This window comes from Eutrigla gurnardus (assembly GCF_963514095.1).
Source record: "Eutrigla gurnardus genome assembly, chromosome: 15".
NCBI classification, from domain to species: Eukaryota; Metazoa; Chordata; class Actinopteri; order Perciformes; family Triglidae; genus Eutrigla; species Eutrigla gurnardus.
Genome location: NC_139938.1, coordinates 7,711,387 through 7,816,963, shown reverse-complemented (window position 1 = coordinate 7,816,963; position 105,577 = coordinate 7,711,387). Strand labels below are relative to the sequence as shown.

General features: G+C 41.6%; 3 protein-coding genes across 9 annotated transcripts; 1 reads left to right on the top strand and 2 right to left on the bottom strand.

Moving 5' to 3' along the window:
• The first annotated feature begins 25,497 nt into the window (after positions 1-25,497).
• Positions 25,498-29,261, top strand: rnft1 (ring finger protein, transmembrane 1). 2 transcript variants are annotated; one of them, XM_084029081.1, is made up of 9 exons: positions 25,498-25,660; positions 26,183-26,637; positions 26,716-26,792; positions 26,883-26,983; positions 27,293-27,446; positions 27,534-27,692; positions 27,791-27,856; positions 27,946-28,047; positions 28,473-29,261. In XM_084029081.1, the coding sequence occupies exons 1-9, from the start codon at positions 25,635-25,637 to the stop codon at positions 28,605-28,607; spliced, it is 1,275 nt and encodes a 424-aa protein (XP_083885207.1). In that variant the 5' UTR covers positions 25,498-25,634; the 3' UTR covers positions 28,608-29,261. The 2 variants fall into 2 exon arrangements, with proteins under 2 accessions (XP_083885207.1, XP_083885206.1); XM_084029080.1 differs by having other exon boundaries at positions 26,180-26,637.
• Positions 29,262-29,549: 288 nt separating this feature from the next.
• Positions 29,550-39,820, bottom strand: rps6kb1a (ribosomal protein S6 kinase b, polypeptide 1a). Of its 2 annotated transcripts, none has more exons than XM_084029079.1 (15): positions 39,587-39,742; positions 38,691-38,734; positions 37,960-38,045; positions 36,118-36,186; positions 35,340-35,487; positions 35,165-35,222; positions 34,353-34,453; positions 34,178-34,268; positions 33,951-34,041; positions 33,725-33,832; positions 33,543-33,605; positions 33,367-33,444; positions 33,181-33,288; positions 32,565-32,677; positions 29,550-32,154 (listed from the first exon to the last, which is right to left on the bottom strand). In XM_084029079.1, the coding sequence occupies exons 4-15, from the start codon at positions 36,133-36,135 to the stop codon at positions 31,914-31,916; spliced, it is 1,218 nt and encodes a 405-aa protein (XP_083885205.1). In that variant the 5' UTR covers positions 36,136-36,186; positions 37,960-38,045; positions 38,691-38,734; positions 39,587-39,742; the 3' UTR covers positions 29,550-31,913. The 2 variants fall into 2 exon arrangements, with proteins under 2 accessions (XP_083885205.1, XP_083885204.1); XM_084029078.1 differs by having other exon boundaries at positions 29,551-32,154; positions 37,960-38,080; positions 39,587-39,820.
• A 7,516-nt stretch (positions 39,821-47,336) lies between these two features.
• On the bottom strand, positions 47,337-104,382 carry LOC311025925 (vacuole membrane protein 1-like). Of its 5 annotated transcripts, none has more exons than XM_084029108.1 (12): positions 104,251-104,382; positions 102,295-102,397; positions 102,010-102,148; positions 99,232-99,322; positions 97,719-97,829; positions 83,545-83,787; positions 79,716-79,862; positions 70,580-70,660; positions 70,190-70,306; positions 66,678-66,739; positions 51,407-51,509; positions 47,337-50,209 (listed from the first exon to the last, which is right to left on the bottom strand). In XM_084029108.1, exons 1-12 carry the CDS (start codon positions 104,251-104,253, stop codon positions 50,066-50,068), a joined length of 1,344 nt encoding a protein of 447 aa, XP_083885234.1. In that variant the 5' UTR covers positions 104,254-104,382; the 3' UTR covers positions 47,337-50,065. The 5 variants fall into 5 exon arrangements, with proteins under 5 accessions (XP_083885234.1, XP_083885235.1, XP_083885232.1 ...); XM_084029109.1 differs by having other exon boundaries at positions 102,295-102,394; positions 104,251-104,370; XM_084029106.1 differs by lacking the exon at positions 104,251-104,382 and adding an exon at positions 102,836-102,877 and having other exon boundaries at positions 102,295-102,394.
• Between the last annotated feature and the right edge of the window lie 1,195 nt (positions 104,383-105,577).

Genomic DNA, 105,577 nt, shown 5'->3' with positions numbered 1-105,577 from the left:
ACACATAATATCCTGCTTTTCTGTATGAGCTACAGCAAGGTTCCTCTCTACGGTTCTTCTCCCTCCACTGCTCTCCACAACACAGCCCGGGAAGCAGCAGCAGCACAACTACTGAGGGGAGGGGGGGGGCTATTTGTAACAGGAAAACACCTTACCAGTACATCTTAATGACAGGTGACAAATGAGCTTCAAGTTCGGCTGGGTTATTCCCTGTTCATAAATCAAGGCAAACTGCAGACAGGGGTGTATGTAAGAAGATTGGTTTACTCACTGCTCCAGAACAAACCTAAATGACACCAATGAAGCAAGCAATCTAGATCACAGATGTATGCAGGGGGAGCTAAAATTCTGTCTGTAAGCACTTTGTCACACCGACAGTAGCTCACCTTTTACAACCCAGAGAGTGCAGGCCCGAGTAAAACACACTGCATGACCACTAAAATGTTCTAATCACTGGACTGCTGCCGTCACGATTTCAGGCTTCTGTTAAAACATCTAGAGGCATGGTTGCCCAAACTATACTGCAGCCCGCTGCCTGTTTTTAAATGGCCCGCGGTGAATAAAAAAAAAACAACGGCACTAAAGGGGCACTTTAATAAACTACTGGAATGCCAAATGTTAACCTGTTTACTGTACTTATTTGAATTGAAAATTAGTTTGCTATGGCACATGGGGTTTGCTGGTCTAGAAACACAGATTTTGTTGCCTTGTAACTGGTTTAAATCTACACATTCATTATTGTGTGGCCTATTTTTCCGTAAACGTCCCACCATCAAAAGCTTGGCCACCCCTGATCTAAATGAGGACCACGGGAATTGAAATGTAATTTCAAGTTACAGGAATCCCCCCCTTCAATCTGTGCATCAAGAGGTTGTGGTTAAGAACATCTGGAACAGACACCTCTCTAATACTTCTGATCTAAGGCCTCTTTATTTGGCCATGTATGTATTGGCACCCTCAGCCCCAGTTCTACTCTTTCACTTGTCCTCTTCCTCCAGGCTGTGTTGGATGAGACAGATGCTTTTTGCTGGACTTTTCATTTGCCAGTGAGCTTGGCACAGGAATAATTACCTGTCTCTATGATCAATTACCTGATTACTCACCAGAGACGCACAAGATGTCTGAGGAGCAGAGCCTGGGCCTGTGCTGTGGTGGAGGACGGGCTTGCTGCACTGCCTGGACACACAGGACAGACACACAAACACACAGGCATGGACGCATAAAGACACAAACACATAGAGAAAGCATTAATCCACACTCCATATAGATAGCTCACTCTCTCTTGCAAACATATATCACACACACACACACACACACACACACACACACTCACACTCACACACACACACACACACACACACACACACACACACACACACACACACACACACACACACACACACACACAGAGCGGATCATATTCTTCTCATGTTCTCCAGGCAGCTAAGCAGCTGACAGAGTCAAGGACACACTGACTGGTGGGCCATTGAGAACACCAGGAAATCATTAAGAATGATACATCCCTGTGTGGGGCAAAATAATTGCCCTAAACTGCCTTGTTACGATGAGAAATGTTTACCGGAGGGCGATACATGAGGAGAGAATAAGCTGTAAGAAGTAAGAAATGGGCGTTGTTATGTGATATTCAGATATTATTCCCACAGTATGAATAAACACTTGAGTCAGATTATCATCATGTTGTGCGAGGCCCCTGCAGTAGCCCTCATGATATACAGCTTGACCTCTACAGAACACTTATATATCAGCAGCCTCACATCCTACACAATGATCATCCATACACAAACAATGCAGGAGGGATCACCGTGCCATCCCCTCCCTCCGCCGCCATGTCACATCTAATCCCACACATGGCACACAGACGCAGCTCGCCTAATGCTTGGCTGTGAAGCAACGCGTAAAGAGGCTTCCCCTGAAAGTACACAGGGAGAATATATGAACATGCACTGTACATATATTTGTGTTCTGCACAGCATGTGACACGCAATCTGTTTCTCTTAATTGCACAATAAGTCATTAAACCCCAGTCTGCCCTTGTATGCTGAGTAGACCAGATCTCACCTAGTCCTCAGAGGAAATGTAGATTACATTCCTGTGTATTAAGGCACTGTCAGGTGAAGAGTTACCTTAAAAAATGCCAACTTAATTCCACTTTTGTTGTAAGTTGAAGGCTAAGTTTTAAGGTTCAACATTTGGAGTTCCACGTTTTTTAAATAACAGTTTAATGAGGGGGTCGCCAAAAAAAAGAGTCTTCTTGTTAGATTTTGTTCACCTCCTCTGCACTTTGTGTGGAAAAGTAACCGGATGGAATCTAACCTAAATTAAATGGATCGACTGCAAACCTAAAAAGACAGGTGCTCTAGGAAACTAAAATGACCACATTGAGGTTGTGTGCCGAGGCCAACCAGTCAAATTGCAGTTTACATCCATGTACGTCCAAAATATCATCACTTCATCATTGGATCCTATTAATCGTACCTGTGAAATTGACATAATTAGCATATGAATTATTGAAGCCAGGTGGACATTGGCGCCCAATTTAAAATAAATTCCCTCAAGGTGTTCCTAAGATATTGTGTTCACGAGAACAGACTGAACAACCCAAAAACATAACGCCTCTAGCCACGGCTGTCACAGAGACATAGGAAGGGTAAATATCTCAAAATCAGGAGACAATACCGGCCCCATTAGACAGTATAGGTCTCACACAAACATATACCGTAGGAACAGACATTGTCTGTAAACTCCGAGGCCAGTTCCAGGGGAGTCAGCTCTTTCCCTCAGAGAAAATAACAAAATCTTTCCAATCAATTCACTCCATTTCAGCGAGTAATGAGGATTGTCAGGCTTGAAGACAGCAGCTGCCTTCCAGTCATTGCTAAAAGGAACAAAAAAAATAAAATCCCAAGGTCTGCTTGGGAATGGTAGAGTAGCACTCTCAGGTCAGAGTCTGTCTGCTCTAGCAGGGCCCTGCTTTGTACAGATTCACTCCACTAGGTAGGAAACAAACTGTCTCTCTTGCAGAGTTGAATTAATATCACTCCTGATTCCTAAAAAGAAATGAATGAATTATTGAAAATTCTCTCACACACACAAAGGAAGAACATCACACAAACAAAGCAATTCCCTCAGACATATTGCATTGTGGAGAGTTTGGTAAGTCACTCACACAGACAAAGCTCTGCTCAGGGGCAATCAAGCTATGAATAGCTCTGGTTAGTACACACAGCGAGTGAAAACCTTGAAGCTGACTGCTTTCATGAGATGCAGACTCTGAGTGGCAGGGAAAAACACAAATACTACTCCACAGTCCTTTCTTTTCTTCAAGCAAGACGCCACATTAGCATAATGTAGCGTGCTTGGATTCCTTCGTCGCCGCACAATTATGACTCCCAATTTAGAATAGGATGCTAGTCAATAAATCCACAGAAGCGAGTCACAGCCACTCTCTCCGGCCCATAGATATGCAGATGTTATGATCCAGAGGTTCTCTTAATCCCCTCTATGGGAGAAGCCATTGACCTTTTCCTGTCTCTGCATGTGTCACTGCAAATAACTACAAAGCTTGAGAGGAACTGTGGCCCAGACATCATCATTCAGGTTACATACAAGAGCAGATCATAGAGAAATGAATTGCACAGGAACAGAAAGAAGAATACGACACTGGTAGTAATGTTCAGTATATATTAAAGTTATTAAAGTTGTTCCTTACTGCAGACAGGTGACAGAGAAGCAGGTTCGGATAGCCGGCAGGTTGCTGGTTTGATTCCGAAGCACAGCTGGAAAAAGTGGCTTGGTGGATAATTATGTTCTCTTAATGAATACAGGTGCATTTAACTTCTAACTCTTAACATGCTGACTTCAGTTGTACTGGGACTACTGTACTACCAGGTGAGTTTGTACCGTTAAAGGATAAAGTAATACCACACTGTAATGCAGTCCAATGCAATGGCAATGCTGCTGATAAATACTAATAAGCCTTGCCCGTGTTTTCTCATACAAGTACTGAAGAAACGAACAACATTTCCCTTAAAGTTTAAACTAAGAGTGTCGACTTCCTTCATGTAGAAAATAAAATACCACTTTTTAATAAGGCATAACTTCAAGGTGTTTTTAATTAACTGTTTTCTGTGACTGTATTACTGTTTAATTAATACTGTATTCATGTTTAATGAAATGAATAGAAATAATGTTATATGATAATATTAACTGCAGACTGGTTATCAAAGGAGAGTTTGCTCACTCTTCGTGTGGTAAACACCTTCTTGATTTATAAAGTAAATACTTTATTTACTAGGTGTCTTATAAATAAAGTGAAGCTTAAGTACTATATTTCCATCTGAAATGTAGTATAGTGGGATTATAAATATAACTCAAATGTGTACTTAAGTAATACACTTAGTCACATGACCCCACCGTAACCACCTAACAAGTGTATTTTATTAAAGTCGAGCTGAAATGGCATTTCAAGTGTATCTGGCTTCAGTACCACGCCATACTACCACCAAAATAATGTTTGCAGTTAGTTTACAATATTAATAATTTCTTGAAATTAATAAATCACCTTCTTTTTACCTTACCTTGAGGCTTCTTCCTGTGTGATGTATTCAGCCTATGTAAAATGACAAAGAGTTGTGTTAGAGGAGGACACGGAAAAGGGTATTTTTCACAGCCGTGGTTTTCTTTTTAGTAATTATTCTCTGACATATCAAGAAAATAATGTATTAACTATTAATGAAACCAGCATTTAGGTAAGCAGTTATAAACTCTATAAAAAGAAAACCTTTTTAGAAAGTAGTTCCAAGGCATCTCATCTTTCCCATCTCTCCCTTATTGTTTGTCAGCTGTTACAGGAGTTATGCCAAGTATGGTGGATGCCGGGCAAGTCCAATGTCCTCCCCAGTTAGAGAGATAGTAGAGTTTAGCTCCTATAGGACTTGGATTAAGGAGCCATGTTATATAAATAAAACCCATGCTCCCTGGAGAGAGCTGTCAAATGCCTGTAGAGTGGGAGGTTACCATTACTGCTCACAACACAGTAATTACAGATCTTTCATGACTAAGCCTCACTATACGCTACATTTCCAGACAGCTCTTATGATCACACAGCGCACACTGTATCATTCAATTCCTACCACTTATTTTCTAAATGTAAGCTGTGCTCTGTGCTTTTGAAGCGGCTGAATGTTTGCTTTCATGTCGAGCCACGCGGCGCTGCTTCTCAACCAGCTTTTTTTTCCAACCTGTCTTCAGACGCACTCCAATAAGAGGCCGCGCCGCGAGAGTGAAGTGTGTGTCTAACAATCATCAGGGTGGGTAGGGTTATTCTAATGGATGCTGGATCTGTGAAGAGTGTGAGTCACTGCGGTTCTACGGTGAAGGTGGTGATGCTTAATTATACAGAGACCCAACAAGGGAGGGGGGTTTACGCAGCACGCCATATGCCTTCCTGGGAGTTTTTCTGCCTGCTTTGATTCCTGACACGGCGAGATGCCAGCGAGAACCTGCCATCAAGAGAGGGAAAGTGGAGAGAGGCGGGGGTGAAGGAAATAGGAACAAAGAGAGCATACCTTGTGGCTCAGCAATCAGAGGGCTAATAGTGATCTAATTATCACAGACTTCATTTGACAAAATGACAAACGCCTCTGTAGAGTAGGGGAGTATCTTCCTTTGGTCTGCGACGGTGAATACATTTGCAGTTAACGACACTTATATTCAGCCATGTTAGGTTCAAGTTTGGTCTGTCAGTCTGTTTGGGCCAGACTGGATAAGGAGATGGATTTATTCTGTACAGATACTCAGGGTCACCAAAGGATGAAGACTTCTGTCTTTGGAAATCCCCTGACTTTTCCTCTAGCGCCACCATGTGGATCTAGGCCGCCCATCAATGGTTCAGAGTGAAATATCTTGATGGCTAGATAAGATTGCAATGAAATTTGCCACATATATTCAAGGTCCTGAGAGGATAAACTCAAATAAATTTGCTAATTCTCTGACTTTTCCATTGGAGCCACCAGCAGGTCACAGTATTCTCTTATTCAGACATTCATGGTTTCAAGACAAGCAGTGTACAACTATGGATTGCCATTTAAGTTTTTACAGACATTCATGTTCTCCAGTGGATGAATCCTAATGACGTTTCTTCACTCTAGTGACACCATGAGGTTGGCATTTTTGTTTTTCATAGAAATATATTGACAACTATTGAATCAAATGCTGTGAAATGTGGACATTTCGCAGAGGTTGATTTGTAAAATCTCATTTAGCATCATCAAAAGTTCAAATTATCTGTTTATCCAATATCTTTCACCAAATATCTGCAAAAATAATGACATTCCAGTCAGCATAGCTGCACTTTGTGTTTAGTGGTATTAGGAAATGTTACTAAACTAAGACTCCAGACTCAACCTGTACTCTCCTTGGCCACTTCTGTTCCCACTGTTACCTGACAACCACACAAAGCTGCTGTTCAGCTCCATCGTGACTCTGTGAACCAACTTTGACTGGATAACTCCAGCAACTGGGCCAGCAGAGTGTTTCTGTGGTGCGTGTCTGGGTAGGTGGGTGAGTGCAGGGTGTAGTCGGGTGGAGAAGATAGAAGAGGGGGAAGTTGGGGACTGATTGCACAAGCCAGTGATACAGGCAGCTGCACAGGCAGATTCCCCCCTGGCACTGTTGGTTCTGCCTGATTATTTAACAGGAGCAACTGGAAGTGGTTGACATGGTTTCATGGGCTTTGTGCAGTGCGCACTCCTCAATTATGGATGGGAAAAGTGACACTGTGACAGCTGTAGCTCTCAGGGGGTCGGAGAGAGGGAGGCAAAGTGAGAGACGGAGAGAGAGTATGCAAGGAATAATTCTTTCTTCCTCGAGCGGGAAGATAGGAGGCGGTCTTACATACGTGACATACACACACAAAGAAACACGCACACACACACACACACACATACACACGAGTCCTCTTCGTGTTAAATTAAATATGCCCTGAAAATGACGGGAGGGGTGGGGGTAATGAGGAAATTATTCACAATCCTTGACATGCTTTAAATCAGATTACACTCTCCGCCTGCCTCACCGGGACCAGTCTAAAGACACAGACCAATCCATTTCTTGCTTGAAGCACACTGCCTCCTACACACACACACACACACACACACACACACTCACTCATGCACATACACACGCACGCAGGCACACTCTGAGAGGAAAGGAAAAGCTCATCTGCATCCATCTCTGTTCTAGACAGGGGAGTGAGGAGAGGTGAATTATCCACAGCTTTCTCTATGGCTGGATTAAAAGTGGAAGGTGGGCTTGGACCTGCCGCCATCTCGGAGCAGCACTATGTCCAACTCTGGATGGAGTCACGCTGTGAGTAGAGGAGACGAGCCAAAAGTGCATCGCTCCCCAACAGCAGGCGGCCTAATGAAATGTATATTAACCAGCTGGGAGGGAGGGAGGCAGGGAAAGGAAAAGGGGAATGAAGGAGACATCACTGCCTCCAGCCCACTCCCCCTTTTTCGCCAACTCAGATGCCATTACATACCTCCACAGATGAAACACAGGGCCCATTGTTTAGCATTAAGAGCTCTTATGCTAAGAGAGACATCATCGCTGATGCACCCTGCAATTACGAGGTAATGAGGTCTATGCATTTCACATCTACTTGAGCGTTTAGAGCAGGCATGTGAAGGGATGGCAGCATATAGCGCTATGGAGTGTCAGAGATCTCCGGCACTAGCTCCTGAAATAAATCAAGGCTATACTGTTGCAGCCGTCATATATGCTATCCTCCCATTAAAACAGGATGGGACGGTAAAGCAGTGACCTTGCAGGCAGCCTCAACATGTATGATCTATGGTAATGTATGTAAATTGAGACCAGTGATGGCATAAATTACAGCTTAAGATGTGTGTTTGAAGATGCATGTGTGCATGTGTGTGTGTGTGTGTGTGTGTGTGTGTGTGTGTGTGTGTGTGTGTGTGTTTGATGTGGTGGGTCAACCAGCCCACAGCAACTTGGGTTAAAGCCCACAGCTGGAGGCGCTGGAAGGGCCAGGCCTCAGAGGCAACAACATTCAGGTTATACAAACACAGCCGGGCGAGAGAAGTCAATCACACACACACACACACACACACACACACAAACACAGGTGCAAAGACAAACGCATGAGCACAAGTGCAAGTTCACAGTAGCACACATCTAATTTGCTCATTTTTTGCTGTGTGGGCTCATTTGCAAACACACACAGCCGCTGACTATTTATACAGCAGTGCAGCGCTGCTAGTAGCTGTATTTCTTCGCACAACCACCTGCATGGAAGCATAATCCTCGTGCCTTAGATACTGGGATGCATTCCAAATTCATTCTCGTTCATGTGATTCATCTTACAATATAAATACACTAAGTAGTCCTTATCGGTTACAAAGGTAAGCCACACTAACGGGAATGTTTACCATTCTGCTAGCCAGTGTTTTCCAGGGCCAGGAGCATCAGTCTGTGTTTGTCCCTGAGGACGAAGGAGGAGAGATAGAGTAAGCTGTTATCTCGGAGATATCTGCCACCACAGCTGGGGCCAAGGGCAATAACAGCAATTATGATGGTATAGACATAGATGGATTGAAGCATGGGGGATACACGGATGACATACACATAGAGAATGTAAAAGAGAGGGGCACGGATAAGTTGGAAATGCATGTCTTGGTCACGTGGTCACGGTAAGAAGAATTACCCTGAGGTGAATGGCTGCCAGTGGATGTCCTGAAATAACCGCAGACACTCAAAGACATCCGCAGGAAACAGATGCTGACAGCAGTGTTTTTACACTGTAAAGAGAAGGGATTCAAACATTTTCATCATCATATAGTTAAAGTCATTTCTTAATCGGTGACAGAAGAAGAAGACGATAACGGAGCACATTTTAATGGGCTTAAGATAATTTCACCCAGGGAAACCATGAAAACATTTATTAAAAACACTTAAAACCAGGATCACATGACAAAGATTCTGGTCTTCTATCACTGACTTTACAACTTGACTGAGTTGAATGCACAAGGGGGGGTATGCATCCTGCATCCTCTCCCTGCTTTTATTCTGTCCCTGCTCCGTCTCATTTGCAGCGACGATGTTTCTCGGGGAGCAGCTGTGGGTTTGGCTGGAGGTCACTGCTAATACCGTCATTTTGCCAGCCTGTGAGAACGGTGAGGGGGAACATACTCTGTACAAGGACAGGATCATATTTTAGAGCTGACTCAACTTCTTGTGAAACATAATGGATGTTTTTCCTCAAATTCAGAGCTCAAATCACAAGGTTTCCTGCATTAAAAGGCAAAAAAGACTTTTAGGGCGCTCCTAGACAGTCTTTTGTTTTTATTCTGAATTATCTGTTTAACTTCAGTGTAACACACTGAAATATAACAGTGTCAAGACTTCTTGATGCATATAATGTATGGGTTCAATAACCAGCAGCTGGGGGGAAAGTAGGTTTTTCATCTGCAATATGCTTTTCCTTGTCATTTTGTATCATCCGAAATTCACAGGCCATAAATAATTGACAATACTGTATGATTCTTATTTTAGTCTCCCTGGGCATAAAGGCCCTGTAGGATCAGCTTATAAAAAAACATAAGGATGCAAGGTCAATCAAGTCTGCATTGCTGACACGCAGCAGTGAATAAAAAGAAGTGATGGTATCCTTCTCTACTGAAACAATAAGTCATATTTATGAGGATCATAAAGAGAATGTGGATGGTCGAACAGCAGGGCCGCTCCTCTAAAAGCTCTTCAGCTCTACCTGTACGCCTGTTTTATTCCATACTGCGCAGAAAACGCCAGCAGTGGCTACTGTAATTAGCTTTTGGCAATCAACATAAGATTATCTGCTTAATGACTGAGGAAAAATAAATGGCATCCATCCTACTGGTGGAGGAGCTTCAGAGCGATCAAACATGCAACATCATTAAAAAAAAAAGCCTGCTTTACACTTCAAATTAGCATGAAACAGCTCAAAGATAATTAAGTTGAGGTGGAGGTTAGGCCTATAGGAGATTTGTGAACAAATAATCACAGTCGCTTATTAAAGAGGCATAAACAACCATCCAGGGTTGAATATATTTTCCACATACTAAGAAGGGCTATTCATGCTTGAAAGGTCTACTTTACTCGAGCATTCAGATCCAATCAAGGACTCAGTCCAGGTAATAGTCTCATTTTCACTATCTTAAGTGGACGTTTCAGTCCTTAAACCTGATGAACTCGAACCTGGAAACAAGTGTCCTGCTGTCTGGGATTCAATAAGGACAACAAGGTGTCATGCATTAGAAGTATATTCTACAGTCTACTACTATGCTGTAACCTTGTCTTGCATTGTATCACAAAACCATTCATGACCTACATGATCATAATCTGGTATCTCTCACAGGTAATCTGCATGCCTATAGTGTAATAAAGCCACCATGTTGGCTGTGTGTGTGTGACAGCTGAGTGCTAAGTGCACCTTGTTATCATGATTTAAACAAAGGTGGAGGAGGGTGTTTGTACCCTCAGGACCTTGAGATAGATGGGAGAAGAGACAGTGAGGGAGAGAGTGTGATAGTAAGAGATGGAGTTAGTGCTTGGGCATATACGCCGAGTATATCAAGGAGAGCACAGTCTCATTTGCATTCACTACAGACCGACAGCGGCGGCACACGCCGAACCAAGCCCACCACCACCACCACGCCCCAAGGGAGCTACTGCTGCCCAGCAAGAGGAGACGCCCGGCCTCCTCTGCTGATGAGCAAGCATGATTTTATTAAACAAAAACAGAGCGATACAGAGACAAATGAGAGACAGAGGGAGGGTGTCTGGGGATGAGTTTTGTTTTCATTATATTGAGGACACGAGCTCCTTTGGTAGCCCACCATCTGGATGTCTGGATGCAGGTTTCACTATTGTGTTATTTTTGGTCTCTATAAGTTTCCACCTGTTTTATCACATGCAGTCAAAATTGAGCACACGATTACAACAGATACAGTATTTTTATATCAACTTAAATTTGATATACCTCTGTATGCAATAATGGTATTTAATGTGTGCTTACAGCCTTAAATATATTTGTACATATGTATTTCTACTTTCTTTTGGCCAAAATACTCCCCCCCCCCTTTTCAGCATAGGACCTATAGAACAATTTGTTTCTGACATATTCACATATATTTTGAAGATTGTGACCAATTTTTAACTTGTTTTGTCAGAGGGTTAGAGGAAGAGACAAGGTAAGAGGAAATATGGAGGTGGAAGGGAGATGAAAAAGGGAGATGAAGTTGTGGAAAAAGTTGGAAAATTGTAGTAGTAGAAAATTTGCCCCTGTGACTTATATATTACATTTGATGCATCAATGTGTATTCAGCATTTAATAGGGGTGGCTCCCTCTAAAGGATAAAGAGATAAAGCCGAGAGGATAAATGAGGTAGATTTGAAAACATTTTTGGACTAATTACAAAGCAGCTTTTTTTGTTAAGTATTTGGTAACTGCTACCACACATAGACATGAGACAATGTGCACAGATTTAATGCTTCTTTACATGGAGTCACAGGCAAAAAAGGTTGCAAACGACTGGTCTAATCCTAAACAGTCTTTTTTCAGTATTTTATGTGTTTATGAGTAATGGAAACATCTTTATTTTTTTATTTTTTTTTTATAAGTATGTACATGCCTAATATTTCCCTCCGATATGTTGTGGAGTAGATATAGTAGCATAAAATGGAAACGCTCAAGTGTATAAAGTGCATAACTCAAAACTCTACTAAAGTGTAGCACTTAAAATGTACTTTAACCTGCGGTGGATTTGAATCCACGATGCTGAGAGTATGGTTTGTGGCTTAGCCAACCAAATTCCTCCTTACCATGTTAATAAACATGATTCACATCTTTGGCTGCTGTGGTCAAAATGTTTGATAAAAGGTAGGTAAAGTTATATCAAAGTTTCTACTACAGTTTCTAAAGTTTGTCCCAATTTACTCCCACAAACTTCAGACCCCGGCTCATAAGGTTAAACACTGGGATTCATGGCATTACAGTTAAAAAAATCTGGCAACGTCTCTTAGACAGGAAGGTATTAAGTTAAGTCCTGGCCTTGACACACTTTGGGTAGAGGTGTCGGTGGATGCCAAGCGCAGTCATGGATCCTCCCATTCCTGCAGGCTCCTGCTGGTCCACACAGCGTCCATCCACTGCAGTAATTAAACACAGCCCACAAGTATACACACTCGCACACGTACACTAATTGCAGGCAGGAGGCATCCTACTCATTATCAGCCAAATGAAAGCAATCACTTGAAACTAGAGACCAGCAGAGAGCAATTCATTCACGGGGGCCTGATCTCCTCTATAAAGACTGCACGGGCTCCGTCAGCTATATAACCGTACAAAACCACGTCTGTCAAAGTCAGTCTGTGTTAATCACCTTCACACTCAGCTAATGGGATGCACGTGACACATTTCAGCTATTCCATGTTGTATATGAATCCCCTCAACACGTTTACGACAGAATTATGGTCTTCGCGCCAACAAAAATCTCTTGGCCAATGCAAGTGGCAACAGTGCTGCACACATCTGCAAGGCATTTCCCAGTCCAGTGCCTCCGAGTCTCTCCCTCTCTTTTCTTGCTTTTGCTTTCTCCAACACAAGCACGCCAGAGGGGATCAAAGTGCCCAACATCACGGAAAAAAAACAAGTGTGGCAGGTAAGGTAATGCTTTCTGTCTGTCTCTGCGTTAACCACGGGGCCCGTTGGATTAAATGAACATAACCTGCCAAAATCAGCCTTTGCATCTCTACGCGAGCCTGCTTAAGGGAGGGCGAGAGTGAGCGTATCCAATTGCAACATTCCCAATGTTTTTACAAACACATCATGCTCCTGTCACCAGGGAGCCCCCCCTCCTCTCTTCTCCTCTCCCTTCACCACCAGCCAGGCCAACTGTTGCTCCATCTCCGGGGCAGATTAGGGGAAGTGCTGGCTCCTGAAGAATGTAGTCCTGCTGCTGCTGCTGCCGCCGCCACTCTCAGCTGAGGATTCATAAGGACTGGCATGGCGGCCCAGGCTTTTGGTCTCCAGCTAGCAGGGGAGAGAGGAGGTGGAAGAGGAGGTCCTCTGCAACATGCAATCAATACAAAACATCATGGTGCCTCTTCAAGAGCCGCAACAGCTTTTTAACCTTTGTTTGAGGTCATTTCGTCACACAGCTTTCTTAACTCTGACAGTCATAGGTGGTTAATCGTTTAGACTTATGGAAGCGGGTTTTATGGAACCCAATGCCACATCGAGATAATGTAAACTATCAGTCATCAACACGGAAGAAAAATCTATTTTAGCTACTCAATATCATGTATACTAAAGTTAATGAACTCCATTTCACAAAGTGACAGTAGATTGTTTGTAGGCGTCTCTGGTCACGATTGACATTAAACAAACATCACGAACATTAAGCCCACCGGCGCTGTGTGAACATTTAAATGGACGCCGTGTAATACGCAGTCTGACCTGCAATAACAAAACAATAACACTCCAACAGCAACAAGATGTGAGCAGCGATGTGTATCCATGGTGAGCGGCGAGGAGCCTCCACAACTAATGCAGTGGCCTAGATCCAGGCTGCACACATCGATCAGATTGACAATTGAGAGGCCGTGTCGTGGCCGATAAGGCAATTTTTTTTCTATGGCGGCTGTGGAGAAGCCCATCTATTAAGATGGAAAGGAAAAAGACGATGGTTGTGCGGTCGTGCCGGTGGCATTGAAACATACCGGTGTGAGTGGCTCCCGGGCCTGAAGAGGAGAACAGGGGAGGTAGGCCACGCTCGGAATAAGCAGAGGCACGCAGAGGTCACCGCGGAACGATTGTTTTCACCTTGGTGGCCACCGGCGTGCCGCGACGATGAGCAGAGAGCACAACACTACATCAATCTGCTCTTCACATCTTTCCAGAGCTAATATGGAGTTATGGTATGTGCTTCATTTGTTAAGTAAAGCAGTATATTCTGATGATATCTGATGGCTGATTAAGAACAGCCAATTATAAGAAGAAACACCTGTGTTAATATCCCACATGTACAATACATCCCAGTATGGAGCTAAATCAATCTGGCTATTGAGTATCAATTAGCACCCTAAAAATATATGAACCATTTATACTTATCATTTAGTAGCAAGTTAAGTGGTAGCTGTAAAGTATTACTGTATACTGAAACAATAATGGTGTGTTCAGTTTAAGCTTCCTTTAATCACTTATCATATAGCACCACCTGCTGGATATGAAGGAAAATAGTGATCAATTTGTGTAGCAGACAAAAATCTGATGACACTGGCTTTTATGTTTGTATTGAATGATGCTATTACATTTTTTGATGCAAGTAATACTGCAGGCCTTGGAGATAGTGCTGAATATGTACAAATGTTATTCTGGGGTCATGTTGACAGAACGGATTCTGATGTACAATCAGAATAAAATCCTGCTCAGCCCACTTTTATTACTTATAGTTTCTACTGTAAGGCAACATGTTACCACACAAATAGGTTGAGGAGAGTATAAAGTTCTTTAAAGGATAGTTGTGCATTTTTTCAGTCAGTCTTCAAAAACTATTCATACGTCAACATAGATATGAATCAAAGAGCTTTTGTCTGCTGATATTGGTTCTTCTGTTCACACTGGTCAAAAAGAGCTCAAGTAATAGGGGACAAATCCCAAGTCAGAGCGGTATGTTGGGTAAGGGTGTTTCATAAGTAATACTGCAACTAACGATCCATGTAATGTATATGGGCATGCCAGTTTTGTCTTGGGATAGACTTGAGAAAATGAGACTTAAAGGAAAATGGGACTCCAGTCATCAACTAGCTTCTCCCACCTTATTTTCAGCCGTTACTAAGCAGTTTAGCGCGGCCGCAAAACAAGTTGGTGTGAAACTGTTGGCCACTGAAAACAAAGGCAGGATATTAGTAGAGAATAAAATAATGAAATGAAATAATTCCATGTGTTTACAGTTCAGCTCCTGTCGTTTCTGAAATCTTCTATGAATGTCAAGACAGAAAAAGAAGACAGAAGAAAGATTGTTGCACTCGATGAAAAATTATGAAACAAGTTAATTTGCATAGATTAGTGAACAATAATAAATCAAATAATCTCACTCCACTAGATGCTTTACTGTAGTACACCCTTTTCATTTTAGATGTGAAAAGAAGCATTATGAAAACACAAGTTTGTATGCTAATTTGAAGTCAATGTTTTTGTTGTGCTCCTTCATGATGATCATCTCATCACAGAGAAATCCCGTCTGAAACCATGCAGAGTCTGAATCTGTAGATAAGTTCACTGCAGTCCTACTGGCTTTGATGCTGCCTACAACACTTTTTTGCATAATGCAGCAGTACCTCTAAAACTGCTCATCTAGAGTTTATCGGACTTTAAATTAACTTGATTTTTTAAAGTTCTATTTCAGTTCATAAATATTTTAAAATAAATGTCTATTTGACGTTTATGAAGCAAATCAAAACACATCCAAAGTATGTTCCCAGACTTATTTTGTATTCAATGGTTTTGAGAGAGGAGGGCACAAACCATGAATGCCATACGATAACAAACTCTTTCCAGTTTACAATATACAACTTATATAGTTTCTGAGTGAACTATTGCTTACACAGTAGTACTCCTATTCAGGCATTTTGACAAGTGTTCTCCAGACATTTTTTTAGGTTTTAAATGAGCAGCAATCTTGATCATTTCCAAACTTGTAATCCAGAGGTCTTCAATATTTTTCAGGCCAAGGACCCCTTGGCTGATAGTGACACTGGAGGGACCCCCTATAACATATTGTATAAAATGATGTTGCTCCCTGCCGGGAGGTTTTCTATGCCGGCACCAGAAGCGCTCTTGAGGCCGTACATACCCCTTTAAGTCCTATAATTGTAACAGTTACAAAGTAACTGAAGTAACCCAAGGGACCCTCAAACAGGCACATACCAGTGGCAGCGCTGGACAGGGAGCTGTGTCTGTATTCAGTCCGTGGCAGGCGGAGGCTTCAGGAAGAGGGATTCCAGGCGCTGCCTAAGGTCCTTATTAGCCTGCACCATCTGCCCGTTGGCCTGAGGATGGTAGCCGGAGGTCAGACTCACGAGGCTCCGAGGGTCTAACAGAAAGACATCAGCTTTGTGAGATGCAACAGACGACTCTGTCCTAAACAATGTTCAAAGTTGTGCCATAAACACTAATCACATGGTTTACATCGAGTAGAGGTGGGAGAAATAATCGATTGCATCGCGATGCTTTGTTGAACGATTAGTCTATAATTGATTATTAATTTTTTTGGCAATCTTTCCACAGTTTATATATAAGTAAGTATAAGTAATCCAGCTGATCAACTGTATCATACCAATAGGAATTGGTTTGAAAGATTTGAAGGAAAAATTCTCATGTATAAATCCAAAATAGAGATGCATCGTGATGCATCATGAGAAACACTTGCACGAGCTGCATTGCATGTATGAATGGTGCTAAAAAAGTTTATTCTTAATATATTATGTCATTCAAAGAAATTGGTCATAGTGTAATAGAAAGGCCGGCAGTAAAAAATACCATGAACTTGCTTTTGAATGGCCAACACAGCACCAAGTCATCCTTTGCTGTGCCAACAGGCTCAATGAAACCTATCCTGCTGTTTTTTCACACTCTCACAGTAACGTTACCAGTATTTGTCTGTAACAGTCTGAATAGCAGGGCAAACTGTGACCTTGAGCTGTTAAAAACCATAACTCAAGCCCATTTACTGATCATCTACTGCCCTCTTGTGGCCAAACTGCGGTAATCACTGCTCACGACAGTTAACATGTACACAACAATAACGTGCTCCCCCTGTACTGTATTGAAGTGTACTGAATTAGCACAATACCGTATAAAGACACGGACTACATGGTATTCTTCCTCAGATACGGGCTTGTGTATTTGATTAACGTTAGCCGTTACCTGTTATCTCCAAAGATATCAACCTGCTTGTTTTGCACAAAACAAAAATATGAACACGTTACTATAGAAATAATAGATAACGGAGCATAAATATACCTTGTATGTTCTGTAAAGGCAAGAGCTAACGTTAGGTGGGCTAACAGGACTAGCAAAGTTAGCTAACTGGACTCGGCAGTTCGTCGACAGTGCAAGACTAGTTTTAGCTAATTTAAAGTTTAACTGGACAAGCAGGTTAATTCAACACACTCGGGCCTGTCTTTACTTATGTTGTGTCCATGTCCATGGTGGTAGTTACCCAACATGTCATTCTGTTTCTTACCTTTGTGAACCAACAAGTGTGGATTGATTGACAGACACCTGACAACAGCAGCGGCAGCAGCTACGGGTTCGACCGAACCAACTCTAAGGGCGGTCCGAAAATGTGGTGTTGTTTTTTATTATGAGCCTAATAGTTTTTGTATGCGTGCAGGTTTTTTTTTTTTTTTTTTTTTGTAGTTTACAAATACTGTCTATAAATGTAGAAGAGCCCCGTCAGAGAAAGAAGACAATAATTCTTAGTTTAAATCAGTTTTCTTTTTCCTCTTTTTTTATAGAGATATTGAGTGGCTGCTTTTCAGCTGTTGTCCATGTTTGAGAATATTCTGTCATTATTGTACAGTCTGAAGGCTACCTTTTCAAAATGAATAGTTTCTATTGCTACAGTGAGTCCATTCTCTGTGAGTAGGTGTATTTAAAGCAATCCAGTGGTTCATGATTACTGTCTTTTTTATGCCTAAAAAAGTATTTTATCAAATAAAGCCGTTTAAACCTATTAAATCTAACTCCTAAGTAATAGCCCAAATAAAGGCTCTGAGAAAAACAGACAAGCTAAATATTAAGAGCTCATTTGCGCCATTCATTAATGCTTGAGGGTCACTGACACTTCCCACAGTATTCTCTTATCATTCATTCATCTGATTCTTCCTCTTTTGGGGCCAAAACAAAACAAATGTCATCTCTGTTATAATAGCCATTACTGAAGGAAAAATGTAAAACATCAATACAGCAGGCGATTCCACATTTTTGCCATGCAAGATTTGTCTTTTGGATAAACTTGAACAAGTGTGAACTTACCCTAACCATTTAAAGGAAACCTTAAGCTGATATCATCTTATTTATTAAACTGCTTAGTGCGGCAGCAAAACAAGTTGGTGGCAAACAGAACAACAGAAAGACAAGAGAATAACATGATGAAATTAAATAATTCCATCTGTTTACAGTTCAGCTTCTCTTGTTTTTGAAATCTTGAGAAATTAATGTCAAGAGAGAAGAAATAAGAAAGAATAAAGATTGCTGCACTGGATGAAAAGTATGAAACAAGTTAATTTGCATCAAATGATCTAATCCCGATACTCGGATAGGCAATAACATCATTATGGAATAGAAGTGAAAGGAAATATTGTCTATAAAGACTGTTGCATGACTGAAACGTGGGTGAACTCTATTATGAATATTACATATAAAATTGGCATTATGGCAGAGCGGAGATTTCTTTTCCGCATCCAACACATAATAGCATTACTTCCAAATGTAATTGTATCAGAGACAAAGAACATGTCACCAGCTATGCACATTTTTATTACTTTGGATATCTACTGAACCCCAGCATAACATATTTGGTTTCTAAACCAGGACACACAGAGAGAGAGAGAGAGAGAGAGAGAGAGAGACTGCAGACTCCTCTGGGGTTATTTATGATCATAAATCAAGGCTGTAGAGAAGAAAATTGTGCCCAGCACATTCAGTGTCGGTACAGACATTCTCCCCCGTTGACATACTGTGGACAATCCTGTGGAGGGGCGATGTGTGTCTCTTTACAAGACAAATGTTTATGGACACAGCGTGCCACGGCATGTGCTATTCTTGTCAAATGTGTCATATCAAATCAATACAGTTGCAGACAGGTTATAGCCTTGCCCGCATTTATTATGTCATCGTTAATGTTTTCCTGTCAAGTTACTCTATAATAACCAACCATGTATGGATTCTGACTCAAAAACTGGAAGGCCTTAATTCCCATGAATTTGATCAAACCAAATCCAATCCTCTTCTTCCTGTCCTCTAAACTACAATCATCGGTGCATAAAAGCAGCTGGCATTGAACAAGCTTTACGGCCATAAAACGAGCTGGTGCAGTAACTAAACGTGCTTGTTGTATTAGAAAACTTATAACATCAACGGGTTCACAGTAATATCTGGAGAAAACTAAAGGTTATTTTTACTATTGTGGAAATTGCTCTGGAGAACAATTCAATATGCACTCATGAAATTCTTATTTCATAGTTTAAATAAATAAATAAATAATAAGCCAAATGAACAGGCAGCTGAAAACTGTATATTATTCGCATGTGTCTGCACACACACCCACACCCACACTAACACACGTATAGATGACAGGACAGCGCTGCCATTGAGTTTTTGGCAGCTCCAGTAAGACATCAGAGGAAGCAGCAGCTGGCACCGTGTACAGAGAAAGGATGGGGGGACGATGACGGGAGATATACGGAGTCTGTCAGAAGCAATGTCAGGTCACTGCTCTCCTCATCTGCTCTCCGGCGAGCTCCATTCATCTTGGCAGATAGCAATTTATATGTCAAGTTAACCTCCCTCCGCAGACTTGGCTCCGATGCCTTGACTCGGGCAGAACAACTCCGCTGACAATTCTATAGAGCAATAACACTCTTACATGGCAGGAAGGAGCTCTCCCAGCCAGAGTACATTAACCTCCTTTCACCACTGTGGCTGACTTCGTACTAAGACAGTGTCTGGGCAATGAAAAGGCAGACTTCAGAGGGAAGAACACCTCTTTAATAATCAGGTTAAAAGATTAAAAAGATCCTTGTCATTGCAAAACAATTTAAATTAAAATATCTTGTGCCTTGGAAGCATAAACATTGCATTGATTTAAATTCCAAAACCTAATTTGTCAGACAAATTGGCTGAATTCCCAAGTGTTATTTATTAGTCATAAGTTCAATTGTAAGGAAATAACACTAATATTACAAAGGTGTGGAATTTAATTACCACTGAGGAAACCCATGCAAAAAGAAAGAGATCTGTGGGATTTTACTCTTTTGGGGTAGAAAGGAAAACACACAGGGCATCAACACTTTACATTGGCTTCTCTCCACATTCAGCTGAGAGTCCAGCAAGTTTGGCCCAGCAGGACAACATCAAATTACATCTCCAGGGAAACAGAAAATATAGAAAATCAATATAAATCTATTTAATGGTGGGAACAGATTTGGGGAAAGTTCACTGCAATAAAAAATATAAAGATTTCAGAGAGGAAATTACAAAAGGAAATTAAAATAAATGAAACTATCTTGACTACTGTCCCAATCTTAGTGATGAAGGAGCATAAGTATAGTTCATTTACACATTATCATGCTGCTTTATACTTGTATTTCACAACACGTCATAGGGAAATACTCTATAGCTATAATTCCAAAGTATTTTGAGATTAAGATTGTACATTAAAAAAAAAAAAAAAAAAAAAAAACCATGAAAAGCTTAAAATGCATTATTAAAGATTAAAACAGTGGTTCCCAACTTTGTTAAGCCTGTTGGTTTGAATCCCAAGACTGGGAACCACTGGACTAACACCTGACTATATCTCAAATAAATAAACTATCTACATCACGACCAACTACAATAGGAAATATGATAATGTAGCAACGCAACGTGTAATATCGGTCATAACTGCCATTTTTTTTATACTTCATTACTGCATTTTGCTGATAATACCATTTCTATTTCTTCACATTTACTCAAGTAACTAACTTGTAATGGAGTATTTTTACATTGTGGTATTGATTCTTTACTGAATCAATTTACTTTGTAACTTTTACGGACTTTGCGATCACACGTGCACTGCAGACTATTTATGCTCCACACAGTAACAGTGAGAATCACTAAATGTAACCGTTTCAGCTGGATGATATAATGAAGACTTGCTTGAACAGCGCCCAGGTTTAAATGTACTTTAAGTTGAGCCCCCCTCGATGAACCGGAGGGGCTGGAACTGCAGAGGATAAGTCACTGAACCCGGTCTGTCACAGAAGAGATTGAGGGAAGTTCAATAGCCATTTCCCCCTCCTCTGCTTTGATTCCCCTGATTTATTAAACTGTGGGACATCATATCAGCTGCAGGGGAGCACGAGCAGGCAGGCAGCCATGGCTGTTGAATGAAAAAACAGATGGCTGGCCAGGGCCTGGAGACAGCCGGGGGTAGAGGAAGAACAACAACATGTTCATACTGTTCATGCGCTACCTGACTGCAGCAAGAGAATCAAAACGCCTCATCAGTTCACGTTGCCCCAACTCCAGGTCATCTCACAAAAGGTCAATACAAAATGACATTAAATACAAAAAATTCTTAAATTTTAATTGAGCAATTCAGGGACATTTCAATGGAAACGTGGCTCATACATTTAAGTCTTCATTTACTGTATGCATAATTAATAATGAGGCTTATTATCACTGTAAAAGCAGTTGGAATGTTTCCAATGTTCAGAGTTATCACATACACCAAGCTTACAAGTGTACGCCTGGATATCACACCCATGTGTGTCTCCTCCCAAAACCATAGTGAAAGCAGTTGAATACCAAGTAACTGTACAGTTGCTTCAATAAAGAGGCTGCAACAGTCAATGTGGGTCATGCCATTAATACGATTTATAAAAACTATGCACAGGAATGAAGACAGACAATCATACCACGACCTGCTGATGGAACGCTTGGAGCAGTCTATGAAAAATATAACACTTAAAATGAAAACCACACTTATAAATACAACAATGTCACCCTCTTAGTGAGTACTCCCAGCATCCCGACCCACCGGTGACCAGAGGACAGAGGAAAATAGGAACTATACACATTAACTAATATAATCAATAAACGGCAGTCAGTTCTTTGCCTGAAACCAAACAACGCACTGTTAAATAAATACCCATTATGGCAGACCCAATATTTGAACAACAACTACAAACAAATATACCATAAAACACCATTAAAATGAATATAAAACAATGGTAAATAAAAGGTTTCCCCTACCACAGTCCAAACATTTCAGCCACATGGAGGGCTGGAGTGAAACCTGATGGCTCACCTGCTGCCAATCAGCCTATTGGAGAGTTCCTTTGCTGATTGACCAGGAACATTTGCATGGTCCTAGTGCCCCCCTTCTACATATAGATAGAAGATGAATAAACCCCCATTCTTTGGATGTTAGCCGTCCTCTTGACTGTACGTTTTTGGGGTGTCTTCCCACCATTTTCTCATCTGCTAAAGAAACGTTTTAAACGTCCTCCTCCCTACTCCTACCAGGCTTTCACCTTGGAGCTCTCTGAAGTGCTAAGATGCTGTGTGATGAACTTTTATCTTTACCAGGGTCTGAGATAAAGCACACGATTTACATTTATGAACTTTATTTATTATATTATTATATTATATTATGTTGGCCAGGGTTCCTTCTGTGTGGAGTTTGCATGTTCTCCCCGTGTAAGCGTGGGTTCTCTCCGGGTTCTCCGGCTTCCTCCCACAGTCAAAAGACATGCAGGATGGGGATAGGTTAATTGGTGACTCTAAATTGCCTGTAGGTGTGAATATGATTGTGAATGGTTGTTTGTCTCTACATGTCATCCCTGTGATAGACTGGCGTCCTGTCCAGGGTGTATCCTGCCTTCACCCAATGACAGCTAGGATTGGCTCCAGCCCCCCCGTGACCCTGAATACAGGATAAGCGGTAGACAATGGATGGATGGATGGATGGATGGATGGATATTTTATTATTATATTTTATTTGGCCCTGCGATGGACTGGCGTCCTGTCCAGGGTGAACCCCGCCTTCGCCCAATAACAGCTGGGATCGGCTCCAGCCCCCCCCCCCCGTGACCCTGAATACAGGATAAGCGGTAGACGATGGATGGATGGATATTTTATTTGAAAAATGATATCTGAACTATCTAAAATATGCTAACTCAGCACAGAAAAGGAATTCATGCTGCAAGGTTACTGTGTGCAAAGTCAAGTTGAGATGTAAGTGGTACATACCTTGATGGTGTTGATATACTCCATTATCTCGTTATTTTTCTGAATCAAGGCCATGGAGACACAAAGACACTCATATTAAGTAACATTTTCATTAACTCACCAAAATATCTGAGGTTGAAAATGGACCTAAGAGACACTTCATAGATTTCTTTAAGTTCATACCTGTTCCTCATATTTTCGATGTAGGTCTTCCTGAGCCAGCTCCAATTTGTTCTACAAAACACATAAATCAATAACCAAATACAATGAATAAACTGAATAAATGTGCTATTTGGACAGACAAGTGTCTTACTTCCAATTCCTGGCCAGCTGTCCTCAGCTTTTCTAATTGTTCCTTATCTGGACCAGAGAGTGTTGTTCCAGGTCAACCTCAGCAGTCAAATCTTCCACTGTCTCTATCAGGTTCTCATTCTCCTTTTCCTGCACAACAAACAAAAGATAAGCAAAGAATTCAGGGCCAGAAATGAACACCAGTTTAGGTGGCAGCTACTGACATGCTGTCATTTTAACGTCATGTTTGCTACTAAACTCTAATGTGTGTAAAATAAATAGGATATCAAACTTTAATTTCTTATTTGATCAATCGGATTTAATCTCTGCATTAATGAGGCTGACATGAAGTCAATCATACCAATTGATCAGGAGAACCAATGTGAATTTATATACTCACCATCTTCCTCATGACAATCAATTGACTCGTCAGTGTCCTGCTTTGCTCCTCAAACAGACCCTCCTGGCACTGGGCTTCTTCCTCTTCTTCCTCCTCCTCAATCCTATGTTTTCTCATCTTGTGGACTTACTGTTGTGACCTGAATACAGAATCAACCAAATTAGCCTGTTGGCATGAGATTCACTAAAAACATGACACAACTGGCACGTTTTGGGGGTTCGTGTGTGCACACTCTCTTGACACGATGCCTGTGATAGGCAAAAAAAAAGTCTTATTATTAGGTGTCATACTCATTCATCCCATATCCACACATCCAGACATGGTCTGCTGTGAGGATCGTCCTGGGTGTGTTTTTAATATCCATGGCATCCAACATAAAAGTCACACATCCGTATCTTCATCCTCTTCTTTTCAACATGTCCAACATGTCATGTTGAGGCCAGGCTTGGCATCTGTTGGAAAATGAAAATGTTGTTATTTCATGTATATTAAACTTTACAAATGTATTACATCCAACTTGTTTCCTATTTAGTTGCTTTACAACCTGAAATTACAAATCGGGTCTTCGCTGGCCCGTTGTTGTCGGTGCTCAGGCCCTAATTAAATATTGGATTTTATGTGGACCTTCACAAAGTAACAAAATTGGTGAATTGAAATGATAAATAGACGACAAGAACTGAAGAGTGCTGTGTGCATATGAATCCACTTCCCTGAGTTATGGAGGGGTTACATTATTACAAAATGGAAAGAGTATGAAGGACGTTAATCAAAGAGGCAACAAAGAGAAATCTGAAGGAGCTGGAAAGCTCCACGGCAGAGTTTACGTTCTTCAGAGCTGGACTTTATGGAAGAGCGGTGAGAAAAAAAAGCCATAGCTTCAAGAAAAAAAACACATATCGTTGTAGCTTCACTACATAAAATCGCAATATATTTACCTTACATGCAATTGCAATATATAATCATAACTCCTGTATCATGATACCTACCGTACCGCCAGATTCTTGCCAATACCCACTCTAGTTCTTGGTTGTAGTAGTCCATTCTGAACGATATTCCCTGCCTGTCAGAATGACCTACTAAGTGCTCAATCAGGATAAAGATCCACCAACTCGTAATACATAATAGTAGCAAAAAGAAACATGCATGAATTCACATCCTTCCTACTTCCTTTTGCCTATTTTCTTAACACTGTGTGTTACATTTGGATGAAAAAACCCTGTCTATGATGCACATAATAACACACACACACAGGTAAAATACATAATCTCCTGGCAAGGAGATAATGGTCCCACATGGTAACTCAGTTTATTGCACAAGTAAAAAAATAAAGGAAAAGAATAAAAACGGTGATGCAAGTTGAGAGGGGAATATTTCAATATCATTAAAAAAGACAGGGGAAGAAAATATGAGAATAAATCAAATGGGGAATTGATTGAAAATTATGATTAAGAGAGTATTAGTGGTGGATCTGCCTAGGAGTTAATCAATTTAAAGGAATGATGATATAATAATATAGACAGTTAAAAGTAGCAGTACTATTATCATGATTTATAATTATAATAATTATATGATTTTGAGAGTGTGTAGCCCTTTAACAATAACTCTCCACAATTATTTTAATTTGTCGAGTGTAATTAGACAACACTCCAGTAGATGGAGGCATTGCAGCATTTTAAATCCGATATGCCGTAAAACGCCAAAGAAGTCTGCGACGTCTGCTGTCGTAAACAACGTCAAGATGTCTGAACGACCAGTTGGCTTATAGCTTGAAAGATAACAGCCTAGTTTTGTTTTCGGTTTACTTTGGCTTATGTTTCGTTTGGCGACTCGGACCTTGTATTAGATGGCGACCAACAGCTTACAATGAAACTCCGGGTGCAGAATGACAGGTGAGCTGTTTACCGCCGCCAGCCTGATGGGAAACATCTGTTAGCGGCTAATGCTAATGCTAACGCCAGCCAGGTTCGCTGTGGAGGAAACGGCCATTCGTCCTGTTATCTTGTTGGCCGTCGCTACTGTTTATTACACGGCAATTACCGGTGATACCGACATGTATTAGCGTTGAGACGCGTCGGAGGAATAATACGCTGGCTGCTCTTCAATCTTAGATAGTAAACACAACTTAAGTTAACCTCATATGATCTCTATTACGAAATACTGTCTTCGGTTTCAACGTGGCAGATGAAAACATCCTACAAGTTAATACTTCTCCAAAATAATATCCGTATCCCTATGATGTATAATAAGTATTGTCACCTATTTAAGACACTCGAAAGTGCTGTGAGCCCTCTATTCAAAGATACACCCTCCAATCAAACATACAGATATAAGACTAAGAATAACAGATAACTGACAACTGTGTGGCTTAATACAGTGATCACACCAACGTTTGTGTTTTTGTGTCAAAGGAGTGATTCCAGAAGAGCACTGAAACTGAGGGAGTCTCCTGCTGTGATGCAGCCTAATGCAAGTGAACGGGGCGCTCATGCAGGAAATGGTTTATCCCTTACTCTGCAACCAGAACTCACCAGGACACCGGGCCCTGGTGCTGCTGCTGCTGCCAGCCCCGAGAGCGATGAGGTGCAGGTGAACATGACCAGCAAGCCAGGGGAGTTCAGTGGAGGCGCGTCAGCCAGGAGGTCCAGGATCAATTCCCACAGCCACTCCCATTCTCAGTCACACGCACACAGTCGGGTGCTGCACCAGTCGAATTCGGAGGCTGAGCCCGACCCGCCTGACTCCGATGTGGACTCTGGTGAACCCAGCACCTCCTTGTCTGAGCTCCGCTGTCTCTTCCGCTGGCTTCAAAAGAGTCTTCCTTTCCTGGTGATACTGTGCGCTAAACTAGTCATCCAACACGCACTTGGTGAGTATGCGTCAAGCAAACATTATTATTGCAACTGTGAACGCAGGACAACACATTCATCGATTTCTTTCTTGCCAGGTCTAGCGGTTGGGATTGGCCTCTTCACAACTTTTCTATATGTGAATAAAAACATTCAAACTCAAGTCTTTCTTCAGGTAAGTTTGAGAACATACTTTATGATTCCTGATGCATTTTGATTGCGATGAGATTCCCAAACCATGTTTTTTGCATGTGTGCTTCCTCAGGATCGTCACTCCAAGCTGCAGTGTGTGTGGCTGTTACTGTTCCTGACTTCTTCCACCCTCCTGCTTTACTACACATTTTTCTCTGAGACACTTCACCATTGGTAAGAGTGAATACATCATCTCACATTAGTTACCCAGAACAAGACCGTGTGGCCGTTTCCTGTAATCCTGTTCTTTGTGAGTAAGCAGTCAGAAGACACTGTGGTCATTTCGTTATACTCTGGGTGACTTGATTACAACTTAAAAGCATTATTTAATGCTACAAACAGAAGAGTAAAATCTAGATTGTAAATATTGGCCAGTGCATGTTAATGTTGCACACCTTCCCTGCAGTTAAGCTAACAGCTAAACCTGGAATGAAAATGTTAAAATAAACATGCTATTTAACCTGAACGTTATGCTCCTTCTAGCCTCATCTTCCTCAGCCCCACTATTGAGCCGCTGGGTTTCTGGGAGGTACTATGGGCTGTCGGCATCACCAACTTCATAATAAAGTTCATTTTTATGGGGATAAAGTGCCTTATTCTGCTGCTGCCATCCTCTCTGGTGACCTACAGAACCCAGGTGAGAGCGGTGGATTTCTCTTCTTTAAATTGAATGTCTTGGCAGTGCTGGTCCAGCAGTTTTTACTTGGTGTGTTTATGTGTCCAGGGGCGATGGGTGATGCTGACTGAGGAGCTGGGTCAGCTCCACCAGGCCACGGCTCCTTTCCCGCTGTGGTTTCGCTACCTGGTTACGTACCAGGAGGTTGAAGGCACCCCTGGACTCACATTTGGGGTTCTGTTGGCTTTACTCTACCTCATACTGAAGGTGTGCTTAGTCTTTCTAAGTAGTAATAAATAGCAATTATATTATAAATGTTTTTATTTACAAAGAACAATTTTAATTTATTTGTCTCTCCCTTTCAGCTTTTAGGATTGTACGGACAGTCGACGTCTTTACTGAAAACCATGAGGATGTGCGTTAAGGGCGAGGTCAGTGGTAAACAACTTTGTTAGATTGTAAATGGTCACGTTCAGCAACTAGCTGTTCTGAGGTGTTTTGTTGTTGTTTTGCTACTCAGCATACAGGCACCACAGCCACGAGGAATCAGTGCAGCGAGGCCGGAGACGTCTGTCCCATCTGTCAGGGAGAGTACAGGGAGCCCCGGGTGCTACTCTGTCAGGTAAAACCACAGAAGCGTGCGCTGCAGGGCCTGTCATAGCATTGTAGTTGGGAGGATTATTAATGGAAGTCGTTGATTAGCTTTCAATAGGCAGATATAATCCTTCAGATCCTCTTTAATTATGTTGTCAAACTCACAGCAGTTGCTGTGTGACATAATGGGCTTTTTGATCACAAAAAAATACTTAGAACATTTGTAATATTCCAAAACATATTTTTGTAAAAATCTATTTCACATCTGCAATTATTTTTAAATTCAAAAATCCTGCTGACTGTAATAATAATCAGTTTTTCTTTGTATACAATTACATCTTTTCTGACCCCTTGTTTTAATGAATAAGCTCAACTGAAGTGCAGCACTTTTGTAGATCTAGGCATGTATGGTAAGTGCAGGACATGCTGACATGTTGTTTTTGTACGTTGCAGCACATATTCTGTGACGAATGCATCGCCCTGTGGTTTAACCGGGAGAAGAGCTGCCCTCTCTGCCGCACCGTGATCACAGAGAAGGTTTACAAATGGAGGGATGGGGCCACATCTCCACACCTGCAGATTTATTGACTGATGAGGTATAGGTGTGGGGCATTGGTATTTAAGATGTGATTTTCTGCAGCTGTCAAACCCCACTGACAAGTATTGTTGTACACTGTTTCATTAATCATTTAAAGGGCTGTGCCCCCTGAGGGCAGAGGTCAGTAAGGGCACACGACTTGCACCTACAGTAGGCATATTTCTAGCTTATTTACCAGGCCATCCCCTCCTTGTCACACTCGGACAACACAAAGTTTATTATTTTCATGACCCCAAGTGATTTTTCTATTTTAAGTTGTTTCCTTTTGTGTTGTGTTGTTTTTATTTACCTTTAATCTTGATATAAACTTTCCTTATGGGGCAACAAATTGTTCTACTTCCAAAGTTTCTTCTACTTGTAAATATGGGATCAGATTTATATATAAAAAAATATTTTAAACATTTTTTTCTTTATCACGTTTTGAAAAAACATGCAACACACGAACCCTTACTTATCCACTGTTCTAAATGTGTGGAAGTGATTTGTAACAGACATGTTGAGGTAAGCAACTGCATACCTCAGCTGAATTCTGCTTTAGCTGTATCTTTGAGCCAGAATTGGACTGCAAAGGCTTTTAAGAAGCCCAGTTCACAGTAACATCACTGGTCCAGTAGTGACGAGACCTTTGCCAGCCAGGCACTGAATATGTACCTGGCAAGCGAAAAAATACGTTTATGTGATGGATAAACAGCTTAAAATGATGCAACTGAACTTGTGAGACTGATTTACACAAATTATTTTTCTATATGAGGTGACATAACCTCGTTTTTGTAAAAACCAAAGACTGGGAGAAACATCTATTTTATTATGTACAAAAATCATTTCACTGTTATTTTTACCCATTTAAAATATCTGAATAAAGATCTACCATTTGAATGAGGTTTGTGACTTGCTTTATGGAGCAAACTGGGAATCGCATATTTTCTGTGTAGCTAAGCCTTAAAGTAACTGTTGGGGGATTAATATGGAGGTTGAGGAGAGTTAGTTTCAGAGGTGAAATTAATCTCTAGAATGTCATAAGATAACCCGACTAAAAAGGTAAAATGAATAGATTGTCTTTGTGCTCTCCATTCTGTTACATTGTCACTGCTCAGACAATATTTTTATTTTGACTTCATTATGTACATAATGCATATCAACATTCCCCATGAGGACAGATGAAAGGGTGACAACGCTACAGAAACCATGTTATTCAGTGCCCACCAGTGATTAAACAGCCACTCTGGTCAAAGATGGTGTTTCTCACCTGAAGTTAGCTTGATAAGATGATTCTCAAACAGTGTCGAGGATACTCAAGTGTGCCTGAACAGAAGCAAAGTATCGTTTTTAGTTTCCCAACTTCTCTTCGACTCTACAAACACATGCAGAAATTATCCCACTCAGATCATATGTGAAGCAAAGAAATGAACATCCTTGGTTTTTGCATCAGTTCTCGTCTCCACAATGACTGCCTTTGCTTTAAGCACTGCAAAAAGGTTGAAGTTCAAGTTTTCAGCAAGAAAAGTCTAAGATATTAAAATGTTTTCTGAAAGTCCCCCTTCGTAAGATGCCACACAATAAATACTAAGACGTTTAGGTAACGGTCCTCATTTTTGGAATTAAAAAAAGCTGCATCTGAGAATGCTCTAAGACATGTTCTGTGGAATAAAATCATACTGTACATGCTTATTATGACAATAAGTCTGTGACAAGAATGCCTAATCAAACGAGAACACATTCTGCTGCCTTTTCTAAATAATACTACATAATAAATACATAGTTTGCATAGTGTGAACAATACAGTGGAAACACAATGGCACTTCAAATAAATATTGTAACAACTTAAGTGAAGTAAAAAGTGGAGTGACTGGTCTTAAACTAAATATTTGTACCGGAATGGTAGGAGAAGGAAATCAGCCGGCTCGGACCGACACTGATCTATATTAGAACCTCCATCTATGCTAGCTCATCTCGATTACAAAGGAATTAACAGGAACATATTAAACTACACGCGTTTGACCTTTGAACCTTCTTAAACTTCAAACCAGTGACACACTTCAGCAGCTGTTGTCCAGGCTTTGTCTGTTTGTTTACCAGCAAATAAATCATTTGGTTCATTGAAACAGTGCTTTTGGTCAATTCATTGAATACGCAAGTGTTTGGATAACAAGAAACACCGGGGAGCCATTCAAACGCAAGCTAATTATCAGCGAGCATCATGGGAATCTGCATCCGATGGCGTGGTCGGTTTTAGGGTGAGGAGTTTTGAATGGCTTGCAAACCAGAAGCTCATATAGCAGCTTCACGTCACGCACACAGGGTCACCATCATCACCACTGAGCCCCGTTACTGTAAATGCACCCAAGAACACAAGACATGAACACTGCCGGAATCAATAACATGCAGCGATGTCAAGTTGGGTGTGTGTCTTTTGGGTCGACCCGTTATCTGGTCTCCAACCACGACAGCGGCGACGGGCCTGCATGAATAGATGAGGTAAAAATAATGCTGCGGGGGTCATTAGAGCTAAGAGATCTACACAGAAAGGCATTTGGAGTCTGTTTACATTCCACACAAAGAGACTGAGCAGTGCTTCTGGATAGGCCTCAACAGAAAGCACTCCAGTCAGACGAGTAAAGCAGTGCCAGTTATTGGTATTGATTGTGGTGGAAGTGATGCGTTTCACTTCTGTCTTTTTATAGCTGCGTTTCCGTAAACGTGCTCCGCCTACTCCCCCACTCTCCAGTGACAAAGGCAATGTGATTGTTGTTCCTCAAACAAAAGGAATACTGTGTTCATTGTGGAACCGTTATATAAGCAATAATTCTATCTACTGACAGTGCAACCCGCAAGATCTTATCACAAGATGACCATTAAACATACCGAGGGTGAAATAAACAACCCATGTAACCAAATTCTCCCACTGTGACGGAGGTGATGAGTCGTTGACACTAAAAGCCACGCTGTCCAGGCTTGAGGATAAAAGAGCACCAGTACATTATATCATAATGCCAGTTTAGCACAGCGAGCAGGCATTACCCAGCCAAACGAGAAAGTCAAGTTTTATTGAGGTGCGCCTCTTTCACACAACTCCCTCGACTGACCGCATGTCCACCGTACTTCAGCTGCTGATGATCTGCGCCAGGCTGAGGCGGCCATGCTGAGTCAGGAGGAGTGGGAAGGCGCTGCTGGAAGAGCTGGTGATCAGACAGTGTCAGTCAATTCAAGAAAAACAAACTACAAGTCTCTTTGAAAGGAAATAACAAAAAGGGAAGAGGAATTGGAAGAGTTCCTAATGTCCGTAGGCGAGCCGAGCGTCATAGGTTCATTCGTAGATGTTCGGGCCGCTTGGAGTTCATGGGGTAGGCCTGCTTTTTGTAGGGTCCCGCGTTGATGCCCGAAGGGTGCCTGATGGGAAGCGGCGCCGAAGCCTCAGAGGCGCCACCGCTGCTCGTGTCCATTTGCTCCACTGCTGACACCTCCATGGGTTGCTCCACAGGGCGGCCAGTCAGCGCGGGTCCCCGGGGCCAGCAGTCCCCTCCTACAAACTTTACCGGACTGTGGAAGACGGATGTGTGAGACACTATCGTCTGTGATGCACCAGCCCATATTTGTAAGATCACAGATCAAGTCATGTGTGTCGCCAAGCTATAACTGGACGTGAGAAGAGATACCTAGATAGAATATGGAGTTAACTCTCTAACCTCCAGAGGAATGATTTTAATACACTGTTGTTCAAATATTTAACAGATATTCAGGCATCAGTGTATCAATTAGCAATTCTTTGTGAGGCCTTAGAAGATTTCTGTTGTGGAACTTTTATTTATTCTTCCAATGGTGACTTTTTTTTAGGTCAAGCAGTTTACATTTAAAAGGTCAGCAAATAAAAAATAAGTAATATATGTGGGAGAGACTTTAAATAACAGATGGAATGAAATGGAGCGCGAGAAAAAACAACAACTTGTTACCTCACAGGTGTTCTTGGGCTTCCTGGGAATTTCCGCGGTGAGCGCACCTTTGGCTCGAAAGAGAACTTCTCTTTGACGTTTTCGAGCACAGATGGGGCTACATATGTGAAACCCTGGGGAGGGAGTGGGTGGGGCAAAAACAGAGAGAGAAGTCTGAGTCCACCTCTACAAAGACCATTTTTCCAAAAACAACCCACAGCTGATGATGAGCAATGAAACGCTGAGTAAACCATATCATGCAATGTGGTGGAACAGTGAGTGAAGCTTCCAGGAAAGCCAACAGGACTTCACCAGATGGGATGCATTAACCAATTCTCGTAAGACCTACCAAGGAAATAAAAAACATTATGTCCAGAGCTGGCCTCTGTTTGTTTGCAGACAGAGAAACAGTAAAGGGCAAGAGTAAATGCCACAGTGCTCTTTTAAAAACCCTCAGTATTTGCTTTAAATGCCCAATCCAAAATTCGCTTTGAGTCATGCGTTATTTTTATACGTTTTATCATGGATTATTCCTTAAATAAACTGTGATCTAGTTATGAACATTTCTGGAAACTCCAGAAACTGAGACAGAAGGGCAGACGGGTGTTTGCTGGGAGGTACGGCTCTCGTTACCCACCAGGAAGACTTGATTGGCACTCTCGCTGAGCGTGGAGTCGTCAGGGCTGTCCACTGGAGTCTGGCTGGTGAACTTGGAGTCAAACTGGCTGACGTCATCAGCCGATTGCTGCCAAAAGAAGGTTCATCATGAGTTCATCATCTTGCAGGAATATCAGATGGGTTGCTTTGTAAAAAAATAACTCACCAGGTATGGTTTAAATGGTGGCTCTACTTTGCGAGCGAGGAGGTCGTCCCAATTTATGTGACGGAAGAACGCGTGGGCCTTGGAAATACAATGACAGCAGCAGAGTATTTATAATTTCATGACTACTAAGGTTTTACAAGAAGAATCGTGATTCTACTTTCTACAGACATATTAACCTGGACATCAGCAGCATCTCCTGGTCCAGCCCCAAGTCTCAGTGAGGCATTTCGTTTCAGCAGCTGAAAGACAAAGTTCGGATGCTCATTTTTCTGTCGCTCCTTCAACGTTTCAGCTGAGACAACCCATCCAGGGAGGGTTAGGGGTTCGCCTGAGGCAGAAGGAAGGATTTCAAGCTCACCTTTTTCAGGAGGTCCCTGGCTTCTTGTGTGAGGTAAGGTGGAAGGCTGAGTTTGCATTTCAAGATTTTGTCAATCGTCTTCTTTCGGTTTTCACCGGTGAATGGAGGCTATGAAGAAGGAGTAGAACAGAAACATCAGGTAGAAATCGCAGCAGATGCTTCCTACATGACTTGCCGTTAACCTTCTTAAGCAATACGACTATGGGAGTGATTAGCGTGTACTCACTGCTCCTGTCAACATGTCATACATTAGAGCTCCCAAACTCCACCAGTCCACTGCTCGGTTATGTCCACTCCTCATTAGGATCTCTGGAGCCCTGAGGAAGGAGAAGGGAGTGACCAAGATGACACAGCAGATACACAACACTGTGTTACAGGTAGGAAATGTGACTGAATGTGCACGTCTACAAAAATGCATCTACTAAATCTGCCTGCCGATTGCGTGTGACATACATGTATTCGATAGTGCCACAGAAGGTGTGGGTGACCGTTCCGTCATGGATGGACTCTTTGCATAGACCAAAGTCTGTCAACTTCACATGTCCTGGAAGGATCAAACAACACAATAGATAAGCATCAATTGTCCTAATCTGCCCTTTGTTGTCAGGAAGACTAGAGGTTTGTGTACCGTTGTTGTTGAGCATGATGTTCTCAGGCTTCAGGTCTCTGTAGATGATGCCTTTCTGGTGCAGGTGACCCAGCGCCATCGAGATCTCAGCCAGGTAGAAACTGTCGACGGGGAAAAAGAAGCAAGAGTTGGGGCTACTTTTAGTGACATTAAGTGACTTTCTTTTCCTCCACTACCTGTCACGGATGATGTATATTTATAAATGCACAACATGATCCTCAGTGATCTGCAGCCAAGCTGTTATTCTCAATGTCATTTAGGTTATTCTAGGAATATTACACACCCTACTGGTTTGGCAGCGTGGTTCACGTAATCACCGTGTTCATCTAAAGGCTGTTTATTTATAAAACAAACAGCAGATACTGCACATGTTTTGTCCCCGTTCCAAGTGACCATCACGCTGCTGTTTTTACAAAACTAAACGCTTCCCACTTCAAATCCCATAAAAGAGGTTAATTGCGGGCATTAACCTGCCAGAGACAACAGATCACAATGAAACTCAGACAGTCATCTGGTAACCTGAACCCCGCCGTTCATCATGACTCAGCGAAACAAGATGTCCACACCGCTGCCATGTGGAACGGCTTTCATATTGTAAATAATGTGGGTGGCCCTTAAAAAATATGTGTCCAAACACAGTGTGTGAGTGGAAAAGGGAATGAAGAATGAAAAGATTCCAAGAAATACAGATTTGACATGTTTAAGGAGAGCATCCCGAAATGTATTATTTATTTATTTTAATTTCTCACGAGAAAATCCCTTTGATCACCACAAATGTTGCAAGTTAGTCAGAAGAAAGGATACTAACGTACCATGCCGTGTCTTCCATGAAGATGCCCTCTCGTTCCAGTTGCATAAACAGCTCCCCTCCTGCAGTCGCCACAAACAAAGTCAGTATTCACAGGCACCGAAAATGATCAAGAATATTTGCATTTATAATACAGTTTGTATGGTAATGTATGTTCGATTGGGGATCACTATGCTCACCGCTCAGATACTCCAGGATAAGGTACAACTTCCCCCCTGTCTGGAAGGCATAGATGAGGTCCACAATGAAAGGATGCTTCACCTCCTCCAGAATGTTCCTCTCAGCTTTGGTGTGCGCCGTGTCCTTTGCATTACGCACAATCATGGCCTGGGAGGGGACAGAAAAACACAGTCAGGGTGTGAATCTATTAATAATAACAACTTGAACCCAATTAACGAGTGTCAACGCTTCAACGTCAGCAGCGGAGGCAGAGCAGGAATCAGGACACCAGTTTGGTAGCTACACTCAAGTCTCATTAAGCCAATAAACAGAGCCATTAACCAAAACCTCAAGCTTCGGGGAATATGAGCTGGCTCTTCAAGCGAAGTCTGGCACCGGTTCGGTGTCAGCTACAGAGAGGCGGCAGAGCTGAACACAAGCAGCAGATCTGAGGTTTCACGGGAAAGAGCCTTCACCAGCAGCAGAAAAAGCACGGGGACATTACAGTATATGTCAAACACCGTGAAGCTGTACTGGACCCGGGAATCAACGTTTAACCTGCTAATTCCCCACAGATGTAGACCACTTGTGCTTGTGCTGCTTACATATGGATTAGACAGTGCAGACTCCATTCCTCTCACACTACACGACACTATTCAGTTTGTACACTAGGGGGAGTTAGGCCAGCCTTTAATAGGTGGACAACAAACATGACTGAGTCACTTGATGAAGTCAATGAGATTATTCTCACTGAATAATATGAAAACCTTCAGGCAAACCTGAGACAGATTCACTCACCTTCTTCAAAACCTTCATAGCGAATATCTTCCCGGAGGTGGAACCTGCGACCTTCCGAACTTGAAACACCTGTAAAAAATGTACGTCAAATCCATATGTATTTACACAGGTTTCTGCAGGGTTCACAGCGTGTAGAAATAGCACATCTAATACAACCTAATACCTGTTTTACAGTCATACCAGCCAGAATTCATTTAAGATAAGATGATGTTTTATTAGTCCCATGGCAGGGAAATGTACAGGACTACAGCAGCAAAGAGGATAGCCCAACACCAAGAGGCAAAACAGAACAATTACAATAAATAAGTAACAGGAATGATATTAAAAGTAAAGAAGGGGGGGGGGGGGGCGGGGGGGCGGATATAATTGTAGAAAGACTGAGTGGTTGAGTTCATTGCACATATGAAATAGAATATATGAAATGTTATTGCATAGAATATTGATATTGCACATTAAAATAGAAGTGACCAAATTGCCGAGAATCATTGAATATTATATCACATTTTTTTAGTGTTCCACATCGTCATCAATTAATAATTACGGATGATATAGTTATTCAACCAATGTGACCAGGACCTGATACGGCAGAAAACGGATGGATTAACTCGGGCCGTCCTCGAGTAAAGACATTTTTAGTCGACGAACACTCAGACTAGTTTGTCTACTAATCAATCATTTGATTTAATAGACAGATCTATAAAACTGAGTTTCAGTTCCTTTAAATAAATTATTCAGCATTAAAACACATAAAAATGACTACTCGATTAAAGAAATCTTAGTCTGCTGAGACCAAAACAGCAGATTAGTCGACTAACAAAAGAAGGGGCAGGCCGAGGATTAACATTATTGAAAGTGATGTTCATTTAAGTTGCTGCTAATATTATCATTTAAGAGACAATATAATTCATACTGAATAAGTTACCACAGAAAAAATATTAAAGTGAGATACAATTGAAGAATTTTCCATGAAACCTTTTTTTCAGTTTTCACGACAACAGATACCCGAGCGATACGCTTTGCTGTGTAGACCAGATGTTTTCTTCTATGTGTCATCTATGGCTTAAAGGGACATTCGGAGGTATGATTTGGGACAAACAATAAAGTGCTGACATGAAGTTCAGAAGCCGCTATTGTGCGTAATGTGTATTCATTCAACTATGCAATGATTTAATAAAGGCCGCTGCCTTTGTGTTTAAAAAAGGCTGTTATTCTTCTCCTATTCTGACAAACCTGTGACCAGGGAACGCTCTGGTTTTGTTGCATCTGTTTACCCGCATCATTCTGGTAAATGCTTTTTGCTGAGAGCAAAATAAGGAGATGTTTTAGGGTCAAGGAATTTCCAAACTGTGTCATAATAAATGCTAAAACTACACAATAACATCAAAACAAATGACAGTGTGTTTCAAAAGTGGTAACTTCTTTGAAATGCTGAGAAATTCTCAGTCTGCAGAAAATGACTTCTTAGTCATCACATACAAAACCACTTCAAGAAAGAATAAGTCATGTTTCTGCTTGCCAAGAGAAAAGTGTTTCCAAAATAACTGTCTGTTTTCATTGTCAGGCTTAGGAGTGGGAACATTAGAACATTTCCAGAGCTCTACAGGTTGGGAATACCGAAATACAACCACAACAACAGGACTGAATTCTACATTTCAAATGTTTTACGACTGGATACAGGGGGGTGCAGTGCTGTTTTATGTTGATGTGAGTAAAGGAGGACGTGGTTCTGGGATGCCAGATCTTACATTTAAAGAGCCAGAAGACACTGTAATGCACCGCTAGGGAATTTCATGGGTGTTGAGACAGCAGTGACGATGATCAAAAACAGTGGAAAATACTCACCTTCCCATAACCACCTTTGCCCAAAACTTTCAGCAGCTCAAAGCATTCAGGCCTGATCGGCTCTGTTCCTTTGTTTACGATGTTCTCTGAAATTTCAAACTTCTCACAGTCATCCATGTTACTGGCAAAACAAAAAAAAAATAAAGAAAATAAATCACATTTGAAACATTCACTTGACATCATGTTTACAATTTTAAAGACACAGCAGTACAATAAATGTAAATTACAAACATTTGGGCCCCCAATTTGATTTTTTCTGCCTTAATGGGCCCTATCAAACGTTATGACAACTGGGTCTATATGGATGGGTGACAATTTAAAGGCATCTCTTAAGAAATTAGTGGAGAAAACTGCTGATGCTTCAGGCATGAAGGATTTACTGAAGGGTTTTAAAATGTATGTAAATCTTGTGTTATGACTTTCAGAGCCAACAGATCCCAGCTGAACACCTACGGCTGAGTGTTACACAGAATTATCCATCATCAAAACACCAAATTATAGAATATGTTTCGGTAGAGGTATTCCAGTGGATCACACAACTTCTCTCGGTGTAAGTTATCAGCTGGTAGACGTTGGTTTGGTACTTAAACTGTAACAATCATGACCTGGGAAGCAATCAAAGCACTAAAAGTTGTGTACAACTCCTTGGGGATGACTTCCAGTCATTTGAATATGAACCTTTGTTGCCGCTCTAGCCGGTGAATTAACAGTGAATAGTTGCTTTTACTCACAATTCAAAGCCAGTGCACTGGTCCATGTATTCACTGAGCTGGCCCTGAAAAGAAGAGGCACAACATCTCAGCATGCAGGAATGTGAGGGCTGCCCGATATGAACCCGCCAACCTCCGCTCATGGACGTTACGTTATTATTCACTATACGTGTTAATTCGCTCATTTCCGACACAAACGTTTCAGCCCGGCGGTAATTAAACAAGTATGGCTGATTAAGAAGTTAGTGACCAGACACACAGCTCCTGAACGTTAACGAGCAACATCATTCAAACAAGCTCACATGTGTTGTAACCAACAGCTCATAAACCGCCGAGCAGCGTAGCAGCTGATCCGCGGAGCTAACGACTAACTTCACGTTAGGTGTGGGTGAAGCTAGCGAACAGTGCGCGCTTGTTAGCTAGCGGCGCTGGGATTTCAGCCTGGTGTTGACGTGACTTCGCGTATTTACGTTGTTGAAGTAGCCGGTATAACTACCGTAGGATACCTAATGTTACGGTACACCCTAAAACCGGGGATGGGGACAGTTAGAGCGCCAACTCCATCGGCGGACGTAGTTAGCTAACGTACAGCCGGTGAGACGTTAACGTATCCGCTAACACCAGCCGGGAAACACCAACTTGTCCGCGGTCAACTCTTCTAATGATGCGTGTGCTTGACCTGAACTGTGCTCGGACATCATTGTAATTTCAGAAAACGCAACGGGAGTTTTTTTTTTTAACTTCATACAGTTTAATGGAGCGCTGCCAGATTCCGCGGGAAAGGGGTGAATGTGGACATGTCCGATAACGGACACCTAGCTACTGCTGCTAGCAACGCAGGCCGCGGAGATGCTAAGGGATAGCTAGCTAGCTAAGCTAACGGAGGCGCGTCAGCCTCAACGTTAACGTAAACTCACCCCGTCCTCGAGTTCGTCGTCAGAGACATTCTCATCCGGTTGATCCAAATCGATGTCGAAAACCCCGGCCATGACCACGGCACTTCACTCGGCGTTTAGTCAGAAAAACACAGTCCCGCTCCCCCGCCTCATGGGAGAGCCATCACCGTTACAACCGGCTACAGCAGAAAGCATGGGCTAACATCCTGCTAACCAAAACAAGACCAGGACTGGACCTGGCGGCGGGGAGGGAAAGCCTCTAGTGTCGGCCACCGGCACTACTCGGCTCAGGCCGGCTGGCCGCACCAACATGTTAGCACGGAGGCGACAACGTGCAGGAATAACAGAGGGGACATCTCATATTAAAGTTATTCACATGCAGTCTGCTGCCTTTCAATGAAACAAAATATCTTACTCAGAAAATTAACGGGTCAAACGTTCACTGTCGACATTCATAGCAACAATTCATCCAGTGGCGGAATATAACTGTAAAAATAAAAGTAAAGTGAGAGGATCATCTTGAGTCTTTTCTTTTAATAACACTTTCTACATTTCAGAGGGAAATATTGATAATTTTACTTCAATAAACTGATTTGACGGCTTTAGATATTTGCATTCAAATCATTACATTTGACTATATCTTTTGTAAATTAAACTCCCAAGTACAGTACAAGGACAACTGAAACGAGTATTTGTTTAGATATAATTTCTTTCTAGTTTCTGATTTTTTTTTTAACAATCAATCAAGGAAATAATCAGCAGGTTAATCTATGATTTAAAAAAATCATGCTTTAACATTCATGCAGTGAATATCAAATAATATAACAGTTACAGGAGAAATGTTTCCGCATTGCATACTTTTAATACTTAAAATATATAATAATTGATAATATTGACATACTTTTAGTTACATTTCCAATGTAGGACTTTTAGAATTGTGCATTGGTACATTTACTTTAGTAAATGATCTGAATGGCATTACCATGGGTTTGTGATTAATTCTCCACCCAAACAGGTGAAAACATTACACTGTGACATCAGAAAGTAATCTTATAGGACAGCTGTTATGTTTTTGCACACCTCCAGATGAGTCTTCTAACATTTATATAGGTTATTTGGTTTAAACCTCACTAACGTGAAGCTTTTGCAGTTTGTTTTTAATCAGGAGTAAGATGTTTAGTGTCAACAACTAATATTGTCCAGTTTAGTGTTGGTATGAGGAATTTTAAAGCTACAGTCACAGTTACCAGAAGTGGATAACAAGGCCTTAGTCATGATACGCAGCTGGTTATTACATGTTTTACACAGAACATGCCAAAACTAAATACGCTGGAAAGATTGTGCCACACTGAATCTGGAACAAAACTTATTAAATATATTCCTGACACAGACTCCTGAGGGCAGATAGACACAGCAAGAACAGCAGTAGCAGCAAAATAGCCTACTGCCATTATGGTATTTATCTCTCTGAATCAAATAATGTGGATTTAGCAAGATTCTTCATATTGGCTAGATGTTTTGAATGACTAGGAGGATACACATCAGCCCTTTTCCACAGAGGACATGTTGACTCGTTACATTAGGAAAAGCAGGTATTATTAAGAAATGAATAATGGTTATCAGTAACATCTGACAAGTCAAAAATGTCTAGTTCTGTTTTAAGTCTTAGACTGTAGTACCCAGTCATAATCACATTATGTCCTTGTAATTCACAGCAGGGTCTGTCCACATTTCTGTTTTCTTACCAGTAGGTGGCAGCGAGGAAGAGGGAATCCCTCTCAGTGTCCATTCATCCTAAAGTCTCCCTGTAGAAACCCTATGGCAGCACTTCAATCCAATCTGAGATCCTGACAAGAAGCCTACAGGTACAGGTAAACGTCCTCCCTTTGTGGATGAAGAGTGTCCATCTCTGCACACACATCACACTGCAGAGTCAAACAGTAGGCACGACACAGTTGTGAGTGAAGGGGGGGGGTTAAAAAAAGTAAGTTCAGTACAATAAGACACGCTCCGGATGACTTGCTGTTACAGGACAACAATGACGTTGCAAATGTCATGAATCGAGTCATCTGTCGGGTTTTTACAAGGTTGTGACCTCTTTAGATCAGTTGTTTTCCCGAAGGCTGTGATTACTCATAATGATAATGGGGTAAACAGGAAAGTGGGTTTTGAATAAATGTAATCTTCAGCGATCCCTTCCTGCTGCTTTACTTCAATGCAGCTGATGTGAGAGCAGTCAGCAGGGCGTCACAGCTGCACCGCCACACAAGTATTGATGAGATTCTTCTTAGAAGAGTCTTTAAACCACATCTGATCTCCACCATCATTTAGTAGAAGTGACAATGATTACATGAGGTCCTCGGTCTGGGAGCTGGAAGGTCAGTCTTTACCACAGCTCCTTTTATTGTGGGGGTCTCTCTCCCGAGGACGGGCCCCCTGCAGGGCACCCTTACTCTGAGTGTGTCTCTATTCCATCTGATAGTTTGTTTTACTTTGATTGCCCGGTGATCAAAACCAGCTGCACCGGGTAAGAAAATATGTTTTCTGTGTGTGTTCTCTGCTTTGTTTAGCTTTGTTTATGTTTATAAAGGAACAGTCTAGACACTGTTAGAACGTCGCTGAGCTCTGTTGTGGCTCCGTGTGATGGCTTGAGGTCGGCATTGTGTTCATTCAAAATCACTTTGCATATCAACCGACTGCGTTTGAGTTCTCGTGTTTGGACTTTGTCAATATGGCCGGTCATTAATTTAAAATGAAGGGTGAGAGCTGTCAGCATTGTTTCTCTGTTTCCTTGAATGCACAACCCCGGTGTTTACAGCAGGACGAAGACCTGTGTAATGTGAATGTTCTTCATGTGGACAATAAGTACCAATAACTTCAGAAAACAGTCCCGTATGTGTTTTATATGAAGCTCAGTTGCCCTTTAAATACTAACTGCTAAACTAAAATGGCAGGCTTTCCTCGTTTAGCTGTAGAGCAGCCTTTAATTGACACAAATTATCACAATAAACGAGTAAGCTATCTGATCAGAGCTGAGAACCAACAGCAACATCTCGTGAAAAGGTGACAGCAACATTTACTCAGCAGAGATCATGGGCTGCCAAATGAGCTATTTACACTAATTAGTCCCCCTGCATAGTCTGTATATGTTAGGCATGAATCAATCTATATATGCTGATATAAAATCACAGTAAATATTTGTGACAGTGATTTGTTAGCAGGTGTTTGGAATAACAGCACTGTGCCTATAGCTGAAATGTTTGCCGTGTGGAAGCCTATTTCTGACAGTAAAAAGAAATGCTAAGTAAAATAAATGAATAAATAAGAACATTTACTTCCAGTTACAATAATGATTCAAAGTGAGTCATGCTTTAAAGTTATGTTTAAAAAGTAAAAACATGTTAAATGTTTGCTCAATTGTCTTTTGATGATGTAAACATCTTTTTGGACATAAAAACAAATGTAATTTCCCTGACGATACTGATTGTATAAGGAAATAAAGTCAAGCACTGATGTACTCTAATACTTGAGGTTTTCCAGAGAGATTTCTTCATAAAACCTTGTTAGTGTGTGGGATGGATGCCGGTTCTGTGGAGGTGAAGGAGAGACGTGCAGATTATCACAGATGCAGCTCAACTGCTGCCAGCAAACAAAGACGTTATAAACAAGTTGGAGTATGATGTCATTTTGGGGGCTCAGGTGAGGCTAACGCAGTAAAAGTCCTTTGGTGGAATATCGGTGCAGAAAAGCCGGTCCAGATGAGCGGCGAGCACAGTGTGTTTGTTGTGTAGTCTGGCAAGGATGTGTCTGGTTTTGTTTGCTCTTTGTGGTTGTTCGGAGCACGTTGATGGGCATGCTGCATTCAACCGCGCTGCATGCGGTAAACAGACCTCATGCAGAGTATGTGGACACGAGTAAAATTAGCTCTGATTGCAATGCCATAAAGGCTGAGAGCTTAAGTCAGTAATAGTAATGTCCTATGTTTTTGATGGCGGCATGTAGAGGATACTGTGGTGTGTCTGATGGAGTTCATGCAGTTTGTTCAACATCTGAGCAAAATGTTAAATCTAAAAATAACTCGTTCTTTCTTTGGTTCTGAAGGTCTTAAGCAGCACAGATCATCTAACTCTGGAAAGGAAAGCAAATGCGGTTCCCCATGGATCCTTCTTTTGGGAAAAAATACGGTATGCACGGCAGTCAACGGGGACAGACAAATATGATATCTGTCAATTTAAAAGATACATTTTAAAGTCAAGAAAGTCACAGTTTGTCGTAGTATAATTTAGTTTTGTGTGAATCTTTCATTTAGCGCACCAACACAGCCGTTAGCAGGGCTTGCTAGCTAGCTAGCTAATGTTAGCTTGATGTGTTTTATTCAGTGAGTCTTTTTATCAGCCGGGAAGAAAAAACATCAGTACATCACGGAAACACTTGGGTCATCTATTATTTTCACAGTCCTATACTTAAACTGTTAATACAAAATGCAACTTTATTGATGCGTTAAGTTATCTCTTCAATTGACAATCACCATATGTGTAATTCATGGCACAAATCAAACGGGATCCAAAATTTTTTTTTCTCTTGCTGTTGACTGGCGTACATATTTTTACCCGAAACAAGGTCCCATAGTGATCCAGCAGGAGGGGCGTGGGACATGCGCTTTGAAATGCTGTGTGATGACATTCATGGTCCTCAGAAGAAGATTCCTACTAGTTTGTTTCGACTACTATTAGGTTGGCACACACAATGGTACTGGCCTTCAAGGCCATCAATGGAACGGTACCCATCTACCTTCAAACACTGGTCAAACCTCACGCCCTGAAGCGAGCACTTCACTCCTCTACTTCAGCTGGCCGGCTGGTACCACCATCACTGAAATCAAACAAATGCTGCTCAGCAAAGTCCAGACTCTTCTTTGTTCTGGTCCTCAGTGGTGGAACGAACTCCCGACCAACATCAGGACAGCAGAGTCACTTGCCATCTTCTGAAAAATATCTAACAAACATCTCTCTCAAATGTCTTTCTATTGCCTCCTACCAAACCTAAACCTTTGTCCAAATCTGCATCTATTCCAGGTTAACTGGTGCTAATTCTCATGCTAATTTGCATCTGCAAGACACACATTCTCAGCACTGGTATGCTTGGAAGGCAATGTGAGACATTCCTGAGTAATATTTCTGAGATGGCATCATGTCATGACACAGAAACCTGCTTCGACATGTGAAGCTGTGCTTAAAAGCTGCACTTGGCGCCTGAGGATAAAGTCGGCTGCGGAGGAGAGTCCATCCTGTCAGATTTCTAGCATTCCAACGGTTTACTCAGTGACGTCCTCTCACATCAAAGGGTTGTTTCTGACTGTGTGTGTTGGGGCGTTCGGTACATTTCTAGATTCTTACACCCACACCACTCTCAGGCATGCCGCTGCTTTATTGCGCTTGTCGTCTCACTACAGCAGTCACGCCCCCTGTGTTTTTATGACAGTCCTAAATGACGCAGTTTCCTTGGAACACAATAGGTAGGAGAAGCATGACGAGCCGTTGTGCAGGTCAGTGAAACCTCTCTGTCTTGCTATGACACGTAGCCACAGAAAGAGAATTTTCTTGAAGAAGTCACTCAGCCCATTTGTGAACGTGGCCCAGAACTTGATTTGTGATAACAAAAATGTAATGATATTTTCCCCTGAAAGCTTCTTCCCTACAAACTAACAAAACTGGACCAAGATTAAAGACAACGTTCGATTTACGTTGCTGTTGTACAATTCTTCAACTGCGTTTTGAGAGTCCAACAACCAATACATAACCTGACTTGGATCAGTGTTAACTTGAGAAAAAGGCAAGCGGAAGAGTTACAGATGTGTGTGTGTGTGTGTGTTGTCACGGTGCCCTGGCATTGCCGCCTGGCACCAGCCATTAGGCTGTCTGCCATGTTGGCAATGTGGGCAGGAACAGCAGATGCTGCTGCCTAACTATGCTCTGTTAAAATACCCACACATAGTTAAGTTCAACACAGCGCAGGGAGATGCGTTTTGTTGTGTCAAATTCCATCTGAGAAACAGTACATCATTAGATAGTAACGGTTTTAATGACACATTTTAATCACGGTAAATCATACGCCACAGAGGCTCGCCAAGTGCATGGTGATACGTTTATTTAAGACACTCAATCTTCTTGAAGCGACCCAATAACATCTCGCCTCTCAGATGGAGTGAATTATAAAGGGTCTGATAAGCCTGTTTGATCTTGGCATGCCAAAGCCACAATAAAGGAAACAAAGGCTTTTGGAGCGGTCGCTTTACCGTAACCACAATTATGTGTGTGTGTGTGTGTGTGTGCATATTTAAAGGTCTGTATGAAGAGATATTTAGACTTGCATAAAGCTGACATTTATTTTTGTAAGCTTCTCGTGGTTTAATTTAGATTTTTAAAATTATTTTTGCAATCGAACTACATTACATTAACTACATTAATTTGACACTCCATGTCAAACTGTATGGCACTGCAGCTTCTCTCATTTTAACAAGAGTAACTTCCCTTGAGCAACCATCTTTGTCGGTCCCATTCTTCCTGCTCACTCCACTGTCGTTCGATGACGACTACTTACAAAAACAATATGGACCTTAATGTGATTTAGAATTTTTTTTTAAAATTAGAAGGGGGGGAAAAAACTCACTTGGTCAGCATAATTTAAGGAGACAAAGTGTGAAAGGAACTAAGTGGATAACCAAATGCAGAGTGGGCTTGTGGGTGGTGGATGAAGTCAGTGATATTTCAGCATCCCTCCGTGGTTAGCCTGCTGACAGGGAGGGGGAATAAACCGGAGTGTGAGTGACAGTGAGCGAGGTGGTGTGTGTGTGTGTGTGGGTTAGGGACGGGGGGTGCCAGAAATTTAAACCAGCCCCACCAGATTTAACTGTAGTATATGTACACCGTATGGAGAGAGCAGAGAGAGAGGAGGCACAAAAGCAGCGTCGTTATTTGAATATTAGTCCCCCAGCCTGTTTGGATAGGCAGGATTTGCATGTTGAGTTTTAGGGAGGGTGGGGTAGAAACAGTCGTCTTCATGGTGATCAGGGTGCGGCTGCTCTGGGAACGGGACTTCTCTCAGCAGGGGTCTTTAAGCACATCACACATCTGACTTCAGAACACACGATCACACGGTAATCTCCGATCAGGTTCCTGTTATCTTTATATATACATATATATATATTTGTTTACTTCATAAGCAGAGACCTGATCTCAGGTCAAAAATACCTGAATCATATCATAAAATCAATGAACAACTAGTGTATTAAGTATGATATATAAATTCATAGATGTATAGCCCATGGATTTGTGTAAATGTTTGTGAAACATAATAAATTCAATTATGTTATAGTTAATTATTTTGTAATGTTATTTATTTCATACCAAGTTAACCAAATGTAAATCATAAACGTTTAGGATAAGAATGATTTTGCAAAGTTTCACATTATGAATTAACACCAGTACATATTCTAGTTTAAATAGCATAAGTGTCGCTATATATTTACAACTTACAGCGAAGGCTGAACATGGAATCTGAAATGGAGATGATGTCAGCGTGGAGAGAGCAAATCAGTAATGTGATAACCGTTTGGATGTGAAACATTAGATGGGGAAACTGGAGTTGTGATGGACTCAGTATCCTTCTTGACCCTCTTTCTCGGCTGACATGTGAGATTCTTTGGAGGCCTGAGGGTCAACACCGGCCCACTGTGGTCAAGACTTATCACATAATGAACACAACACCAATCCTCTTTTCAACAGACTTTATTTATAGTGAAAGCACACGAAACAAAAACACAGTATACATACCTTAAAAATAACTCAGATGTATTAGATGAGAAATAGAGGCACTTACACATCGAAATATAAACAGAATTTCTAGACAAACATGCGCACACACACACATTCGGACAGGCATGCCAAAAGGGGGCTCCCTTATGGAACAGGACATCCTGAAATTGCCAAGAAAAACACTCTAAGCCAGGGAGCCATTCCAATGTTATCCAATGATTTTTGCTTTTATGACCAAGAAAAAGTTTTACCCTGTTGCTCTGTTCTAGAAAAAATAAAAAAGAAGCTAAAATAAAACTGAGGCTTTGCGGCAAAAGTATCCGCTGGTCAAGCAATGATTTTCAGCTTTGTATAATTACCAATTTGTGGCCCTTAGAAAAAACACCCCCTCAAGAGAGTTGTTCCAATAAAATGCAGCCTCCTAGAAAAAAAGTGTGTATTGAGCAATAGAAGTAAGTTCTTAGTAAAAGAGAAGAGGGAAGTGTAAAAGGGAAGGGGAGAGCTGGGTGAGCACTGCGTGTACCATACCTAGGACTGGGTGTCACAATGTGATGTGTTGCAATAAGCTGTGTACTGTCTGGATTCTCTGGAAATTCAAGTGGACAGAGCCAACACACACACACACACACACACACACACGCATATACACACGTACACTATCGACAACACTACATCTGCAAACATGCAAAAACACAGTTCCCCACATGAAACCACATAAAAACCCTCACAGACGTCAGCATGGAGGAAATAAACAATAGACCCATATTTCTGACGTCTCACAAGCGGTTGGGATAAAAGGAAGTGACATCGCAGCACACACCTCTAATGGGAACTGATGCTAACTGAGACAATGACAATAACAGAAGGAGGACAAAACAGGATGCTGGTCAGATGAAAGAGCCCGAAATGTCAGACAGCCTACAGACTGTTGTCGCCTTGCAATCTTAACAGCCAACACCAGTCTGATAAGCTATCTGACAGGCCGAGAGTGACGGACATGCCTGAGACATACGCATGTACAGAAACGACAAAAATGAAAAAAAAAAAAAAAAAAAAAAAAAAAGAGATAAAAGGAAAATAATCCTGATCCGACTTACCATGACAGGAGAAAAGAGGAGATGTGAATGTTCTGACTAGAGCTGGTGCAGAGCGCAGGGTTCAGCCCGCTCAACAGTGCCCCTCTGTTTTGAATCTACTCGAGTGATTCGTCTCTGGCTCCGTGACTGGGGCAGTGCAACGAGTTCATTCGAAGGTTCAGCTGAGGTAACGGCACAGACGCTTTTCACTGTGCGCTTGAGGTTTTTTTTTTTCGCTCTCTCTCTCTCCTGCTTGCTCTAGCGCCCACTGTGCTCAGTCCAGCGTAGCACAGCAGTGCTACAGAGAGGGAAAATAGCACATTTCTCTGGCAATTGTGAAAAAAAGGAGGCACTGCATATACTGAGAGCCAGCTGACGTTATCCACTGTAAAAGGCAGAGGGTTGTTTTAGGAGACGCTCATGTAATGTCAAACAGGAGCTCGCCGTTCTCATCTGAGGTAAAAAAAAAAAAAAAAAAAAAAAAAAAAGGATAAAAAAAAAGCTCTGTGGACAAGTGAAGACAAAGAAAAACACTTACCATGACAAAGACTGTATCGAAGTTAAAGGAACAGCAACTATCTGCTATACTAAGATTTCCGGGCAGCCCTCGTCTATTAGTGGAGCCAATCTGCTTAAATCCATAAAAGATAAAAGGGAGAGCAACAAATGTGGCAGCCTCGCAAACCGAGCCGACTATCTCTCTCTGCGTCTCACACACACAGTCGCAGGTCTGATTGGATATATGGCTGCATCTGGTAAAGTAGCCCCGGGCTGACTCATGTGCTCTCTTCCTGGAAGCAGAACAATAAGGGCAGACAAAGGGACCGGCACGGTGGGTCATGGCTGATTTATCATTTCTCATCCAAATGTACCTTCATGAGCTTTACTGCACACACGACAAAACAACGGTCATCTAAGTACTGCAAACAAGTTTAAACATTCACTAACATCAACTTGACTGTACAATATCTAGAAATGAGATGGCTCCGAAGTGGACACAATCATTCACATGTCTTATCTAACCACAGCCAAAGGTAGCCAACAACTACAGTACAGTAATAAATACAGAATGTCTCATTATTAACCAGCAAATACAGATGATTGTACAAATGACTGTGTGGTTTTTACAGAACACTCACCAAATTATTAAAAGCTACAATCCTGGCTTATTCAAACCAAGTGAATTCAAGTGACTCTACAGAATTATAAGAGTTTTAAGGGTCTTCTAGTGGACCAAACAGTGCAGCTTAAGGCTCACTCAGGATAATTATGGCCAGCAGCTTCTTCTCACGTGCTCAGGAGCTGCTGAACGCACCGACACGAACGCTGAAACAACACAGCTCACTCACGCACATCCCAACCAGCACCTACCTCGCAGAGAACAATAGCAGAAATCACTACCAAATGCAAAGCTTTTCAAACGCAAGTGAATGGAGGTCCAAGTTCAACTTAAACATGTGCTACGATAACAGGAGAGAAACCAGATGGAGGCTGATATTCTGCTTCAGATAATGGTGGGTTATAAGCCAAGAGGGAGAGCAAGAAATGAGTGAGGGATTGGCAGGAGCTTCTGAAGATGACGGTTCGCTCTGATGACTGCTATGTGGCCTTCACTCCGTTTTGCCCTCCGAGTACTTCTCCTGCTGCTTGCGCTTGCCGTAGCTCTGGGCCATGGAGTTGACAATGGAGCAGACAAAGAAGCATACCATGATGACCACAACCTTCTCAAAGAGCCACGGCAGCCAGCTCTCCTCCTGCCAGGAACCACAGTAAGAAGAGAGGGAGAGAGAGAGAGAGAGGACCTCGGTCAGTAAGTTGAGGGCCACCCCCCCTTCACCCCACGCCCTGCTCTCCCCTCTGCTCCTGATGCTGTAGGCTAGGTGGGGATCCAGCTCCATGTGCAGGACAGATAGAGATCAGGGGTAATAAAACACGCGGCAGCCCCCACCGTCCTCCCTCCGAACGCCCCCACTGACCCCAGCCTGCAGCCTGCCTCCAAGTTAAATTGCCTCGCTTGTCTCCTGTAACTGCAGGAGGCTCAAGTTACAAGAAAAAAGGAACATTGTTCTAGAAATGCCTTAATCTGTCCTTGTGCAACTCAAAAGTTTATCCTTTTTTCCCCCTCCTCCTCCTTCCTAGTACGCGCGTACAAAAAGAAAAAAAAGAAAATCAAATGAATCACTTAGGACAAGAGAAAGAAGGAGTGAGAAATGGAGAGGAGGGAAAAAACGCTTTGAAAGAGAAAGAGGCTACAGCTACAACTGGCTCTTTTTGTTCTAGACAGGGGGTTTTGATGGATTGTCACTGGCGGAGGGGGGGGGGGGGGGGGGGGGGGGGGGGGGGGGCCCACGCCCCGGTCTACAGTCAGTGCTGAGTTCAGGCGGGGCATCGAGTGCAAGTGTGTGTGTGTGTGACACATAGGGGAGTGACCACACTCACACACACACTCCCAATTGGTAAGATGGAGCATGAGTCAGCACGGCCCGCGCTACAGTAGTACAGTTCAATACATCGAGTGGAGCCAGACCCCACACTGGCCCCTCTCCTCCTCCCCTCCTTCTCCTCCCTCCCCTCCAGCCCGCCCAGTGCAGTGCTAACCTACTCTGTCATTCTGGCCCTAAACAAGCCTCTGTAATCTACTGTATCACCACAGGTTAGAGTAAAGCCTACAATAAAACACTTCTCCCGTAAACATGTTTAAAAAACATATCTGTGAAACTGATTATTCTTAACTGGTACAGGTAAGGAGCTGGCGAGAACACGATTGTGTTCGTGAGAGAAAATGGGTCAGAGATATAAAGGGAGGCTTAGATAAAGAGAAGAAAGGGACAAAAAAAAGTGGAGGGAGAAGGAGTGAAAGAGGCAAAAGTAAGGGGGCTGCATTCTTTTCTTGGTGCGCACACGTGAATGAATAGAGGCTGTGAGCTGGGGGCTGAGGCCCCTGTACTTACAGTTGGGATCCCCTCTCCAGTGTGATGGTGCAGCTTGGCCTTCTGGGCCTCCAAGTACTCCCTGAAGGGCTTCTGCAGTGCCGCACCCAGCAGTGGAACAGCTCTGCCTCAACCAACACAGGCAGAGAGAGAGAGGGAGAAGGGGGTGGGAGGAAAAGGAGGGAAAGAGGGAGGGAAGGAAGAAGAGAGAAGGGAGGGAGAGAGAGAGAGAGAGAAGGGGGGGGGGGGGGGGGGGCACAAATCACGTTACGTCATTGTTACTCACCAGCCCAAGGGCAGCAACAAAGGGAGGCATGCTGTCCTATGTCCTGTACAGTGTCGGTCTCCCTGCTTCCTCTCTCCGAGAAGAGAGAAAGACGGGGAGAGCAACGAGTGCGATGCCTTCACTGCTCATCCCCACAAACACATAAACACACACAGAACAGAGTACAGCCTGAACCACGGCGACAGAAAATAGTGCTGCTGAAAAACAAAAAAAAACAAAAAAAAGAAAGTCACATGAAAATAAAAAAAGGCATAAATAAAGTTGGCCGGTCCTCATATAGCAGCCGCGGCAGCAGCAGTAGTCACCCACACTCTCCCGCTCTGCTCTCTCTCTCTCACACACACACATACTCGGCTTCCTCTCCCTCACACACGCACAGCGGTGAACTCGTTCAACTCCCCTGCAGTGCCTCCTCTGCCGCTGCAGCGAGGAGAAATGAATGACTTCTCAGAACTCTCACATTTATCACAGGCGGTTCCTGTAAGAACTGGTTTCAGCCAATTAATGAGGAAGTGAGTCGTACCCGAGCTGTGTCATCACTGGCTGAGATCTGGGGGGATGGCCCAGAGAGGGAGGGCGCTTCTGTAAGACGGCCCATATTAGGAAACCCTTTACAAGATTTAGCCACCAACTACAAGCATACTACCGAACCCCCCCCCCCCACACACACACACACACACTCAACGAAAAAAAAAAAAAAAAAAAAAAAAGGACGCGAGAGACTGCAGAGAATGCCCTAGAATAGCGAATCAGTGGCCCATCCCTAGGCTGGAGTTAGAGATTAATCACTAAACAAATACATACTAAAGACCTTCACTTATTGTCTGTTGTGGCTATACACAGTCAATTACATCCCCTGAGCTATTGTTTTAAAACCCTCCCTATGTTCCACTTCTGAGTCTTTTGTTCACGTTGCGGATGCATCATCAAAGATTTTCAGGCAGGTATGCGTGGGCAGTAACGTCACATACGGTTGAGTTTATAGCTGATAACTTTCTCTGAGGGAGGCAAGTCATTTCCGTCCCTCCCCACCTTCACACACACACACACACACACACACACACACACACACACACACACACACACACACACACACACACACACACACACACACACACACACACACACACACACACCAAACTATGTTATGGTGTGAAAAAAAAACCCAGATTGTGTTAGACGATCGAGTTTATAACAAGGAAGCCTTTTAGTAATGATTAACTTTATACCAGGTAATGGATATCCTACATGTGCATGGACAAAGCAGACAGGAAGTCTAACAGATGGATCACGCTTTAAATTACACAATAGAAAATGGTAAGGACACACGGTATCAACAACCAAGCTTTTTGGAGGGAAACAAAGACTCTCCTCTTCCCATCCCCCACATCACCAAATTCCTAACACCTACACAAACTTACCAAACTAATTAAAAATACATATAACCTGGATGAAAAGCCAAACGTGAGTTCTGACAAGAAAAGAAAGATTAGAAACCACAGGGGAAATACACTAGTTTAGCAGATAAAAGTGAGCAGGCAGGGACAAAGGGTGAGCGAAACGGTTTTCATAAATGGCGGGCGAATCATCTCCTACACGATGAGCAATACTGAGTCATGAGCCTGGTCGAATCCACCAACAAAGAAGCTCAAAGCTAGCAGTCTAAAACACACTTTTAATGCGTCAGAGTCAGGAGCGTCTCTTGGTCTTTCCATTAAAAATCTGGTGATTTTGTGCTTTTTGGGACTATATTTTTTACTTTCTGGAGACGGTGTTGTGAAATTGTTGGATTTAAGAATTTCTACTGTAAGTGTGTTCATGATTTACCACCAGTGAGTACTTGTCCTTTCTGTGAAAGACGTTCAGGAGATTATCTTTCTTAGTCTTGAGATTTAACTAACTTCTTACTGGAATTAAATGTGAAATGTGTGAAACTAGTGCATGTATTAAATATATCAAAGAAATAGTATAAAGATGTACAGTAACTGTTGTAAAAGTTAATTATAGTGCTAAGTTAAATGTTTGGAAATTTAAAATAGTATTTTCTCAATTTTCTCTAAGTTGAGTCGAGGGAGGGAAAAAGTAGAAGCTGATTTTACCACAGACATAAGACAAATTTTGGCAAATAATACTATTTACTCAGCAGCTAGTGAGCAAACATTAATAACTGGTTTGTTAAAATCCCTTTGTTTTAAGCAAGACGGACAGAAAACTCTGCACTTGCACCTATTTTCTTGGGTGAAGCTCTAAAACACTGTGGCCTTGAGAAAAATGGAAAGAAATCAAACTATTTACAGCACTTATTAAAAAGCAGAACATCTGATCTTTAAACTCTAAAACTTTAACCAAATGTCTGTTTTATCTGTAGAAGCTTGTCTTTAAGAAGAAAAAAAACCTGATGGTGTCTCAATTTAATGGTAAACATAATTCGGCAAAAAAAAAAAGTATTAAATAAGTTGTGGAGAAGAGCATGCAGATTATTTGTAATTATTTAGTTCTAAAATAAGTGTATAAAACGCACAACCAGTCATAATAAAATAAACCTTACAGCCTGTTATTCTATTTAATTAGCTGAAAATGTTATGAAATAAATCTGCTTAGAATTACATTCAGATTAATAATTTTTGTTTTGTCCGTCAAACTTTTTCCACATAATTTAAAAAAGTTAGTAAACTGCAGATACTGACTATGCTGTATATGACAAATTATAAATTAACATGAATAATTCTTCTCTAAATTTCAGATTACAATTATTTTATGGTGTGTATCCATAAGTACCGATTTCATAACAAATCTATTGCGAAGTATAAAAACTATTGCAGCTCATCCGAACAGATCCATACAATGTAAATCTTCTCACTTTTGTTCTCCTAAAGAGAATCAAATATGGGATAGTTAAAAAGGATAGCAATAACAATAATGAAAAGTCTTAAAATGTAGGTGGTTTAACAACCACAAAAGCCTGCATGTGTGGATCCTATCAAACTTTACAACAGTTGTTCTCCAATTGATTGAATTACTTCCAGAAGTTGTGCAAAAAGCATGAGCTTCACATGCCTGGGTTACAAAAGTGATCCCACAGTAAATAGATGTGGCTTATTATCAACACCATCGCTGTGTTTTATATACCTGCAACTATTCTGAAACAGAAGCTGTGTATGTGATAATTCATTTTTTAATCAGCAACAAATGTAGGCTTCTAGATGTTCAGGTGAAATGACTGTGATATAGAGCAGTAAAAAGTTAATCTCTTAAAGAAACATCAGATGCAACAAGGACACTTGTATTCATCAATTTATCATATTTAATATAGAAGCTAAAATACAAAGCTGTAATAAAGGATATGGACAGCTATGAACATGATTGACTATACTGTATATGTCTTGTGTGAGGAAAAGCTCAGCAGCGCAAACAGCTGTGTTTACATTCATACTAAAGAAGGTATGAAATTGAGGTTGAAATAAAACAAAAAATAGAAAACTGACATTTCCCCACTGCCCATACACACTTTTCTTTTGTTCAAACCCGTGGCATTAAAGTGTGCAAAGTGAATCACCAGCGCGTTGAGAGGGAGAATACCAATTTCATCCAAGAATAAATCCAAAGTGACCCAAAGTTGTTGTTTTAAAAGTAAAATGAACAGCTCTTGCTCCGAAATACAGGAGAAACCACCACCATCCTAAAATGCCATCAAACTTATACATTTTCCAGTTTTCCAAACATTCTCAGTGCAGTGACACAGTACGTCTGTGCAAGATATAAATATTAACAACACAAAAACTGTCACTGACATGATAGAGGACTTTACAATCAAAGTACATTTTATAATAGAGCTTCAAACCAGTGAGGCACTGATTGCATGTATCCAGCTATTCTGGGATTGTAAAGAGAACTATATGGTGATGCTATCACACACACACACACACACACACACACACACACACACACACACACACACACACACACACACACACACACACACACACACACACACACACACACACACACACACACACACACTATAATCAATAGTACATTTTAAATTATTTACACAAAAACTGAATTATTTTACAAAATAAAGACATCATAATTGTAATTATTAAAAGGTAAGAGGTTATTGAATATGTGTGACCACAGCTCCTGTTTCTCATCAACAGGAGGGTTCACCTGTCTGCTAGATAATTCAGAATAGAGTATGAAAAAAATTGTCCTGTAAGTTAAGGAAATCTTCACACTTACAGGTGAAAAAAATATTTCTTCCTCAATTTTTCTTACAAAGAACCACCAGCACATACAGTGTGTGTATTTAGATAGACAGATAGATATTTTATTGATCCCAAGCTGGGAAATTAAAGAAAATATTTCTTGGACTATAATGGTGGCGGCAGCGCTGCTTCTAATTTCTAACTTAAAAAATTACAATTAGGTATCAAAAGCTACACATCTAGTCCCTGTAAGGATAGAAAGGTACATGCTTGACAGAAGCTATTCCAGCCTGAGTACAAAAAATATAAACCCATCACTTGAAATAAAACAGCACCAAGCAGTTTCAGAAACCAGGTTGTCTGCACAAGACAAGATCCTATCTTGATCAATAATCAGGAAAGAAATGAGAGGGGGATCAGCTCGAACAAAACAAGGAAACATGGAGGGAAACCCCCACATCTCTCAACTTCCTGCAGTCTTTTTATTTCTGTGAAAGGTTCATTTCTGAGTGCCATGCCAGTTTCTCATTTTTCAATGAACTATCATTTCCGGCTGCTGTTCACAGAGTGTGGAGCGTGTTTAGGCGCCCTATGTTCGTTTTTGTGAAAACTACATTCCACAGGCCATGTGTCAGGGGTGACCTTTGACCTGCCTGCCCCTTCTGAAGGCTGCCACCTCCAAAGGCACAGCAGCAGCACACATAAAATTCACAATTTCTTTATGCTCACAAGATAACAAAAGTTCATGTGCACACACACACACACACACACACACACACACACACACACACACACACACACACACACACACACACACACACACACACACACACACACACACACACACACACACACACACACACACACACACACACACACACACACATGCCCTGGCTACCCATGGAGGGAGATGATAGAGAACAAGGGCGAACATGACAGCCAAACCCTGGCCAGGTCCAACTGGTTACGACATCATCACAACAACTGGCTTAGGCAATCACAAGTGTTACCCAATGCTCCACAGGGCCACAGTTCACACCTAACATAACAGCACAGACACCGCAAGACGCACACACACACTGTGGTTAGGCAGCGCTCTGACCTGAGATACTGAAACTCTGACCTCTACACCATCTACAAAATTTCTAAACCACGCAAAAAAGGTGATACTCTGACTCATTACTTTGTTCTTTGTTCTTTATTTTTATTAAGTGTTAGAATAATAATGAAATAGGGGAATTGTGGGAGTAGGAGTGTGTTTTACTTTATTGTGAGGACAAAAATGTGGATTCACGTGCAAATGTTGTAAGGTAATATCAGTGTGTGTGTGTGTGTGTGTGTGGGTGTGTGTGTGTGTGTGTGTGTGTGTGTGTGTGTGTTCCTCCTCCAGTTCAACCGGGCTTTTTCCCAGTGACTTCACCACTAAGGCATGGAGCCCACTCCTGGACGGAGATCCCCCTGCCCAATGTGTTTATCACATCCCTGCTTTACAGCCATCTGTGTCAGCCAGCACACACACAAACGCATATGCACAAGCCTGGACACATGCTATCCTCTTGGGTGCCCGCGGTGCTGCCAGGAAATCAGGGGGCACCAATTATAGCAGTCTATTATTCCTCTCACTTCCCAGACAACCACATAAAACAACTCTTCAACCCCTACGACCCCTCAGATTCAGTTCAGTATGCCCACACGGACCCTCTTGGTCTGGGAGTGGAGGTGTGCTGGGTCACTGTGTAACCAGGCCTGGACCCTTCCAGTGGTGAGAAAGGGTTGTTCAATGAGTCAGACGTGGCCGGAGACACATCCAGACAAGTCATAGTGCTACTTGTAGAGCGGCAGTGACAGGCAGGCTGGAAATAGAGGAGGAGATGGAAGAACAGAATAAGAAGAGGGCATCGCTGGTTACTCCAGTGTCTCCGTCCATCCTGTGATGTCATGTACTGTATGGGATCTATGGTGAACATATACCTAATGACCCGGTAATAAAAACAAAAAACACATAAAGGGTTTCAATTATACATTACAACATGTTAAATAAATGTGAAGATCACATGGTGAGAAATTAATGGTACTGAGAATAAATGAGAAAATGACTCGACTGTCCTGTAAATCCAATGTATGTCACTAATCTAACACAGCAGGTTAGCTGGTGAGCACAAAAGGCTGTGTAAAGGACTTTTTCAGTGTGCAGTGCACTGTGGGACGGTATACAGTCCTTGTGGTTCACATACACTGTGACATGCTGCTCAGACAACCACATAGGTAACTAACCTATAAAAACCACAACGTGCTGTATAGCTTCTGCCTCAAGACTGTATGTTCTACTCTTGCTGCTCGCAGTGATTGCTTTACAAAACAGCAAGGAGGAACAGCAAGGTTAATTAAATCTGTTATTTTTTGTAACAAATTTCATACATCACAGAAGCAAAAAAAATGGTCAAATTGCCAAAAGCAATTGTACATGTATCTATCTGATGTAGGTTCTGATCAGTTGTACATACAGCAGAGCCTTGCATTTAGGTTTACATGCTGCAGAGGTTGTGGTTAGCAGCCACCGAATGCAGACAAGTGAAAGTTCCTGATGCCTTTGCGACAGTATGCAAAGGTATGTCTGAATATGCTGGAACAAGTCCAAAAACACTGAACAAAAAGCTAAATACTACATTATTTCCCAATAAACCAGTTGTATTGTGTGAATTTGATTTACGATCCCATAGCGGCCTAGTCCTAAGATTTAGTCAAGGTAATAAATTGTGTTCACAGTGTTGAATCTTTGAAGTCTCACACAAAATAAAATAATAAGCAAATGATTTATGTGTCTGGGATAAAACACATAAAACCCGACCTCCTCATAATCAAGATTTATGGTTGCCCTAGTTTGCAGGCTGATCCACAACTGGACAATACCGAGCAAATAAACGGGAAGAATGATCACAAACAACCCCTCCTTGCTATCTCCCTCTCAAATACTTGTTGCTGTTGTGAATCGGGCTGATGGGGGACAACGCGCTTGTTTTGACTGAGGTGTGGTGGAGGCAGGGCCGGGAGGGAGCGGGGTCCGGGACGGCTGCCCAGCTGGCCTCTGAGTCAGGTCCTGTCTGGGATGATTCCTCTCGCACAACACAGACAAAGACACATATACTTGTGACAACTGGTGAAATTACAGCACACATTATGATGTTGATGGGATTTACAAAACAATACACTTCAGTGGATGAGGCTGATTGAAGGCTTACGGTCAGGTTGTGTTCACCCTGATAAATGAGCTGCTCTAAAATTAATCAATGGTGCACTGTTTAGCCAGTTGCCATCGTGATGAATAAGTACATTAGTAATATCATTGCCTTGGCCTGAGCATACGGAATTAGGGCTGTTCCCCACTAAAGACATTTTTAGCCGACAAACACTCATATGATTTTTGTAGTCTAATTGATGTAGATTTAATCGAAAGATATGTAAAAATAATAATTCTCTAAAAAGAATCATGGAAAGGCTCGACTTTAAATTTGGTGTTTACCAGAGATGTGATCATAAGTGATTTGGCATGGATGGATTAGATGATTAATCGAGTTAGAGTGGTCAGTAGTAATGATTTGATGAGTAAGCAACATGTAAAGTGGCGCAGAGCGTGACGCTGGAGACTAAATCAAATGAATCAGGGATGAATGCAGCAGGAAGTCCCGGGACACACACTGTGCCCGAGAGGCACATAATATGATACCAGACCTGGAACACATATCGGACCTCTCCCTCTCTTTGTGTCTTTATTCATCACAGGCCTATGACACACAATCCAAACTTTCTTCTTGAGTGGTTGAATATCATTCTATATGGCTGTGGTAAGAGCTTTTGACTCAGAGTCACTGCCTCTGTATTTCTGTCAGTTAGTGGGCTAAGGTAATCAGAATGAAAGTGGGGGAGATGAGAAAATGGACGCCCCGCCGGGCCTCGCATTAAACTTAACGACACTGTTTAAAAAAGAGTTGGCAGCGGTCTGCCGCCCCGTCCCTTGCTCCCACTGTCTTGCCATGTTTGCCTACGATCCCGTCGACCCAAGTGAGGCGTCTGACTGTGTTTGAGGAGAGAAGGGCAGGCCGTGGTAGGGCTGATCAATGCCATCTTTGTCAGGGTGCTTCTCAGGTGACCAGAGCACCCAGTGACTAATCGAGAATACTCCCTTCTGGCATATTGGGTTAACAGTAAGACGTTGCTCATATGGCACAGAAAGGGCTATTTATATGATCGCTGATGTGACCGAGGTGGTAATGGTTAAAGAAATACTTTGACATTTTGGATTTGTCATCCCTTGCACTCACATTATTCTACAAAAAGATAGGCAACAGCTTCAGTCTGCTGAGGTGCAGTACATCATCACATGTAAAAGAACTTGAGCTAATAAGCTTTAGCATTGACTTCACATTTGTCCTGCATATTTATTACACAAAAGTATTGATTGATTAAGGTAATTATTCAGCCCAAATTGAGGCACTTTGTTTCACATAGACTTAACATAGGGGACATTAAAACAAATCCCTCCTTGCTAGGGGACTACAAGATGACGCCATAGTTACCTTGAACCCACACAGCCCCACATTCAGCATGAAACCACACAAACCTAGTTTCTATATGAGCTCGGGGTGAAAGCTAAGATGGGTGAAATTCAGTGGAAACAAGCAGTAACAGACTTTTCTCCCCTAACTCGAGTGCTTTTACACGCACACAAATAACTGCACTACTGTGAAAACCCAGAATAGCTTGTATTGTTCTCAGCAATTTCACTTCTCAGTAACCCAACTTTGCTTGAGTTATTTGATAGTAAACTTCCAGAAGAATGTGTGGTGACCTCCAGGCTACTAAGAAACAGGAACATAAAAAGAAAATGGATTACGTTGAAGGATATGTTCACAAATGTTCAAGTCTGTCTCATAACAAGTCAGGTGCTCTCTGTTATCAAATCCTCCTTGCCATACCGCCTGAAGCTAATATGAGGCTTTAACAGTTTGACTCGCACAAATCAAGTGGGTATCTTAGGTTCGTCTTCTTAGTAAAAAAGTAACTCATGTACACAGAACCAAAACACATGAGGATCAAAGAGTGTAAATGCAACTTGAAAGTCTGAGACGAAAAACAACCCGATTAACTCATTAGGCTTACTCCGATAACACCTTAGAGAAGGGGTGAGTATTGGCAAGAACCTCACGATACGATATGTATCACGATACCTTGGTCACGATACGATACGTATCACGATACTTTGGTAACGATACGATACATATCACGATATAAACACAAGTACCTGCATATGTACATCAGATGATATTGATCAGAGGACAAATTGAGTCAAAACTATTTAATTCAAAACAGCCTCTCCATTTTATTAATTCCCATGAAATTCACTGGAATAAATACTGAAAATAAAATGAAAAAGGATAAAGTTCTGCATTCACAACAGGTCTAAACATGAATCTTTTTTATTTTTTAAAAATCGATCTTTGGAGTTGAAAAATCGATATTGTATTGGGCGGCAAAGTATTGCGATATATTGCCGTATCAATATTTTTGACCCACCCCTACCTTAGAGTATCTGCCTATAGCTCAACATCAGCGTTAAAACAACTGGAGTCTATATGCTCTCATTATAATATAATGAAAATTCAATTCAAGTTCCAGTATGATCCAGTGAGCAGCTCGTACAACCCCCGGCTGCCCTGCTCTGACCTGCAACCCTCCCCTGGCCTCCGGCTGAGCAGGCCTGCCTGCTGTGATCCTCCAATGCCCACAGCCTTGTGTGGCAGGAACAGCCATCTGCAGGCCCTTTGTGCTGGTAATGGACTCTCACCTTAGAGATGGACTCGCATGGAAATGGGTGCATTCTCATGGAGACGTGCACCGGTTTCTACTGGATAACCTTTTCAGGTCTCAACTCTTCCTCTCTGCATGTCAATGACTTTCTCCCCGAGAGCCCGACAGTGATAGGCCTCCCTTGACACACAAGTCTGAAGGATTTGTCAAGCTCAATACAAGACACAGACAGTGGCTGACTCAATCAAGATGATGGATTATCGAGAACGGTCATTTTAAGTGCAAAGCCAGAAAATGTGATACTAGAAGATAAAACTGTAATGGTGTCTCTGTTCCTTCTACTCATCGTCTCTCTTTTTCCATGTTCTCACAAACATGATCAGCACCATGACCTACCCCACACTTTGTCCTCTCCCAGACCTCTACAGAAACTAAACACAGTCACCACCACAGTCACCACTGACAAGGTGCAAACACACTGGACTCCTGCAGATGGTGAATCACCGGCAGCAAAACCACCCAGTGGGCCTCATCATTACATCTGCTCTCATAATTGGGAAGACTATTTTTTCCTGTTCACATATGCATGCTGAAAAGGTGGTATGAATCAGAGTTAGCAATTCAGCCTAAACAAAGCGACTGACAACAGATCAAACGAGGGGACTGGAGGTCCAGACAGCATGTCAAACACAGGAAAGCTCCCTGTTCCATTACTGCATGCAATGGTGGATTTTGAGCTGTTCCTGCTGTATATCACCACCTCACTGGCTGATGAAGCCCAAGCACAGATAAGAGAAAGGAGGACAGGGAGGATTGGGCACAGAAAGTGATGAATCTCTTGCCCTGAAGTTACAAGGAGCACAGCAGCAGGGGTTGGTTTGTTTATTCACTGAAGTTTGTCTAGGATAATGACCTCACTTGCACATTAAATTAAAAGGAATTCAAGTGTAGAAAATGATGTCATGGCAGAAGACAAGTTTCTTAGGATGCAAACTCTTCTGTGAAAGGTCCATAGAATTAGGGTACATTGACAATTTGTTTAATCAAATCTACAAACTCAATTGTTAAAAAAAAAAAAATGTTATACAAAAAAACTACAAAATGAACACCAAGTAAATATCATTATGAAGCCACTTGACCGTACAACTGCTTCAGATCTTGATCAAAGCCTTGCTTAATGTGAGTTTGCGGAATTTTCTGACTTAAACAATGACTGTACAAGCACGGCCGGCCTTGAAGAGGAGTCATCGTACATTAGTCAAACCTAACAAGTCTCATCAGACACACAGCTCCATCCAAGCCGGTTATCAGTTCCTGTTATCAGCCCAAAAGGCAGCCGAGCAGGGTTTTATTGTGACTTTGTGGCAGTTCAAAGCAAAATTATCTTTATTATTATCCTACTACTGCTGACAGAAGGCCATAGATTTAACCTAAATGCATTGCACCTCAGGAAAACAAGGAAACACATCTGCCAGAGATATAAGACGTTTTCACAATACACACAAACAAGTAATATATCAAGATTGAAATCTCCAGCATGCATTTTGTGGTTCCAAACAGACAGTAATTAGAAAAACAGTTGAAAAAGAAGAACAAGATTGAACAACTGTCAAAGGACAGACCTTATTTTTCCCCCAAACCTTATTTTGTCTCACTTTCAAAAGGAACATCAGTCATACATGTACAATGGAAACTGTTCTAAAAAAAAGGCCCTTTGCATATTCTCTACATTTTATTTCCAGCTAGAAAAGAAAACTCTGGAGTTGGTCATTTTTGTTAACAGAGGTGATGAAAATGGCTGTTGACAGTTTTAGAGTCTCATGACGAGATCCAAAGCTCTTGTGAGTCTGAATTTCAGTAACACACTTTTCATTTGTCAGTCATAGATAAACCACTTTGCTGATTCACACTGCTGATGAATGAGTTACAAACCTTTAGAAATATCCCTAAAAAAAAGCCCGCATTTGGAAATAAGATAATTTATAAAAAAATGAATTAAGACATACTATGACTACATCATGATACACCGCTCTTATTGCCAGATAACTGTTTGAAAGTGTTGCAATAGACACTATTTTCTTGATGAAACAGAACAGAAGAATTTGTGGGCACACCCTGTTGAGTGAATGACAAAATATCTATGATTATGCAAATAAACACTAACCAGACTAGAATGCTTTACTATAAACACACTATGGCATTTAGTCAGAAGCCATTTTTCAATTGGGCAGTTTTTAAGTTTTTAAGTTTTTCTTTTCTTTTAATCAGCTTTCCATATTACAATTAAGGTAGGATTCAGAAAGACACACACACACACACACACACACACACACACACACAGACACACACACACCCACACACACACACACACATATTGCTTATCACCAAAACTATCAGTTTTCACTAGTATTGATGTAAAAAAAAAATTAAAGTTCTGATGGACTCTTAAGTGAAAGATGTTATTGTGTTTTTTTAATTTTAATTACATGACCATCAACTTAAAATAAATACAGAATGTTAAATAACTTTACAAAAACTAAGAAATTATATCAGGATCAGTGTGTGATTACTTCAGTACAAATATGTTCTGTGGAAGGCATTAGAGGTTAGAGACACTGGCTTCTCTGTCCTCCGTGTGTGTGTGTGTGTGTGTGTGTGTGTGTGTGTGTGTGTGTGTGTGTGTGTGTGTGTGTGTGTGTGTGTGTGTGTGTGTGAGAGAGAGAGAGACATGCAAAGAGTATAAAAAGAATTTTGTAGTATTGTACTTTGTCATATGTAATATAAAAATACCCACAGTGACTCGATGAAAAGACGAATACTATTCCTTATGTTTACAGAGAATAAATCCAGTGCCAAACAAACAAGAAACAACTGAGCCTATATATATATATTATATATATATATATATATATATATATCATATACATTCAACAACTAAGACCGCTTAGACATTTATGTATCATCAAGCATAAACCACTGAAAAAGGCCAAATCAAAACATTTCTATTGCTTATAAAGCTATCAGACCACACAACAAATTAGTCACTGGTGTAAGAACAGAATTAAAAGAAACATTTCATGCAGCTATGGCTTTTATTTTAGAAATCTATTTAAGCTACACCAAGAAATAAGAATTTTGCAGAAAATGGTTTCCAAATGCTTGAAAAGTCAAAAAAGAAAAAAAGAAAATAAACCATGTTTTAAAATCATGTTGTAACTGCTTCACTGAAAATGTTGTAAAAGTCCTGCGGCTGAGGTGAGAGTAAAAAATTACAGTTTGTGTGTGTGCACAAAGGGTTTATGTGTGTGCATGCACAGTGGGTGGGGGCAGCTGCAGGTGTCTGCATTTAAGCGGGTGTAAAGGTGTCAATTAATTTCCAAGCACCTGCATAGTAAACACTGACACTGCGGCCTGTTTGTGCCCAAAGGGTTAAAATCGAAAGGCTGTCACCCATTCATAAGGAGCTGTGTGATTGAGAGTGAGAGAGGACAAGGGTGAAGGTGTTAAGGCCTCAGTGAGAAAGGAAGCTGACAGTTGACAAGTTGTAATTAGGGAAACTTCCTTTAGAGAAGAAGCGGGTAGTGAGTCAAACTGAAACCTGTCAATAACCAATGATCTGTTGCTTTGAGTCTGCAGCTCAATGAACAGTGACTGCCAGAGAGGATAGGACTTCCCCCCCCCACACACAGACACAGACACACACAGAATTTAAAACGCTTTCTTTAAAAACATGCTATCTTAAACTTGGAAATATATATCAAATAAGAATCAAGTACTGTCTATAAAAATACACGTGGTGAAAAGAGCAAAAACAGGCTGTTTCTGACCAAACTCATCCAAAATGAATTTTAAAAACAAAGCTCATGTGCCAACGGAAAGGACGAGGTGATGCAATCTCATCGCCTGATTTCAGCAAGTGTGTGTGTGTGTGTGTGTGAGAGAGAGACAGAGAGAGAGAGAGAGAAGAGAGAGAGACAGGTTTCCATCTCTACAAGGACACCCATCATGGCACGCATCAGCACCCACACCCACACCTTACTCTTATTTTCAAGAAGCCCAGATGCTGCATGTGTGATTTGTACTTTTTCCCCCCAGAAAAATCTTTTGCTGGTTTTACATCTTCAAAGTGCGACGGTTTTGTGCTAAAACTGGTATCTCAATCCTGCAAAATTACCTGATGCCGTTAGTCCTTTCCACACTACACTGATGGTCTTTCCAGCTTGGCATACACAAATACTGGCACAAATACATTTTGTCAAATCTCTCATCTGTAACTCAAACTCAAATTTTTCCCTTCCTTCCAAGAGGTTCCAGGCTACTAAACCGTAGCACATCCTATCTGAGAGGTATGACACCTCAAGGCCCTTATTTTATGGAAAAGATAAAAGGTTGATTCGGGGCAATCAATCTTCAGACACTCAGAAGGGGCCCTCTCTTTTGATCTCCCTATGAGATCAGGTAGGTTACAACCGATTGGTTAAAAGTCAAGACAACAGTGCGTCATGAGACATAAAGCACAAAGGAGGTTTCCATGACAGACAAGAGTTCATCCCGTCCTGTGAAGCAACTACATGTTGATGCCCATAGTCATCCAGTGGAAAAATCCAACCATTAATCACAATGTAGACTATTAAAGCAGAGACAAGAGGCTAAAAGGGGAACGCATTGTGACAAAATCCCAGTTTCAAAGTCTGCACAAAGTATTTCAAGCAGGATAAAGAAACAAGACATCTACCAAAAACGACAATGTTGAATTCAATGCCAATTCTGACTCTGCGTGTGACCTTCATCAGAGTCACAAAAAGGAGGAGGCAAATTTGACACAAAGAGATGTGAATTACTTGAATTCCACACGACCACCTAAAGAAGGTCCTTCAACCGTCAAGTTCTGCATTACCTCTTTCATGTGGGGTAGTTGTACACCCCACAGGGTACTTTTGGTGAGCAAACATACCCCCCCCCCCACACACACACACACACGTTGAGGCCTACTCACCCGATGAGGGAGACCATCTGCTCCACTATGTGCCTGCTGAAGGTGACGATCACGAACAGTTTCTGTATGACAAAGAAACACACAGAAAGAGCGAGTCAGTTACTGAACCATGAGGTCACTACCAGGGTGCAGAACACAGCATTATGTGCATCATGGTTTGATCAGTAATTCCTTAACTTCCCCTCACATTCACACACCCTACCCATTATGCCCGAGCTCATGCCTTGCACCACCATGGCGGTTTTGTCTAAAAGCAGCCATGAAGACGCCCTTTTGTCATGGAGAGCAAGAAATAAAAGGCAGAGGCTTTATGACACATAACCAACACAGTACACTAGGTCAGCATATCACACTGGCTGTCATCAGAAGTGTGTGTGTGTGTGAAGGATGGATGGATAAGAGGAGTAGAGGAATCAAAGGAGATGTGTCATTGCTTCAGAGGGGGTCGGGAGGCCGGCTCCTGTCCGGTCTGATTCCTGCTTAGTCATCAGGCCATAAGGAACAAACAGGCAGCTGGCAGCCATTCTGGCTCATATTAACCCCGTGTCCTGCTGCAGGGGGGCAAGAACATGCACGCAATAACTGACCTGATCTTTCAAGGTCTTTTACTTGCCCTCTGTAGGTTACTGTATTCTTATAAACAAACATGCGTTTTGACCACTAAAAATGTGGTCTGATCCAGTAACATCTAGGTTGCCGTCAACATACCATTAGAAAGGCTTAACCCAACAGAGCTTTTGGCGGGTCCATCATTACAAACTCGTGTTGTGCAGAAATGGATTGTTCAAACCCACATTTTAAGTGGTCCAGATCCCAAGGTTTCCAAAGATACTAAATATATACTGCCGAATTACAGGGAAAAGTGTATAAAATGATACATGAGATGAGACATCGAGAATGTTCCTTTTTATGTAATGATGGAGCCATAAAAATATCATCTTGGATTTGACTATTACACTCAATATAAATGCGTTTCTTCAGTTAGTTTCACATTATACAATATATTCTGCTGTCAAAAAATTATCTAGGCAGTCAAAAGTATCATGTCATTTATTTGACGTTATTGTATTTGAAATTGAATGGAGCCTCTTGATAATTAGAATATTTTGCAAGATGCTTTTGCAACAGGCTGAATGGTTTTCATCAAATGACATGCAGATCAGTCTCAATTATGGAGCTTGACTGGCTATTGAGGACATTGACGAGAGGATATTTAGCAACGGTTTAATGTCACCCACCATTAACTTCTAATAAAATATGAAATATATAGAGTAAGATATATGACACTAGAAGAAAAAGAAATGTCACAGCTACGTCAAAAAACACCCAAAACGTCACATTTGAAAATATCAATTACAATTTTATGTTTAACAATGAGATTGTTGTTGTTCAGTTGCGTAACATTCCATCCAGTTCATACATGCGTTTGATCCCTTGGTTGTTTTTAATCGGTCTGGGTGTTCAGCCTCAGCTGAGTTGTAATCAAAATGTTGGCAATGTCACAAAAATAACAAAACTTGACATCTGCTACAATAAAAAAAAGCCTGACAGTTGCGATAATGCTTTTTTCTGTGCCTCACGGAAAATAAACAAGAGCCGATCCAGTATGTAAAGGGGTGAGGAGTAATACACTTAAATATTGATTTTGAGCAGCCACATCTCTTCAAGAGGCAGTGACAAGTTATCTATCATCCCGGACAAAGCAAGGAGGAAGGGACAGCAAGATGGCCGACACAGGAAAGCTGACTAAGAAGCCTTAAATGTGTCTGCTCGGAAACTGACGGTGACATGGTCTCGACTTGCTGATTTTAGGAAACTGATACCACTGATAAGAGCTACGCATGTATTGTCACACAAACACACACACACACTAACAATAGGGAAGCATTACATCAGCTCTCAATCAGCTACAGAAAAAGGAACCTTCATTATCAAAAACCAGGAGGTGCAGTGAATGAAGTGACACTAATATGGAGGCGAGTGCTTCCTGCGTTAAACGTTCAACATTCAGATTAAGAAGTCAACAGGTTTAACAAAAACATGTCTCATGATCCACGTTTGCTCGGCAGTCCTTGTCCTCTGCCACGCCTCACACTTTTCTGTCTATCTCAATGGTCCCACATGTATTTACATGACATCGCCCATCATCCTCAAGTGACGTGCTGCGTCAGAGAGGCGTTGATCTGGTAACCATTCAATAGTGGACATTCATACGTGAAGCTTAAAGAGCATAAAAGGCGGACGCAGCACAGAATAAAAAAGCCTCTCCTTGGAGACTAGTGAGAACACACCTGAAGCACAGGTACAAACCCAGATCAAAAACAAGCTTTGAAGCAGAGTGTTACGCCCACACACACACACACACACACACACACCATACACACACACACACACACACACACGCACACACATCAAAATCCCCTTTTGTTCTCTCCTGGCCCATGAGGGAGAACGTCACCTGCTCAGCACTTTCTTCTAATACTTGTTTTCTGCTCACACGAGGTAAACTACTGAATCATCTGAATTACAAGCGAAACCCGAGCTGGAAGAAAATTAAACCAAGCAGCTACCCAAGAGAGATTGGGACCCTAGAAATGCTGGAGAGCCGGGTGAAGCCTTTCAGTGAGCACGGGAGGGACGCGCCTCTGTCACTGGGGGCCCCTGTGTGTAATCTGGTACTGTGCCTGCCATGCTTGCAACCCCTCCATGCATCCCATTTCCCTCCTCCCCCCCATGTCTCACTCTCTCCTTCTCCATCACCTCCCACAGACAATGTTTATCAGCTTTAGCTTGTACTCACTAGGTTCACTCCTGCCTTCCACCCCACCTCACTATTTCTCAGTTTAGTGCGGGACAATGCTTTCTGCGTATGATAAGGAATGAGGCCAAAAGAACAAGACAAGCTTTGCTTTTAACCCTTCCTCTCTGAATCACAGTGAGCAAATTCCACCGTTTGCAAAGAAAACAGAAAGTCGAGCCCCCGACGGTAATCACAGACATACTGCAAATTCCTGGACGCAAATTGAGGATTTTCCGGGATTAGAAGAAACGTTTGTTATGCCAAGTCTCCAAAAAGCACTTTCTTTGTCATGGCTTAGGATATATCTTTTACTTTCCCATAAATTCTCAATCCGCTGTAGTCTCACTGCTCTACTGTATAACGTACTGGGGGTGCTGCAGCTGCGATCACAAAATGGTTGACTCACCCTACTTTGGCTGCACAAAATGGCCTCCTTACTACCAGCTGAATACAGTACAAAGATGCTGTGCATTGGTGGGATTTATTTAACACACTTTTCTACCTCTGAATAATACTAAATAAATAAATTGTAATAAATAAATCTCAAATTTAGGCACAAATAATTGTTTGCCTTTTCTCTTGAAAATATATGAGACAAGCACTACTTAACCAATGCTATGAATGTTTGCTTTACTGTAGTGTCAACTTTCATTTGTGGAAAAATAACCCTGGCATAATTTACATGGATGTATATTATTTAACGGAAGCTCACCTGAATGTGCATTTTGATGACTGCTTTCCCAACGAGTGTTGCACCAAAAAACGTCCAGAAGGGAACCAAAAAATGTCCACATGTTATTCCTGCCAGGTCAAACAAAGGATTTGGAATCTGGGGGGAAACAATACAGACAATTAGACTTGATACTGTGTAAATTCACATCAAGAAATGTATTGTAGCACAATACTGACATTTCATACATCTAATTTCTAATATGTATCCCTTGATTATACGATGAACAGTTCAGAACTGTCACTTCCTCTGAATGATGCACACACGTCAACACATCAACAGCAATCTTAACCTGACAAAATTATTTAAATTAAACACCGTAATGGGGTGAAGATACTTTATGGAATAACAAAGATGTGCGGTTTGACTCACAGAAGAACACACTAAAATCCCAAAGAAGCCGACCCTCTGGACGAGTTTCTGCACCGCTACTTTTGCTCGGGTGGAAAAGTCCTTAAAATAGAGCAGAAGTGGGGGAAAAATATGCCATGAAATTTAAACAAGACAAGAGATTTAGCTGACACTGATCACATACTGTGTGAATACTGTATTCATCATATAGACATGTATTTACAGACATCTATAACCTGCTGCACAGATTTTCACTAAACAGCAAAATGCAAAATAATAATTTATTTGTCTAATTATTGTTGTAGAACTTAATCAGATACACATCACACTGTCTTTAGTGTACAAATACCTGATTGTTTATTTTGTCTGACGAATTAAAGCGGATTTAAATTATTATTCACAATTTATATTTCCCATGATAAATTATTCACAATTAATTTCAGATTGATAATTAGTCTTATTTGGATTTAAATAATGTATTGTGCTACTGAAACATTTATTAAGGGCAAATTACAGCAACTTTTCTTCAGTGTTTTTCTGAGCATTTCTGTGAAAGAGGGAATATCACAGAAGTGTGTGAAATAAATATGCGCAGCCAGCTGGAATGTTGTTTTGGAAGTGATTTTTAATGAATGCTCTGAAAACCATTCTAATGCCACATTAAAACAACCCAAAAAATTAGTATTATACTTTAATTTGGGATAATATCATATAATCAAATATCTGCTTTTCGGATTTCTCCTCCATCTCTGGATGTTAAAGCTTAGCTTATTTACAAATTATTGTCTTTGTACTGACATTAAATCATTCCAATTTATATCTAAAAACATCTTGATGTCCAAACGAAACGAAAAATGAGGGAATTACTTGTTTTTTTATTGTCTGTACTGTTTTTAAATTGGTGCAAAGGAGCAGCAGCTGCAACAAGAGGATTTTCTACAACCTATAAATGTGACTCCAACAAAAACTTTGCCATCAATTATTGAGCAGGGTAACGAATGACAAACCAAATAATTAGATCCTCAGAAATAAGATGTACAGCTTTGCAAACAGTTTTCTACATGAAAATACAGATCATTTTAATGGAGTGTGCATCGAGTGGCTTCACTCAATAAATCTTGGAATTCGTTTTTCTAAACCCTTCCAAGTTTCAGTGCTTCGTTTTAAATGATAAACATCTATACAACCAATACATAAACATGCACTTTTTAAATTATTTACACAATTTAAATCCTGTTTCATCCACATTCACCAAAATAAATGAGAACAATATAAGTGATGAGGAGTTCTTGGTGGAGGAAAGTTGCCTGTTTGTTTATAACTATCACAAAAAAAAACATTAACTCACCTAATAATAATCAACTTATCTAATGTTATATTTATTTACATTTTTGGAAGAAAAAGGTGCGTTTCACAAATAAATTAAGTCCCGTACTACATTCAAGACCGTCCTGACAACATAAATATCCTCATGTTCAAAATTAATTTGCACTGATTCACCTGCCACATATTTGAAAAATAATTAAGGAGTCATCTCTTTCTTCATTCTAGGAAAGAGATAAACTTGTTTTTGCATGTTTGTATTGAACATCTCGTTCCCAGTTATTAATTCCGTTGTCATTGGGAATGTGTGAACCAGAGAACAGACTTTGGTCATTCCAGTGACTCACTAATTCTTGCCTTTCTGCTGGTCTTGCCCTATCCCTCTTGACGGCCACACAAAAGCCTCTTTTCACAGCAATGACACAGATATTTCCCCAATATACCTTTTCTGGGAAGAGGAGCCTTAATCTGTTTGGATTTTGATTCTGTGAAACTAGTTCTGGGAACAGAGGGAAAGCGAAGGAAAACCCTGATCCAGGACATTCATATTTTTGGCTGACGCATTCAATCTCTAGGTAATTTAGAAAAGGTTTACTTCAGCACCATGCTAGAAATGACAATGTTACATTTTAATATTATGTTTGCACAGAAATTGTTTGATTCTGAGTGGAAATTTAACATCTTTAAACAATATAATATTAAGACTGAGGACGTTTAATTTTCAAAATTCAATGCAATAATTCTCTTTTGCAGGCCTTTATATATTATTCATTTTATAAGTTATTTGATCTGTTGGCAGCAGATAATTTACATTTTATATATATATTTGTGATGTATTATCATTATTTCTACATTTGTCTAAGCTTTTCTTTTCTTCTTAACTTTTTACAGGAAAAACAATAAGATTATTCTTTATTTGCAAAGTAATGTAATAACCGTAGAAATAATGCCTTTTTTTTAATGCTGTGAAGTTCACAATATATCAGGTCATCAAGTAATTAAATCTCTGTCATATTAGATGAGGCATTTGTTTTATACAACTCTTTAAAGGTAACCACTCTCTCTTTGGTATTTAAATAAATATTTGTATATTTTTAAGGCAAATGAATGTTAAATGTATCCCCACATATAATTATGCTTAAAAAATACCCCCAAAACAAGACATTTCAATGCTTTTATTTAAATATGTGTCTTCTGCTTCAACACATGGATATTAAAGTTTGCACTGGCCATAAGAAATTATGTAGATATTTCATGTTAAAAGCATTTTTGTGCCTTGAAGATTAAACTTTAAACACAACATTTTTATATTTGTATAGTAATCAAGTTAAATACCCATAAAATTAATTAATGAATAACTGCAACTACAACTGTTGATATTCATTTATAGAAAATACACACTTTCACATTGACTGCTCATATGATCACATAATTATGTTGGTATTAAAGAATACATTACCTTTACCCTTACTTAAGACGTTTATAAAATTGTCTATATTCCATGAACCAAATCATTTATATTTTCATAATATTTCTTGATGTTTTTCTACCTAGCAAAGTGCTTCCACAGTGTATCCATTGCATTTTTCAATATTTCTAAAATAGTTTGTGGTCTGTGTAATTATTTTAAGTCTAAATGTACTTAATGGATGTTTTCTGTATGCAAAGTAGATTTTTCAAATGAAAAAAATATTTTCTCACCTAAAACTGAAATCAATTGATAATGAAATAAAAGGAAAACAACTCTTATATGATTCATATGAACAGACAAGAAAAACTGTTTTCTTTTAAAAAGTTAGGCCTCAGTTTCTAAAGCATCATATTCATTTAGAAAAAGAGAGATGTGGTAGAGGGCTGGCAATACACGATCATACCTAATATGGTCAACAAAACCAGTACAGTGTCTATGACATTTTTTACAGGGTGCAACCAAGCGGACAGGAAATTTGAGAGACATGGGAGGTCACCTAATAAGGTGGTGGTGGGGGGAGCGAAGGGACAGCGATTCTGATTGGTTCAAAATTTGAATTTCTGCCTCCACTGCCGTCCAATCATGAAGCTCTGTCCTTGGATTAGCCTGTAGTTTTAATTCTAGCCTGTCCCCATGTGTGCATATGTGTGTGTGTATGTGTGTGTGTGTGTGTGTGTCTGTGTGTCTCTGTGTGTGTCTCTGTGTGTGTCTCTGTGTGTGTCTTGCTCAGCTGGTGGGAGACAGGGAGGGAAGGAATGTGTATGGTTGGTTTACAGCTGCACCGCTGAGGACTTTCCGGACCAGGGACACCTGACAACTGCCGGTGTTGCAGCGACGACAGAACCCTGCAGAACCAATTAGTGCCATGGAGACGGCCTGTGAATCCCATTCATATTCTGACATCATGACACATGTATTGTTTTACATTAGGTGCCGCAGTTGAGCTATTGGCTCATGCAGTGAGAGTGAACATGAAAATATCCCCACCACGTGAACAAAGGGTCCCTGTGGCGGTGAAGGGAGGGTGTAAAAGGGTGTGTGTACATGTGTGTGTGAACTTGTGACACTGTGATTTACTATAGTTGAACTATGTACTTGGACTCTCTCGATCCTGCATTTCTGGGACCAGGGAAGCATCTATCTTGGATGGCTGGGGTTCAGACATCCAGGCTCTGTTGTTGGCGGCTTATGGAAAATCACCATCTTTGCCAGGCAGCATGCCAAGGGCTGCCTAACGCCCCCCCTACCCCCCCACCCCTCTCCACCCTCATCACTGCCGGCTTGCAGGGCTGGGCTTAGCAATTACATTTGGTAAGATCTTGTCATGGGTGCAGCGTCATTAAAACCGTGGAGGTTTTGGTTCCACATTTGGCTGCTTGGCACAGACGCGTTTCTCGCAGCCTGGGCAGTCACCCCACATGGAGCCAATCTCTGTGGCGAACAATGCTCGTATTTGATCTGTTGTTTCTAGGTTTCTAGATCTCACTTCCCCCCAGCACCACACCCCCAAGCCCTATATACTTCTGACAGTCAGATGATCCATTTCCCTTATTCAAAAAAGCAAACCATAACTCTTCAGAAACCACACTTGACTGGTTTTCCCCCTCACAGCCGTGTGTTTCATTAACATGTGCGCATGTACATTTTTAAAGATAAGACATGTACCACATCTGCTTGTTGATTGGTTTGAGTTTGTCAACAAAATATTAGCATTTATGGATTTATGTCACTTGGATCTTCAATTGAAAATAAGATTAGGTACATGGCAAAAAAAGACTTGAAGTCTATAATTACAGGTGCATGTCCTATCCTCTACATTTAACATGATAGTTTCAATATCTGTGGTTACAGCTGCCAGGTGACAACAGCTGTTAAAAACAGCCACAGGGAAAAGAGAAACGTTTTTAAGCTTGATCAAATCTATAATTATTTTTAATTGTTTCTGTTTCTAGACATGCATATATATTGTGAATGTAAACAGGAAGTTTCAAGTGTCAGTTTTTTTTTAAATAACTATGATAGTGACTTTGTTTTCTTCACGTTTTTCATCTGATATGCATTATTCAATGATGTGATATCTGTGATATCTTTTGGATTTGCTGCTCAGAGGGTTCTCTCATATAAAAACAAGGACTTTTCACTGTGAAAAAGTTGGCAAAGCAAACACTTTGTTTCATTAGTCTTTGGTAGGGATGATGTGGTACAGAGTTCAAACATAGACAAAAAGCAGGCAGCGACAAGGCACTCAGCTCCATGTGGAAAATTAAAGTGTCAGACAAGGAAAAATCTATGCATAGCCTATACACAAGTCAACACCCACGCACATTTTTTCTCTCCCTCACTCAGTGTTTTCTTTTTTTTTTCTCAATGAAACTCTTTCACACAGAAGACACACATCTCCAAAGCGGCTGCGAGCCCCCCGACACGAAGATGGCTAAAGTTCATCTCATTAACTCCTGACAAGCCCGCGCCTGCTCTCTCTGGCACAAGAAGGAGAGTGATTAAGGACTCCTGACGCAATAAAGCTACAGTCCCCTTTCAAGAAAAAAGAAAAGCTACACATTCAAATCTATCCGGACGAACACACACACACACACACACACACACACACGCACAAACACACACACAAAAAATGCACCCCTGAGTCCACGTTGACAAATTCTTTAACAAGCTGTGGTTAAAGGGAAGCTGGTTTTACTCTGACTCACCCCCCTCCTTTCAAACAGTTTACTGGAAATAAAGAGGAAGGAGGAGGGAGGGGGCACTTTCAGAGAAGTCACGTGACGGGGCCGGGCAAACCACAGCACAGAGAGCCTTTGAGTGCAGTAGGCCAGGGGGGAAGGCAGGCATACGCCCAGCGCAGATGGCCCTGATTTGAGTTACAGGAGATACAATCCTGGGAGTTGGCAATCAAGAATTCACAGCCTGTTAACCCCTTCCGTGCCAAATGAAAAAAAAAGCCCAAGCCAGGAAATAACTTCATTATCAAGTTACGAGCATGGACGCGATCCATGCGGGATCCTCCGAGACGGTCTGTGTCGATACTGAGGATTCCTCTCCAACACACTGAGTGCTCTCGTACTGAGCTAAAGATTTAAGAGGGGAAAAAAAGCTGATGTTCATGACATCAGCGTCTGGAGCCGTTAGAAAAGGCATGACTTCATTATTTTTGAATAGGTCTGTTGAATGAATGAGAAAAAAAACCCAGAGTGCTCTGCTGCTGTGCATCACGTGCACTTGTGGCAGGAAGTTGGCACGTGCAGGCTGGGAGAAATACCACGGGGTTTAAGTCAAACTGCTGGCACCGACAAACCTCTGTGACTTGAGCGGAGGAGACAAAGTCAGCATCTCAATCCAATCCAGCTCTGCTGCCACGGGGTGGAGTGTGTGTGTTTGTCTGAGCGTGCTTGAAAGGGGGGGGGGGGGTGATTGAAGGGGGTCATATCCTTAAGGACAAATTTGACCACGATCCAACAATACCACAATTTCTCCAATCCAATCCCAATGGAGTATGATTCCACAGTGGCCTACAACTATTGATTCCCAGCTTTCAATCAAAACCTCTGTCACAAATCCACAGCAGATGAATGCCTCAGTGTCCGGTACGAAAGGAATAAAAGGAGGGAGTGAAAATCAGGGAGGCGTTGCAGGATCTCCTTGAGCGAAAGAGGGAACCCTGAGAACATCCGAGTAATGGTAAAAGCCCTGCCGAGAGAAAAAATGATTCCGTATGTGGCAGGTCCTCGCTCGTGCAAGCAACCTGCCTCCAGATGCTGTCCAATCACACATTGCATACATACACACAGCTGCCAGATATCAGTGAGAGCAAGACAGAAAGAGAGAACGAGAGAGAGAGAGCAATGAACAGTGGAAGACGAATCGTTTAAATGAGAAAGAATAAGAGCATAGCAAGAGCGGGACAGAAAAGAAACAATTTCAGAGAAAGAGAGAGAGAGACTAAGGCTGTGTACTAGGAGAGCAGCATGCAGCGTCATTTCTCCTCTGTCCTCCCAAGGATGCGAGACGAACAGGCGATGCTCCTCCTGCGTCACACTGGAAGTTTGTTTGAATAAAGACACGCAGGAGCTCTTCGATGTTGACATGATCATTTAGACAAAATATCCTCTTCCCCACGCCGCCCGTGTGTCGCACTCTTCCGCCGTTTCTACTCTTTTCCTGCTGGTTCGGTAAGGAGCGCCACTCTATCACTGAGTGATGTCAGAACTCCACTCTCTCACATGTGATCCAACAGTCCCCGGGACTGTTGTTGGTGCCAACCTGCCCAGCCGTCCACAGCATTAGTAACAGTGGAACCGATTATTGTCGTCATATTTTCTTGTGACTTTCCTCAAATCGGTTTCAGTTTTATTGTCACAGTTTGTGTGCTGGGAGTCGGCTAAACGATGCTGATAATGGATGACAATATTTATCTTTAGAAGAACGCTCAATTCACACACATACAGCACATCTACAAGGCTGGATGTATCGTTAGTAGTTAGTCCTTCTTGGGACTGGGAATTTTATTGTATGTGATCCAGGCAAAATAAATGCACTGAAACTAGTGACTGAGCTGTGGTGAGAAATACATCATATTGGGTATTTTTCTTTAACAAGACATTTAGCCTAGAGGTTTCTATCAGGTTAATATGGGAGACAATAAAGGGGAAAAAACACTTTACTGGTTAAATATTGACATATGTTACTTCATTAAGAGGTTAAATGAAGAAACAGAATCTAGTATTTTTATACATTGTCATATATAAGTGAAATCAATTCTAGTTAAATACACAGTAATTATGTTTTCTAGTGACTCCAAGCATCCCAACAAGGTTTACTACAGTGGACTGCAGACCTCTGTTTAAAGAACATTGCATGTATTGCTGTAATAAATTATAAATCAACGTGGTTCTATATTTTTATATTTTTAAGGATTGAGTGATTTGCCACGTTTCAAGATAACAACTTGCTTCTATAAAACTCAAACAACACTGGAAACAAGTGAAGTCCTGCTTGCAATTCTTTTTCACTTGTTCCAAACACATTGCCAGAATTAGTAATGAGTAGTTTTTTTAATATTTTTCCATTGCTAGATAAGCTTTTTTCTTGGAACAGGACATTGAAGCATAATGTAATACTGGAAAAAGATCACATTTAGACTTAAGTAAAAAAGTCTAGTCAAATCTATTAATCACAATTTGGATTAAAACATTAAAATACATAAGCCTTGTCTCGACTTTTATATCCAGGCAGAACTTACTTCAATACATCAATACAAGGTAAAAACATTGACAAGACTTAGAATAAATGACTTGTTAGATTAACCAGAGGCACACTTTTCATGCATTTTTCCTTTTGGAATTATTGCATAATCAAAGGCAACATGCACATGCTGAATTATTCCCATCTATACTATGGCTGTTAGTATAGATGGGAATAATAGTTACTAAAAAAAAGAAAGAAAATGAGCACTCCGTGAATAACTCCATAATCCCTGGATATCTGGAATACCCTAATTAAAAAAACAGGATTCATTTGTTAATAGTCTGGTCGAGTCTGCTACAGTATATTTGCAAACAAGAGTGCACTGTAAAGTTCAAAACCATTTATGGAGGCAGTTGTTTTACTGCACTTGACCTGTCTGACTGTTTGACCCGCACTGTTGGAGAAAGAACTGCATTCCTGAGGATGAAGACTGTCTCAGGACGGGTCTGATGAAAAGCTCTTACAAAACTACATGCATGTTTCCTCTCATTCCTGCTCCTCCTTCATTCATTCCTTCATTCATAATCCAGAGAGGGTGGAAAAACAAATGTACAATGAGCTATTAGCCATTGTTGAAACACTTGCAGGGGATATGAGAACTTCTTTAAAAACAGGGAATTTCCAAATGAAGGGCCGGAAATGGCAGGAACATTTCACTCAAGTGCATCATTGCTGTTCTCTTAGTCAAAAAGTTGTGAAAGCACTTGATTCCCACTGTACCGTTGAGACACTGAGGTGGGGCTTGTTAAGTGGTCAATGCGTGCACGCAGACACACACGCACACACGCACACAGGGTAAAATGTGGTAATCTGGCACACTAAATTTCACTTCAGGGAGATGCAATGGCCAGTTTTGCAGCAAAACTGTGAAAATGAATCACCAAAAATAGAGCAATTGGAAATGAAATGGTACAAGGGCAGCAGAGTGGTAAATAACAAGCATGCCAGTGCAAACGAGCAGAAGGGTGAGAATGAATTGAAGCAGCTATAATTAAAAGTAATAGCTTTAAAAGTTAAAGGGAGAAGGAGGAGTGTGTGAGAGGGGTTAGATAACAGAGGGAGATGAAGGGGCTGAAGATGATGCAGGGAGGAGTGTGTCACCTGCAGGTGTGTCACCTGTGCAGACTGGGTCTGGTCCAGAATCTCCTCAAACCTTTGACAGACCTTGTCGTCAGGGTCGGCGCCCGATAACCGCGCCGCACGGGCCATGAAGTAGGGAGGAAGCTCTCCTATAGCTGTGCCTGCACCCTGCTCACACAGAAACACAGACATACATATGAGGCTGTTAATTACTACTGTTCAGCTGTTTAAAGGTCGCTGTTTACAATAATCACTGGCAATATGTGCTTTAGTATACTGTTTTGGCAACACAGGCTTCTGTCCCTACATGCCAATAAATCTGAATTCAACATAAGCTTTAACACAGAGAGATAGATCTTAGCTGTTATGTACATTGCAAGTTGTTTATTTGTACAAATGTTTTTCCATTTTATTCAAATACTTATTTTAAATTATTGTTTTTAATAATGCATTGGGTAACTTAGTTGTAACAATGCTATACCTCTCTTAATATCATACTAATTATTATAACAACCATGTTACCATGGTTCCTGGGGGGTTAATAGAGCAAAAATATCAATATCCATTATCCAAAGGAGCTTGCACTGCTTGACGTCTGGGATTGTGCGATCAGAGGTCTTAATGGGAATAAAACGGAAAGGATTTACGAGAACAAAAATCCCACAGATTATTAAACGATCATGGATACATAAAACACAGGCCCTGGGAAGGTGAAAAACCAGATGCCACTTCTAAAAACGCATATCAACACACTTGCACCGCTAACTGCTCTGTTCCAATCTACTTTGGACATGTGGAATGCAGCGTTTCTGGAAAATTTAAGAAGTGCTAACAAGCCCAGGGGGGTCTAAAGGAACCAAGATATCAATATCTGACAGCCAAAAGGAGCTTGTAGCTGTAAAGCGGGGCAGCCTGTGTGATTGAGGGAGGCTTAACAGGAAGCAAGCGGAAGTGATTTGAGGAAAATAAATCCTCAGCACTTGGTCGGTTCACCAAGTTCATACCACCAAAACATGAGGGGGGTGGGGGGGTAGGGGTTTGGAGTGAGGGCTACAGACTTAATTAACACAATGAAAACAGCCGCCAAGAAATGCAGTGTTTTTTGAGTTGCTCACAGCTCATTACTTTAATGTTTCCAGGCACGGTGGGAGAGTAGGGGTGCAAGGGGGTTGAGAGAAGATGCTAAGGATAGAGTTAGAGTTACAATTACGGGTGGCATATGGATGATTTCAAGCCCCAACACATGCCTAAAACCCTATGATGCAAATCAACGAAATAAAAATGTAATTCAGTTGTTTAAGTGGAACAAACATAAAATCACAGCTTCTATGTCTCTCCCAGAAGAACATAACTAACTAATCACAGCCACATTACTTGTATGAAGCTGGACCGCTGAGCCAGAAGATGATTAGTGGGTAGTTAGCAACCATGGCAGCGACAACAAGCCCAAACAATCATTCTGAGGAGGCGGTGCTCTGCCAAAACCTGGCACACTGCATCTTTAATCTGGACACCCTGTTCTCTTGTTAACACTGCAGTCTTTGATGAAATCTGCCAGTTTTTTTCTCATAATGGAGACATGCCCTAATCTCCCTGGCAGCTGCTCCATTCAATAGCTCTGCCTCTGTTTGTGAGCGTGCATGCGCCAGTGTGTTTTTGTGTAGGGGGCAGAGAAAGACGTCCACCTGCACAGTGGTGGTGTTTGAAGTGGAGCACTTAAGGGAGCTGCAGTAGTGGACAGAGAGGCTTCAAGAGGGTACAGACAAAGATACATAGAGAAAGGAGGAAAGGGAAAGGAGGAGTAGAAGAGGTGGTGGTGTGAAGGGGAGTGTCTCATCGCCAGTGTATCCGGAAGATGGGAGGCTGGCAGGAGGAATGCTGGTGTGGGTGCTTTGAAGCTGTGGGTGCAACAGGTGTCTCCAACTAGAGCTGACAAGCCTCAGCCGAGGCCATGCCTGGCTGGGGTTACAGGGGTGTGGTGGTGACTAGGTGCTGGTGAATCCAAGGGGATTGGGTGGCACACGCACAGACTCCTATATCAGGCCTCAGAGTGTAGTGTTGCTGCAGCTTGGCTCAGAGAAACTCCCTTTTCAAGACTGAAAAACGAACATGGTGCACAAACCAAACAAACTTTTGGTACATACAGGATCAGTGTGCCTGCTAACACACACACACACACACACACACACACACACACACACACACACACACACACACACACACACACACACACACACACACACACACACTAGTGAAGAGTATAATCAATAAAAGGACTATGCAATGTAGTAAAAATGTGTATTTTTGTAATAGAATGATTATTAAATTAATTGAAACCTCATAAGTCTTCATTACATGTGTAAGTGTCCTATTTCCAATTGTGCATTGTCATATTGTGTGTTAAAGTTAATGTATCACAAACAATAAGGAAGCACGAGGGCCAAATCATGTCGAGAGTAGGCTATGAATAGCCTGCCAGTTTCCTGTAAAGCTCCTGGTGGTGAAGAAGCACCTGAGGAACGGTTTTCCCCCTCACTTCCACGTTATGCAGAACAGGGAAACAGATAACAAAGATCAATGAAAGTGTTATCACATGTCAGTGACCAAGTTCTCTTTTCTCAGAGTTTGTCAGTTCTGCTGTTCTCATGAGAAAAGTACACTTCCGTGGATATGATGAGATACTATAGTTCCAGAGAAGTCTGTAGTGGAGTGTGTGTGTGTGTGTGTGTGTGTGCGCGTGTGTGTGTGAGTGTATGTGTGTGTGTGTGTGTGTGTGTGTGTGTGTGTGTGTGTGTGTGTGTGTGTGTGTGTGTGTGTGTGTGCGTGTGCGTGTGTGCGTGCGTGTGTGTGGCAGCAGCGAAAGCCGTCGTCAGCTGTTTCATGCTAACTCTGATACATGTGTGAGTCACTGATACTACACACAGTCATAGGAGGCCCTTCTTTGTCAAAGTCCAAGCTTCAAAGAGAAAGGCACAATGGTTATATACTATACAGTGGTAAAAATGTTTCCGTTCTGGCTCTGAAAAAAAGGCTGTAGATCTCAGCAGCCACCAGATTGGTTAGAGGTGTGAAACCACCAACACTGCATAGGGGAAATTCACGGTAAGGAGCTGGGGATTTCCGAGCAAATGAGTTATCAATGAATACATTTGCAGTGTGTATGCAAGTTAGTAGCTTGAGCCCTTTCTGGGGAGTATATTGCAAAAAATGAACTAATCAACAGTGATCCTAAAATTAGGGTGCAAGGACTGTAGAGTCAAAGAGGGAGAGAAATATTAAAGACTTAAATAATTATAGAGAGAGAGAGAGAGAGAGAGAGAGAGAGAGAGAGAGAGAGAGAGAGAGAGAGAGAGAGAGAGAGAGAATACACAGGAATGGAACGTTTTCACCTTTTTTCACGACTCAACCACACAGCATAAATTGCATGTTAACTTAGAAAGAACTCATGGTCCGATTTGATTTGCTCATATTATTCGGAGTCCATGGTGTGTATAGTTTGACCCTGCCCCTTCAATTTTGGTAAGTTTCATGTTTCTACCACCCTCTGTCTAATGACACATTTCAAAACCCACTGGATAAATTGAAAAATGCATGGTGGTCAACGTAAAAACAAGACTGTTTTTCTTAGTGCCTGAGAAACTGGCATTTGGGAGATATGAGGTTTTTACCTGACAGCAACAATATTTCAAAGCACACACAGTGAATTCTGGTCAAAGCTGTGGTGGATGTGCAAGGTCAATACAAACTGTGACCAAAACTGAACCATGAGGAATGTTTAGAACTCGGTTCAGATCCTACAATTGCTTGTTCTGGACTTCAGTATGCACAGCCAGGGTGTACACGCACTCACCCACATACAAGCTTCCAGGCGGACTTTGGAGATGATGGTCCAGAGAGAGATGCTTCCCTGGATGGCAGCTGACCCCACCAACTCATCCATCCCCGCGGTCTCCACGCCCACCTGCTCAGCATCAGAGCCTGGGACTGGCGCGCTCTGATGGGGACAGACTATTTGGTCTGGATAGGGTGGTTCGGGGAAATCCACAGAACCACATTCATAGGCTGCCAAGGTCACCGATGCTATGTGGGGCCCCTGAGAAATATAAAGAGACAGGTAGAGAAAGAGGAAGATGAAAAGAAAAAGAAACAAGAGAGAAAACTGAGTGGGAGTCCATTTGTTGGAAGTAGTTTTGAGTCAGAGGAAGACCCCTTTGTTATTAGCATAAGGAGAAAGTCACAGATCTGAGTCAAATACTGACTGATATCATGAAGACAGTTATATGTGGACCAGTATCTATGCTGCGCCTACTGTAGTTCCTACAGCAGCGGAACACTTTCTGTCATTTTCATTATAAACTAGCATTAAGAAGGTTTTCCTTTTCCCTCTGGAGGAGGAAAACACCCAAACATGATTAAGCTGGAGCATTATGGTGCTTCATGCTGTTTAAAAACCTACAGAAGACGTGTCAATGGACACAAAGTTGACTGGAGGGCCCGGGTGGAAATAATCAAGGCCGGAAACCAAAGCAGGGGTGTAGAAACCCTGAGATGATCGGGGAGATGATCAGATAGTTCTCTGTGATTATTGAATAGCATTCAACTTGTGTTTTTCCATCAGAAAATAATAAGACACAATCTAATGTAACATTAGTTTGACTAAGAAACAGTCAACAGGCTGGACTACACTGACTGAAATATAAACATCTGATAAAAGGGGACATTTGACACAGGACTAAGACAAAATGCAAAATAGCTGATAAATTAAGAGAGAAGATATTTTGCCTAACAGTAATGACTAAAAGTTGAGTAAATGTTTTGAGTTGTCGTGGACTAAAACTAGACTGAAACTGGGAAGGATAAGAGTGACGAATAAGCATTTTAGCAAGATTAAATAAAAAAATCCCTGCCAAAATTAACATTACCCATAGGTGGGAATTAATAATGAAGAAAAAAGCAGCAAGAAAAGAAGCAGGTTCTAAATGGACCCTCTCTTCAGAGGGAGTTCATTAATGTTTGACTGTTCTTGTTGTAAGAATGAGACATTAGCATACTTAAGGACCCGCTGTCTTTGATCAGTCCTGGTCTGGTTTACATTTCTGGCTGTTGTTTATTTACTCACTTCAATTAGGCTTCCAGTGAGAAAACATAGCAATCAAAGGAAGGAAGAGAGACTCATGTTGGACTTCTGGTGTGTCGGGAAAATTAAGTGAGGAGCCAACTTTTTGTTCAAATCCTGAAAAAAGTAATCCCAATATCCACAATACCACCGAGTATAGAGACTACAGAGACGAGGCCCCGCACACACACACACACACACACACACACACACACATTATCCAAAAATACCAATAGGAACGTATCAAGATTTCGCATTTCAACACATTTTAAAATAAAGTACCGACATTGGTTTGTAGTATATTTTCTCTAATTGCACCTCTATCAATTTAAACTATAGGTGTAACTGTACACAAAATTCATGGACGCTGTGTTTTTGGTCATCGTTGTGTACATTTTCAGTTCAATAGGGGAAAAATAAGAACATTTAGCAAATAATGTTTTGTTAATTTATTTAGAAACTTATAACAATTCAGGACATTGGCCATAATGGACAGTTAAGGCACCCAAATGATGGAATAGTCAATAAAAAAGCATAAATAATACAAATAAATCATAGAAATGTCTGTAATGTAATAAATGTAACCCAATTCCCACCGAGGATGAACAAAGCATTTCTGATTCTGAAGACTCTGACCTGTTGATCATTTCTGAACGGGGCTGTACTTCTGACTTCAGTCTGAGTGTCAGCATAGAGTTTGACACAAGTTGCGGTCCACTGAGCTTGAATAACCCGACTAACTGGGCTAAACCAACTAGCATGCTACAGCTGACTTAAAATGGTGCACTTCCAAACATTTCTGGGTAAAACTCATGCTCCAGACTTTCTGTTCTGTGTTTTGCGAGTAGTACACATAAACAGCTGTTTTGGTCACAGGATGTACTGAAAGGATGTCACATTCTGAACCGCACGTCCTGTTCCGAATGGTTCAATACAAATATAGGTATTGTTACACCCCTATTTTAAACATCATGAAAATGGTTTGAATCATTTATTATTGAATGGTTGATTTTATTTCTGAGGGTGATTTAGTAATTGAGTCATTTAATTTTCTATTTAGGTCAAAACAAAGGTGTGAGCACTGGTTTGCTGAACAGAACAGGATACAAAAAGTACAACAATTCCTGTGAAACTATGCTATTCACGCAGCATAAATTCACTAATCAGTGATGGTTGTCCGAGAGGAACAAGGAAATTATTTGTAAAAGTGGCCCTGGGACACTGACTCATTATGGCAATAAGGTTGATAATGTCGTCTGAGTTATGTTAAATAAAGTTTTCTACTGCCTTTTCTTCCAGTCAAGAAGTCACGTTACACACTGAACAATGATTTAGATGGATCTGAAATGACACAGATAACACTCGTACGATTCCTGCAAATAAAGGAGGTCCACGGAGTGGGCTGATGAAAGCGCATCCTGTGCACTCTATGTGTTAACACTCGTGTGCCTGTGTGTGAAGAAAGGGTGCTCCCAGTGACGCACAAGGCATTTTGGGATTACGCAATGTAGCACCAAAGTTATCTGGCAAACCTGGGGTGGGGCCGGAACTTCCGGAGCTGCACGGGACAAAGCGGGACGGGACGGGACGTGGGAGGACAGGACAGTGGCATGTGAGGCAACAGGAAACAGCAAAGTCTTCTCTCGGAACAATACACTGCTTTTAGATGACACAGATTGGAGTCTATACACACCGTATTAGTATAGGAGTATTATTAGTGCAGGTGCAGCCACATATACATACATTTTTTTAAAAGTACTGCCAGGACTTTAAGAGAAGAACCTCGGATGTTGGTTCACACACTTCTTTAGTGACCTAGCGGGAGAAGTCAAGAAACTCCCAGCACTGACCCAGTCAGACTGGATACTCCCCAGCCACACTTCCTCCCCACTGACTCTCCACTGGGATCACACTGCCCTGCAGACAGAATGTTTGTGTGGCCAAGAAACACTATATTCCTCTTGCTCACACCTTCCAACTCTATCTCAGGTAATGTGTGTTTACCAAACACACACAGACAGCCTGCCAACAGTGTTGCGTGACTTGAAGGACCTGCTCCCTCTCTCTCTCTCTCCCCCAGTCTAATGCTGTGTCACTGCCTCTCACCTTACACAAAAGCCCAGTCCTCTCATGTTGTCCAGGTGACTCACCATTAATCCACAGCCCAGCCCACAACAGTCAGGTAGCTGCCCTGTCTCATTTTGCTTCTGATTTGATGACACACACAAACACATATTCCATCTCCTAAAAAGGCCTAGATGATGAATAACATCAGGGGGAAAAAATACAAACTTCACAGTGGAAGAACCATTTTTCCATCTTAAACACTATTTACTATCAACAAAGTAGTAGTGATGGTTGTATGTATGTATTCTATTCCACCTCCTAACTGTGTTTATTTTGAGATTTGCCAAAAGTGGACGATGCTTGTAGCCACTAAAATACACATCAGTACTGACAGAGGCACAAAGTTGCTCTCACTGACCCAATGGGATCCACAATGGAGGCAACATTGCTGGCATTCCTGTGGCGACCTGCAGAAACCAACGCTTGCCCTACAAAATGAGTGGGATCCCCAGACTCTTGGGTGACACATGCAGATTGGATCTGGTGATAAATATGTGTGTATTGACAATATATCATCACTACTTATGAGAGCTGCTTGTCCTACTTCATTTTTCAGCTCAGAGTGAAATTGAGTTTTTTGTGTGACAAATGACGGGATAAAAAATGTTTTTGCAAATCTGATGACAGGAACACCAATAAAAGCCTATTTTAAAGGATGAAGAGAAAATGAAGGAGATCAGGAGCTCATCAAATGGCCTTTTGTAATATCATGTATTGGTGGCCTGCAGAATGTCTAAGTCTATTACAGACCACATCCCGGATTTAAAATGTTAATAATTGGATTTGCTATTCTTTATGAGGAAAGAAATGCATTCAAAACCTTTGTTGAACCGTTTTGCTTTTCAGTAAGACACTGAAAATAATGGCAAAAAACTACACACGGCTCTGTGGACCCAGCTGTTATTAATGAGCCCTCTTACAAAATATTACAAATGACATGGCAATATTTTGTAGTTCCTCAAGCAAGCATTAAAGGAAAAGTTCGGAATTTTGGACATAGGACCTCATTTCCAACTTACCTGAGGTGATATAGGTCGGTGGAGACCGTTTTCAGCACAATTGGTCCAGTCCTTATAGTTGCACAAGTCACTGTTGCTAAACTGGTGTTGAGCTAGCGCACGTCAACGGTAACATCCAGCCTGTCACTAAAAACAGCTTTAACTGCTCCGCAGAACACCCGAGACAAATGTATTATAACGTCGGACTATCGATGTACATGTCAGTGTTGGTAGAATAATTTTAGAAATTAAACCAACCTTGCATTTTCAATGATAAAACATTTTGAGGGACTAGTTTCTCAGCAGCAGCGGAATTTTACTTTGCGTGTTAGTAGTAGTGCGTAAAAACGAAACCTGCAGCCCTACAAAGCGCCCTACAGTCGTGAATAAACTTGCGTGATTGTCAGCGAAACCGAAACCGTCTTCCTCTGTAGCCTCACTAGCCCGGAGATAATATCAATCCGCCGCTGACGTAGCCTTAGCAACAACAGGGAACAAAGTATAAGCTATTCCAATGCCATGCAAGGTTGGTTTAATTTTTTTAATTATTCTACCAACACTGACATGTACATCGATAGTCCGACGTCATAATACATTTGTCTCGGGTGTTCTGCGGAGCAGTTAAAGCTGTTTTTAGAGACAGGCTGGATGTTACCGTTGACGTGCGCTAGCTCAACACCAGTTTAGCAACAGTGACTTGTGCAACTGTAAGGACTGGACCAATTGTGCTGAAAACGGTCTCCACCGACCTATATCACCTCGGGTAAGTTGGAAATGAGGTACTATGTCCAAAATTCCGAACTTTTCCTTTAAAAAGTCCCCAAACAAGGTGTTGAGTTATATTTCACAGATCGTAGTGAACTTTGTGGCCACTCAAACTGATGAGTTTAACGTGGTGAGGGTGAACTTATTATTTGTGATGTGTAGTAAATTGTTCCTTAACCTATCCTGGACAAGTGACTGGGATTGACTCAAGCACAGCAGCAGTTGCTAAATCACATGAGCAGAAAGGAGTTCCCTCTCAGTTCCACAGCATGAACAAAGTTTGTATCAATGTGCCCACTGAAGGAGGAAGTGAAAGCTGGTTGGCCAATAGCTGCAGCTGCGATGCAGACTACATTATTTGGTCCGGGGGATTCATTTGTTTATTCTATGGATTGATATGTACAAACTACATATATGCAGAAAGACCAGATGCATTGTGTTCAGTTTTTGTAGTGAAATATTGATTAACAAAACCTGTATAAATGTTAAAAGTAAAGTTGAAATTGAAAACAGAAAAGGACCCAAATACATCCAAAAAAACACAAAATACATGCGTGACGACGGGTAGAGAATGATGTTGTTTCCATGTTTTATTACTTCTATTAAAAACATTTAAAATATAGTTGGTTGACAATTACATACTTTAGATCCCCAAAGAACACTGATCGTAAAAAATTAAGTTTCGTGGAAAAGGAATGTGACAGTTATCGTTTATCGAGGCACCTGTGTTGACTTTACTGGTGCGCTGGCATCTTGTCACAAATTCAGTGATGCAGTATGATAGGTGTGAGAATAGAAGTAGAGCTGGGTGCAGTGCTGAATGGCAGATACTTTCTGATTAGTCTGAAGCAGGTGAGTTTTTATTATGTGTTTATCCAATCTGAGATGAGAGTAAAAATTATTCCAAAGTACCTGATGTAGTCAACCTCACTGATGACCTCATTCTTTGTTTTTTACCATGAATCTCTCATGTTCGTGTCAATTTATGTAAAACTGGTTCATTCTGTACACTTATGATGAAATTGCGTCACTCATCACATCAAATTAAAAAAAATAATACAGTACATTTCCAAGGGATGCACCGATACGGATATCAGGTCGATACTGAGTCAAATAGCTGTATTGGTATTAGGAAAATGGGGCCCCTCCATTCAATTCAGTTCTATGTTTTTATACTACAGACTGTAATTTAATTACTATTTACCAAGTTGCTGGTGTACAATTTATTATTTTAATAATAAGGTCCTCGTCTTGAGTAAAGTAGTAGCTGTTCAGCAAGTATACCTTAAGCACAACAGTATGGTCAAAGTGCAACAGGTAAGAACATAGAAGTGTGTTTAAAATAATAAAATACTTGTGTGTCCCTACATACACAGCCATTTAAATGTGCATCGGGCTACACTTTAAATAACCAAAATCACCAAATATTGTGTTGGGCTTCCGATGCCCCTAAACAAGCCATTAATGGGTGACCATAAACTGACCATTTCTCAGTAACCATGACCACAGGACGGTCCAGCCATTAACAGGTCACTGTGGATGTCAAGGGCCATTTAAGCATATTAGACACGGTCCAGCTAGCATTACCCATTAACCGCTCCTTACAGTGGGAGACTGCTGGAGGCAAAACAGGACCAACATAAGAAGTGAGCTCGTTATGAAGAAGTTGGTCAGGATCTCTGAGGGAAGTAAGAGGACGCTGGACTGAGGCCAGTGATGGAGCAGAGACAGACAGGAGGGGTGGGGGTGTTTAGAAGTGGGTGGTAAGCAACCACTGACACACACACACACACACACACACTGACTGTGAGATGCTGGAGGATTGAGGGGCTGGTCCCGGTGATTTATCCATGTGGTTTCCCCATATGACTTCATGTTGAGAAACCCCACCCTGACTAGCAGACAGACACACTCACTCTGACCCCCCACTGTGTGACGGATTATACACTCAAAAGATAACACTTTTATTTCATTCTAAACTTTTTGAAACTGACTTTATATGTAATGTCCACTTTCCGGACTTACAGTGGCAAATTCCAGGCTAAAAGGAAAATTACATTCAAATATGTTGTGTTCACTTGCAATGATTTTACAAATGACTATTATTGATAAAACTTGTTCTTACAGCAAGTTTTTTTTTCCTGCCCACCTTGTCTGACCAATCGGTAGAGCAGATTTCTGAATTAACCAGTACTTTGTATGTCTAAAACACTCGTGTGCAGTGGAATAAACCTGCACTATACACATAAAACATAGATCACATGATACAAGTCATAGATCAAATGTACATTTTAACTCTTTAAGTGTGATGAGGCGATGAATGAATTACTCCAAAGTAAAAGTGCGTACATTCCTTTTGGTCACTTTGGTCAACTAAAATTAATGCTGGGAAACAAACTGCTGGTGCCCATAGAAAGTCAATCAGAATAAAAAGGGGACTGAAGCAGTGACCCTTACACTCATCTGAGGGTGTGTGACGGGTAACAGAAAAGCACTCAGTGACTTTCATGGTAGAATTTCATAAAAAATTTAGCCATAACCAGGCTTAACACCTGCAGTCTGTCAGGACCACTCTGGTTTGTTCTGGTCAGGTTTGGCTTTTTCTGGCAGGGTTGTTGGTGCCATTCCAGACTGGCTACACTAAGCCCACTTTGGCTCGGGATTTGCTTCCTGTGGGCTGTGTGTGTGTATGTGTGTGTGTGTGTGTGTGTGAATGTCTTTCAGGGCAAATGGTTATTGTAGTGGTATTAACTGGACTGGGGACTCTAAGACACAGACAGACAGACGCATGCCTTGGATGGCGGAGGTATGACAGTTAAGATTGAGAAGCGAAAAATACCACACACACACACACACACACACACACACACACACACACACACACACACACACACACACACACACACACACACACACACACACACACACACACACACACACACACACACACACACACACACACACACTCCCATTTACACATCGCTCTGGTATTCATATTTGGAAGGAGTTCGGTAAAGATGAAAAAGTCACAAGATGCTTGGCAGATCCATATCTCCAGCCTTATGAGGAAGAAGATGAATTACTTACAGATCACAGATGAAAGCAGTTGTGCTGTTTATTTGCCTTTTTCTTTTTTGCCACAGGAAGTAAAAGACCGTTTACAGGATTTCATTAAGGAGACGGCTGATGGTGGGTATCAGATTAATTAACAAATAATGTTGTACAAATAATAATGTGATTGAACAAGTCTAAGCTGGTAAATGCCTTATGTGAACTCTGGCTAAAGTTAGGTTTTTCTTTTGCTGCCAGGAAAAAATTTATTCAAGCAAAGGTTCTGTCAGCAATTGATTATGGTGATATTTCATATAAGCACAGTGTTATATTCAGTATTTCATGCTGCATTACGGTTTGTCTCTGATTTGGTTGGTTGGTTGGTCGGCCCTCCTAATACAACCTCAGAATGGAACATTAATACTTTACTTTTTATAAGGCCATATTACACAATTTCCCTCCTTATCTACGTTCTCTACTGGCCAAAAGCTGCAGCCTCCGATCATGCGGACAAATTAGGTACGCAATTCCAAGAACCTGCACCATTTTTGGTGTCTTTGGTCCCTCATCTTGTTGTTAGCAGTGAAAGTGCTCATCACTGACACTGAATGGTTTATTTGAAGCCTGTCGTCTCTTTCGTGAAATTTCTAGTTTTTATATTGTTTCACTTTTTGCTGTAAGTTATTTTTATTAGTGTTTCTATGAAATGTTTAGGCTGCCATCATGGCCAGGAGATCCACAGTCTGAATGGAATGACCCTGGCTAAATAAAGGTTAAATTAAAGTAAATTTAAGAAATAAAGAAATGAAACCGAAGTTACATAACACACTCACGAGCAGCTGCAGATTCATAACTTACCATTGTAAAATGCCCAACCAACACATCTTTATGGTATGTAAGTAATACAGCCCATTCAATAGTGGTAGCATCAAACCGAAGCGATAAAGTTCTGACACACTATCTAGATGTAGTTAAAAATGAATGGCTTCTAACTGAATTCAAGACGTTTTGAAGGTAGAGTGAGAGATCTGTTACTGCCAGCCATTGGTGAGTCAAGAGTAGCTTTTCAGCTTTTCAAAGTACTGAACTTGATCCTGATGCGTCACCCATGATCTGGGTAACATGCATGCAAGGTATCAATTCTTTGGTACAGAGGAGCGATTATGCTATGTCGAGTCATGTTTGCACAGAAAGCACGTACAGCAAAGTCAGGAAAATACTGAATCAACATATTGTCACTGTTTACAGTTATTATACAGTAAATCCACACCCTTCAGAGTAAATTCAATGCGTTCTGAAGAGCCGACCTGGGGGATTATCACCTTATCAGGTCATAACAAGTCTCCAATCAACACTTGTCAGGTGGCACTTATAGTAGTGGAAAACTACTCCGTCCAGGTCATGCAGACCAGCAGGACTGTGTGAGTCACAACTCAAACAAAGCAAAGAGGTTTCTGTCTATGTGAACGTGAAGGTGCTCCATTGTTTGCTTCTGGGGTTACAGCAAGGCTCGTCACTGTAAAAGCCACACAATGGTCAGATGAGTGAGGGGTAGCATACCACACACACACACAGTCTTTTGTCTGATAACATGCCATGCTGTGACCGAGTTTCTCTCACCCACATGTTCTTGTCAGCCTGAGAATGCGTGGGCGGACTGCACTTAACTCTCAAAAGGCATATGAGCGGGAGAACTTTAAGAACCTGAGCAGGAGTGTGTGTGAGTTTATATTAACAACACAGCAGAGACAGTGTGCTGAAGCTACACTCAGACCTGCTCAGTGCTTACAGCGATAGCTGGGGCTAATTAAAGCTGTGCTCCTGGTAATTGCCAACAGCCAAAACTTAATTTGAGGGGGGTTGCTGGGGAAAATCTGTATATTCTACACAAACCTCCTCTGCAACCTATAATTTAGCAATCCTAAAAAAAACGGAATAGAGAAAACTGTAATGTTCTTGTATTTAGAAGAGACACTGTTTTATTTTTTGAAAGACAAAGCGCTGTAAATCATGAGTCATAAAACATGGTTAGATTTTTTTGTTATCCCATTGGATTGCTGTTGAAATTCATGCTCCCACAAAGACACAACATGTACACTTCTCACTGAAAAAGCAGCTCAAAGCCAGGGCGGATAGAAAAAAAAGGACTACCCTACCTGACATTATGTACAGCAACATGCCTGGCTTCTATTATAATACCTTTAATTCTTTGTTGCTGTTGATTTATTGTTGAGCACAACAATTTTTATGCTGCCTATAATGACTTAATGGCAACTGCCATTACTGAAAGTTAATGGTGTATGACTCAGATGAGCTCTCTTCTAAAATATTTACAGCATTCCCAAGCTTTCAGAGTCACACTTATCCCCAACCCTTGCTCAGTTAAAAGAGGATTTATGGAGGACAGTGACACGAGTTGTCACTACAAAACAAATACTTAAAAACCTAAGTGGGGATGAAAGCCTGTGCCACTCATAATTGCCATCTTCACAATCGTTATGGCAGACACATGAGCAGGTGCAAGACTCTGCGAAAGTGTGCATGTGTATACTGATCCTCGCCTCCGCAGCCCCTGATGAAATGAGATCTCTCCAGTGCTCCTGCGCAATTTTATTGTTTTCATGGTCTGTATTATGAGCACCCATCCACGACCTCCTCCCTTAGAGCAGCTGGATAAAATACACTTGATGGTGTGCCAAGAAGTGTGCTTTTTTTTCTCTCTTTTTCTTCTCTACGCCTGAGTTGGCGGGTTTTATCTTTCTCCAATAACCAGTCCTGTCTGTGTACAATGATCTCCCGCAGTCTCAGCGGGACGCAAACACAGACAGGAGACACAGGGCAGCAATTGCCCATGTCAGGGAACAGGAGAGCGGCCACTTCTGCTCCGGTTTCATTGACTGGGACGGCTTGCATGGTACTGGCTCTGCACCACCCTCTGTTGTTGGCTCTGCAGTACTCCATGATATAATGTTCACGGCTTCATGCCAACCACTAAGGATGTGTACTGTTAATAAGTTAATATGAGTGGTAATTTATTCCTAACAAAATTAGCGTAAAAGATTGTCATATCAAGCTCTCAGAGGTTAAACAGAAAGCTTGCATGTAGCAGTGCCCAGTTCAATGCAGTCAACACTGTGTTGGGCAGAGAAATGTGTGAAGTCACTGGAGGAAATTCAAAAATGTGCTTCAATCGAATAGCTAAGTCGGTTTAATAAGTCATGAACAGAACGGACACATGACGACTGGGAAGGTAGGGGAAGTCATATGACAACACAGTCACATGTTATGTCATGTGAAAAAAGCACTACAGAGGACCTTGATGGTTTTAAGACCTGCCAGCATCCACACCTTTCCACATCTTAAAAAGAGGTTGGAACTACCTGCTGATGTATTGTGGTTGAGTACATTAAAAGGTTTTTGTGTGTAATATTATGGTTCGCTATGCTCTACAATAATCTCATACACTGCAGAGTCTTTTCATTTGCCAGGGAGACAATACCTTATATTTATAAACGTCAGGCTTTTTGTGAATGGATACTGATTTATGAATATTGATACTCGACATTAATTAAATGATACAACATGCAAAATAATTTCAATAAAAGTCTGCACTGATTAGTCTTGTTTATCAACATCTTAGAACACTGGCACCCTCTACTGACTGTAAATAGTAATAAACTGGGCTAGTTACAAACATCAAGTGCACTTAAAGATTATTATGGTTACCAAAATAATCAGGCAGGATTGAAACCAACAAGGACCATCCACTCACCTGCCAATCATTTTTTTCCATTAGTCGACTCGTTTGGTTGGTAAAATCAGTCAGAAAATATTAAGAAATGTCCATGACAATTTCCCAGATTCCAGGTTGAACTCTTCAGATGTCATAATTTATCTGACCAAGAGTCCAAAACCACAAAAAAGTCCATTTAGGATCACAGAAGTGCAAGACAACCAGAAACTGTACAAATTTGAGAAGCAGAAACCCGGGGCAAAAAAAAACAACTTAATGACGGTTAACTAATTAAAACGGTTGCTGTTAATTTACTTCCAATCAAGTAATTATACAATTGACTGGTTGTTTGAGTTCTGGTCCTCACAATCAGGAAAATGCTAAGAAAATGCTGTGTATGAGAAGCTGTGCAATCAAAGTTGTGGCGTTTCTCCCCTAAGCTGGTGTGTACTGTACTCTATTGGTGCACTTGTATACCACTTACAGAGTGACTATGGTGCTGTTCTTTCCAAATGTTGACATGGGAGCGAATCAAAGTCAAGAGCTGGTAAACACCAAGGCCCTCTTCGGAAAACAGTGCCAGAAAACTCAAGCATCATGTGTTAGACATCTAAGTTTGTGGGCACGACTCGCCTGACCCAGTTATAATCACTGGCCCAATCTTAGTTCCTCAAAATAGGACATGTCTGCTGGTACCCGTCACTGTTCACAGACCACATGAATTGTTAAACTTTTTTTTTTTTACTGTCAGAAATATCTGTCAGAACCAGGAAATCTACAAAATCACTCAATGGTTCCTTCAAGCATCTATAAAAAAAGAAGATATGTAATTAGAATTCTCTGAGGTCAGGTTTGTTCTTACTTGTGGTTTAAGCTCAGAGTTGAAGAGAGGAATCAGATACAGGATCAGACAGGGTTCTTTATATAAACAAATACCATCAGACTACTAAATAAGGCCAATAATAGGCCACTATGTTATTTAAAATAATGAATATCAGCCAATTGAAGACATCTTATAAGTAAGAAACGATCCTCACTGACCACAGACTATTTCAACAAATGTATCATCTTTTTATTCTAGTGTGGACAAGTTGGATTGCCATCAACTGGTAATATTCAGAGGGATACAAGGTAAAATAAAAAAAAAGATGAAATTATTTTGATATCAACTTAAAAACATGCATCAGTAGATCAAATCCAAAAGTATCTGCACCAGTATCGGCCTTAAAAAGCAATATCAGTCCAACTCTATAAAAAATGCGCAGCAGCAGCTCCAGCAAGGAGCACCAAGTTCTGTCATGAACCCAATGACACCGCAACCTGCAGTAGCAGCCGCGCACACTAGATGGTGATATCCTACATTAAAACCTTATGTAAAAGTGAGTTGTGCCACTTAGGGAGAGTAGCAAGTAACTCTCAAATTACATTTGGGAGCTTGGCTTTTAAAAAACATCAGAATGGAGGATACGCACTTCAAATTTTTCAGTTCAGCTCCATCGGGCAAGGGTATACAAGTATGACAGTGGACTCCATGATGACAGATGGACACGGAGCAGTGAAGGCAAGCAGATGTTGTGGGACCCTGATCTGATCAGCAGTGGAGACCCAACACCTCCCCATGCTTGAAACTGAGCAAAAACACTCATTGGCGGGGAAGAGTTGGGGTAAAAACAGAGAGGAGGAAGGGAGAAAGAAAAGGGGAGTAAAACAGGGACTGTAGAGGAGACATAAAAAGGAGCAGGAGTAAAGGGAGGGTGTGTATGAGAAAGTGAGAGTGAGCGACACAGTGGGGAGCAGGAGAGCAGGGAGAAAGGAAAGAGAAAGAACTCAGAGAGGGGGAGGGAGTGTGTTTTTATCCTCATGTGCACTCAGTCAGAGGGGTCAGTGAGTGCGATTGTTCCTAGACTGCCTGTCAAAACACTGTGGCTACCACAGCGTCTATTCATCTCCGCCCCACTCTGAAACGCACACACTCACAAACCCATACTAACTCACGTATGCATGTGCAAATGCAAAAGGAGGCGCCAAAAAGCTTTAAATAATGCTCTTATTAAAGCCTTAGCAACAACCCAACAACAGCATCAACACAGCCTTTTGAGATCTGCGTCACTGCACCACCATCATCCACTGTGTTTGAGTTTCAGCTCCGTCATAAACATGCACAGGCAAGTGAATAACTGCACTGTGAAAGTGGCGGGCAACCTGTCATGGAATCGCAGAAAACATTTTCTTACCAGGTAAAGAAGGAAGGTGTGCAGGCCGGTGCCAAGACCCACCGAGGAGAGGATGCCCAGGCCAAGCCAGTAGGCACACCACAGCGTCTTCTTCTCCATGTAGTGCACATACTGCAGAGGCCAGAAAGAGGGACGGTCAACCACATGGCAGAGACACATGCACAGAGTGTGAGGAAAACAGGGGAGGGGGGAGGAGGGTGAGAGACAGAGTGAGAGAAGGCACAAGAGTGAAAGTGTGCAAAACAGGGAACAGAGGGCATTTAAAAGGGTGGGTGAGGGCAAGTGAGTGGTAGAGAAAGAGAGAGAGAGACAGAGGTGGTTGTTGAGTTTAGAGGACAGAGCCGTAGGGTATGAGTGTTCAACACACTGACAGAAGAACAGCACAATTATTCTTTTTGGTGGCAGCCAGCTCTTACACAACCAGTGAAGTAAGGCAAGCCAAGATCTCTCTCTCTCTCTGCTCGTCTTCCTCCCGTTCATGTGCCACTATCACTCCATCGATCACTCAGTTTTCACCTCCTCCCTCAAGCCAAGGCAGGTCATGTTTAGGAGGAAGCGTGGAGTGTGTAGATTACGGGAAGAAGGGAGGAGACAGAGGGGTGGTGGGAATTGGGGGAGGCTCTGACCGAAGACTCGATTTCCCAGGAAACCCAGCAAAACAAAAACACCATATACTACCTCTCTCTTTTTGCTGGGAAGCACAGTTCCAGCCTTGGGTGATTGTTACATGTAGCCTAGATATTGAGAACTGATTACACAACTTCTGAGTCTCTGTGAATAACATTGAAAAATGTATTTATTGGTTTCAAAATACTAAAGCACATGTTACAAAAAAAAAACTCCTACATAGATCTTGCCACTGATGTGGTTTACAGTCACAGCTCCAGTGGTTTGCCCTCTGGACATGAGAAATTAGCAGGTACAACGGGGCTGTGCAGGAAGTTAATAATTAAACATAATGTAGGCAAACTCACACAAACACAAACTTGTTAAAGTGATCGTGCAAATATCCTCTCATATGGATTTGTGTTCCTGAGGTGTTTCCCAGTTCCCAGATAACTATGTGGCACAGTCCCACTAGAATCAAGACTTGATCATCAATGACACTGTGCAGTACCTAAATAAATAGTAAATGGCCTGCATGAATAGCACTTTTCAGCTTCGTAGGACAACATGGTGGTGCTGCTGCTTGAGTGCCTTGCGCAACTTCTTTGTGGACAGGAGGAACCACCAAGCCTTCAATTAATAGACATCTGCTCTACTTACAGAGGTACAGTCACACACATTATGTGTATCTCATTCAGTCTTATAAGGATAAAAAAAGGCAGGAAACTGTAACCTGTGCTGCATAATTATAAGGCAAGTAATCACAGAAAAAGAAAAATGTATTCAATTAAAAGACCCAAACAAGCCAAACAAGGTGGAAGACCTGATTTCAGGTGGTGAGCCTCCACAGCACCCTAAGCAGCACCCTAAGTGGGGTTATAATGTATTATGAAAAATATTTAGTCACCTTCTGGTGTGTTCCTTCAATACAGTAGGCAATGGAGAGGAGAGTAAGCAGGATCAGCAGGCCAAACACAGTCTGTCTTTGCTGCCAGAGCCTGGGTGAAGGAGAAGAAAACGATGGATGCAAATGTGAGGGGGCAGAGGTCGATGGTATACAAGACAGGGAGAAAGATTGTGAATAGGGAGCAGAAAGTGTGACTGCAGTTGAAAAAAGAGGAGGAATCATAAGAAGCACGAGTGAGGCAATATGATTGAAATGAAATAAATTATTTGATGGAGGGGACATCATTTTGATTTCAACAGAACAACAGGGACATCTGCTGGAAGCTGATCCAGCCACTGCATTATATGCTTCACACACAGGAGCGCCATGTTCAGAAAAACGTGTGGATTAAAGCATGACATAACAAAAATCCTCAGTCACTGCTAAGTAACTGGCAGCATTAACATTATGTATTAATTTTTACAGCACCCATTTGAACTCTAACCGTGGAATACATGTAAGGTCAGGCCAACAACGTATCACTCACTGATATTCTGTGACGTTACTCTTGCTAGCGTTGACGCTAAGTATTAAGCTAACATTACATTTAAAGTAACGTTACTCCAACATGGCCTCAGTGACTTTACGTTAATTTTAGGATACGACTTTGAGCCCAATGTGTTTAAATTTTCTGCTACTTACACATGACATGTTCATTTTATTTATGAATTTTGAATTGGGGGCTTCTACCTACTTGTTGGGCTAAAGCTAGCATTGTGAAACTGGTATTTGCGTTAGCCTCCACGGCGGTGTCTTTTGGCTAACGGCTGTCCTCGAGCGTAGCGAGGTAAATGCGGCTAGAACATTTTAGCTACCCAGCCGCGGTGATAATTTAGCTTCCAGTCAGTCTGAATGGCCACCAGAATTATTCCCTCTCGATAACTGACCTACCGGTTTGCTGAGCTGCGCTATCCGCATGTACCAGCGGCAACACGCAGCGTGGCCGCTGTTGACAGACATGCCCTCAGCGTATTGGCTGTAATATTTGGTGTTTATAGCTTCCTCACTCAGGAATGACATATGCTGCATTCATGTGGTATCCGAATTGTGGTAATTAAGATTTGCCGACTCGGAAATTGCACATGAACGGCCCCTCAAATCGTAATTACGAGTGGGGAAACTCATTATTTTGATAGTGCACCCAAGAGAAGAGGACAGATTCAGTAATGGATGGTACACAATTCTTTAATTTTAATAGTGCAACACATATTAGCTGTTGCTTGCGTACATAATTTTAATCTGTAATCTATGTACACTTAACTTGATGTATAGACCAATGCTATGTATCGTTCCATCCATAACAAACGGTCTATTAGTCTGCTAATACTTCCCACAAAGTTATTACATTAGCTGACGTAACCTCCTGCCTTCTAATCTCTCTGTGACATTTTATTTGTATCATAATGGAATCATAAAAGTATTTGTCCATTACGAAGATAACAACCAACCTTACGTCCGCCATTTTTTTTAATTTGTTACTTGAACGCGACATTCTCGACATTCCGACTTCATAGTTTAGAAGTCGGATCTTCCGACTAGCACATGAAGGCAGCATTATGTCTGTAAACTGTTATCGAATGGGCAGCAACAACTCTATCAGTTTTATCATGTCTGTATGGGATTTACATGCAGAATAAGCAGTAATTTGAATACAATGTTGTTTGTTTGTTTTCTTGTTTGTTGTTGTTGTTGTTTTTTTTACAAAATAAGAGTCTCCTGTATCCCCATCGCCATGTAAAGGCTGAGTTACTCCCTCCCTTTGTTTCACAACCATTGTGTCCATTTACATCTTAAGTGAAACAAGTGCAGAGCCCTGAGGAGTCCCTGTGTATATGCCATGCATTACAAACCACTAATATCAACATCCAGGATAAACCTGTCCATGTGCTCGTAACGTAAACTTTGCATGATGTATACCACTAACTGCAACAGTTACAACACCATGTGTTTTCAAGTGTTGGTGAACAGCAGCTTCTGTCAGTCTGAACGCTGCTCGTGGTGCCTGCGGCTCACCACATCCTCTTCTAGTTTAGAAAATAAACACATTGTCCTCACGCACCGAACCACAAAGGCCTCCCTGAGCGTACACTCTGACCTTCTTCTAGGCCCTCTGTGTCAACAAAGATTATCAGGTGCGTAAAAGACGTGCGTAATAGCTTTGTGCTGTATTGCAGGCTACACGAGGCATCTGGCTGAAGACTAAACTAGGAGGGAGAAGGCCTTCTGGGTTGATAGCACTGAGACAAACAAGGTCACCTCCTGTCTGGTTCTATTGGTGCTTTTGTGTGCGTGTGCGAGGTGTGCAGAGTGTTATGATAGCTATTTTTCTTCCACAAGAATCATATCCTCTTTTTGCCTGAGATAGACAAGCAGCACAAGCACCTCTTTAAATAAAACGAACATCACAAATACACTCTGCTGAGCTGCTGTCAGCACCAGATGCATGAAAGCATGAATACTACACACTAATAATATAAGCAAACACATAGACATTACAGCTTAGACCTCTTCTTCGTCTTTTATTTGCTTGTGTGTTTTAGTCAAATTTGCACTGCAACACTAAACTCACTTGTAAAGTGTCACCGTGTAAAGTCTCGCACTACATTTTGTATTTGTACAAACATCAATATCATTTAACTTTCTAAATTCTGGGGTAAACCTTTATTGACTCAACTCATTCATGATATGAAAGATGTCGGGTGCAGTTCTGCAGGAAACGGACCCCAACCTTGTTCTCACCTCCATAGCCACTCTTTAAGGGTGACGAGCAGCTCCAGAGCGAAGTAGTGGAGTGTGAGTAGAGGTTTCTTCCATAACACCAGAGACTCATGCTCCTCCCTGTCCCTCTGTTTCCTCTCATCCACAGGCAGCTCCGAGTCTAGATGCACAACCAGAGTATTGCATGTACACACACAAACATATGAGGATTTAACAGTTTGAAATAAAAATCATACAAATACAACAAAAAAACATCAACACTGCTGATGCACTCATAATATAAGTCTCTTATTCTTTTGTTTGTACCAGTCAGCTCTCCGTTTCGCTGTTTCTTGACACCAAGACGCCACTGAGGTAGTCTCCCTTCGGCCCCACTCTCTGCCATCGCCTCCACCAGGAAGGAGTCCTGCTGAGAGAAGAGACGACCCTTGAGCACGGAATCACACTCCACATTGCACACTGCTCGCCAACTATGAAATTGACGCGAGTCCAAAGCAAATACGGACTCACACACGACGACGACAACACAGCACCCCCAAACACTCGCCACACTAAAACATGTGTGTATACGCTCCCACACCGGCCTGCTCCTGCTCCCTGCAGATTGCAGGTAACTCGGTAAGGCTCATACATACAAGTAAACACAGTACTTTAATCAGCACCGGTGTTGACACTGGGAGCACACGTAAGCGTTGTTAATTTTTCTGTGTACACTTGATTATAAGCCCACCTCCCATGGTGATCAGGTTGTGTACACAGTGGACGGAACAGTAATATAAGTACGGACAAGATTTAGCTTTATGTTTCTTCATCACATTTAAGGTGATCTACATTCATACATACATACTCTGCAGTGAGATGGGGACTCTGACATGGAGGTATGCAGTTTACCATCTGGTGGAATTGTCAGTGACTGACACACACTCTCTCTCTCTCTCTCTCTCTCTCTCTCTCTCTCTCTCTCTCTCTCTCTCTCTCTCTCTCTGAGCTTAATCCCTCTATCCTGTGCCCTAGGTCTGGGCCTCTGCCTCCTGTTTCCATGCATTAACACTCTGAGCTGCCAGGCGACAGACAGGCCATGATGCCTCTTTAAAGCCGGTAGGAATTTGATTAGTACATTCTTCCCCCTCCATTAAGCTGTAGTTTATTCATTCAGTGGCAGCGACATGTCCAATAACTGTTTCTTGCTGAAGCCTGGAAGGAGCTGAGACCTGAGAAGGTTATAGATCACCAGATAGGTCCAGCATGTTTAGGTGTAGAGTTTTATCTTGAAGGACAAGCATGCCAGACCAACGAGGCTGTGGGCAGCCGGAATCGAGCAACCGAATGTCACACTGAAAATCAAAAAATTCAACAAGTCTTCTCAGACGATTAGACTGCAAAGCATTTGGAGAGCTACTCTTGGCCTTCGCAGGCAACCACAAACAAAAGCTTTTCACTGCAGACCTTAAACCTTGAACACACACACACACTAGAAACACATGGAAGAAATTGGCCTTCAGGGCTTTCTGCCAGAAATCCCCTTAGATTTAGGCAACAAACTGCCTGGTTAGGTTCAGGAAAGGATCGCGGTTAGGGTTAAAACGAACCCTTTCTGGGAAAAAAAGCCCTGAAGGCAAGCACCGTGTGAATCCTTGACGCACAATAGTATCTATGTGCTGCCAAACACTCGTTTGTCCTGTTGCGCCGAGGAGAACAATGTATTGTCCGACAAAGGGGCTCAGCAAGGTGCGTCAATGCGTAATATCCTGTAAGCTACACTAATTATAGCAGTTGGTGCCAAACTGGGCACTTTGTGAAAAAAAGAAAAAAAACACACACACACGCATCTCAGCTGCAGTACGCGCTTTATTCCGCACGACAGTTAATGTGGCTATTAAAGTAAATAGTATGCGTCGTGCACAAGCAACACGGTAGTGAGCAGCCTGATAACAACACTGCTGCCTGTGTGCAGCGCAGAAGCGCAGCGCTGCTCCAGCACTCGATTGCGCAATCGCTTCTACCAAAACAACTCCGATGTGTTGAGTAACTCTTGTGCGAGGCACGATGAGACTCAGCACGGAGCACGTACACTACAGGATGAGACAGTTGAGTGATGCGATTTTATAACACATTCAACAGATAGAACAGGAAACTGGAGAAATATTATATATTACACATTATACAAGTGGAAAAACAACAACAACAACAACAAACAGGGCTGTGATGTAACAGATACAATGTGTATTTTAGCAATGCATCATGCAGAGAGGGTAAACTCACCATTCAGCTGCTGTTGAGCCCACAAGACGATCTGGGCTCTAGTGAAAGCTGCAGAGGAGTCCCAGTGGCAATGTAAGGCAAAAGTAGGCTACCCATGAACTGCATCATAACTTGAGTGCATGGGTGTGGTGATGGAGGGGGCCAGCGAGGGATCGAGGACTGATACAGAGTTGCCGGGGGAGGGGAGAGCAGGCTGACAGAAGAGAGACACATAAAAAGGGGGAGATTTCTATCATTTGCCCGGTAGAACCTCCTGAGAGCCAGTCTAATTAAAGGTCTATAAATATGTGGATCACTTAACTGGAGCTCACTTCTAACACTTGGCGGCCCCCAGCAGGTTTCACAGAACATGAATGGGCGGCATTTGGGTAAAGAGAGCTCAGCTAATTCCCAAATTCATTTTCAGGTCACAACTCAAGATCTCAAATGTGTGTCGTTATTGTCAACTGTTTCCGGAGTGAGACATGATTTCAGAGCTATTTCTGGTGATTGTTCTCCAGCAGGCCGCTCTGTTTCCGCTGGTGGAAGTTATGTGTGGCTGGGCATAAAAACAATCACTGTCTCTTCAGGCTTTAATAGGGAGATGCAGCACTGACTGAATTGACTGAATACTCAACATAAATGCGTGTCAAGCTCCGCCTTTGGAGGTCTTGGCACAGAAGTCAGGTCAAGTACTTCTTATTAGGTCTTGACCTGTAATGTTGCTGAGAGTTCAAGCGTCAGCTTTAAAAGGAAGTGATTGTCATACTGATGCGTCAGAAGCTACAGCCTGAATGGACTCTTACAATTTCAATTAAAGCAATTTTATTACTGTCATATGTTGGGTTTTCCAAAAATCAATATATAGTGAAAACATGGAGTACACTCAGAAAACGAGTGCTGTACATTTTGTCACTGGAACAATAGCACCGTGGTCCTGACCCAGTATATCACTACTTTCCTGAAAGAAAAGAGGTTAAAGAAAACTATTCCAAAATGTGTACACTCCCACTTATGATATTATGATCGTCTCATGTTTTTGTGATATTATAACCACAGCTCCTTGTGCCTGCAAAGTGATATATTCCTGAGGAAATCATTTCTACACCCCGAAAACCAATACCCTAAAATAACCCTCTGAAAAATATAGCAGGCAAACATTCACACATCATCACCATCAATTTCTCCCAGGGTCATCCATGACCTGTCACATTCATGCGAATAACAAAACGTCTTACACAGTGGTCTCAGTTTACAGCAGCATGTCAGCCCAGAAGAGAAGAATTGATATGGAGCAGATGAGCTTGATAACATAATATTGGGTTTGAATAACGCACATCTCTTATGT

Excerpts from the sequence above, each read along its gene's own strand:
- rnft1 (XM_084029080.1), top strand. The coding sequence starts at position 25,635 with ATGAAACTCCGGGTGCAGAATGACAG. Across the intron at positions 27,447-27,533 it reads TGGTGACCTACAGAACCCAG|GGGCGATGGGTGATGCTGAC; the intron begins GTGAGAGCGGTG and ends TTATGTGTCCAG. Across the intron at positions 28,048-28,472 it reads CCCGGGTGCTACTCTGTCAG|CACATATTCTGTGACGAATG; the intron begins GTAAAACCACAG and ends TGTACGTTGCAG.
- rps6kb1a (XM_084029078.1), bottom strand. The coding sequence starts at position 39,658 with ATGGCCGGGGTTTTCGACATCGATTTGGATCAACCGGATGAGAATGTC. Across the intron at positions 33,833-33,950 it reads ATGACATGTTGACAGGAGCA|CCTCCATTCACCGGTGAAAA; the intron begins GTGAGTACACGC and ends CCTTCTTCATAG. Across the intron at positions 33,289-33,366 it reads CACCATTTAAACCATACCTG|CAATCGGCTGATGACGTCAG; the intron begins GTGAGTTATTTT and ends TTCTTTTGGCAG.
- LOC311025925 (XM_084029106.1), bottom strand. The coding sequence starts at position 102,862 with ATGTCAGAGTCCCCATCTCACTGCAGA. Across the intron at positions 70,661-79,715 it reads CACAGGTGACACACCTGCAG|GACTTTTCCACCCGAGCAAA; the intron begins GTGACACACTCC and ends CTCTATTTTAAG. Across the intron at positions 70,307-70,579 it reads GGATTTTAGTGTGTTCTTCT|ATTCCAAATCCTTTGTTTGA; the intron begins GTGAGTCAAACC and ends GTTTCCCCCCAG.